This window comes from Balearica regulorum, chromosome 3 (assembly GCF_011004875.1).
Source record: "Balearica regulorum gibbericeps isolate bBalReg1 chromosome 3, bBalReg1.pri, whole genome shotgun sequence".
NCBI lineage: Eukaryota > Metazoa > Chordata > Aves > Gruiformes > Gruidae > Balearica > Balearica regulorum.
Window position 1 is genome coordinate 101,265,954 of NC_046186.1, and position 133,192 is coordinate 101,399,145.

The window sequence follows — 133,192 nt, forward strand, 5'->3', positions numbered from 1 at the left end:
CATGGCAGCAAGAATTGTTCTGTGAACTCTGCTTTTGCTGTTAAAGATTTACCTCTGACTTTGCAGGACCAACACAAAAATGACTTCATATGGATTTGAGTAGGTGTAAGAAATAAAGAGAAAGCAATCCAACAGACTGTCTGCCAGTCACCCAAAGAAAAGCCGTCTCATTCAGATAAAGAAGGGAAAGGGGACCCTTTCCTCTCCCCCAACAGGATGAACTAACTTTGCCCCTTTATTAATCCTCACGTAACTTCAGTACCAGCACGTCTGTACAAGAGACAACCCATGTATGAAATCCAAAAGGTGTGCATGCCACAAATATTTCTCAGCAGAAAGGATGGACAAATTATCAGGGGCTGAGGTCTAGTTAAACCAGTCTGTGTGTCAGAAAATAGATGGTTTGCTGCAGCCACCTACACATAATTGAAGCCATCTTCCTGAGCTATCAATGAAAGCCAGTTGATATCTCATGGAATCACAGAATCATAGAGTGGTTTGCGTTGGAAGGAATCTCAAAGATCATCTAGTCCCAACCCCCCTGCCATAGGCAGGGACACCCTCCACTAGACCAGGTTGCCCAAAGCCCCATCCAGCCTGGCCTGGAACACTTCCAGGGAGGGGGCATCCACAGCTTCTCTGGGCAACCTGTTCCAGTGCCTCACCACCCTCACAGTGAAGAATTTCTTCGTAATATCTAATCTAAATCTACCCTCTGTCAGCCTAAGGCCATTACCCCTTGTCCTATCACTACATGCCCTTGTAAACAGTCCCTCTCCAGCTTTCTTGTAGACCCCCTTCTAGATGTGCTGGATGATCCAGCAGTCTGCTCTCTGCATAAAACATAGAACATATAAAAGCAGGAATCAAGGAATATGGGTTTGTATCCTGGGAAACAAACTCGACACAAAGCTGCTCAGTGGAATTAAGCACACAAAATTGCACAAGGCTCACCTGTCTTCTAGCACAGGTTAACACCCTTACGGTTTTCATGGAATGGTTTCAAACTAGGCAACTGCACAACCATATCTAGAAATCCTCAACAGGGTTTCCTTACTCATCAGAAAAGTATACCTATCTGTCTTAGTTGTGAAATAAGTTATGATACTACTGGTAGCTAACATGTAATATATTACGCAAGTCACGCAGTCTTAGACATGACTGTCAATAAAACTCACCGTGAGCCAGCACAGAAGCCTGGGGAGCGTGTATATGCACACATAGGGACAAGCACATTTCCCAGTCCAGGCTGTGTTTTAATCACAGTTCAAACAGATTTGTTCTTTAAATTGTGACCCTTTCCTTTCCTCATACAGCCATTAGATTTTAAGAATCTGACTGCACTTGGCTCATACTGGCACTGCTTTTTTTAAAGTGCTGTCACCTGCCTATGTTATTCTGTAGGTCCCCAGTTCACTAGGTTTCCTAAGTACATCCTGAACTTTAAAGACCTGTTAAATCCAATGGAAGTCCGTGGACTTAAACAATATGCTTGTAGTTCAGTGTATTCCTGAGTGCCTGTCTGAACTGGGAGCTCTAAGTAGATTTAGTCATTTGAAGAAAACATGGGGTGCTTAGTGCTAATAATTAACTGCTGACTCCTGAATCTCTATTTTGAGGAGGAATTCTGGTTATATTGTAAAGCCATGAATATCTTTGCTGGAGAAGGCTACTTGACTCCCAAAGGACTATGGCATTTACGCTAACTGCAACGCTCATGTCACATCATGTCAAACTTAAGCTCATAATTGTAAATAATTTCTGATTTTAGTAATTTGTCTTACATTCAAGCTACACTAGGAAGTCCACTTCAGCTATATACAATCCTTAGAAAATTACAGTCCTTAGCCTGTGATATTAATAACATCTTAGATCACCAAAATGCAGGTTTACATTTCCATATTAGGGGTTTTTTGTTTGTTTCTCTCTGCAGAGGAGGACAGACACCCACTGTTTCACTTTTGCTGAAACAGAAAAAAATTAAACAGACCATAACTAGCTCTGATTAGAGCTAAAGTTCTGAATAAAGATGGCAAAAATCTAGCATTCTGTATTAGCAAGCTACTAATCTACTCATTCAGTTTAACTGTGGCAGTTTGGTACTAAGGTCCTCACCAAAATCACTGTCATTTCCTTCAGTTGGCTCCAGGATTTAATTCTAAATATAGTCAGTGGTCTCCAGCTCAGTAACCTAGAGCTAAGTTATACCTGAATGCAGTAGCTTTATTTATATGAGGTGAATCAATCTCCAGATATCTGATGGTATTTGCAGTGTACTTGAATCCTTCCAAAATTTCAAGAGACTCAAAGAAAAGTTTCTATTGACCCAATATACAAAACAGAATCTGAAGAAAACCCCTCCTATTTAAGCAGTGCTCCTTTCCAGCCTCCTTTACATCTAAAGGAGCAAATCTAGAGAAACTCTGCCTCTCAACAGATGTGACTGTAGCCACAAAAAAAGAGGACAATTTGGATAATCATTTAGACCTTTGGAGACTAAAGTGACATCTCTGACAAATCTTACAAAAATGTTTTGTTCTGGCTTTGAGCTTAGAATCTCACAAAGAAGGAGACCTTGCATGACACAAACAAAACAAACTCTGCAGTCTTGCAAGATGCATGCTACTTGTGTTATTTAAGCATTACATGCTTGCCGAGTACATCAAAAAGGACTTCAGCTTTTCAGATGTGTAAGATGGAAGGAGAAGGAACAAGCTTAGGATTTCAGACAGAACCAAGGGCTTCAGTAAGGTGCATGCTCTGCATTTGAATTTCCAAATGCAAGATCACAGGGGGTTTTTTGGTGGAAGTTTTTTCTAAAAGTTACTACATATTAGAAAGTCACAGGGTATTCAAGAGGAAACATGAGTAGTGCAATGTGATTAAAGTACTTCACTGGAAATGTGAAGATTTCGGTTGAATTCCTGTTATACTCATCTTGTGCAATTTTGGGGAAGTTTCCACGTTATATCTCACTTTCTGAGAGGAAAAGTTATACCATTTTGGCTGTCTTTTAGCTAGATTGCATTGCCCTTATTTCTCCTGTACATTCGCAGTCCTAGCATGGCAAGCCCCATTCTTTTCCGTTGTTTCCATGTCAGCAATGAAGATTTCTGAACCACAAGGCTCTCAGGTAGAAGGTAGAAGAGGGGTCAACTGTTCACATTTCCAACACGAGAAGGGATTATCAAATAAAACTACTATACATTAGTTTGAGACAAGCAAAATACAGTTTTCTACAGCAGGGTCGTAGTTCACATGTAGAACTCTGCCATGGGGTGCCACAAATGCTAAAAGTTTACATGAATTCAAAAGAAAAGCGAAACCCCACAACCTATTGAAAGAAAAAGCATTGTAGAGCAATTATGGACAGAAGGATCACTTCTGGCTCCAAAAGTCTCCAAGTAACAAGGCACTGTAAGTTGGAGGCTATATACAAGATACTGTAATTGCCCATACTGTTATATTTCCTTGCATTTTTCTTGTCTCTTTTCCTTACACTGATGCTACTGGCCACTGTCTCACATGCAGATTGCACATCAGATCAAACAGACCTTTGACCTAATCCAATTCTGTCATTTTCATGGCTATGACATTCCCTTCTCAGTCACAAAATTGAACCAACAAAGGTTATGCAAGCCTCAGTTTTTAATGTGGCTCTGCTAACCATGCAAAGTGCATAGTATGGAGCAAACAAAAACATGCCAGTTCTTGAATCATACTGTAATACAATTTATTGTAGGCTATAATAGCAATTTATAAGAGGATTTTTAAGAGGATGATTTTATCTGTTTTCAATTATGCCCACATAGAGCCCACCAATGTTGCCGAGTGTGTTTATCTACTGTCAACAGTATGCTGAATCCTGAACAACAGCTAACAACTACTACAAGTTGCACTGAAATCACACGTCTTGTGTGATCTCAGTTTAAAAGGAAAAAAAAAAGCAAAACAAAAAGAAAAAAAAAAAAAAAGCAGAGCAGCAGCAAGTTGCTATATGGCTCAGCTTAATACTCTTTTCTGAAGGAGATGATGAACTTGGGGCCCCTCCCACATCCAGCAACTGAAACCTGCTCTCATGGAAAAAACCTGTTTGCCAGACAGGCCTTGCTCAGTGGCCCTGGGGATGGTGAAAATAACTCTGAACCCCAAGGGGTTTGTAGTGCCTTGTTTACAGTATAGCTCAGTTGTACAAAGACAGGTGCTGTTCCCAGCAAACTTCCACTGGAGAGAACTCTGCCATTGAATGATCCCAAATCTCTGATTCTGCCACCATGGCAACCTTTGCAAAAGCCAAAGCCCTGCACCAGCTTGCTTCCAAGGTTCAGCCTCAGGCAAGATGGGAACTAGAGAGGTAGCTTTGGCATCCTTTCCTGGCCACCCCCACTGTAAGACCAGCTATTTCCAGCCCTCTTATGGTTGTAGTTCAGGAGCTGTAGATTCATTTGTTCAAGGGAAAACAGGTGCCAGCATTTGCAGTGAGGGACTGCAGGGTGCTGAGCACCCCATTGTATATGGCCTGCCAGGACTGTCTTCTTGGTAATCCCAGCTGAAAAACGTGTTGAAAGAAGGGAAGTGGATTATAAAAGCCCATTTCACAACTTTGCGTTTGCTAAGGTAGACTTCAGAGTCACTGGTCACACTCACCTGCACTGTGCTAAACAAGAGGGTTTAACTTAGAAGACCCCTCCCAAAGGAAGAGTCACCTCCCTTCCTTCCAGTTTGCATGCTACAGCAGGCTTGGATCTATTTTTGAAGGCATTCTTACAGGTTACTCAGCTGGCAAGCAGCAATCCTATGTCTTAACACTTGAAAGGCTCAAGAAGCTGTGTCTACATCTACACTGCAGAAGGCAGAAACACTACCTAACTGTTCAAGCCAGCTACATGCCCCACCTGCATCCTACTCCATGTCAAGTGTGTGGAGGGCAGGTAGGGGAAGGAGAAGCATGCAATCCCTCCTTTCTCCGGGAATACCTGGCTCACAGGCTGAAAAACACAATAGCACCTTTTGGCTAGTCTGGGTACTGGGGTCAAATGCCTCAACAGACTTGCTGGGCAGCTTAAATCAAGGAAGCAAGGCTCCAATAAGAGTGGATAAATACCAAAGCAGGTTGTTCAGAGGCTGTGCAATCTTCACTCTTTGAGATATTCAACAGTGGACAGCACAAGGCTCTGAGCAACCTGATCAACTTTGAAGTTGGCTGTACTCCAAGTAGGAGGTTGAAGCACAGACCTCCAGAGGTCCCCTTAAGCCTCAATTATTCTGAAATTCTAAAGACTGAAGCAAAAACCATCACAATACTGACACGGTAACTGTTCATCAGGCAAGACAAAGCTACTCTGGCTGCTCAGGAGCATAAAGTACTCAAGCCAGTCTCAGAGGGAAATGGCATTTAGTAACATTTTGGAGGAAAGGATACCATGTTAAAATGATGCAAAACATTAGATTTCCCTTCTTCCACAAAGACACTGTCCCAACATGACTTATGATACAGGATGCCAAGTTCTGGTTCTGTTGGTCCTAACAACTCTCATTCCTTCCTCACATATCATAGAGGGGGGAAAAGGAAAGGTCTGTACTATCAAGATCTTTTACTGTACCTGAGTATGACAGGCCCACAGTAGGAAGGATGTATTTTGGTACACATATCCTCCAGCTGCAGCCGTTCTCCTGGGCTGATATCATAGCTCTGCTTTGGATAGCTGACCAGCCAGCCGTAGTCCACCCCAGTCTTGATCTTGCGATACTCATTCTCCCGCTCTCGCTGCTGCTTCTCTGCCTGCTTGGTCTGCCAGCTCAGCTCCATCATTAGCGTCTCAACCACCATTTCTGTGGGGTTCCTCTGGGAAACGCGGTTTGGGGGCTCATTCCACCTGAACCAGGATGCCAGTGACATAGTGCTCTGAGTGCCTTCATTGGGAGTGGGTTGAGGGGAGGGAGGGAGAAAAAAAGAACAGCGCCATCATCAACACACCTCAGCTGAGAACATTCTCCCCCACACACCCCTTGAGTAGCACCTAAAAGTGCTACTGGATCAGCCACTAAGAACTAACTAGTGCTGAGCACCTTGAGAAATCTCACCCATAGCAGCCAACTTGTGCGGAGGGTGAGACAAAGCGTGAAGAGGCAGAGTTTCCCTTGAACTTGCAGTCACCACATAATTAAGATGACAGTCACAGGTCTTACATCTGAAATCAAGTTATAAGGATATCTTTATCCCTCCAGGTTAGGCTGGGGAACCATTCTCCTGCCCACACAGAAGAGCTGGGGCTAGGACTCGCCTGTCTGATCCCTCATGGGAGGGCACACCTTGCAGCAACCCTACGTGCAAAAACTCAGCACATGGAGTCAAACGATTGCTGGTAGCCACATTCAAGCCAGCAGGAGATCCTCAGGGAGGAGGACAGGATAGGTGAACTGGTGCAGTGGGCTGACCCTGGCTGGAGGCCAGGTGCCCACCAAAGCTGCTCCGTCACTTGCCTCCTCAGCTGGGATGGGGGGAGGGGGGGGAGAAAATATTACAAAAGGCTCATGGGTCGAGATAAGGACAGGGAGATCACTCGTCAATTACCATCACATGCAAAACAGACTCAATTTGGGGAAACTAGTTTAGTTTATTACCAATCAAAATCAGAGTAAGATAATAAGAAATAAAAACCAAATCTTAAAACACCTTCTCCCCACCCCTCCCTTCTTCCTGGGCTCAACTTCACTCCTGATTTCTCTACCTCCTCCCCACCAGCAGCACAGGGGGATGGGGAATGAGGGTTGCCGTCAGTTCATCACACATTGTCTCACAACTCGCACTCTTCCCCTGCTCCAGCATGAGGTGAGGTCCCTCCCACGGGAGACAGTCCTCCACCAACTTCTCCAACACAAGTCCTTCCCACAGGCTGCAGTCCTTCACCAGACTGCTCCAGTGTGGGTCCCTTCCACGGGGTGCAGTCCTTCAGGACCAGACTGCTCCAGCGTGGGTCTCCCATGGGGTCACAAGTCCTGCCAGCAAACCTGCTCCAGCCTGGGCTCCTCTCTCCACAGGGCCACAGGTCCTGCCATGAGCCTGCTCCAGCACAGGCTTCCCATGGGGTCCCAGCCTCCTTCAGGTGTATCCACCTGCTCCAGCCTGGGGTCCTCCATGGGCTGCAGGTGGATATCTGCTCCACCATCATTCTCCACGGGCTGCAGGGGGACAGCCTGCCTCACCACGGTCTTCTCCAGGGGCTGCAGGGGAATCTCTGCTCTGGCACCTGGAGCACCTCCTCCCCTTCCTTCTTCACTGACCTTGGTGTCTGCAGAATTGTTCCTTTCCTGTATTCTCACTCCTCTCTCTGGCTGCAAATTGCTCCTTTCCCCACCCCCCCACCCCCCCCCTTCTTAAATCTGCTATCCCAGATGCACTACCACCATCACTGATGGGCTCAGCCTTGGCCAGCAGCAGGTCCATCTCGGAGCCAGCTGGCATTGGCTCTGACAGACACAGGGGAAGCTTCTAGTAGCTTTCTACAAAAGCTGCCCCTGTAGCCCCCCTGCTACCAAAACCTGGCCATGCAAACCCAATACACCTGGGTAGGTTTGCTGCTGCTGTAACACAGGTGGTAGAGCTCGCACGTACTTAGGTCATACTGGCAGGAGCAATAGCTGCATTAACTACAAAGCCAGGCAGAGCTTTAACCATTATTTAGCAAATGTGTTGTTGCATGCAGGAGGAGAGGCTACACCATCTACAAGCTGAAGTCCAACTATCAGCTATGTGGGAAGAGTACGCCTTAGGTGCTACCATCAGCACCAAGGGAACTGAGACTGAGCTGAGAGGGAAGTAGCAGCATGCCAAGATTTAAACTGTAACTACTTCTAAGTGAGAGGTTTCTGCTGTAGGGGAGTTACCCAGCACGTCGAAGGCAGAACAAACTGCACCAATCAGCTCAGCAAAAGATGGAACTAACTGCCCACTGAGCCAATCCCTTCACTTCAAGAGGACAATGCATGGAACAAAGTTATTAACTGTTGTATTTGTATTTAAACACAATGGAGTCCAAAGCAGGCACTAGGGACCTGAACAGGAGCAAAACAGCATCTGTTTCTTCACACAGCATACTTACGTGCCTTGTTGCTCCCTTCCATTAGCCCCCAGGGAGAAGGGGTGGCCCAAATAACGGTTGCAGCTGGGATTACCAAAAGGCTACTCCTGGCAGTAGCTCAATCAGGACATGGCATCAAAAGTTAACATGAGGGCAATGGATTAAAGAGCCTGAATCTGCAGGGCCTGAACAAATCCTCACTGCCGAGACACAGACATGAAGACAAACATAAAAGGGAGAAAAATAGGTTTTGATTTATGCTGCCATATTGAGGCCTAGATCCTCTAGTGTCTGTGCAAATCACCGGAAGCTCATAACTAGTGCTCCCACTAGAGCCAAGAGCTCCCAGAGTCCCTAGAAGGGCGATGGTCCATAGGATTCCACCTGGAAAACTGTCACCGTCTGCAAGAGGCGAGAAGGGTGCTTCAGTTGCTTTCATACCTTTATCACTTGCAGTAACATAGCCTTGTTCTCTTTCAAAAATGTTCATATCATGTCAATACATCACACCATTAAAGGAAAATGCTCCAAAAACCTGGATAGTCTGTACAGTGCCCCACGTTTAAAGCAATTTCAGGGTCTAATGCTTAGGCTTTTCTAGAATCAGGAAGTTTGCCAAACTGCATCAAAGAACTAGTTTCTCTAGTCCTACATCCTACCTCTCCCAGTAAGTGATACCAGTTTCTTCAGAAGGAAGATGCAAAAGGACTGAATACTTCCACAGGACACAGATCTAGCTACCTAGGTGTGTAAGGCCACAGGTAGTCTTCTGAGCCCATATAAACATTAACACCTTTGCTAGTTTACAGTGCTTATACGTGAGGGATCGCTGTAGTGACTGTTTTCGCCCTGGAGTATCAGCTATGATTATCCATATGACAGCAGCCATAGTCAGCAGCTGCGGGAAGTAACCCTGCTCCTATCTCATTTCTGTGCTCTGGAGAAGGAGGAGCAGCAGGTTCTTTCATTTGCTTTCATCGCCAGGGTGACTCCAGCTAACAGCTCTCAAATCACCACACAGCGCTCTGGCTGCCTGCTGCTGACTTACTTGCCCAAGACGTTTGAATGAACTCAGGCTGGAATTGATGTGCTGAGAGCTTCAACTCCATAATTCCACCATCCTCACATGTACCTGGATCTTGCTACATGGTGGCCTCCACTCACCATTACATATTATTAAGGACAAAGATCCTTAAAACTTAAGACCTTTTCCTTGGTCTTATCACCCCTTACGTATCACATAGGTGAACACTCTACTAGCAAAAGTGAGTAGCAAAACAGACCACAGACTGTTGTAACAGATTTAAAAGTCTCCTGTTTCTTTTCAGCTTGAGGGACAACAGCAATTTTTCCACAAGCTTTTACAGGTATCTGACCAATTAAGGTATCATTATTATCTCCATTTGTGCCTTCACCCGATGAAGGTGAGCATGCCCTTCTGTATTGTACCAGCAAAGGGTTAGCTTGCTTTGCTTTTATTCTGGCTATGACCTGGTTTCACATTGGTTTAACTCCGCTGACTTCAGTGGCATTAGGGTAAATCAGTATAAACCAGTATAAGTGTGAAGCTGAGGAATGTCCATCCTTCCAGCTATTCCTAGCTCACCAGAGGAGCAAGAAGGGAATTTAATGGTCAGAACAGGGAAAGGTGGCAAGGAGACCTGGGCTCTCATTTGACCTGCCCTGGCTTTTACATGGTCCTGGGCTGTTTTTACCGCCTTTATGTTTTTATCTCACAGGTCTCCCTCAAAGCAAATAGTTCTGCATGAGGAGAACCGTTTTGCCTAGAACTAATATTGCAGAGGACAATCAGAAAAATATTTTAGATGCCTTGTCTGAGCAAGGCCTGCTGAAACTAGGCTTTGCACTGTCCCAGAGCTTTCATAAAACACTGGTAACAAGCAGATTTGCTTTTGACATGGGAACACAGATACCACTGAACAGGACTTCCATTTGTCTTCCTCAAGTTACTTGAAAAATCCACTTCCACATGAGAAGATTATAAAGTAAGGCAGGCAACTCATCTGCAGTTTAAGTGGCCTGTTCTCAAATGAAGGAAAATCCTACCCGAGCATTTCAGGCACACTGGCAGCTTGTGCTGGCTGTTCCCAAGGGAGCCTTGTTTGTATGAGATTGTTTCCTTCCCCATCTCTCATCCATCATCTCCTGCTTTTGAGAGCTGGAAACTGGCCATCTCTATTTAGCAGGCTTGACAAGCCAACACTCTTCCCACTACTGGTCTTTGCAGCCTGCAGAAGATACTGTGGGCTCCATTAAATTAAAACCAGCAGCAACAATTAAAGTTCACATGCAGGCTAATCATTAAATGACTCAAAATGGCTTTCCTATTAGGAAAGATTCAAAGACTGTCAGCAGGATGTGGGCAACTAAAGGAAGGCAAAACTTTCAGTCTGACCTTCTTATTGAGGAAAAGGACAAATTTAGGCTTTGCAAGCATTCATATTAAAATTATTAAAAGAAAGAAAGAGAAAAAGATCTGAATACAGATCTTTATGTTGTACAATTAGTCCATTTTCTGGTTCCCTGTCAGAGGCTGTCCTGGGAGCTGACATTAATCCAGTTGATGAACTACTCTGGTGTTACTCAAGCAAAATTTCAGAGTGGTTTATGTAAGTTCCACTTTGGAAGCAGTTCTGGGTTTCAAGACTTTTGCCTCATTGACCCTAGACCTTTGTCTAGAAGGCAAACTTTCCCCTCACACTGTCGACTGCAAGTCTGACCAACCACCTCACAAGGTTTTAAGCATAATTTAGCAAAGTTAAAGTCTGGAATACCTCGCTTTCTCTCTCTCACACAGCCTCTGAGGGGTTTCTTCAATTTTTAGTGATTGTTTCTGAGACTTTTTCATGTAAAAGTCTCCTGTTAGCTTTAGTTCTAAAGGGGCTTTTTGCCTCTCTCCCAATCTCATTTTTGTTCTCCATATTGTCAGCAATTCCTGCATTTTTCTCCTTCTCACGTACTTTACAGCTTTCTCCATTCTTTCCTCACAGCATGTTCTGTACAATTTCACCTCATCTCCCCATATTTATCCATGTGATTTCCTCTTCTTGCTCCAGAGAATGCACCAAAGAATGATCAGAAGTATTAAAGTCCACATGCATTATTTGATTTTTCACCTTCCTAAAACAGGATTTCAGCCTTTCCTAGCTCTTTTACTAACAAAGGGAATATGTTTCCATAGCTTGCTCCCTGGCTGTTTTTTGGCCAACTGGAGATTGTTTGTATAACCCGACAGACATCAGTCTCCTTCAGGCTCTTGCAGGTTAGATCACCACTTGCTTGTTACAGCAGGGCTGCTTTATGGTAAACCATGAGTCAATCAGCAGGACCTGTTTGCCTTGCAGAAGATGAACTTCTGAGAATAAAAAAATTCCCTTTCCATTGACCTTTTTCCTGGTTCCCAGCTTCCAACACCCTCCAGGACAGGAAAGGAGTAGGCAGAAGGTGGGAAATGTGCATTTGTGAAAAAACAGAAAACAACTAAAAAAAACCCCCAAAACCAAACCAAAACAAAAAAACCCCCAACAAATCAAAAAAACCCAAGAATACAGCTGAAGTCTCTATAAAGGTATGTCCTCAGTTTGACAAGTCTCCTGTGGTTTGCCTTTGCCTTCACAGTCCGTCAGCTCAGGAGCACTACTGACAACCCTTAGTGACTCTCAGTAGTCCTGGGGGTATGGTAGTTGTGTCAGAGCAGAAGGAGAAAAGTCTTAGGGGGCTGGATGAGTAGGAGCCTAATCCAAAGTCCAGTGGTATCAATGGAAATCTTGTCATTCAGCTGGCCATAGATAGAGTCCCAGGAAATCCATTGTCATCCAGGCAAAGCTTACTGACAAACTGGACTGAGTTGCTGGGAAATGCCTGCCTTCCCTTCTTGTGGGTGGTAGTTTCTTACTACTACAGTCAGAGAGCAGAGAGATAGAATTTGTTCATGCAAGATACTCACCCAACATTTTTCCACATGTGCCAGATCAGAGGGTAACAAACAAGGAAAATTATTTCTAAAAGAAGCAGGACAAGCTCCATCCTCAAATTGTACTCATAGTTGTACTTTTTAAAAAGACATGCAGTCATGGGGAAAACAGATGATGTGAAACTGCAGAGCATATTAACTAAAGAAGCAAATTAAAAAAATAATTTAAGTTTGGATTACAGTATCTAGAAAAGCTCAGTGTCCTTTGGTTAGCAAAGGGTATCTAGTATCTCCCTGGACTGCAACTCATAGGTAGATTAAAGCTGGTTTGGCTACACCCATCTCAGAAGTCTGTATGTGCTAACTGATGCAACATTTAACCAGCTTCTCAGGCAGAATTTGCGGTCATGGCTATGCTGCTAGCAATACCTGCATGAAGTAGCATTAAGTAGCAACAGCATCATAGATGAACCCAAATTCTATTTTTCCTGTGACAAAGATATTTTAATTTTGTTCCAAACAAAGAATCTTAGCAAGTTCTATTTAAGATACTGCTGCCAACACCTTCCTGATTTTATTTATATAGTCCATCGTAGCTTTGTAAAAGAATCCCTGTTCTCCACCGCTTTTCTGCAATTACTTACCATTATCCTCTCCATACGGAGACTTTTACCTCACCAGGGCCCGAAGAACCCTACTTCCTCTCTGTCTGGAATCTCTCTTCTTGTTTAGTGACATGGAAGTCTACGGTGTTTACAGCTACTTGCCATGCAATTGTAATCTCAGTGAAAATTATGAGAACCTCAGCCTGAGAGCCCACATCTATCTCCCAAAGTTGCTACAAGAACATTAATGCTGAAAAAGCAGTAGAAAGAGCTTTTCAATCAAGAAACTTAAAAGCAATGCAAATGCCATGATATTAATACAGTAGTATTCCTTATTCTGACCTGCAGAATAGAGAGAACTCCTGGGGACACTCAGGGGTCTCCTTACAGACCACAGCAGAGAACCTGTGTTTTGCTTTGAGCATACCAATTCTCTCACTGTGATGGACAAAAGCTATTTCTGGCATCCTCCCCCTCCGAGAAAAAAACAAAAAACAAAAGTTACAGTGGTTAAAATGTATCCAGGGATATGACCTTGTTACAAGTAGCAAGGAGTTTTGAATAACAAAAGTGTAGGGGATAAAGACAACACTTTGAATGAAACATTATTTATTGCCAAGTCTTGGTGGCTGCTCCTTCATTAAGGAGAGCAAAAAGAGCCTCACAGCAGTGCCTAAGAATGAGCTAACCATGACAGGGCACTGTGGCACCCAGCACCCAGCGGGGCAGTGCCCATGGTCCGACCAGCCTGCTGCAGGCTGACAGCTCCTGCTGCTGCCCGCGTCTGCTTCTGAACGACAAGTGCTCTCAAAAACGCGACAACCACGCTGCCACTTGGCATACAGTCTAATTTCAGCATTAGTTTTTCTCCAGCAGATTTTGCGTTCTCAGTATTACGGAAATGGGCTGGCTCTTTGTCTGGTGTAATTGCCACAGAGAGTTACAAGCCACTTAAGCCATTTGTGAACGTGCACGACTGTAAAAATTGCCACTAGGTAGCATAACAGGAGGACAGTCGGAGCATATCACATGGTATGAGAATCAGTCAGAGCATATCACATGGTATGAGAATGAAAAGCGGTACCGTTTCTACCAAAGGAAAACTTGAGTGGCCTTCTGAAAATGCCACAACGGTTATGGTATACCTGGGTATATCACATTTTCTACAGGTAGTAGCCCTCAAAAGATTTTTTGTAATGCAACTCTTTAAAATTGAGAAAAAGACTGCTTTCACCTCCCCAACATTTGTGCAGTTTGTAATACATTCTTAGAGCTTCAACCTTTTAGAAAACGAGTCTATCTGATGCATTTTACATCTGCACTTTGATTGCAAAAGGGGTAAAGAAACATGAATTCAGCATGAACTGAGCTCCAAGCTCAAGTATGAATGAGAAAGATATTTCTCAATCGCTAGCCAAAACATGAGGAGAAAAGGTAGCTGATCTAACTGGTGCAGCTTCATGAGCTGCACTAATATAAAACAGATTTGCCTCATTGAAGTAGAAGAGCTGTGTTGATTAACTCCAGATGAAAATCCAGTCTACAGATCTTAAAGAAAAAGTGAAGGAAGGGCCTAGAGCTCTACTAATGGCTGGGACTCTCTACAGAAGATAATCTTTGTGTTATCTACAGAAGCAAAAGGGTGGGTGTTACTCAAATCTGCTTATGAAGCGGAGTAGCATTTTACAGTTTGTCTACTTATCAGAGCAAATTATTTCCATCTGCTGAGAAACAGGACTATTTTCATGCCAAATTCCCACTCCTGCTTTAAACAATTTTTTCTAATAGCAACCATAAAACCACTCTATCATATACAACTTATACTGGACTGTTATCTAAACCTACTGAAGCCAGGAAGTTAAAACACACTGATTTGCTCTGTTTGCCTAACTTGTTATTAAAACTTCTATATTTTGCTCAGATACGGCTATCTTACTGTAGTGGATCAAACACATCTTCAGTTCCATATCTTACTGTGGAACTTGATCTCTGCAGACTACAAAGTCAGGTTTCCAGTCAGGACAGAGGGACCTGAAGTATTCCTCACTATTTATTCAGCCATGTAAATGAGAGTTTGGAAGGTAACACAGACACATAGCTTTCCTGTTATTAAAACTACTCAAACCACAAAACAAGTATTGCTGCAATAAAGCAGCCATAGCATCTGATGGAAGTCTCCAACACAAAAGGTTTTCAAAATTAAAACTTGGAGAAATCCCCAGCTCACCTTTCCCTATTCTGCTGTCATTGTAACTACACAACATTATTAAGGAGGCAGTAATGTCACAAAGTAGAGTTTCTAATACTCTCATTCACAGCAGATATTTATATCTATAGAATTATATAAAATAAGAGCCTGAAACTCAGATCCAAAAGCATATTTCACCTGTTAGGTCTACTGAAGATTATTTTCTTATTCATATGTTGTGGCATAGACCAGACTAAGTGCTGTGAAAATGGGTGGGTAAGATGTACATTCTCCATCCAGACCGAGGACTGATTCTGCTGTGAAAGCAGGAGTAACTCATTGCCTCATAAGGTAAGAATACATTTTAACAAAGACCTGTACATTTGTATTCAGTATTGAACCTTGGTTACAGTATCTATCAGAAAGAATAGTTACCAGAAATCCCCAAGTTTTACTCTGTCTCAATTCACTGCAGAAATATTAACCTAGGTGGGAGTTTCTCCTGTACTGGAAAATACTAAGACTAGTGTTAAAGTTTGGTCCTTGTGACAGGAATTACTTAAAAATACACACAACTCGCACCTCTTTTGTTTTAAAATTAGCACCCAGAAGAAGAATGCTAAGCTTACAGTTTGAAAACTTAAGCCTCTCTTCGTAGAGATCACATACAGCATAGGGAGCAACCAGCAGAGAAAGGGAAAGCTCATGCTTTTCTTCCTGCAATGACCCACCTACAGCCCATCCACAGAGAGCAGCCATGTACGCAGTGAAGAGCTCTGTCTTGAGACAGATTTTAATCAATGTGTTAGCATTTAGAGATGTGCAGTGTAGTCTATCCTCAGTTACACAGCCATAACTCCAAAGCTATCTGACTGACCTTAGTGGTATGACACCGTGGTTACTACACATCAGACTTCCACACGGAAGACATTTAGTAGGGCAGGTGTCTAATCTGAGAGATCTTAAACAGGAGTGGCATAAGCATAACGCAGCATAAACCATGCTTTCCTCCTCGACTGCCTGTTCTTTACGTAACCAGTTACCCAGCACTAATCCACACAGGCAGCCCCGCGGTGCTGTGTCCGAGCCCAGCCTGGGAGAGCTGTCAGAGCACCCCGGCCCTGCCACCCATCCCGCCTCACCTTTGGCAGCTGCGCTCCCGCTGCTTGTGCGGACAGACGGACCCAGGGCGAGCAAAGAGGGTACCAGAGAGAGGACGTGGTTTGAAGTCAAGCCCTCTAAACCGGCGCAGCAAGCTTAAATCCACATTGGGGTATGGATTAGCTCTGGTGACGAGGGATAACAGCTGGGCTTACAGCAGTGTTTTTAAGCTATTAGGGCTTGGTCCAGTACCTCTGGAAGACACAGCTAGCGTCAAGAATCTGACACCTCTCGGCTTAGGCAGACTTCGGTACCTGTTTAAAAATCCCTCCAAAACCTGAGAACTTTGTGGGGTTTTCTAATCTGCAGCGGAGCCGACACTTTGAAGAAACGAATGCAGTTCACGGAATTCCGCCTTTCTAAAGCCGTTAAAGCAGGGTCGCTGCGTTACTCCCTTCGCCCCGCACCTCCAGCTCCCAGCCGTCACCCACCCCAGCTCCGCGCCTCACGGCCCGGGGCCACGGGCGGCCGTTAGCTCTAACGGCGCTGCCCTGGCGAAGAGCGGGAAGCAGGCGACCGCCGCTCCCTGGCAAGAGAGTCTCTCGGGCCGGACAGCGATAACCACACCGGCGGCAAACGCAGAAACTGCCCGGAGGGCAGCCCAACGCCAGACACTTCGCGGAAAGGGGCGGGAAACACAGCTGTCCCCTCCGCTTGGCACCACGTCCGTCCCGCCGGGCACCGCCACGGCACCCCGCCCGCCGCCGGCAGTGCTCCCTCCTCCTTACCGCGGGCCACTCGCTCCCGTCCCGCCGCCGAACGCTGAGGCGAGCGGCCGCGCCGCTCCGGGGCAGCGCCGCCTCAACACCGCCCCTCCACCGAAGTTGAGCGGAACCGCCGCTGCCGCCGGTTTCAGTCGGGCGGAGGCGCGCCCGCCGCTCCCCCGCCGGCAGCCGCTGTTGCCATAGCGACTACGCTAAACCGATTTGGCCAGAGGCGGTGCGCTCCGCCGGGGCGGCCGCTAGGCCCCGGCCCCGGGACGGCGTCGGGCCCTCCGCAGGGATTTACCTCTACAGATTAAATTTGCACTAATAAATAACGGATAAATAAATGGATCTATTTATTTTGTTTCTCGCCAGGGCCTTCAGTAATAGCTACAGCTGTCCAAGGAGATTCAGTCACAGAAGTCACGCAGATTTCACTAGGTTTGAAGGGACGAAGGAGGATGAGGGGTTGGCATGGGAGCTGGAAGAGTGTGGACGAGGCAAAGAGGACGAGGAGGGAGAGCTGTGCGGTTGCAAAGGTGAAGGACAGGTCAGAGGGTAGCACTTCATCTGAGAATTAAGCCAGTTACAAGCAGCACCAGGAGTTGCGAGGGAGGCGTGGATTTTGGAAATCCTGAGAAGTGGTTGTATTTGGTAAGAGGTGAGTGGCATGAAAAGCAGTGAAAACTGGCCTGCAGACCACCTGAGAGACAGGCGATTGCACGGGGCTGTGGGCAGTGAGGGAGCAGGCCCCCGCACCCCACGGAGCACCTCCTGTCAGGGGACGGGGCCGCGCTCGCGGTCCCGGCCTCGTGCCCTTGATGGCTCCTCGCCCTGCCTCTTCCCACAGTGCAAAAATGCACAGAGACACCCCAGGTGTTGTTGACCAAACCCCCGCTGAGTCCAAGGGGAGTCGAGCTGCAACAGAGGGTCACAGAGCTACGGCCAGACTGGTGACACCACTCAAGCACGTGTGAAACCTAAGTGTGTCTGTGTGTGTGTAAAGTCCACCAAGTCCCTGCTGAAAAGCTTTCATCAATTAGGGCCCACGTTCTGACACATTGGTAGTGATGCAGTACGCAGACAGCCAGAGGACAGTGGCGTTTTAGACCATGTATGTCTGTACAGTGCATGCATAAATCAAAACAGAGAGAAGGAGGAAGCTACATTTCAAAACAGGCCAGCTAAACAATTACAGGTTGAAAGATGCCCATTGCAGTCCAAATGAAAATGTATGAGGAGGGTTTTTTTTAAAGTCTAGTTTATTATTAGATCAAATAACACAACCAGACTAACAAAGAGATTAGAAGCATTTTCTGCTCTAATTATTTGTGGAGGATTACATGTCTGTCCTGAGCTTCAGCTCCAGCTGAGCATTCTGCCCAGTTTGCAGAGGTTTATAATATCATGGGTATGCTCTGCTCAGCACGGGATTGTTGAGTTTTAATTAAAAAAGTCATCTTACATGGCTAAAGACCATTTCAAAAGTCATCAACTCTGACTAATGCAGAACAGACCCCATCTTGAAAATACTTAGGTACTAGGTAAATGAGTTGTTATATTTTCAATGCAGCGAATTCCTGGGCAATTCCTGCCATGAGTCAGAGACACTGATGACTGGGGAATATCTTCAGGAGCATTTATTTGCCGATATATAAGCCTCACAATGGAAGAATCATTCATCTCCCCTATACCTTATTTAGCAGTTGAAACCAAGGGCTTTTATACCATTGTGCTGATATGACTTACCTGATCAGTCAGCAGTCAAATCATCAGTTGCTTAGTAGCAGAACTCCAGTAACATAGATGGAGTAAAGCTTCACTCAGCAATACATTTTCCAGGACATGCCATGACAATCAAGTTTCACCATATTGTCATATGTAGTGCTGCCCCTTTGGGACTGCTGGTTTTTTATGATTTATCAGATGCTGCCCTGACTCACCTGAGCACATTACTCACACCCCTGCTGCAGCCCCTGTGATTGTTAGCTGCAGAGCCTTCGTTTTTCAGTGTCAGTCACAGACCTCTGATGCTGGCGCTAAAGGTGGACTTCTTCAATCGGTAGCAATCATGCTGCCGCTATCTTCTGCATGGGTCCAGCCACAAGCAAATAATCTCACTTAATCATTGTCAAAAAGCAAGTATAATGTAGTAGGGTTATACTGAGCCTGCTGTTTTTTGGCTAAGTTGTTGAAGTGTGTCAATGAATGTAACAGGGCTCACAGAGAGAACGTTGCCTTTTTCATAGGCTTAAAACCTTGCTTAGAAAAGTGCCACTTCCAGAGCTATTTGTCATATTTTTGTAGCGCTTGTTTTCTCTCAGCAAAGCAGTTTTTCATTCACTGGGAAGATCTTCTTCCTGCTGTTTACTTCAAATCCAGTCAGCCCACCCACACAGAAGTGCACTATGAGCGAAAAAGAGAAAGTTCATTCAGTCTTTAGCAGCAGTCCCCAGCCTTTTCATAGCTGAGGCTCATTTGAGGAAAAACTGGCAATGGTACCGTATCTCTTCTAGCAAATTTCTCTTTCTCTCCCCTCTCACTGTGAAGCTTCCCCTTTCTCCCTCCATATGCTATTGCTGGGTCATGGGTGCAGATACCTCAGCTGCTGCAGGTGTGACCTTACCTGAGAGGTATGCCATCAGATGAGGACCCATCCAGAAGGTTTAAAAAAAAAAAAAGTTAACTCAGAAAATAGTATCCTGGGTCAGTGAAGGACATAGATACTTGGATATTGTGTTCCAGGGCACAGCTGGATGAAGAACATGGTATACAGGTCTTTCTCAGGAAAACCTGTCAGATAAGTCTATTATGAGAGGGTTGTACGTCATCAAGGACTTTTGTCTTCAGATAAACATACCATAATGTTCTTGCAAGGATAGCGCTTACTAAAGTGAACAGCCTTTCTCCTGTCACCTTATACAAGCTCCTGAGTGATAGGCCTGTTTTACTGTATCTGATTAGGCTCTGGTGTTGGTTTTTTGCTCTCCTTCCTTCTTTTAGAAGATGACAGTTGCTATGGTTTACTAAAACATAGAGATCCTGAAGCTGTAGAAAACAGAATCACAAGGTGCTACAATGCCAGGAGTGGAAAAAGATTGCTTAAAATGAGTATTAACTAAAGGAAGAAATTTAAGGAAAGAATATTAGGTAGAAGCAGTGACTTCAGATAGAAGATTTGTGTCATGGCCAAATATTTATTGTGGATGAGCCCCCAAGCTGAACATTTCAAAGGACTCTGGGAAAGCAATACAAATTGTTTGCTTCACTGTAGGGAGGTGGAATGAGTTACCTACTAGGAGCACTGTACCCCTAACCTCAATGGCACTAGGAAGTAAAAACCTACAAATCTTTCTTCTTTGTTGCATGCGTTGCCCACCCAGTGCAGTCAGCTTTAACTGCTTATTCCTTCTGATGATATACCGTAGTCAGCGGAGAGAGGCTGGATGTACGCAGATCTTTGTGTACTTCAGAGCATCCTTAACCCTGACGCGGTGACTGTAGGTGGCTACGGCCCTCAAAAACACTTATACTCGTGGAGATTATCCACAGCACAGTAACCAAATAACCCTCCGGCCATGACAATACCCCCTTCTCTCTGAAACATCCTGTAAGCTGGAGATTCAGAGCATGCACCACAGCAGCTGGCAGAACCACTGATGGTTTTACCTCTAGTAAGCAGCACCAGAAAACTTGATACACAGTTTTCATAATGTTGGTGCTTCCTTCTTGCCTTTCTGTTCTCCATTATAAAGGGTCATTTAGCAGAAGTGTAGTGGTCTGTTTAATTGCTGATTATCTTAACCGAGCAACTTAACTGAGCAAATATTATTTCCGTATTTTTAGCTCTATGAGTGAAAATGATGAAGTGTCATGTAATATTCAGCCAAAAAACAGATGTAGAAAGGCAAGCTGAGCAGCAAAAATTACAACACAGATGGTCATGATAAATTAATTGAAGACACTAGGCTGCAGGGGGGGATATGCAAAAGAAATGCCATGGAGCCTAAAAGTAGACACGTCAAAAATATCTGTGGTAATGCGCTTAATTGCACTCTCTATGATTGCTTGATTCCTAATGTACACTATTAACAAACAATACTCTCCAACGGACATTATCAAGGTTGTTGGCTTTTAAAATGACCACGCCTCAAAAGTTGACACAGTCCATAATGTCACCTTTACAGGGGTAATAATTTTTTAAGCATCAGTTTTCATTATGTGATGAAAATTCCTCTAGTACTAGAGACATAACTGCTTTCACACCATATTTGCAGGGGTTTTGCCTCTGTCTTACCTAAATATGTGTTATGTTCTCTTACACTGTTTGATGCAAATCTAACTGACAGCAATTGACGAATTTTCATTAGTCCCAGCGGGCTTTGAATTGTTTGTTCTCTTTCATCCAAAAATGAATTTCTTACTGTCCAAGATTCAGTACAACAGGAATTTTGCCATTAAATTCAACAGGACCAAGGCTTTGTCCATACTTTGAGTTTGTTCCAGAGTCTACTGAAATCAATGGAGGGATTTGAGCTGATTTGGAAGGGAATTAAAAAAAAGAGGGGGGGGAGGGAGGGAGATGATAATGCTGTAGTTTCTTTTAATACACATACAGAGCATATAGGGAATCTAATTGTTGCTCCATACAGTGTATAACCTAATTATACCACCAAAAGTTTATGGGATGCATTGTAAAAGAAATACTAACTGTATCAGATACATCCCCTTCAGGAGAGATCTGTAGGAAGAAAGAAGACAAGGATACCTATGAAACTGCTTTGGAGATTTGAGACTGGAGGACACAACAGCGGGAGGATCCTCCGGAGGCAAGAACTGAAAACTCAAACAAGTCCCGGTGGGAGCACACTGTTTGTGTAGTGCCTCCCAAAGAAAGTTGTGCCAACTCTTCCCACTCCGAGGCAGAGCGAGCTCTGGAGGATGCCTGTATCCTCAGTGGGTCCAAAAGATGCTTCTTTTAAACACTTAACAAAAGATGCAGAGTACAAAATCTCCCTGTCACTATATCCTAAAACCTTAAAGCCTACATCACACAGTTATGGAAGTAGGATCACCCCTTCCCCATTGCCAACAACTGCCTACGAACAAAGGTTTCTGAAATGGTGGTGTTTCAGAGGGCAGCACCCTGTGGGCATTCAGAGGGCAGCATTCCCTGGGATATCATTTATATCCATGGATTCTTTCCCAGATGACTCAGCGCCTGGAAAGCACTGGTATCTAACCAGGTTTCGACCCAGCATTTGGGGTGCCCCTTGCACTGCTCCACCAACTTAAACACTGGCCATAAGCCCCAAATACCTTTTGGCACAGCTGGAAACAAAAGCTGGCATACTGCAACCCTCACACTGGCTTGGCCCTGGAAGATCTTTCCCTTCAGGGATGCTGCTCCCTGTTTTCCCCATGCTTTCTCCACTTGGGCCTGCAGACGGAGGGGTCCACTGCCGCAGAAGCTGCAAGAGCCGCTCTGGTTCAGCTGGGCTGGAAAAAGGGGGGGGGCAGTCACAACAACTTATCCATTCCTGCACACAAGGTTTTGACACACTATGTGAGCGCATTGCCTCTACTGCCTCCTGACCGCGCGTTTAAAGCCTGGAGAGCCTGAGTGTTGCAGGAGCGAGGGGAGATTTCAGCTGCTGCTTGTGGGTCACCAACAAGCCATTAAAGTAGGATTGCAAGGGGAGGGTGGGGAACTGGGGAACCCCAGCATGAGTTTGATTTTTCAGGTCATATCAAACTTGTTCTCTTCAAAATGTGAATTCTTAAGATAAATCTTAAGAAAAATATCTTGAACATAATTTCTTCAGTTAAACGCCTGTTTTCCGTAAGATATGTAGCATTACCCACCCACAGACCCGTATTTCTTTCAGCGTGGGAGGTCAACATTTGAAACTCTAATCCCACAAATGCTGAGATTTATTCTAAATCTAGAGCCTGTGATTTTTGTAATTTTTTTTTTTATTTCATTTAAATTCAACCTAACAATTGCTCTTTCCTTACGGCCAGCCCCAGGCCACCCCATTCATCCATTACCCAGTACTACGCTGAGACTATCAGCAACCAAAGACAGCACATGCCGCAGGGGAGCTTCACTGGGGAAGGTGTTAAACACAGTGATTTAGCAATAGCACATGTTTTCAGTCTCTTAAGCAGACGGTGATCTATGGAAGCACATGCATCTAGTAAACTGTATTCACAACACGTACAGAGTCCGTTCAATGAGTCCTGAGCCTCTGTGCCCACAAGTGAGTTGTAGTATCCCACTGTGTCCTGCACACCACTGGAAGGTAAAACTCCATACCTGCGGCATGAGGCAGCAAATGCAACAGAACATGCAGAGGCTGTTGGACAGCAGCTATCAAGATATATCCGAAATAACTCAGGTTCAACCTAGATGAGATCTTCTAATTTCATGCTTATCTGCCACCCCACCCTTCTGTATGATAGAAATCCTTTTGAGCCTGCCAGTAAAATGTTCCACATCATAACTCAAAATATTAATTATTTGACAAGCTAGTGCTCATTTTCTTATCATTGCAGCCATCAGTTTTCTGTTGTGATTCTAAATGGTTAAGCAAGCTGTATACTAGGAGGAGTAATCTGCTGTAATACGCTGTAGTCTGATGCACGCACCTAGATTGGAGTGTTACTTAAGCTTTAATCCCTGAGAAATCAGTGATTACCCACAGGAGACAAATGGAGGGCTGTTTATAGTATAGTTGCCAGACAACAGTGCACCATTTAAAGTCTATTTGTGCAAAGATTAAGTGCATTTCTGAAGCTAACAACTTTTCCAACAACCTGTTTATGAAAAACAATATTTAAAATATCTGTATTTTCAAAAAAGAAGAGAGTATCCCAATTATTACTTGGCATTTGCAGTGACACAGGGAAACAGTGAGTGTGATGCAGAATGTAGGGGAAGGGGCTCCTAGGCTTAGTCTGCAGAGCAGAAATGAAGGAGCAGCACGGTGGGAACTACGCACAGGTCCCTGCCACCCCTCTACACACACAAGGTATGCATTTCCCCAGCATTTATACAGTAGTGCCAGGCTGCTGCTTTAAAGCCTTTCACTCACCGGCTCCCTCAGAGAGTAGAACCAAAAATAGTAAAAAAATGACAGAAAGTGTACCATTAAATCCATGTCTGTTTCCTCCTTTTCCTCTCCTGCGAGCATTACAGCAACTACCTTTGTTCCTTTTGGCAAAGGGGGATGTGTAAATGGCGCAGAGCCATTTACACAGTAATGATGAAAACCTTCATCATTACTGAATTTCATTATCGAGATCTATTTGGAAATGCTCAAATACAAACTGTGTTGCTAATGTCTAACTTAACTGGTGTTTCCTTATTTACTGAGATGCTGGCACACTTAGTTTTGCCTCTTGTTATAGTTTGTTGTTGTCTCTTTAACCACATTGTTCTTTCCTCCTTCCCAATACAGAAAATGAAGCAAGGAAGGAATACGGGGGGCAGGGGAGGGGGCCCTAGGTGTGTAGAAGGAGCAGAAGGACAAGAAACCCAGCAGAGGCTCAGAAAAGCAAGATTTTCCTGATCTGTCCTTCAGATCCTGTTTTCGTTTTTAAGAAGCAAGTTGCTGGATTATATAGTCTTTACAATCTACAGCCTCTGTGTTGCTTGGCAACTTTATGAAATAATCTTGGATTTTAGCAGAGAAGGAGTTGTTCAAAGTGTACATGAGTGCTTCAAAATCCAATCCTCTTAAATTATTTTCTCAAAGCCTGGTCAGTGTTCTTTTGTCTCTTCTTAACATACGGCAACAAGACTGTCACTTTCTCTTTTCTTTTTGTAAAGTCCACGTAGGACCTTACAGGCACATGGTGGCTCAAATACCCTCTCGTGACCTCTTCTTCCACATGGAGAAATTCAGCAAGTTTGCACAATTGTCCCACAATTTGCGCAGAATAAAAATCCTGTCCCTCCAGTCCGTAACCTTGCTGCCTGCTGATGTTCAGGGACTATTTACGTGGTGAAAGTGTATTCCTTCAAATAAGGATTTAAGGATAAGGTCCAATTTGCTGCCAAATGACAGTAGGACCAGCTCCAAGCCTAGTGGTGAAACAGCAAGGAGGGACCAACAAAACGTTGCTAACTTGCCCATCCCCGTGCTGGGGAAGCCCAGGTGTCAAAGGTGGCCACCGCTGGTGGCAAAGCCTCCTCCCAGCAACAGCGGCTGGTGCCGGTGGCCTCCCCAGGTCCCCCAGCAGCAGTGTCACCTCCCCAGTGTGCCCCCTTCGCAGGTCCGGATCATCGGCTGGCCCCGGCACGGGGAAGGACTTTGCTGGAGAAGCCACGAGGCACTTGTGACTGATGTTGCACAGGCTTGAGCATGCACAGTGCTGCAGGGGCCGGGGAGGTCACCTCACCCACCTCGCCCACCACCGGCGCTGGGGCAGCGTGAAGCACACAGCAGCCATCCCTGACAGGTCTTCATCTAATCTATTCTTAAATCCACAATGGCAAGGATCCTGTGGCCTCCCTTGGCTACTAGCTGTGCTTCACAAGTTTCACAGTAACAACGTCTGTCTTCATGTCTAGCGTAAGTTCTCCTTCACACAAATTAACCTGATTCATCCTCATCTTATACCAAGGAGGTGGGGAGAAGAGCTGCCACAGTAGCATACCTGTGACTTGTATGTATCTCATGACCTGCTGTGACCCCTGGGTCTGACTTTGTAGTACTTCTGCCACTTGTGTAGTTGTACATTCCTAAATATATCATTGCACCTTCATCATTACTGAATTTCATTCTGGGCCATTTTCTCTGTTAGTCCAGATAATTTTTAACTCAGGTCCTCAGTCCAGGCGCTTTCAGTCCTTTCTGGCAAGAAGGTCATTGCAAAATGATATAAATATATTCTCCAGTCAGTCCCACTGGACACTAATAAAAATATCCAGTGGAGCCAGGCTCATAGCATATCCCTGTGAGACCTTATTTGAAATTACCTCCTATGCTGAGATAAAGGAACCAGAGAGAGCTCTCAGAGTGGTTTTTCAACCAGCACTTCTTTGTTATGGCACTTCATCTACACCACAGTGTCCCTAGTGCATCATTAACTTTTAAATTGTTGCACAGAAGTCTCTGCTGCTGAGAGCAGGATTTGGCCTGCATATTACTAAGATTTGCTGTTCTGGTCCATGCTGTTTCAACAGCCATCAAGATGAAGGCTAACTATTCTTAGCTTGAGGAATGATATAATGCACAGCATTGCAAGAAAAGCAGAGAAATATGTCCCCCAAAGCACTGCCTTTTTGTGAGACAAAGGCAGTCAGGGCCAACCGTAACTCCCAGGCCACCCATTTAGACACACACACACACACACACACACACGCATATATATACACACACACACAAAGCCTCTGAAGTACATAGCATGCGTCCTCCCAAACTGAAGCTATAACCTGTTTGCAAATTCAGAGGAAGATTCGATCCTGGATTATCTGCATGAACTTGAAGGGACAAATGGGAAGGAATACAGACTTTATCAAAGATTTCCTCCTTGTAGATGAGCCAGGCAAATCGCAGCCACTGTACCACAGAATTTTGTTTCTTTTCTATGATTAGTGTCTCGGCAAGAAAATTCAGAATATGCAGGACCTAATTTTGCGAGGCATTGAGCTCCCTGTGTCCCTTACCTACCAGGAAATCCCAGGACATGAGGGATCTCAGTTCCTTAGGCCCAATGTGGAAAACACTTGTTTAGTAGGTGGGATCATTTGTTGAAAATAAAGGGACTGGAGCTGCTGAAAATCTGAGGACTGGGTGATCAGGCAGCTCTGCAAGCAAGAGCAGAGGCAGTCTGGAGAGACAAATGTAGAAGCAAGAAGTTCTTTTCATATGCAAAAGCTGTCCACCCCCTTATATCAAGAAAAGACAAGCCATTCCCTCATGGAAGTTAGCAAAAAAATACTGAACATCTCCGTTCAACTTTGCCTTCAATTAATCCTCTGTAAAAAGGCAGTCTCTGTCCTACCGTACTCACTTGGCCTCTCCATGGACTTGAAAAAGAGGTTTGAAGTGCAACGGTGGGTACTGTTCCCTGTCCAGTCTCTGAGAGGGTGGCTCTCTGCACCCCCCATTTCCAGTGCTTGCATTTCCAGGTCTGGAGAGAAAGGCCAGGTGTGGAGCTGGACATGGGGACAACCTGCACTCTCGAGCTGGGGCCCAGCCCCTCAGAGGGGATGGAGGTCCTTCATGTCAGTGGGCACGCAAACCTGCACAGCTTCTCCCATGGCTCTGCCTGTTTGGAGTTGGGTGCTGCAGCTCTGCTTCCCAAAGGCTGATGGTCCCCAAGTGGTGCCGGCACCAAATTCACACCAGTTACTTTCTCAACTCATGGCTGAGCTGGAAAGGAATCGTTTAAAAATGAAAGCACCCTTTCTTTCCAGAGTACTGATACTACTGTGAAATGGTAGCATGCTCAGAGCTTGCCTACCAGGAGGAAGAGACTGTCTCATTTGAGAGCAGCTACTGCATGGACACTGGTATTCTGCTGAGACTGCTTTTTCCCAATTCTCTCAAATAATATATTCTGTAATATTCAATGCTGTCTTATTTTTATCATGCAGACAAGCCTCCAGTGCCAGCAAAAGATGAAACAGAAACCTGAATGGCCAGGCTACTCTCTTTTTCAAGAGGGCAGGCTAGGTGCTGCTGTCTCTGTTTTAACAGGTCTTCCAGGACCTGTTTTAACAGCAGGTAGCAGAACTAGAGATTCCCTTGGAAAATTACTGACAAAAAGTAAAATGCAAAACCAAAGACCCGTTCCACTTTCCGCTTCTTATTGCTAAAGTGGAATTGTCTATTAGCAAGGAGGACATAAATGCACGGTGTGTTGTCCATGCCTGGCAGCTCGTGTTGTCTTCGTCAGCAGAGTCCAGCAGAGCTTCCTGTGGGCAGTGACCAGCTTGCTTTGACGGTCTGAGTGCTTTTAATAGGCAAGTGCACACAGAGACCTAATGCTGAGGCAAAATGTAACTTCTGGAGTAAGATTTTAGTGACAGACAAGCTACAACATTCAAAGCAGAGGGTCAGACTGCCACCTTAGCTTTTCCTGCTGCTGCTGCTAGGTCCAGCCCACCCATTCTGCTGGTGGTGGGCTGTGAAGGTTCTGCGCAAATGCGCAGGATGCTGGCTCTGAGGAGTGGGCTGCACTTCGGCAGCGGCAGATTGACTCCTTGGGTTATGGTGCTCAGCAGCTGGCGGCCTGCCACCTTGCAGTGGTGTGTCTTCCTTAGGGGTACATGCCCCTGAATGTGCACACCACAGCTTGTGGCACTGGCCTCTCTCTGCAGCCCAGGGGTGTGAGCACATCTCCCTGGCTAGGCCCCCCAGCCGGTCCCTGCATCTGTTGGGACAGCTGAGCCAGAGAAATGAGCCTTGGCACTGCCTACTTTGCCTTGATTTTCTGATGTGCTTATGAATATATTGCCATTACAAAGTCGCAGTCTTGATGTATAGAAATATCAGCCCCAAACTCTTCAGTGCCTCTATGGGGACACTGCTCCTCAGTTGTTCTGTCTTCCTCCACCTTGGCCTTTCACGACTTAAGACTCATTAAAGGCCTCCCAGTAACCTGGAGACGGACCACGGTGACGTTGGGATCTGTGCTGAGTTACGATACGGATGACTCTGGTTCCTCCTCAGAGCTCAGCCCTACATCCTCATACGAAACGTGGTGTGGAGAGGCTCTGGGGCCGGCCCCTGGTGCCCACGCTGACTGGCCACCTCACAGGAATGATGGGTCCTGCACAGCTGTGAAGCTGCTCCATTTCGCAAAGGGCTGCACTGCCCTGTACAGAAGGAGCAGGTGGAGCAAAGGTGTTCTTAACATCTTGTTGCCGACCTAGTGATTATGGAGGAGCAGATAGGCTAAAATAAACAGTGCAGCAGCAGTTGGTATGCTATCATGAAAGAGAGCATGGGTGCATGTGAGGGAGACTGATTCCCACTCTAGAAGGTCAAACAGCAGACCTGGTGACTTAATGTCTCAGGGTTTTTTTTTTTCCTTTTGATGATGTACACTTCTGATGGCTACAGTTCAGTAACTATTACCCTGAAGGACTTGATATTCAGCTTAAGGTATACCACCGCAGTTGTGTTGAATTCACTCTGGTCACACCAGCATGGGATCTAACCCATGCGTACATCAGAGCAGACGCTGGCTTAGGAATCCTTCACCCTCTCTTTACTCTTGTTTCAGCCGTGCTCTGAACAAATCACCTGTGCTTGTCACACTCAAGCTTTTGACTGGAGATGAGCTCAAAGCAGAAGGTCAGATTTTAACTCAGCTCAGCCACAGGGAGTTGAGGTCTCTTTTTTTTGCTGCAAATATTTATCCAGCACATTCCTGATGCCTTGGGAGATACTGATAGAAGATTAGAATGATTATCATGTCTGCAAGGAGTGGCTTGCCATGATGCATAAAACAGCTCAGCCACAATGAACCTGGTCCTCTACCAGCAGCTGAAATGCAAGGAAGCTGAACGGGAGAAACGCTGGTGTGTTTTCAGTGACGGGTCTACAGAAGGATTAGTTCTGTGATGTCTGAGTCCAGCGTTCCAGAAACTGCCTGGCCTCTGCAGAATAATTCATTAACTCTACTGAAAGGCTTTGCTATGAATTTGAAAAGGACCACAGAAAGTGGCCAAAAAAAAAAAAAAAAAAAAAATCACACTGACCCATGGGGCCCGACCCTTGGCATTGAACTGGTGTTCATTGTACACTAACAAGAGAAAGCTGGAAGGTGGAGGTGGGCACCCATGGGCACTACGACACTTTATAAAGCAGCAGGGCCAGCACTCAAAAATGGCTGAGGCAGTAGCACAAGGGAAAGAAGAAAAAAAGAAAGATTGGGTTGTGGTAAGCTAAAGCGTTCACTGAGCTTGTACAACAGCACTTCTATTTTTCCCCCCCGTCATGCCATACTGGTGCTTGACAAAGACAGATAAATGCAGTTTTGAGTTATGACATCAACTGTAGTAAAATCTTAACACCAGCGAGGAATGCTGTTTTCAGCAGAAACACGCCGGTCAACTCTCACAGGAGTTTCAGCACCCTGATTCAGATGGCTCTGTGACAGCATTTACCTGCACATTTATTCTTTAAGGTGTTCCCCGGCTATTGGAGCTATTATTCAGCTCAGTGGGTGGTTTATTTATTTTTTATGGAAGCTGTAATTGTCCTGAGAACTGGTCATCTTTTCAGTGACCGAACACATACCATACGGAGAGCTTCTCGCCTGCCATCTGCTCCAACCTGGCTTGGGAGGGACCAGCTGCGGAGGCAGCAATCGTTCAGTTTCCACTGACGCTTAGTCCTTGAGGTCTCTGCTGATTGCTCGTAACAGTCCAATAAGTCTTACTTGTGATATGCACAACTATCCAGTAAGAAGAGGATTAAGACCATCTGTCTCGTTAATGGCCCAGATTCCTAAATGGTGATTATGCACTGCAAATGCAGGTAGCTCCTTCGAGGTTAGCACAACCCTAACAATTTATGGCAGCCAAGGATCTGGCCACTGCTCTGAGCCTGCACGTAGCAGATGCAATGCTATGGTCTTCTGCTTGGCTGAGGGCACTGGCACCTCTTATGCAGCCAAATGTGGCGTGACTGCTGGGATAACGTTTTGGCAGAGGTCAACCAGTGCGCAGCAAGCGATATGTGATGTGAGAGATGACAGTTTGTGCGCAGCTGGCGCCCAGCATGTTGCTTACCTCGTGCCTGAAAAATATGAAGTCCTGGAATCCGTAACAGCTGATTCTTCTGTCATAGCAGAAAAATGTGTGTGTGCCCTCTTCACATTGTTTGGGATGATTTAATGATGACGTGTCTAGGAAAGGGAATTCCACACACAACAATTTTGGGAGCTGATTACATAAATTAAGCTGTCCTCTAGGTTAGGCTTTGGGCTGAGGAGTAAGACCTCATGTCACTGGGTAAACTGTATTCCGGGAACTGCAGGATTCAGGAGTCGTGCTGCAGGAATTGAATGACAGCAAGGCACAGAGGCAGGGAATTAGTCTTTCAGGTCAGCAAAAAAAGAAAGAAATTGAAATGACAAAGATAGAGTGGAGTCTCATCGTTGCAGATTGCACTGCATGGCAGTATCTGAAAGCAATAGAAAGAGCAGGAAATCAAGAGGTCCTGCTGTCCTCTATTAGCAGCTCTTACTCCCACTTACCCTGCCTTGCACAAACCTGTAGACACGCACCTGGGGGGTTCTAAACATGTATTTAGCAGCCACCTTGAAGGGGGCAAAATATAAGGGTCACAGATATCTGGTTTTAATAAGTGGGCAATTAAGAAACTTACAAAGAGGAAGCTACTGACTCTGAAGTAAAAGATGCCCAACTATAAAATGGTCCAATATCTTTAAAGTTAAAAACTCAGTGCTCCTGTTGGCTTAATAGCAGCTTTTAGATTAGGCATCTACTCAGTCATTGCCCCAAGCGAGTGTGTGGGTCACTTCAGAAAACTGGTTGTGGAAAGCCAAACCCTCCTTTCACTCTGCACGCTGGCTGCAAGGAAGTTACACCAGGCACTGGTCCTGAGAGGAGACCTCATCTCTGCTACAGACAGCTGAAACTGCGCTGGAGCCAGCAGCCTCGCCCGGCTTCACATTAAGAGCTTGACTTAGACTAATGACACTGTGTGGAAAGCAGCTCCCGGGCACAGCTGCATCTGTGGCCTGGCAGACAGGACAGCCCAGCACCAACCCACCAGGGTCAGTGAGGGGACCGCTGACACGGAGGGACTTACCTGCATCCCTCCAGCAAGGATCCCTGTGGGACCAAGCTGGCACGTTCCTGCTCTGGCGCACGAGTTAACGCAAAGCTGTCCTGTATCCTCCCGGCCTTTGGGAGGGAGCTGTCACCTGGAAGTCACAATCATTAGCCCAGGGAAATGCAAAGGAAATGTCCCTCTTCCTCTGGCATGTCACAAAGTCCCTCCTCCCAAAGGTTTTTTCTGGAAGAGGTGCTCCCATACTACCGCAGGTCCCGGTGCTGCAGGCTAACAGGATACAGTATGGGCTGGTCGAAGAGGGGGTCAGCAACCTGCAAGCCACAAGGATGCAAATTGTGTCAAACCACAAGTACTGACAAAACCCCTCCATTTAGTTCTTTATAATATTTTGGACAGCATGTCAAAACAATTTCACATAACTTAGGAAAATGGTGGTGCTGTTCACCAATAGCAGGACCATGCAGAGCTCTGAGGCACCGGTAATGTTGCCTTGACTGAGTAAACAAACTGTTATTCTCACTGGAGTGTAACTCTAAAAACACGGGCAGATGTGTGGAGGTGTAAAAAGCAGAATGAGGGGGATGAGTCACTGCTCACCCCAAAGGCTTGCAATGGGCTGGCCGCTGAATCCCAGGCATGACAGCGCTGAGCACAGATGAACTTCAGCAGTGGGTGAGGCACTTTCCGTTCATTCATTCCTAACATTGCCGCTTTTGCTTCCTGTGACTCTAACAGGAGTTTCAAGGCTCTCTGAGAAAGTTAAAAACTGTATTTTCAAGGAAGGGGGTGTGTGTGGGTGTGGGTGTGTGTATTTTAGACACCGGTGCCCTTTCAACTAGAGTCGCCACTGCCTTTGAAAGGAAAATAGCTATCAAACCAAAGAGGAGCCAAGCTCCCTACACTCCAAGGGAGTTTGGGATCAGGTGTGGGCTGATGTCTGCAAGCAGAGGTGAGCTGCCAGGAGTACTGACATCTCTTCCTACGTAGGAACCAGGCAGGGCCCAGGAGGGAGCAGCCTTTCCTGATGCGTCTCGGGTTAGAGGTGACAATAAGCAAAACAGTCCCAAATCTTGATGATCTCTGCCTGTCAGTAGCATGTGTCCTCCACATTGCTTAACATGATTGACAGTTTCTGCTGAAAAAAAAAGCTCACCAAATATTACAGGTCAAAAGTGAGCCGGTGCACAGAGCTGGAGGAAGGATTTGGCCCTGGCCAGCACTCCCTGTCAGAAGCACCGAAGGCACACAGCAGCATTTAAATGAACAGGAACAGAGACTGCATTACTAGAAGCAAGACAGTTTTACTGCAAGACCATGCACCCCCCTGCACCATGGACAAACTGTCAGCTGTTTTAAAATTTCTACTGCTCATTCTGAATGTGGGAAGCGTACGCACCAGGACATCCCTTCCTCCCATGGCCCATTTCCCCCACTGGGAAAAAGCCCAGTTCACAGTTACCTTTGAGCCTGTAACAGCTATTTTAACAATTGAACTCAGATTTCATCACCGGGCACCACCTGTGCCTGCACATGTCTGTACCAGGTTACTAATGTCATGTCCTCGAGCACTGGTCTGGAAGGAGTTGATGTGATGGCAAACACTGATCGGCTTTGCCTTAGGTCTGTCCTTAGGAACGGTCACCGCTATTAATGCTGGATGATGCCTGCTTCGACCTGGCATGAAAACTTGCACACAAGGACTACTTGGAGACTGTGCTATGGCTAATAACTGTTTTCAACTGGCACACATCTTTTGGTCCTAGTGATGTGATGTATAGACATTTCAACCCGGGGAGGAAAAGCAAAGCCAAGTTAGGTCTAGAAACTACTGGTGAAATCCTAAAATTAGCATTAAGCAGAGGGACCACCTGAAAAATCAGAATGGCAGCCTGTGGATGGAAGAAATAAGACTGAGAATTTCTATTGGGCGAAGTGCTTCGGCTGGCTTTGGGCAGAGCCCGTGCATCGGCTGTGCGCCAGCCAGCACACGCACGGAGTCCTCCAGCTAAAACTAGAAACAAGTTCACTTCTAGACTCTCCTCAGCCTTTTAAAATTCACCATTTGATCCTGGCTGTTCAAAGATAAAACTGAGAAGCTCGTGACAAGCAAACCACCAAAGGAGCAGAATCTCAGAAGGAGTTTAGCCAGTTTCCCTGGCCGACTGATCAAAGGCACTGACTATTCGAACAGATGGGAACAGTGCGGGCCTCTTCATGATCCAGTAGAGAAAAAATTTCCTCCAGCACCAAAATAGCCAAACCAAATGAGAATGCGTATTACTACCCAACTAGTGCTGCCTCCCACCCATTAGATAAGGCACACTCGTAACCTGCGATGTGCTGCAAGATCTGACAGGAATCTCTGCCTGCGGCAGAAATCCCAGCACTGTCTCCGGAGGGGCTCTCGCTGGTATCGGGGGGTGGTACTGCCTTGGAGCTGACCTGCACCTCTCCCTTTCGCCAGAGTAGGATGTTCCTTACAGCATGTGCCGAGACTATCACCCCATCTGTCTTTCTCACTCTGGCCATCTTGTGCAGATGCTTGGGCTCCTGCCAGGGCTCTTTGTGCCATCTGAACCAAGGCCAGCTTCATCACAGCACCGGAGACTTGCCCTGGAGGAGAGGAGATGGCTCTTGCTCACATCTGGACTCCTCCCCGGCTCACCACCGAGGATCGCAGCAGGTTCCCATGGGCCTCACAAAGCTCCAGCAAAGCCCCCCGAGCAGCCCTCTGTTTCCCAACGCCAGCACACAGCAGGGCAGCCATGTGGCCACCTTGGCTCTCTGGGCGATGTGGGAGACTGTGCTGGGACAAGCCACCGGCCCCACTTGTCCATGCCAGGGCCATGGAATGACCATGGCACAGTAGGGAAGGGCTGGACATCCCATGGAGCACAGCTAGGACCCACAGGCAGGAGAGTGGGGCTGTGCTCTTAGCCAGATTTGCTACAAGAGGGTCTTTGTGATCAGTAAGCAGGCAGGGCATGCTGGAAGGAGGCAAGGGCTGGACCAGTTTGGGGTCAATCACTGCTGCTGCTGAAATCCCACACACCCACCGCAAGGTATCTTAATGGAGATTAAAAGCTTTGCAGAAGGACAGCTCAAATCTCAAGTGAGCGACAGAAAAATGACAGGCTAATTTTATGTTTCATTTTTAGCAGCATTATTCTGAAGTGTAGGATAATAGTTAACTGATTTAACCAGGTTCTTACTTCAGGTAAGGGAGGCAGAACAAAGAGAACTACTTTTTCTTTTTCCAATTTGTCATTATAATCAAGAAGTAGCATATGTATCTTTAGCTAGATTTCCATATATAAACTTTTAATTGTCAGTGAATGTGATTATAAGAATAGCTTTCCTTAAAAACAATACATAGTACAATAACTGTGCATTTACTTAGGTTTGTGTGGTAACAAATAATTTTACTTTTTACCTCCATGCAATTTCAGTCACCCTCAGCTTGGCTGAACACGCTGGTCTGCAGTCCTCGGGGTACAGCAGCTCTCCCTGGCCGGACGGCCCCAAGGACAGAGCCTGGATTCCCAAAACAGGCAGTGCTGCAGGGTGCAGATGGTGTTCATCAGCCAGGATCAGTGCAAAAGGTGAGTCCTTTCCAGGTCCTAAGCCCATCCTCTTCACAGAGGGGAGGGCATCACACTCTTGGTGGGGTCCGCCTTGAGGGATGAAGGTGCGCTCCCCTTTTGATTGGAACCGTGCCCAAAAGGCTCAGGCGACAGCATCAGTCCCAAGCAGTAAAGGAACTTGTGATCAAATGCACAAACAGAACTGCTAGGAGGGGTCATGCCCACGCTAGGCTGAAGGTGGGGTGTAAGGTTAGGTTGATAACCAGCTGTGTATCTCTCACGCTGTGATTTACTTTGGGAGCGGGAATCTCCCAGCTGAACGGGGAACCCTTTGTCCTTGGCCCCAGTTACAGCAAACGCTTAGTGTGTTGCAGATGCTGGCAGGATGAAAATCCCCTCTTTCCTCACCAACTGCCTCTTGGCAGGGATAAGGTGGAGGTGGATGCAGAAGGCAAGCCTCCACAGCCCTTTCAGCCCCTCATTTCCCAGGAAAGCCTGAGAAAGCCCACATAATTCAAAGGTATTCCTCTCCTGTTATCCTTTCATTAGATCCCATCAGGGTCTCTCAGTAGAAATACATGCACTCATGACACAGGCTTGACCACTGCAATTCCTCTTCATAGGACTTGCAGCTTAGCTCCCGCAGCACTCACTGCTTTGGCAGGAGGGACCAACATGTCACATCCATCTCAGGGCACCCTGCAGCCCAGCTGCATGCCCAGCAGTGCTCCGCTGGCTTAGAGCTCGCACTGGTAGCACTTGTCAGGCCTTCAGCCAGCACTTACGCCTGCCAGATTCCCACCAAGGGGTCTCCAATCAGCAGAACAGACTGTGCCGCCCCGAATCCCAATGGAAGCTGTCCCCTGCCTCTCTCCAGTCACCTAAGATATGCTGACAGCTCTCCTGATAACATTTTAAAACTCTGAAAATCAATAGTGTTCACGTGGTTCACATTTTCCTTTTCCATGAGTCTGGTCTCCTTCCTTAGAGGGAATGGTGTTTTTAGAATGTTGTTCAATAACAGTTATTCTTTTACAGTGGCAAGATCCTTGTTAGTGAGCCAGTGAGTAACAATTATTCTCCTGCCTACCAAAGGGCTGTATCTTTGCATTTCTTTTCCTTCCTGATCACCTAGCCCTGTGTGCTAATCCAAGCCAGATCTTCAATAGCAACATGAGCAAACCAGTGTTGCATAGGCTAAGCTGGGTAGGAACATCATCTGCTCAATTACATGAGGTGGGGAGGGTCAGACTCTGACCTATGACAGGCATAAGCCCTCTACGCTCAAATTCCATCAGAGGTCAGGAAAGACCAGAGTCTGACACACATCTCCGCAGGTGAGGTGTACGGTACGGTCAGGACACAGGTGCTTTAGGGTGCCGCATCCCCTGGGCAGCCCTCTCTAGCTGCTGCCCTTCCATTAGCCATCTTTTCTGGTTGGTCTGAGATACTCCGTTGGTGGCAAATACTCTGTTGTGCACTATTTCTGCTCCATAACAGCGCTGTCATTTCTAAGTGCTGCTGGAGTATAAGCAGTACATAGTACATGAGTGGGGAAGAAAACACCAGGGTGCATCTACTCCTCAAACAACCTGCAAGTAGCAACTTTCCTCTTTTCCTGAGCTTTGCCTTTCAAGTTTTCCCTCTTGTCTGCAGAGCAGCTTCGGCTGTTGCTGTGAGGTCTGTAGGTCCCCCCCACCCGTAGTCCTTAGCTGCTACGGCACCTTGGTAGCTCTGGGGTTTGGTACAGCCTCACAAGGCAAAACTGGTACAGAAAGCTAAACAGGCAGAGAGAAAAAGTGATCTCACAACAGTGACTGATTTTTTTTAAAGAATTTTTTTTTTTTTTTTTAAAGCTGAGCCTGCATTTGATCTCCAAACACAGGTCTTTTTGGGTAAAGGGCACTGCCAGGGAACACGCCTTTACCGAGCTCCCTTACGGCAACAGACTGAAAACCCTCTCCCATAGCTGCTCTACCGTGCAGAGCATGAGGAATAGGAAGAAAATGCAGCATTCCACAATCCTCTGATCTGCTGTAATCCAGCCCGCTAGCCTCCTGCAGCAATTTTCTCTGTAGCCCACCATGCACAGCGTGCCCTCCCTGCCACAGGCCTGCTTAACCCGGCTCTATCTTAATTTGCACTAGCAACAGCATTACATAAATTACTTACTGGCTAATGATGCCTCTCTTAAGTAAGCAAATGGGATGACATCACCCACCAGCAAAATACCAGCTGCTCGGGGAAGGAGGGGGGGGAGGGAAGGGGCGAGCTCGTGTCTGCGTGGGTGTGCGCACAGGGACCGTTTGAGCTGCGGCTGCATGGCAAAGCCCAATCCTTCCAGGAATGGAGGCCGGACTGGGGATAATTCAGGCTGGAAGGGACCTCAGGAGGTCTCAGCCCAACCTCCTGCTCAGAGCAGGGTCAGCAATGAGGCCAGACCAGGTTGCTCAGGGCTTTATACAGCTGGGTCTTGAGAACTTCGGAGAACGCAGGCTGCACAACCTCTCTAGGCAACCTGCTCCAGTGCTCAACTGTCGTCACAGGGGAAAAAAGCATTTCCTTGTAGCCAGTCTGACTTCTTTTTTCAACTTAAGGCAACTTTGCCAATTGTAAAGCTGGTTTAAAATACCCCTATACACAAAAATATCATGTACATGCATTCAAATCAATCCACATCTCTGCCCACATCTTTGTTCACAGCAGCCTAAGCCTTCTCCAGCCTTTAATAAACTTGTTATAAAATATTTGTTGTACACAGCATCATTTAATTTATCTGTGGGAGTGCAGGAATTTGTTCATCTCCTAAATACCTCAAACAAGCAGGACCATATGCATTAACACAGCTAAAATGGCTGCATAGCTTATGTTTTCTCCAGATGCTGCGTTACTCCCTTCATGCCACAGAAACCCACCGTTCATGAATTGCTCACTGCCTTCCTCCAGGCAGGAGGAGCCCTGCCAGGTCCTCATTTCCAGAAAGTTTCTTCCTGCTCAGCTCAGCCTTCCCCTTGGCATCAGACAGTCCCACGCTCAAGGCGGTGCTGCTTGGGCCCAAGTTGGCTGGTGACAGAGGTACCACCCTCACCAGGGGCCACATGAAGTCTCCTGAGTGCCAGGGATCTGGCGCTGGCCTCAAGCATCCATAAGCTGTGCTCTGGGAGGCAGATCCTCCCCCCCCTCAAAATCATTGCTGCTCCACAGGACTTTACCCACCAGCACCTAATTCTGCACCTCCCAAAAGGGCAGTAAGTGGGATCTGTGTGAGCTGCTGCAATGGTGGAAGGGAAATTGCATCCACCTGCCACATTCAGAAATCATCTAGCAAACTGACAGCTGGTGAAGAGGATGGAGCGAAGGAAGGCACCAGCAAGCACGGAAACAAGTGATGCTTGTTAATACCCACCTGTGGGAAGGGAGCTGTGCATGAGATGGTTTGGTGGCATAATGCACAACCAGGATAGCACCAGCTTGCATCGCTGGACCCAGATGTCTCTAAAAATAATTCAGGTGAGAACAGTCCTGCCAAGTCTTAGCAGCCATCATTTATTCTATAGTTTTACGCACAGGCCAGTTCTGCATTAGACATGTGGTGGAAGCAAATACTTCCACCTGCACTGAGACAGCTATTTCCAACTCCAAAATCAAGGAGTGAATCAAAATCCACTCATTCCCCACCCCTGCATATAAAATGTGCTTTCAGAATTGCCAGCTTTAACATAAAATTGAATGTGGGATATTTTCATTTGTCTTCTGATTTTCAGCCTCTTGGGTGTGCTCCAGTTATGTTGTGAAGCTTCTTTCTAGAAAGATGAGTGCTAGAATTGATTTATTTTTTTTTTAACCCAAAAGCAAGACTGTCACAGAATTTCATAATTCTACGATGGCACTCAGGGAGAACAACAGACTATGAGACCTTGCACGGAGGGGATGAGAGCAGCCCGTATTGCTGCAGCTCATATCACTCACACTGAGACATATCTGCATCTAGGGGGGAGACTTTTAAACTGAGAAACTCCCCTAAAGAGCGAAAGACCAGTGAATGGAGGAATAGGAAGCTTAAGGAAGGAAGGAGGTTTGCTGCTCATGTGTTTTGCTCCCTGGGGGACTGCTGGCCATATCAGCGCCCACAGCAAATATCAGTTACAGGTTGATTACCTGCCACCCCCAGCCCCCCAAAGACTGGGATCTACTGCTTGCAAAGGGCTTTGAATACATATGCCAAAATACTTGTGCACAGAAATACAAATGATACAGGGGTGCTGGAGATCAAGTATGCCCAGGAAATACTGGGGTTTTCCTTCCAAAGCTACCTCGAGTGAGTTGTATCAGAGGGCAGGAGCCTGCAGAGACACTGTTGTTCAGTGTATGCCCCGCTGTATGAAATTCTTGCCTGTCATCTCACATCAGATCTGGTAACTTGGTCAAACTGGAGGAGAAAATGGATTTCTGTAGGAAATTTCAGGCATCATAAAGAAACATAGGAAATCTCTGGCTCTCTAATTATCAAAGCAAATTCTGAAGCCAGAGGAAGCAGAGAAAGCTGTTAAAATCTGCTCAAGGGAGAATTAAGTTAAGATTGCTTGAAAATGTAGCGTGGTTAAATGCTGCCCTTTGTGTGTTGTGAGAGCAAGGTTACTGGCTCCGATACGTCTGCTTGTTAGGAGGCAGGACTCATCTGCAGCAGCCCTGCTGAACAGGCTTCTGGCAAGAAGGGGAAAGTTGGCTTTCCTGGGTGAACGGGTTAATACCACGCTCACGGAGATTGCCAGGGGATTGAGAGACCTGCCTTCTCCCTGTAGCTAGATTCTCAAACAGAGCTCACCAAATCTGCAGCCTGCAGAGGACTGTTTTTTAAAGTAAAACGTGGGGGAAAGTGTGTTCAGCCTGGGGGCTGCAGAATTCAGCCTCCTCCACCCAAAGAAGAGGATCCAGCACATGCCAAAAGAGTATTAACTGTCCTCGACTCCTTTCTGGTAGTATGAAAGCCCTGCCTGTAACTAGAAAGTTGTGGGGGTTTTTAATTTTTTTTTTTTCTTTTTTTTTTTTAACCATGTCCGGCGTGACTCATTACCAGCAGGCAAGCCGAGGAATGCCAGATGTGCCTTCACCAAGAGAACTGGGAGGCCCGAGCTTTCCAGCGCCTCCTGAACGGGACGGCTGCGGCAGGCAGGTGGGGCGGCAGCGGCTGTAGGTGCCCGTGTAGCAGCTGGAAGCTGCGCTAAAGCCGGCGCTGAGGCACAAGTGAAAAATCAACAATAGGACTAATAAATCAAAGAGCAATCATTTGCACTCAGCCGAGTTTTACCCCAAGCTCGGATTAGTCACTTCTGGCTGTTCTCCTCGGGCCGCCTGGGCCCCACTCCGAGCGGTATCGAGGGGGGCTTCTCGGGCCTGCCAGCCCCCGGCGGGGACAGGGGTTGTTCCCGGCTCAGCTCGTCACTTCTGCTGGCTCCAACCCGGCGGGGTGGCACGGGAAGGGTGAGGGGCGCCTGCCGTCCTCCCGGTATTCAAACCTCCGGCTTGCTCCTTCCCGGGAGCTCTCTCGGAGCATCCCCCTCGCCCGCGGGATTTGCAGGGGTTAAGGGGCGGGAGAGAGAAGGGGCTCTGCCGGCTCCCCGGGGGCTACAAGCCCGTACCCCCCTCACCGCACCCCCGCTCCGCTGCGGCGGCCGCCTGGCCGGCAGTGACACCGCGCGGCGGGCACCGGCACCGGCACCGGCCCCGCCGCCCCCGGCGGTCGCCTCCGCCCCGGCAGAGGGGGGCTGTGCTGCTGGCCCCGGGGAGCCCCGGGGACACGGGACGAGCGGGAGTGCTGCTGAACCGGGAACAGCGGTCTCGGCTATTTGCAGAGGACTTGCTGTGCCCTCATCCTCCACCAGCCTTGAGAAAAGGAGCGTTTGCCTTCCTCCCCCTCTGAATATATATATATATATGCACACATATATATGTATATCTGCAGCCCACCTCCCTCCTCCTCGAGTCAAAGTCTGTAACACCCCGTGTCTTGCCTCTGCACCCCGCGTGCCCATTTCCACGAGGCCGACGTCACACAGCAAAGGTACCAGCAAACCCTCCCAGCTCAGCGGCAGCCTCCGGGAAGCAGCCTTATCTGTAATCAAACTCACCCCGCTTTATCCCAACCTCAATCCCTTACACCATCCCCATTTGGCTCGCCCTCCTGGGATGTTTTAAATGAGACTCTAATTTCTTCAGGCCAGGGATGATCTTTTATCATATCTCGTACAACCCTTACCACACTGGGGCCCAGGCAGCATGGGACCTGCAGGCATAATTACAGTCCCGATGATAAATACCAGTCATACTGTTTGTCTCCCCATTCAGGCTGCCACGCTGCACTGTAATCCAACTTGCTGATTGTTTTTAAAAGGCAGGTGTGTACTTCGGGCCTGACGCAAGACTGTCCTACATTCTGCTCTGGGTCACGTCAGGCTCTTTGGATTCAATACTGAAGAGCAATGGTTCTTCTCCAGCCTCATACACTGCTGGGCTCTGGCTCCTTGCCCTCCCCAAAAGACTTGAGACCCCTGCGCAGCACGGCACGCCAACACAGCGTGTGGATACAATGCTCACCCAGAGGATGCACCCATTTGTTTGTCTCCTGGGAAGGAGGGGTGAGCTGATGCAGTCTTCTCATTCAATTTGTGAACCGAGGCATTTCCTGAAGGCTGTCGGTCTGGTGGTGACAGCTGACGTGCTGAGTACCTTTCTCCTAATTTTCCCGTTAATAAGCATGTGGTAAGTGCTGATGCCGAACAGCGCTGTAGTGCCAGCACCACAGGCTGCCATGAGGAGACATGGGAAGACAAGAGGACTCCTCTCTGCCTCTCAGATCAGCATATGTCAAGTCAAGCTGGTCGCTCCAGCTGTGCAGATCAGTATAGAACAGATACATCAGCACATCCGAAATTGCCAATTTGTAGCTGCAGCTCCCTCTGTGGCCAGCCTGCCCCGTGGGAGCGATGCACCCGGACCGCCAGCGTCTCCAACGAGCCCACCGGTGCTTGCAGATGCTGCCGGCACATGACACAGCTATCGAGCTGCACCGCACCGCAGACACAAACTTCTGCAGAGATTGGGATCCCAGGTTTTCCCCAAAGCGACCAGAAATGTCGCTGTGTGCTCATGTGCTGTTAGCAGCTCAGTCAGGAGAGGCCTGGGGATGCACTGAGACCCTGAAGGACAGTCCTCCTTCCAGATGCTACTGCGACCGTACCAGCAATCCCTGTCAGAGCACTGAGGCTGACACGGCTGCGTAGCCCTGCGCCCAAGACCCCTTGGTATGCGTCACCCCAACCCTGAAGGTGAATCACCATCACACATCCAGAATGAAAACTCAGGAACACATCCCTTCCTTCTGCTCACTCTGTCCTTTGAATCCTAATTGTTTCTTGGTCCTAAGTCTCTACAGGGTCCTTGGATGCTGATTTTCAAGCCCCCTCAAAAACATGGCTTGGAAAAATGCAAAACGCATCCACACCTGGCATTGGGCAGATGCCCATCTGAATGCTGGAGAGAGCTACAGAAGAGTCTGTTCTCTGAACATCAGAGAGAGCTGGGCCTCTCATCTGCTGAGCAAACAGCAGTTGCATAAATTGAAACTGCCTCGGGCTTGCTGGAGTAAACTCACACACCCAGTGTGTCCTCGAGTTCAGGCATTTTAGAGAAGAAAAGCACCGAAATCTCCTTGTCTGCTAGGGCCAGTTCACTGCTCCACCTTTTTCAGCTCTCCTCTGGCAGGTTGTCATCACTCCTTGCCTCTCTCACCGTCCTCCCCTGCCATGCACTCTGGGCAGGTTTCCAGGCTCCAGCTGGAGAATACTGACTTGATTAGATTTGATTCACACAGGCATTTCACAACATTTGTTCACCTAAACAAAATAAAAGTCCTGGATCTAAGGATCATAATTAAGGACAGGATAGATCCTTCTGAAGCAAATTACTGGTAAGTCACCAAATTTTAAATATTATGGTTTCATGCCAAAATCCCCTGCTGAGGAAAAGGTTCACATAAGTTCAGCTGTTCAACCCATGACTTCCTGAAATAACAGGTGACATGATTTTGGCTTTTGGGTCCCTTAAATGTTCAGGCTCCGATTCCAATTTTGTCAAATTAAACACTCATCGGGTATGCAGGAGGCTCGAGCCATCTTTTCAGGCCTCAGACAAACAGGATGCCACCAAGGATGAGGAGGATGTTGTATCTCCTACTCCTTCACCTCTGGTTCTTTTTACTTGGACTCCCAACCGATGTGTCTAACGCATGCTAGGCAAAAAGCCGTCACACATGCAGCAGTGTTTGGTTCCAAACAACCTCTGCTCAGGCTGACCTGGGAGGGAAGACTCCCTGACCTGGTTCCATGCTGTGGTGTCTGTCATACTGAAAATTCACTTTTTCTCCCCTAGCTCTTTTCTCAGTAGCTACAGATAGGTGGGAATGAGCTGTCTCCTTTCTGCAAGCTAGCAGTCTTTGATGATTACCGCTGAATTCATAGCGTGGTTTGCAACCCCAGCCTCCATCTGAAACCACGTTCAGTTCTGCATCTCACAGCACGCCGCTCACCTTACCCGCCCACAAGGCCATAGCTGGAACTGCTTAAAAAATACCCAAAGCATGCTGCACAAAGGGAAAGCCAATAGTGACATACTGGCACCCTTCCTGGGTGCTCAGGGAGGACGGCAGAGCTGACCGCTTTGGAATGACAACCGGGGAGCACTGTTTGCAAGCTGCTGTCTCTGCTGGTGGAGAGGTCAGCCTCTCTGACCCGCTCGGCCACGAGCCCCTCCTGAAGCACTCTCAGACGCTGGGGCCAGGCTGGCCTTGGCTCCAGCCCTTCTGGCAGCTTCATACTGAAAGGAAACTGCTGTGGGGACATGCTCAGCTTCCTCTCCATGTGCCCACTGAAATTATTCCAGAAAAATAATCTCTACCAAATGTACTTTCTTCAGAAGCAGCACAAAGCCTTGCTCTATGAATCCCAACAACAATGTGCTCATTAAAAACTTCCTGTTACACTGCAATGAAAGTGCTTTTGAGGAATGGGTCTGAAAAAGGGGGTACGATCAAGAGCACAACAATTAATTGATGGAGAGAGGAATCCACAGTCAGACACACCACTCCTTTGCTAGGATGGAGGTGCTTCAGTCTTGCTGGAAAATGCTCGAAGGCAAAGCAAGAGCTGTTCCTGAGCAGAGGAAAACATGCAGACATGCGTTTTACCGGCCTGTGGGCACACCTCCCATGATGGAAAGGGTGCCTGAGGGCCACATGACGGGTCCCCAGGAGAAGGCCACAGTTGAGCTGGACCTCTGAGAAGTGCGGGAGACTGGCCTGAAGCTCAGCACTGTTCCCATCAGCTCCCAACCTTGCTGAAGGTAGAGGGGTTTCACACACTGTCAGATGCAACGTGGGACTGTGCCGCCGCAGTGGCCGCAGCGCCCATACCCACGCATGGGCACAATCCCCCCACGTCCTCTGGGGAAGCACAGCCCCCGACTCTGGACCCGAGGTAGGTCCGGTGCACCACACTGCAACATGAGACAAGAGGAAACACTTTTGGCCATATCGAAATGAGGCACTTTGATCATTCTTTTAACTGGAAATTTAAGCGAAGTTGAGACCATTGTGCAAAATGTTTCCGTGCTGATGAATCAGCTTCTTCCAAAGGGAAAAGCTGTGCCGTTTGAAAAACGTTAGCCCGTTATACATAACGAGTCCTCCCCCAGAGACCTCGCAATTAAGGCCTGAGACAAGCTGAAGCAGGCAGGCAAAATAAACCCCGGGTTCAGAGGTACCAATTAAGCAAGCAGAGCAGAAATCCGAGTTTACCACTGGCCTGACAGTTGCCAGAAGGGAAGAGTTTGTTGGCAAATTTCAAAATTAGACTTAAAAGAAGAAGAGCTGGTTACTATGAACCAAACAGCCTCACTAGGCTGAAAAACGATGAAATGGCCCTTTGCGTGTTCCTGCCTTTCCCTTTTATGCATATGTCATAAATAATTAACCAGCTCTTTGTCTTCAGCCCTTGATGAATTCTGGGGTGTAATAACAGGAGTAGCTGATGGTATCTCAACTGTTCTTTCTTCAGAAAATTCTGGGCTTTTGCATGTAATCGCGTGGTGGCACAGAGCAGGTTCTCCTTATCCCCCCAACTGGGTTTCTCTCCTGTCCTCATCCTGTGTATGTAATTATCCTCTGGAGCCACACTCATGGAAGCAAGAGGCACACACGCCACTCAGCAGCGCCGTATGGACTGGCAGACCTGCTAAGGCTGGGCTGTAATTATACAGTAGAAGGTCTTCAGCAACAGTCATCAGTCCTGGACAATAACAGCAAGCAAGTAACACCCTCTAGGCCAGCTTCCCCATTAGTTTTTTTATTACTTTTGTGGTCATGAGTCACATGGGAGTACCTAGCAGATAACATGTCACATACAAGTGTTGGGTCTGGAGACCAGTGAAGCAGACAAAAACATCTTTTCTTTGGCTGTAATCTGAGCCACCCGTGAGAGACAAGGTGGGTTATCACCCCCGTGGCAGTCATCTTGGCGGCCAGGCGGCCTGGCAGCAGGGCAGGACACCTGCCAGCATCACATCTCCCTGGGCTCACAAGGCCATATTTGGTAGAGAAAAGTGATTTCCTGTGATTTTGCTGAAGAAAGCTACACCTTGGGACATTGCGGCAGGTCAGTACCCCCTGGCTGGTAAGCGGGTGTCTCAGATCCCTATTGGCACCCCTCTCTATACGGGGCTGGGTGCCCACGGGGCTGCAGGAGACCATTAGCTGGTCAGCTGCTGTGGTCTCACTCACAAGTGATGCTCCATGATGTGAAAAGGCGAGGCCTCAGCTGGCTGGGGACCAGAGACCCCCAGCCCATCATCCCCAGCGTGGCTCCTGGAGGTCAGACAGAGCCAGAAGCCTTCCTGGCTCACACAAGGGACACTGCTATCTTCCCGCTGACTGCCTTTTCCCAGTGCCTAGACATCCCCATCCTCTGTTCTGAGAGACACTACACCTGTGAAATTCCTTGTTATGCTCCCTGCATGTCCCATCCCCAGCAGTGTCCCACCATGACTGGGAGTTAGAGAGCTGCCAAAGCAGCTGAAACACAAGACAGGAGGTATGTGAATAAATTTGATCTACCAGCACTGCAGGCAAGCACAGTCCCTGCTAGGAACATGCAACAGAGAACAAGACACCAAACCAACGTAAATCCGATACTTCCCCTGAAAACCAGAACTCTTTCAAAGGAGATTGTCTGATCCTCCATCAAATGATAGCTCCCTTCCAGAAAATGAGGACATCTAGTCCTCCTTTCTGATATCCTCGTTTGCTTTGGATACATATACCACAAACACACATGTCATTTTGTACCGCTATACCATGTCTCAAAGCTTCAAGTCTAGAAAAAACTACCAACCCAAGGCACCACCGAGGACAGGATTGTCATATAGTGCTTTGTAGCAAACCATTTACTCTGTCCAAGGCTCGGGAAGCTCCATCGGGCACAGAGCACATGTTTGTCCTCCTCCTAAGAAGCATTTTGAAAGCTGCAGACATCTGAGAAGCGTGACCGTATCAGAGGCTGATCTAAATCACACCACTATCTGCAGGTGCCCACATTTCATCCGAAGGGGGTGACGTGGGGAGAGGCTGCCTCGATGGAGCCAATGGACACTTCTGCTGTGGACGACCGTTGTGGGCTGGCAGAGGGAAGCGAGCTTTCCGGGGAAGGAAATGGAGCACAGCTGGCACAGAGGGCACAGAGAGAGGAGTGCTGGTCCTAGCTGGGGTAAGACGAGAGAGTTTACATTGAGATCCTGGGGGCTGATTAAAAAAAATGAAGCACAAAGGCAGGTCTGAAGAGTTGCACGAGTAGTCACGGGTGAAGCAGCACAAAACAGGTACCGCCGGTCTGTGTCTCCCTCCTTCTCACCCACACCCCTTGTCCTGCCCCAACTGCTGGCTCCACAGTGCTGGCATCTCCATAGCTCCCTTCTGGGAAAGGAGGCCTTTCACCCTTCCCCTCCGCCTCGTGCCGGCCCCTCCTCCTCACGTTTCCTCATGTCTCCTCGCTCTGCCTTTCCCACCTTTCTCTCCTCCTGAGGATGCATAAGCCTTTTCACCTTGCATGCTTTCCTTTCCGCCGCTGCCATTTTGTGCTTCCCTGCCGAGGTGTTTCCCTTTTGTCCCCCAGGTGAGGGAAGAGCCGAAGGACGCCGGCTCCCTGCCAGCCCCACTGCTGATGGCCTCCACAGCTGGGTAGCCCTGGGCCACTGATCCACCCATGGGTGCTTTCCACCTGGGATGGTTCCCAGCTGGCACTGCAAAGGGACAAGGGACACCCGCATCCCTCGTGGCACCTTCCTGGCTTCCAAAAGTCTCTTGGAGAGAGCAAGGAAGAAGCCACGAAAGTCCAGTGGTTAATTTTTCCCCTCCTTCCATCATGTATTACAGGCCTTTTGTGAAAGCAAAGAATTAAAAAACAAATTAATAAAATAAAATGAACAGAGACATGACCTCAGCGTGGCCGCTCGGAGCAAGAGGTGGTGTCTAGACCTGACCAACTGTTGCTACACCTACACCTATGCCACAGCATGACAGGTGGCATTTTACAGGGTAGTCAGAGAAAAGGCAGAGTCCATGCTGCATGTTATTAATATTTTTTGGTGAAAGAGCAACACTATATCCCCTATTTTCCAGCTTTCTTATGGTAAACTTAAGGGTTTGACTGGGAGGTGTTTACCTAGCCACTGGGCTGAGAGTGAAATGTCTGTGTTGCACCCAGTAAACTACTCATTTTTTTCCTTCAGAACAAATGAAAACACAGTGGGATCAAAACCTGCTCTTTCCTTTGGTTGAAGCAATGCCTGACTTTTCCCAGCTAAACTAAGCACATCTCCCCCCAGCTTTGTCCTTCCCTTCTCATTCCCTGCCCCTCAGCAAGCCTGGGACTCCCAGAGCGACATGGAGACAACGCGAGGATCTGTGCAAAGCAACTGCCTCTCTGCAAACAGCAAGGACCTCTTGCAGATACCAGGCAGATAAATGAAGGGTGATCTCAGCTTTGGGAGTGCTCAGCCACAGAGACTGGTGCTCACCACGAGCAGCCAAGCTTTGACCCGAGCAGGAACCCGAAGGACCGATCGTTGGGACAAACACCTCCCGCGCTGGGTGACAACGAGCACAAGGCAGGTGATTACTGTGGGCTAGGCAGTGTATCCACCTCAAAACTGCTGTTGACTGCAGATGTATGACGAAACATGCCACCATTGTAGACAGACATGTACATAGCGATGTCTGATTCAGATCACTACTAATTACTCTGGCAGAGTATGTGAGGTGCCTTAGAAAGCCAACACCCGTTGAGGAGCCATGATGCTTCCTGGAGTGATGTTCTGCCACTGATTGCAGCTTGGGTGTTTCAGCTTGTGCTTGTCTTTCCTCCTGAGAAGGGAGTTACAACTTCTTCCAACCCCAAGCACCCACAAGTAGCATATTCACTGCTCTGTCACCAACTTTTTAAAGAAAACCCTGAAAGCGAGTAAATTTATGACAGTCTAATGCTGAGCTATACATAACTGCTCTTGGAATGTGGGTTTTCACCCAGTTGTGCTATGGTCTGACAGTAAATTCATCCAGGAACTGAAGGAAATGTATGATGTGAGCCGTGTCCTAGGCAAAGAAGAGGGAAGATGCTAGCTCTGCCCCTGTCCATGCAGAGAGGCTCCAAACAAGGCAAACCAAAAAAAAGAGAAGACAACAAGAAGCAACAATGGACATGAAAGGTAAGAGGGAAATATAGCTAAATATCAGGGGCGGGGGAGGGCGGAGGCTTCCCAAAGAGAAGAACAGTTACAGGAAAGGAGGGGCTGCTGAGGGAGGTGGTGAGAGAAGGAGCAGCACCCTCTACTCTCAGTGCAGGAGCTTTACCAGTGACAGGAAGGAAAGGATTAAGACAGCAAGGGGCCAGTGCCAAAAACTTCCAGGAAGAGATGTGCACCTGGGGCACCTCTTCTCTGTGGCCAGGGCAACCTCCAGCCCCATCGTGGCCTCTAGCCTGCAGCAGGGACCTGACAGATGCAAGGGGCACCCCCAGCCAAGGCTCACGGGGTGTCCCCAGGGCACCATTCATCCTGCCCAGCCACCTCTGTATAACAGCCACTGTGAACGGAGAGGTATATGCCGGTTCCCCTGAACCCTCCCAAAGTGACACGGAACCCCTGCAGCACAGGCTCTGGCTCCTGCAGGACAGGTAGCCTTCAAAAGAGCCCGTGCCCCAGGGAGTAAGTATTTAAGCATATTTGTGATTTGTTTTCAGAGGCTGGAGAAGCCTAGGCAAAGAGCTTGGAAAAGGTGGTGTGAGATGACCTCACTGATTTTCTAATTGGCATCTTCTGAGCATTGCAGCGCTGTTCCTCAGCACACATATTAGCAATAGCAAAAGGTCCAAGCCAAGACATTCAACCAAAACCAAGGTCACTAGAATAAAAAACTTATTATCACCAAGCCCACCTCGCCTCACTGTATAACTGTGCTGCAGAAGACACTGACTCAAACCTGATAAGGGATGAAATGTCAGAGATCGCAGCACACATTTCTCAAGAGCTTCCCCATTGATCCCACCGCCCTGTTGAACGTCAGCCTCTAACAATTCCCACTTTCACCAGGGAGGCCTTTTATTTTACTCCCTGTGCTGGTGTGAGGCTCCCACATTACCAGTCTCGTGCGATCAGGCGTTTGCAGCAGTGCCGGTTGCTCTTGTTTCTTCTGCACGGTGTTTCTCAGACACCTATGGCACTGCTATCGTGACATTCGTGCCTCTTCCCCAAACCTGCCTCCTCCTGGGCTCCCACTGCTGTTAGTCCCCTGCCAGTTACAGGGGAGGAGTGTAAAAAAACTGGAGTCAGCTGTGGAAATAAACAAATATTTTTGGTTAACTGATGATCGGCAGTAGTTCGGACTGATACAGAATTTGGCATTTCAGCTGCAGAACCCTACCCCACAAAAAGGCTGTGGTTTTCTATCATATTGCTCACATATTTGTTTTCATACTTTTTTCCTGAAAAGGAATTTTTTTTCTTCAGGTTTTGGTTTGTTGGTTGTTTTTTTTTTTTTTTAAAATAAAGCATCTTAGTATTACTTGTGAAAACAGGGCTTGCATTTTGGACCTTGAAAAGCAGACCAGTGCAAGTGGCCATGGGTGAAAGGGTACCCTCATTCAAATACTGTACTAAGGTCATGCCACACAGGGAAGCGAATTAGATTTTTTTTAATCACCATTATGGTAAAGACTTTGGAAAAAACCTCAACGTTTTTCAACTTTACATTTCTTGCCACATGAGGATAAAGCTAAGTCCCTGCCCTGGGAGCAAAGACTTCTGTTTCTTTGCTCGTATGGAAGAAACCGAAAGTGGGAAAGCACATAGAAAGGCCATGCTAAGGGAGGGCCAGATCCAGCCACCCATCTAGATGCCCTCTGGGATAATGGCAGGACCACACTTCAACAGAAACAGGCGAGCAGATGCCTGCAGGTGGACTTCAGAGTTATGGCAATGTTAGGAAACCCACTGATTAGACTCAGAAAGAAAGGAAAAGCCTTTGGCTGCAGCTGAAAATGTACTTCTTGATCTTTAACAAAATTGTCCCTCAAAGCTCCCCAAAAAATCTGAGCTGGACTCTGGCTGTTTTTCTAGAGCAAATGATCCCACAGGTGTACCGAAAACTGGAAAACGAAGGTTAGGAACAGGATGGTTCATTAATGATAAATCATGATGACACTCTTTGCACAGAAACCAGGAAGTTTCTCTTTTCAAGTGCACCAAGGTCTTCAGGAGGAAATGATCGCATACACAGTTACTGAGCATATTACAGATAATTATATCTATTTTTCCACTGAGGTAATCTCCCTCACTCTTTCACAGTTCAGCTTGGGCGATAGCTTTCAACATCCCTGTCATCATCATAAAGAGGAGTGTCCAAAGTCCTGCAGGGACTGGGAGAGGCGAGCGTGGGGCATCGGCTCTGCCTCCTGCCCAGGAGCATTGACGGCGCCTGGCAGGTGACACGCAGCATCCAGCCTGGGCTGGGACAATATTCAGGTAGGCAAAACCGACAGGTTTCCTACTCCTGAAGCAAAATAAATCTGCTGAGTTTCGAAATAGATTTCTATTTGAAATAAAAAAGCTAGCATGGAGGAGGAGCTGGGAGGATCAGCGAGGCTGCCAATGCAGGCTGCTCTTGCAGGGTGAAGAGGGAAACCATCCCCTTCTGTCCTGTCCCATCCCACCCCATCATCGCTACCATTCTGGGGAACCCAGGAGCACTTGTCCTCGGAATGGGTCCAAAGGCAGGGGAGTGACTGGCCCAGGCACCGTCAGGAGCGAGGAATCCCCAGCGAGGGAGCGAGGGAGCTCACCCTGTGCCGCTGCTCGTGCTCCCTGTGCCCTCGCACACGGCCCTCTGGGTCAGATCGGTACAAGTATTTAGATGCCTACAGATGCAAATCAGGCACGACGTGGTGTATCCCAAAGCATTTGCATCTCAGACACCCACATATTCTTAAAACTCAACCCTTCCGCCTATGCATGCATTAGTTTCTTCATTTCTAAAATGGATACGGTAATTACCCGCCTCTCTGGCAGCAGGAGGAGAAGAGGAGATACCTGGCGTGCCACCGCTAGCTCAATGGCAGCACTGGGTCCCCTTCTCATTCTAGCTCTGTGCCAGGCGATGCCAGGTAGCCCATCAGCACCTGCAATTGCATCTGGTGACTTTGGGAGAGGAGAGAAATGCCATCTCTGAGTCTACCTCTGTTGAAGACTCTTTTCTGGGATGATGCTTCCTGACTGTTTCCTCAATATCCATAGGCTTGTGCTTTAGCAACACTTCAGGCTCCCCAGGCTGGCGGCACATCCGACCGTCATGTTTCGTGCTGGCAGCTGCTGGCAGGCACGTGACGGGGACTTGCCAGAAATACCATAGGGTCATGCACGCGGGTTGCAGGGAAACGAAATCTGTGTGGGCGCCTTTTAAGGAAACCACAAGCCTGGCCGTGAGCACCCCAGCAATCACACAGCTCAGGGAAATCAGCCCGAAAAGCAGCTCTGCCTTTGCATGGTATTTTTCCCGGATTGTCAGCCTTCTGTACTTCCCTTTCATAGCTAAGCCATAGTTTCATCTCTTCTTGGCAGTGCTCATTTTTCACAGAAAGAGAGTATCACAAAAACTGAAGAAAAACAAACAGAAGTGTGTTCTTGCCCATCAACAGAAAGCAGCCCCACATTAAACTGACCTGCTGGATAGTGCTTTACATTCTACTTACTCAAACATAAAATCCTGTTTTCCTTTATATAGGAAAGCATTAAATGTACGGACAAAGGGGGTTTCACTTCAGGAACAGGGAATACCAAAGAGAGTTCCCCAAAACAGTTTGCAGGCTGAACTCAGCAATTAAAATATTAGGACACAATACGCCCAAATAAACACTTCAGCTGATCATCCAGCTACTTCAGGCAGGCAATCCATCAAGTTTGGCCACTGTGACAAAGTTTTGAAAACTTGTGCAAATAAAAGCAGTAAGCAGCACAGCAAGTTAGACCTTGAGGTAGGTGCACAGGCTGTGGGCAGAGCTACATACCTGACCTAAAAGCACCCTGGCCAAAGAGGGAGCCGTGAAGACTGGGGTTTGTGGAGTAACACATGTGGTATAAAATCCCTGGTGCTCAGGTGCTTCTCTCCATCTCGGACCTGACATAAAAGGTACCACAGAAACAGCAGCGTGGCGAGGAGAAGGATGCAGCTCCCCTGGGCTGCAGTAGATGCAGCTCATTCCTTACAGCCTCTCAGGGAGGTACTGAGCGTTATTACGCTAAATTAGCAGGAACGCTGCTCGTTTATTAGCACATTCTGCAGGCCACCGAGCTCACAGAAACTGCAGGGCACAGTGGAAACAGACTCTGCTCAGCTGAGAATCTGCTTGCCCATCCACGTCAGGCTCATTTTGAAATACGGCGCAGTGTATGGCAATGGCGCAGTGGTCCTAGGTTTTTCCCTTTGCAACGAGTGTAACACAGAACGGCTCTGCGGTTTTTACTCAGCCCATGGTGCTGCCTCCTAGGAGTCTGCTACCAGTGTTTTTCCTCAGCAGAGGACTCAAAAAATCATTTGGTTATCTAAACACGCCAAGATACACAAAACCCTGGGAAGATACTAACAGTGGAGAGCTGGATTTGCAGTGATTAATACAAAGACACCAGATCTGTCAGCATTTTGTTAGGGAATACAGCAGAGACCTGAGTCGTTGGCTGCTCATGAGGTTTGCTGCAGCGGCAGAGCTCAGCAGCACCTTGCAACACCTCCACTGGCTCCACCACTTTGCCTGCCTGGAAGTTTCACTGCAGCCCATGAGAGTTATGCTCCAAACTGTGCTAGAGGATTGAAAAATTGCCCATATTACTACTTTTTGAACAGCACACTGGCTTGAGGATACACGTTTCAAATCTTGCAGCACATGGATGAATATCAAGGCACCCAGATACCAGAGCTGCAAGAAAAAAGCCACAAGTGCCCTGGTCATTAGAAGATCTCAGGGCTTAGCCCCTAAGCAGGGTATTTCTTCTGTTTGCACAGGGTCAGAAGTATCCCATGTTCATCAATTCATAAATACCTGTATTTTTGTCACCTAGGAACTGTTGCACTGGGTCTAACAGGGCTTTCATTCTGTAGCCTGCCTCCAAAAGGACTCAGCAGCGGGTGCTGCTGGAAAGAGGGTGAGAAACAAGGCATGCACTGTCCAGCCCCTCTCTCAGCATGTCCTCCTTTTCAGAAATTCTCCTTTTTCCTACAAGGCGTGCAAGGCTAAAGGCACGTTTATGCTTACAGATAGCTTATCTCCCCGGTTCACCCCCAGCCCCGGGGCCCCACGTTGCACGAGCTGCACACTGGCCAGCGGCAAACCTGCAGGCTACCTTGGGCAAAACCCAAGGGAGAGAAAAATGAACATCAGGCCTCAGGGCTACAGGGGCACTCAGGCCAAAGGACCTCCCAGCAGGCAGCCTGCCCCTTCCCCAGCACCCTCCACTTCAAATACCCTCCGCAGCAAACCCCGCTTTTCTTTAGCGGCAGTTGCCAGCCATGGGAGCAGAGTTGGGCCAGAGAAGCGTGCAACAAAATTCCTGCTGATTTCTATGAGAAGCAGCAGGCTCAGCCCTGGTGCTCCAAATATTCCCACCAGACACCAATGAAAATTTTTTCGGAGCTGGTTCTCGTTGCAGTGGAAGACCCAAAGCATTCCTCTGGCCTCCTTTGGCATCCAGGGGCTTCTCCTTGGAGAGAAAGGATGAGTAAAGACTTTGGTAATTATTTGTGGAACCTGGTCTTGCACTGCTCCCTCCTCTCCCAAGCGATAACTCAACCAACAGCATGACAGAGAGGGGCTAGGACAGAGCCAAAGCCCCGTGATGGGCCTGGCTTGGTGAACGCTGCTTGAGATTCACCACGGACAAGGGGTCAGACTTCCTCAGCACTCGCCCCTCCACAGTGTTAGCTCCTGTTTTGCTGACAGTTGCAGCTGTGGAGAGCCTTTTGCTGATATACAGGCTTTGCAGGGGTTATTATTAGCTTATTGAAATGAAATGGCTGTTGATATGAAAAGCTTTGGTACAAAACCAGGACAGGGTGACCTGAAACTGGGAGGACTTCATTTTCTTGATGGCAAATGCCAAGGCCCAGCATGCATGTACAAGCTAATGAGGATTAATGCACAGATAGTACACTATGGCCACTATTAAAACGGCAAGACCCTCCCCCCCACCCCGAAGAAGAAGGGGGAGAGAATGACAACCCTGCATGGGGATCTCCATCCCCCACCCAGGAGGCCAGGATCTGGCAGTGACGGCTGTGGGGAATGAGCGAGTGGGGCTGCTGGTCACCGACATGAGGTATCTGCCTGCTCTGGGCTGGCTGTGTTTTACAATGCAATGTCTGCTCCCAGCAAAGATCATAGAAACATAGAATGGCTAGGGTTGGAAGGCACCTTAAAGACCATCTAGTTCCAACCACACTGCTGTGGGCAGGGACACCCTCCACTAGACCATGTTGCCCAAAGCCTCATCCAACCTGGCCTTGAACACTTCCAGGGATGGGGCCTTCACAACCTCTCTGGGCAACCTGTTCCAGTGCCTCACCATTCTCACAGTAAAGAATTTCTTTCTAACATCTAATCTAAATTGACCCTCCTTCAGCTTGAACCCATTACCCCTTGTCCTGTCACTACACTCCCTGATAAACAGTCCCTCACCATCTTTCCTGTAGGCCCCCTTCAGAAACTGGTAAGCCGCAATTAGATCTCCCTGGAGCTGCCTTTTCTCCAGGCTGAACAACCCCAGCTCTCTCAGCCTGTCCTCACAGGAGAGGTGCTCCATCCCTCTGATCAGCTTCGTGGCCCTCCTCTGGACTCGCTCCAACAGCTCCATGTCTCTCCTGTACCGGGGCCCCCAGAGCTGGATGCAGTACTCCAGGTGGGGTCTCACCAGAGTGGAGTAGAGGGGCAGGATCACCTCCCTCGACCTGCTGGTCACACCTCTTGTGACGCAGCCCAGGACACGGTTGGCTTTCTGGGCTGCAAGCGCACATTGCCGGCTCATGTTGAGCTTCTCATCAATCAATACCCCCAAGTCCTTCTCCTCAGGGCTGCTTTCAATCCATTCCTCGCCCAGCCTATAGTTGTGCTTGGGATTGCCCTGACCCACATGCAGGACCTTGCACTTGGCCTTGTTGAACTTCATGTAGTTTGCATGGGCCCGCCTCTCCAGCCTGTCAAGGTCCCTCTGGATGGCATCCCTTCCCTCCAGCATGTCAAACACACCACACAGCTTGGTGTCATTGGCAAACTTGCTGAGGGTGCACTCGATCCCACTGTCCATGTCGCCGACAAAGGTGTTGAACAGTGCCGGTCCCAGTACCAACCCGTGAGGAACACCACTCGTCACCGTTCTCCACTTGAACATTGAGCCGTTGATCACAACTCTTTGAGTGCGACTATCCAGCCAATTCCTTATCCACTGTGTGGTCCATCCATCGAATCCATGTCTCTCCAATTTAGAGACAAGGATGTTGCGCGGGACAGTGTCAAATGCCTTGCACAAGTCCAGGCAGATGACGTCAGTTGCCCTTCCCTTATCCACCAATGCTGTAACCCCATCATAGTAGGTTACCAAGTTTGTCAGGCACGATTTGCCCCTAGTAAAGCCATGTTGGCTGTCACCAATCACCTCCTTGTTTTCCATGTGCCTGAGCATAGTCTCCAGGAGGGTCTGCTCCATGATCTTGCCAGACATGGAGGTGAGACTGACCGGCCTGTAGTTCCCTGGGTCTTCCTTTTTACCCTTCTTAAAAATGGGGGTTATGTTCCCCCTCTTCCAGTCAGCGGGAACTTCACCAGACTGCCACGATTTTTCAAATATGATGGTGAGTGGCCTGGCCACTTCATCTGCCAGTTCCCTCAAGACCCGGGGATGCAACTCATCAGGTCCCATGGACTTGTGCAACTTCAGGTTCCTTAGATACTCTCGAACCTGATCTTCTCCTACAGTGGGCAGTTCTTCATTCTCCCAGTCCCTGCCTTCTATGACCTGGGCAGTGTGGCTCAAGGATTTGCCAGTGAAGACTGAGGCAAAGAAGTCGTTGAGTACCTCAGCCTTCTCCATATCCTGGGTAACCAGTTCACCCATTTCATTCTGGAGGGGACCCACATTTTCCCTCGTCCTTCTCTTATCACTGACATACATATAGAAGCTTTTCTTGTTGTCCTTGACATCCCTGGCCAGACTAATTCCTATCAGGGCTTTGGCTTTCCTAACCTGCTCCCTGGCTGCTCGGACAGTTTCTCTGTATTCTTCCCAGGCTACCTGCCCTTGCTTCCACCCTCTGCAGGCTTCCTTTTTTTGTTTGACTTTGCCCAGGAGCTCCTTGTTCATCCATGGGGGCCTCTTGGTGGATTTGCTTGACTTCCTCTTTGTTGGGATGCATCGCTCATGAGCTTGGAGGAGGTGATGCTTGAATATTAGCCCGCTGTCTTGGGCCCCTCTTCCTTCCAGGGCTTTGTCCCATGGTATTCTACCAAGCAGATCCCTGAAGAGGCCAAAGTCTGCTCTGCTGAAGTCCAGGGTAGTGAGCTTGCTGAGTGCTCTCCTCACTGCCCTGAGGATCCTGAATTCCACCATTTTGTGGTCACTGCAGCCAAGGCTACCCTTGAGCTTCATGTCCCCTACCAGTCTCTCCTTATTGGTGAGAATAAGGTCCAGCATGGCACCTCTCCTTGTGGGCTCCTCTATCACTTGGAGGAGAAAGTTATCATCAACACGTTCCAGGAACTTCCTGGATTGCTTACGCTCAGCTGTGTTGTCCCTCCAGCAGATGTCAGGGTGGTTGAAGTCCCCCATAAGGACCAGGGCTTGTGAGCGTGAGGCTGCTCCTATCTGCCTATAGAGGGCTTCATCTGCTTGGTCTCCCTGGTCAGGTGGCCTGTAGCAGACCCCCACTATGATGTCCCCAGCCCTCCCTTTAATCCTGACCCATATGCTCTCGGTGGTCTCCTCCTCCATCCCCAGGTGGAGCTCCATGCACTCCAGCTGGTCGTTGACATAGAGGGCGACGCCCCCTCCTCACCTGCCCTGCCTGTCCTTCCTAAAGAGCCTGTACCCTTCCATCCCAACACTCCAGTCACAGGAGCTATCCCACCACGTCTCTGTAATGCCAATAAGGTCATAGCCTTGCAAGCACACACATGTCTCCAGGTCCTCTTGTTTGTTCCCCATGCTCCGTGCATTTGCATAGAGGCGTTTCAGTTGTGCCCCCGATGAGGCTGACTTACTGGCTGGGGTGGCTGGGATTCTTTTGATGTATCTTCCCAGTGTTGCCCGTTGGTTCCTGTTGGATCCGGGGCCCCTGGCTCATCTCCTCTAGGCTTCAAGCGTGCTGTAGTGCATCCAGCATGTCTCTGAGCAGTAGGCCGAGGGCCCTCGCCAGCTCCCCATCCCTCCAACCTGGGCACATTGTCCCACAACATGTCGCTGGCAAGCCCAGTGTTATCCCCTTCCCTCTTCGAGCCTAGTTTAAAGCTCTGTTGATGAGCCCTGCTAGTTCTTGGGCAAAGATCCTCTTCCCCCTTTGAGAGAGATGAATCCCATCAGGGTTCATCAGGCCCGGTGCCATGTAGGCCACCCCATTGTCAAAGAACCCAAAGTTGTGGTGCTAACACCAGCCACGGAGCCATGCATTTATGGACTGTGTCCACCTGTTCCACCCAAGATTGCTGCCCTCAGCTGGAAGGAGGGAGGAGAATATTACCTGCGCTCTCGAATCCTTCAGTGACTGCCCTAAGAGCCTGAAGTCCCTTTCGATCGCTTTTGTGGTGCGTGCCTCTGCTTCATCCCCACCCACGTGTAGGAGGCAGCAGTGAGTAATTGTCAGAGGGCTGTACCCAGTGTCTTTGCCCTTCGTCTTCCGCAGTTGTCTTAATCCTGCAAAGCAATAGCTCTCGTTGTAGCAGAAGTTGGGATACAGAGTCAAATATTTCCTGGACTGTCCCATAAAGTTTCTCTGCTGTAAGGTTCAAGCAGCAGTGACACTGCGAGAGAAACACAGCGGCAGTCGCTACACAAACCCTCTACCACCTCAGCAAAACACCATGAGAAACCAAAGAGAATAATATATCCTAGAACAATTTATTTGCACCAAATCATCCAACTCCACTTAAGAAGCAAACCAGCTTGCTTCCCAGTGCTAAAGTAAGCCATGCTGTCCCTTGGACACATGGGGATGGGATCGGTTGCTGTCACAGCCACAGCAGACTTCTGGGGACTCCAGATAGGTTCCCACCCAGGTCCCTGGGATGGATGTTGAAGGGAAGGATTGCTTTTAATAGCAGGTCCTCGGGGATGCTCCCTAACCAGCCACCGCACCAACAGATCAAAGCTGAAGTCCCTGCTGGTGTGGCACCCTGGGGTGCGGGTGTTTCAGCCAGTGACACTCAGCCTGGTCTATGCTTGGCAGGCCAGGCGGTTGAATCCATACCCAGCTCCGCAGACTTCTGCCAAGGGAAACACGGGCACTGCGGTGCTCTGGGCAGGCCGATGCTCAGCCATGTGCATGTCCCCAAAGGATTCAGCCTGCGAAGCTGCTCACACGGCTCGCCCCAATCTCTGCTTTGGCTCAGTGAAAGAAAGAAGAGGGATCAGTGGCAAGCTGAAGCCAGACCTGATGTTTTTCCCCCTGTTCAAATCTGCTGCACCAGAGAATCCAGTTCAGGAATCTCTCTCCAAGTTTCCATTTAGACCCACAGAATTAGTTTGAGTACAAGAGGGCAGCAATCACACACTTAATTTGTTTCACCCTGGAATACATCATCATTTAAAAGCCTGGAATATTTATTGGTGGCAAAGAGATATTGATTGCCTAGCCACAGGCAGAGTAAAAATCATTGATGGGGGAAAAAAAAAAAACCAACCAAGCAATGAAACGAACCAGAAAAATTGCTCCGGTGCCTCCCGCCACACTCCTGCACCATGCGCCGTTTCAGTCTTCTCTGGTTCCAGCATCCCTCAGCTCTCCTTCCAAGGCACAAGAAATGGCCTTTCCCTTTGAATTTATTGGTGAATGGTTTTCAGCAGCTCCCAGGCACTTTATCACCTTCCTGCAGAGGAACATAAAACACAGTCCTTGTCTCAGCCTGTGCGGTAGGAACAAATAAATAAGGGCAGCTCCCTGCAGCTCCGCCACCGGCTCCTCCACGCGCAGGAGCCGGCTGCATTGTACCGAGGAGCTCAAGCTGCGGAGTTCAGAGCTAACTCTGCTCTGAACTCCCCGCCGCCCCTGGATGTTTGGAGCCAGTTATTTCCTTGTTAGGGTTTGCCCAACAGGAAAACTGTTTCCCACCCCTAAAACCTGGTTAAAAGCTAACGGCCCATTGTGGCTCTGGTAAAAGATGAATTTCCCTGCTAATGGCGGCTGCCTATTTTCTTGTGGTGGTGGCAATTCCAGCGCTGCTCAGATGCTGCGGTCGGGTGCCTGCGGCCGGAGCGGTTTCATTTTGACAAATTGCATTTTATAGCGCGAGGGCAATCGCTCACATCACTGGGGTTGTGCAGCGGCCCTGCGGCAAGCCTCGCTGTCGCTCCATTTGCCACAAACCTCCTTGCTCTGGTTTCCATCATGGGCTGCGCTCAGGAGGAGCGGCGTCAGAGGGTGCTGGCATCTTTTGGGGTGGTTGTGGGGCAGCTCTGGACAGGGACCCACCAGCAGGAGAAATCGGGACTGATCCTGCGGGCAATGCCCCTCAGGGTCACCGGCACAGGGCAGGGGGCTGGGCTAAAACTTCCTGGGCGAGTGAGCAATGGTGGAGGGCTCAGTAAATTGCTGCTGCACGTGGAGGCCGGCAAAGCGTTGCACCGCTGCTGGCCAGCCCTGCTCAAGCCCAAGCACAGCAGTCCCCAGGCTGCCCTGCTGCCCAGGGGAGAGGTAGGGCGGTGCCGGGCTGCTTTGGGAGATAAGTGTGGGTCTTCCCCCCGCACCAGCGGCCAAACCCCTGTAATCAATCCCCTTGCACTTGCCCAGGGCCACCCCAGCACGGCCGTGCACGAGGACTGCAGCTGTGCATAAGTATTGCAGCCGTGCAAGAGGTTTGCAGCCATGCACAAAGCCTGCAGCCGTGCCTGGTGAGTGCAGCCATGCACGAGGATTGCAATGGTGCATGGCGACTGCAGCCATGCACGAGGATTGCAGAGGTGCATGGCGACTGCAGCCATGCACGAGGATTGCAGAGGTACAGACCCTCTGGAGGCAGCCGGCTCCCACAAGCCCAGGCACAGCAGCAAGGCTGCATTCGCCCATGCTGGTGTCAAACGGAGAGCAACATCCCCACGCAGCTGCCCTCCCTGCCACGCAGCCGGCCTCTGATCTTCCCAGCACCCTCTTTGCTGGAGCGAGAAGGACGTAAATTAGCACCTTCGTAGGTTTTTGCAGTCAGTCTCTGGAAATCTGGTAGGCGTTCCTCAAGGTTTTGATTATTCTAATTCTGCCTGGTTTTAAAGGGAAGAAAGCATAACGTGCCACCCATATTTCAAAAAGAAGAAATGTGGCTTAACCTGGCAATTCAGTCGTGGGGAACAATTTGTTGTGTTTTCAGCAAGCTGTACTTCTATTTGTATTTTGCAAAAGAAAAGCATTGTATTTCACCAGCCTAACCTCACTGATTATCCCTTCCCAGAAGCTGTAGATAATTATTTGGTTCAACATTTATCATTTAAAGAGTAATTCATGTGCTAATATGCATAATCCTACAGCGCAGTTTAATTGCAAGATCTTAGCGCTACCGTGGAACTGCATTGTTGGGATTCGTTTCTCTCATTCTTTGATGGGTTCTAATTAGCCCCGTGCAAATAAGTGATTTTCTAGATGTTAGCAGCTCTGAACATCTTTAGCAAAATCTGCTGGGGTCCAAATGTTTTGTTCTACTCAAAGCATTGTGAAAATTTGAACTTGTAATTTCACTTACAAAAGGGAAAAGTTTTTAAAAACAAAAAATGTTTTAGAATCAGTTTTTTAAAAAAATATTTCCGGAAGTTAAAGCATTTTACAAAAAAATAAAAGGTCTCCCCAGAGTCTGTCACTGCAGTGAAACCACCACCAGCTACTGAAATATTTGTGCTGGTATTTTCAAAAGTTGGGAGGAGGATGTAATATGCTGCTCTTGCTTTAACTTCACTAAAAGGAAGAGAAATTGAAAGCACACAAAGTAAACCAGGTGCTTATTAAGGACCTGAGCAAGGGCTTTGTGTGCCCCAGTGCCCCAGATCACGTCTGTGTTTTCCAGCCATGCCACACGAGATAGCATCTCTTCTGTACACTTGGCCTTACTCCTTCCTAAGACTTTTTTCCCCAAAAAAGAATAGTAGCATTTCCAAGACAATCTCAGTTCTGCTTAAAGCAAAGAAACATACTTTAAGGAGCCTTAACATGCCAAACATGAGTTATGGAGTCTAAATTCTACGAAAAATTACTTGGGATGTAGGCTCCTAAAGTACGCAGGGACTTGGGAGCACAAATGGATGCCTCTGGGCTTTTCAGAAGCATCTAAGCAGGATATGAACAAGGTGGTTTGTCCTTACATTCATTCTGTGAGACATGTGGTCCACCCATACTTCTGTAGACTGACACGGGTCCTGGAGGCAGCTGTGAGCTGGACGCAGCGCTTCCTCACCCTGGGGGAGGACAATGAGGGAGGACAACTAAAACCACAGCTCTTGCCTGCACCTGACACGCTACGGACTTCTCCTGAGCACCGAGACAACCTCTTTCTTTCAGCCCCTCTGCTCCTCCCTGCGTAAGAAGCCGCGTCCTGGGGGAGCGATGTTTGTTGTATCTTTGCAGCACGGGCTGCATACAGCTCGTGGAGGGCTCTCATTTCACCACCTGACACATAAAAGCAAAAAAAAAAGAAGTCAGAAACATTATCACCATGGAACTGTTTTGGATGAACTTCGTCTGAGATTAAAACCAAATCAGGAGCATTTTCAGCGTGGCAGGCATTTTCCTTAGCTTCCAGAAAAGAAAAATATGAGTCAACAGGCTAAAGAAATCACAGAAACAGGTGGTGAGAGATGCTGCATGGAGTTCAGTATTTGTACAGTTGTTCTGGTCCTTACATAGGCCTGTTTTAAATGAACCAAAATACCGCTCGGTGTTTGCGGTCTGTATACATTTACTGCCTTAAAAGCAATGGACATCTACCGTAGTTTTGCTCAAGTGATGTTCATTTAATAAGACAGTCTCTTAAATCTCCTCTCTTAAAGAGAACCAAAGTATGGCCAAACCAAAGTAAAATAAAATAAAATAAAATAAAATATAAACAAAGCCCAACCCCCATTGTTTTGGTTTTGGGTTTGTTTTTTTTTTCTTCTGGCTCTTCTGGACATCAAAGAGAACAAAATGAGGAAAACCCTTGAGCCTAACTGCTTCTGTGTCCCTCCTAATTGACCCACATAGAAGTCTCTCAATATCACTTTCAGGCTGCTTTAGCTAAATAGCTTCAGGATACAAGAGGTTAAAGCATCCTGCCATGCAGAAAGCTTTTACTTGAAAGGTCTAACAGCCTTTCCCTTAATCTGCAGCGTGGAGCTGTGATCATACAACAGCTAAAGTCATGAGCTTGTTAATGCTAAAATGACAGATGTTATAACAACAGGATATTTATTAAGTTTCCCATTACCCTGCTGTGTTCTCAGACCCCAATTTCTTTCCAAGACTGCTCTTTGCTTTTTTTAATAACCAAAAGTTAACAGAAGTCTGTTTCCAGCCTTCTAACAAGAAGTCATGCAAAGTGCGAAAGGAAAAAAACTAAACAGAAAACATTTATAAACTCTCCTTATCTGTCTCAGCTTGACTCCTATTAAAGAAGGAGGCAGTACTAATTCTGTCTGTCTTTCTGCCACCATGTTCCACTATAGTTTATTTTAGAGTAAGTATAGTTTTAACCTTTTACCTAAACACTTTATAGCATTGCACGAAAAGTCAGAGTGCATGTCATGCCAAGGTCTTGGAGACTTTAGTATCTATTACCTATTTGGCGAAGCGCTGCAAACTCTCGTGGTGGGTGTTTTTCCCCATTACCGGATTAGGAAGCACCCAGCAACCCTGCCTGGAGGATACCCCCCTGCGTGCTCGGTGCTATGCTGGGAGGGGACAACCCCTGCCCAAGCAGTGCCTAGAAGTCATCATGGGAAACGCTGACAACCTAGAAAAGCCACCTGCACAAGGAAAGAAGTAACCAAGGAGTCATTTCTGCATAAATTGAGTTTCGAGACTCATTTGTCAGATCTAAACTCAGCAGCAGCGTTAATCCCAGGAACAATCAGACTGGTAGCCCGGTATCGGAGTTGCTACATCAGCGCCAGTGCCGTTTCCACCAGCCCATCGCTCCCTTACACCTACGCCATACACGGCCTTGATTTGGAAGCCTTTCCTATACGGAGAGTTTTAAACGTTGAGGGACAGCCCTGTATGTGCATTTGTCGTTAGGTGGGTGTTTTGCAACAGGAGTTTCAACAGCAGCAATCTGGGCTTCTCCCACGAGGACCGCTGGTTTTCCATCGCTCAGGTTGGGTCTGCTCGGGGTGCTGTCAAAGGGAGGATGGCTTCTTTCCCTAGCACGGCTGTAGTCCTGCAGGATGCCCAGGAGATTTCTACAAGCCACCTCCCATCCCTATTTCTGAGGTCATCCTAAATCTGAAATGTTAGCTTTTTGGGGAAACTGAAGTCCATATGGAGACAAATGAGACCACTCAGAGAACCACAGTTACTGCAAAGTAAGCTGTCACATTTTCTCGTCTCACAGAGTACTTCATATTTCTTTAAACACTACCTAGCGACATTTGATGGATGAAAAGCGTGACAGGGGTCAGAGCCCCACGTGCGCTATGAACAGAGAGCGCTTTTCACCTCTGTCAGAGTTCCCCAACACTGTACCAGGGCAGGCTCTTATATTTGTAATCTACTTATCACAGATGCTAGGAGATGGAAAACATGCTCTAAGGGCTTCTGTAACAACCACTACCATCCTACCCAATTTACTTAGTAAACAGCTTAGACCTACCAAAAAGTGCCGCGGTGAAATTTCAGTGAATCTTAAGCTTTCCTTCTTCTAAATATGAGCGGCTCTGTTTGGGATTAATCACATTTACAGAAAAAAACCCTCTTTCTTAACAAAGGCTAAAGGTGTTGAGAATTAATCTAGCCTCATCTTCAACACATTCTTCCATATTTCCAGGTCTTTAATACTCTCCATTCGGTACGTCTTGGTTCAGAGTCTTTTATTCTTACTGAGCACAGGAAAATACGGTGTCACTGGCTCAGCCAGCCAGCACGTGGCACCCAAAGGCTGTGTTGTGGCAAGGCACTCTGAAGCCAGTTTGGTTAAGATACTCTCCTTCAAAAAGAACCTGTCAGAACAAAGTTGTTTGAAAACCAGGATGATCAGATTTGGGTAAAATCCTAAACACACTTTCACATTATTTAAAAGAAGGAATACATGGATTCCAAGGACTAGCTGAGCGATGTACAGTCCAGAAACGTCTCTTTCATGCTCTCCACTGTTCCCTACCATACTTTCACTGCCAGGATAAACCATTGCACAGGCCAGGACCTAATCTGGTATTTCTGGAATAAAGTCATCATCACCTAACCAGTATCTTGAAGGGTTAGTTTTGCAGGACACTATGTATAATACAAGGAAAAATGCAACTTAGAACTTTTCTTACGTATCACTGAAGTAGTTTCTTCTTTGTGAGCTCAAGCAAAGCTTTTTCCACCCTATTTTATTGCTGTGGTCCCTGCTCTCGCAACATGTTCTACAGCCGCTCAGAGCTCTATACAGTGCTAAAGTACTTGTTAGTGGTGAGTGACCTGCTACCGAGATTGTGTAGTTTGCTCAAATTTTATGACTGAGACCTCCTTTCTTTCTAGCTGACATTTAAAAAATACCATGCCTGCAAAAATTGGACAGGTTTGTGAAAATGAAATTTATTTCTATGTTCTGTGTACTACTTGGATTAGAAACAAGGCTACAGAATTAGTAAATAATTTTCTTGTTGATTATGAAACGCTTTTTTGGGAGAACTAATTATTTAATTTGAAAACATTCTAAGTAATATTAAAAAAACCCTTGCATTTGAACTTTAAAAGCATAGAAATATTCCTGTTACCTAGAGGAACTTTCAAACCTTCATAATCACTGAAATAAAGAAGATCTATTAAAACGTAGCTGGTTTCAGTAGTTGCAGATGCACTGCACTCTGTTAACCTCAGATTGGTAATTTAAGGTTAAGGTTTAGAGATAAAGGGGAAGGGAAAGATGGCAGCAGTCCACCCTTGTTTATCTTGTTTAAGCAATTTTTGTCCTAGCCCAGACCAACGACTTCTTTTCTCAAAACCGCTGTTTCGACAGGGGAACTCCATATTGCATAAGGGCTCTCTGCATTTGATTTTACCTTAAGTCACTTGGTGAAACGCTGCTCTATCAGGATGTTAACCACTGCCAGCAACAAAGCATCTGTGCCAAGACATTACTTTTGCCAGGCTGCAGTCTCTTAATATAGGCTGCTTCTTATATGCTCAGGTGTGACACAAAACTACTGTTACCTGATTTGCTGTGCCATTTTTACAGCGGTGTGCTAAGCCTGGTACTTCGCACTGTCCTTTCCTGACGTAACAGCTGAGGTTGTGCTGGCTGCCTTCTCAGTCTCGGAAGGATTAAGGTCTCAGTTTCAGCTGTGATCTGTTCAAGTATTTTTTTCCATGTCTTTCACTAACTTTGATTTCCACAGACATCACCTGTAGGTCTCACGGTAATAAGCTGTTAAGCGCTGCAGAGCTATAGAGGAAGACCAAAGAACATCATTACCCTCACCAAAACAGATGCAGGGGAAAAAAAAAAATCATAACCAGTCCAAAAGCAAACCCCATACATGCTCTGTTGCTCATCTTTCTCCATTGATGCTATAATTTCATTTGCTCTCTGCTAACCAGAGTGACCACCATGGGAGAAGTCACCTGCTTTCCCGGTACTAACAGAGCTGAAAGAAGTTTGGGCAAAAATCTTGCAGATCGAATTTTCCATTCTTAAAAAAACGAATCTAGAGAACTCCAGTGCCTGTCCCCTTCTTTTTCTATGTCACATTAATTGTTGCGGAACTCCCAAACATGGACTAATAGCTAAAATAACTGTCCGGGCAGAGGCCAGCAATTAAGAGCCCCACAGATGCTGGTGTTGCGATGCATCTGCGATGAGGAGCACTGCAAGCGAGACAGTCAGCCTCTTGTTGACAGGCGGCTACTGCAGAAGCCGTAGACTTTAGCAGCCAAACAGCTTTCAATAGGGAAACATTATTTTGGCATTACCTGTTTCTCGTAGATACTTTTAGAAAGGGCACACGAGGGCAATGGCATTCAAACTCTTGGCACGCTTTTTTCCAGAGCCACACACACCGTTACAACGCAGGTGAATTGCACACCACGGTCTAAAGCCTTCCAGCTCATCTTCTAAGTTGGCAGTGAGATGTTTAAGGTGCATGGCTAAACTTCTCTGGATGTGTAAGGGGCGGGGGGAGAACCAAACATGCAAGCCAATGTTACTGAGGTTTTGAATAACATAGATGGCTTGGGTGCTGCTCTGAGCTTCTCACATACAGCTGGCGATGTCACGCCGCGACCGTGACGCCAGTGCGGTCCCGACATGGGAGCTCTGCCCACGCAGCTTGACTCAATATTTAGTTCTGCAGTTTTCCTACTCCTTCAAAAAAAGATAACTGGGACATTATGGTGCCAAGCGTCATTCCACTTCCAAGCTGCGGCATATGGACCAAACACCTCCTTTTTAGCGATAGCTTGCCGACTAACTCATCAGTGTCTCTACTGTGCGTCTACTCTGTGCAGGGAGGTTTTCAGACAAACTGGAAACACAGGTACCAAAGCTGGCGAATAATTCTTGTGATAATTAAACACCATTTTTCCTTTTTTTTTTAAACAGCAATGTGAGAAGAGCAAATCCCTTCAAAACAGCATGACATAGAAGTCTAAGACCTCTGCCGTTATGGATATTTAGAAGATGAACTGCTTAAGCCTAGATTTTACCTGGTATTTTAACCTAACTCCTCCTTACACCCAGCTAGAAACACACAGAATTAACCCCATCCATTTGGGCCAGAACCTTCCCACATGGCCACAAAAATACAAGTGAAAATTATCATATAAATTTTGTTAATTCACATAATCCCTTTCTCAAGGGAAAATAAACTTGTCTGCAACTGACTGAGGGAGGAGTCCTAGAGCATCCCAGGACAAGAACGATGGGCCGTGTCTCCAGCCAATGCTGCCTAATGCAAAAATCTTGAGGGTATGGCAGTATGTACAGCGCTTACCCGTAGGAGTGTTCTTCACTCCTAAACTAGGGTATGAGCACCAAGATCAGGTAAGCGCCAATGACCTCGTCACCTTCTGAGACTCACTGTGCTGTACTCGCTGCGCACACCCGCTGAGCTACACCCTCAGCTAGAAGGACAACACGGTAACATCAAACCCACCAGCAAAGCTGAATCCACGTCCGCAGGTTTCATCTGCCGCATCTGCAGCGGGCCACCAGCAATCGCGTACACTCGGCAGCCGTACTCTGAAGCAAGAAAGACTGGCAGCAAGTAAATATCTCACTCAGCAGAGGTTTTGCCTATACTGCAGAATGCAGCTGAAACAAGTGTAGGCCAGCCCACAGCAAACCTGATCTGAGAAATTAAATCTAACAAATTCACCTAGCGAGTGCAGCAGCGCTAGCAGGGAAGATGGAGGAGGACAGGCTTCAGCCCAGGCCAGCGACACAAGCACAAACGCAGGAAACCCAGCAGGTTGCGCTTCCTGTTCCACAGCATCGCCGCGGCTATTCTTAGCTGTGCTAGCTGGTGCAAGGGAAACGCTGGGATGCCTACCAATGCTGCGGCTAGAAACGGAGCTTCTGTGACAGAAGTGGGGATTGCAATTTGGCCTGAGCGCTACTCCAAAGTTTGTATTGGTTGTCACAAAAAAAGAAAACACAAAATACATATATAGAAATGCTAACCGCAGTTTCGGTGGCAAGGGTTTCATGCCAGGTTTGGGATGTTAACACAGATCGGACTGAGGTGAAGATTCCTGCTGAAAGGGATCGCCTGCCTGGAGTCAGACACAGCTTCGCTCCCATCCTGCATCCTGCCTGTCCCCTACGGCATCAGCACCTCTGATGCAAAAACAGCAAGAGGGACTTGTTCCGGGAGCTGGATCTGGTCCTTGACGTGGTCAGGCAACCATCTGGGGTAGGAGGTTACAGTCTAGGGATGGCATGGGGAAAGGTACATGTAAAAGCAAAAGCAAGCTGTAGACCTGGGGTTTCCTTTCCCACCCTATGAATTAAAAATTCCCACACTGGCATGTCTCATAAAGGATGTTCATACTAAGCTTAAGTCACATCTTTTCATGACAAGGTTGAAGTAGCCTTGGAAAAGGGCAAAATTCAAGCTCATGTGCGGTGCTTACAGTACAACTAAACACCTTCCTTCCTATATAACTAATAATACGGAACCACTTTGCCCTCTTGAAGCAGAAGCAGCAGCTGCTGAAGTTACACCAGTGAAGGGCTCCAGAATGAACCCATCACGGCAAGCCCAGGGCGGGTATAACTAACCCTCCTGCCCTCCTCCTCGGTACTATCGCTGGCAGCTCTCTCTTCTCCTGCAGTCAGTGCTTTTCTCCCATCAAGCTTTACAAACGGCGGTGGTTCTGAATAGAAACAAACAAAGCTGAAAACCACCAGAGCATCTTCTGCTCTAAAGTAGCTATCTACCAAAGCCTTTGACATCAAATAAACCAGTAGAGACTTCTCTTAGGAAGCCTACCTTTTTTGACCTGTATGTTAGATATTTAATCATGGGCAATTAACAGGCGGGAAGATTTTTTTTTTTTTTATTCTTTTCAAAGGCCTTTTTTCTTTGGAGAAAACAATTGCATTTTGCATAATTAACTCTTCACATGATACTAGAACTGAGCAACTATTCCTTTAATTGCACCTGGAATCCAGACAGTTGGAGGCCATCCTTTTACAACCCGTTTATTACTTTCTCTTCTACTTGTGCTCTTTGTACTTGTTTCTGAGGTTCTGGGAGATGGTGAAAGTGCATTTCTACTAGTCAAATTTCTTTCTAGGAACTGACCTGAGAAAGAAATCCCAACTAAAAGTATTTGACATTCAAGAGCTCCATTTATTTTCTGAGGACTTTAATACTTAATACAAAAAACCCCCCAAACCCCCATTATTATTTATTTTAAAAGAAGGCAAAAAGAAGTATCATCAATGAACACTAGCTATGCCAATTATATTTTAACATTGCTCAGAAACAGGATCCAGGACATAAAAAAAAAGGAGCCAAATTAATCCCACATGCTTTTCGGAGACATATAGATAAAAGGTATTTTTCAGTATCGTGGTTTTGCTCTTCAATGACTTAGGTAACACAGTGAATGCAAAAAAATATAACTGTAAGCCTGCTAAAACATGGCACCGTACCTCACATGCAGCTAACCACACAAAGCAAAGGTCATAAGGAATAATCAGACCTCCTGTTATCAGCAAAGCTACGTTTGATTTGGAAAACTGTCAAGACTGGCTGTAGCTCAGGCAAATGGCGCATCCACCTCTTTCCGTCCAGCGGAGAAAGAAAAAGCCAAAGTTACTACAGAGCTGAACAACTTAAATGCATATCTAAAAAGGGCGTAACCAATGCTATGCTATGAAACTAAAATAGTTACAGCATATTTATATGCTTTTAAATATAGTTAGCAGTATTTCCCATTCCCTCCACGTGGAACTCAGAACATCTAGCTACAAAATTGACCCCCTCCGCGCCCCCCCCCCCCCAGCCTCTCCATAGCTGAAGAGATTAGAAAGTGCAGTCAAAGCAGGGGGCAGGGGAAGGAGAATGGCAAGAATCTTTATCCCTCCTCCCCAAACTCCACTAGGCAGTGTTTAATAAACTCACATGGCCCAAGTTCAGAAGCAAACATCCATGCCAGTTTAGCTAAACTTGTTAACAAGTTTTAAGACACTCAGTGGGCTACTTTTTCTTTCTTTTAGAGAACAGGGAAAAGTACTAAATCCTGGAATTAAGATAGTAACAAACTGATAATATTTCTGCAGAAAATTTAGAAACACCACAGTACTCCTGATTTTAATACACCCATAAAATCTAGGTACCTTCAGTCATTCTTCAAAAGCCAGGCTGTACTGGCAGAAGCTTCGGACTCACTCCCGCAAGTAATTCCTTGCATGCAAGTACCTACTCGTCAGCCTGATGAAACTATTCACGAATACAGAAATTTACAGAACTGAGCCCTTGCCGTGACTTTTGGGGAGTCACAAGTTGGGGCTAGTTTTGTCTTTTACGTAACTACGTGTACATCCATACCAGATACCATGACACAGCAATAACAGATATTGCCAAAAGCCTGGAGTCGATGTTGAAAGCAATCGAGCTAAAATTGTAAGGGGTTCCACCGAAGCAATTTACTCTGTTAAAAACTAAATCTTCACAGTATGGTGGCCAGCCCACTGAGTGAGTTAGTTCTGCACTGCACCCTAAGTTGCAGATATAATCCAAGAAGTGATCCTAAAATAGCATGTTTCTGGATGAGACATGTACTAAGTGTAAAATATTTCACGCAATGATGTTTGGTATATCTCTGACACATTTAATCAGAAGCATAAACAATCTAGACACTGAAATACAAACTTATTTTTCCTTAAAATCAGTGTTCCATATTTTTTATTTTAAAAATTCAGGAATGTGATACACAATACAATTAGCTCCCCACCACTGCAGTGTTCACTTACATGAGATTCACTAGTTTCATGCTTTGTGGGAAAAAAAAAAAAAAAAGAAAAAAAAGAGACTGCACAGAGTTTTTGAATGCTCCCAGTATTCTGAAACGGTGATCTTCAGAACAAACCAAGCCTGTGCAACCACAGGTAGACCAGGTTAAAAAAAAATCAAGCTATATCACAAGCTAGCAGGCTACAGTTGGGTCTCATACAGCCAGAACAAACACAAAAATTGTGTTCCTGCTGCTGCACGGCCACCACCTTGACCTGACTGTATGATTTCAGGGAATTTACCATCGAGGGCTAAAGAGACTAAAGGACCTCCCTAACACCAGCTGGTGCTGCACATGCGACACAGCGCATGACAGAGAGGCCACGCAACTCCCCCTTCTGCCCCCATCATCATCATCACATCTGCATCCTGTCCTGATAATAAAAATAGTGTGGGGGAGAGCTTTTTGTCTTTTAAGCTAGCCATTGCCTGCAATGGACACAGAAATAGAAAAATATGACTTCTGGCACCAAAAAAAAAAAAAAAAAAAAAAGATTAAATAGTTACCGTGGAATTAGTGACTACAACTCCATCTATTCAGATGCATTCACTGAGACTGTTAACCAATGGTGGCAACTGTCAAGACTTAATAGTTGCTCTCTTTTTATAAGAGCAAGAGGAGAGAAGTCAGGCTTCTCAGTGCTACTACGGTTTGTCTTGTATTGTTGTTTTTTTTTAAATAAAGAGCAGTAGTTCTATGGCGCATTAGTGATATACAGCAGGACCTCAATAATTCGTACTGACTGAGACCAATTTTAAACTAGTGAGCAAAATAATGTGAAAATTTACCATAAAAAGCAAGGATACACATTTCCAAAAAAAACCCAGTACTTTGTTCATTTCAAAATTTACTTGGTTAATACTTTATAATATACTAGCAGTGGTAGCATATCTGCAAATGTAGTCTCATACAAGATCTCATTTAACAGTCAACTCTAGATCATATACAGGTAACAGAAAAAAAGAGTTAAGATAATTCAGACAAAACAAAAACATATATAAATACTATATTAACATATTTAAGTTAGTTTATGAGACTATACAACAAGCATAAACACAGAAAAAGGTGAACGATGCTGATGGCTGTGAAGCACCAACATCCCCAAGCTAGCGCAAAGCTGGACCGACCCATCCATGCACCGCAGCTTCCTGTGGACGCATCTGAGCAGCCAAGAGGCAAAATAACTGCAGGGTGCCGCGCTGCACCCAAGCTAACAAACCCTGTGAGAGGGAGCTCGCCCGGAACCAGACGGAGCTCCTCTACTTTTCCAATGCTTTGGCACATAGCATTTGGCCAACGCACTGGCATATGATACAGAGCTAGTCTGGCCCTGTAGACTGCACGGTTAAAACACAACACTGGTAATCCACCCATGGATAATCGAGAGTTGACTGCAATGCTCTGCTGAGAATTTGGGTAAGACCACTGACACGACCTGGGCCAATCCAGGTCCAACAAGCAGCAGACTCTTTTGAACTACTTAGGAGCAATTATCATACGAGACACATATTAGAAATGCAAACTAGCGAGGTGTTCTGTATCCGGAGGCAAAGCTACATTCCCTTCACTAACAAAACATTCTTTTTAAAAAAATCTACATTTAAATACTGTTAAAAACCTGAAAACCACAGCATCAAAGAATTTCATAAGGCCAAAGCTATCCTCAGTTCCCTCTGTTGTGCCTAGGTATTGCAATACATTTGTAGAAGAAGTAAATACCATGTAATTTAGTATCTTATACTCCTTCCACTGCCTTCCAGTAACACATCTCAGAGCTCTTCACACAAGAGTTAAGCCTCACAACACCCCTGTGAGGTAGGTATTATCCCCATTTCAAGACAGGGAAACTGAGGCAGAGTGTTTATCAGGTCCAGAGTCATAGAGCAAACAATGGAAGATCTGAGCTGCTTTCCAGTTTTGAGCATAGGAGCAGTCAATTAAATCACAAGACATTATTTCCCATACATAACTTGAGGGTAGATCAAAGGGGTCAGGGTTTTACATTAGATTTCTCGTATGCTTCATCTTCAACCCTCATCTAGTCTCTGCCAAATTCAGAGTACCTAGACCAGTTTCTCCTTTGTTAAGGTGTAAGTTGGCAGCATACTGTAACAGCTTCTGTAGAGCCAGTTGTCAGTTAACTGAGTTAACATTTTAAACCATAGATTCGGATATTTCGCAAGTGAAATTATGTGATACATAAACATCTCAAAGTGTGAAATACAGTGAATGAGATCCTACTCCCTGCCCAGCTTCCTCAAAAGTCAGTGGAAGGCTCCTGAGGACACGGCAGGGACCAGGACTGCAGTCACTGAAAGTGCTTACAGACACACTCAACTACCAGCAAAATGCACCACTGAATTACTTGTTATGGAGGCTACTGTCCATGCTTACAAGCATGAATCATACTGCCGGTGCTTGACAGACTTTCCCCAACAGAGCACTTATTGACATAACTAATCATTTTATCTTAGTAAACTGAGCGTCAGTTAAAAATGAAGCTCCAGCTCCTCATTCATAGCACTGTGAGTCAAGGATTCTTTAAAGACTTTTATGACCAGACACAACTTGGAAATAAGGAGAAACACCAGAAAATCCATAAAATATTAAAGTATGCGTTACTTTATCAGTCAGTCTCATGTCTTGATCACAGAGCAGTATACAGTAGCTTGAAGTTCCATTCTGATGGAAAAAAAAACCCCTTTCACATCTGATATTTTCACAAGCAGTTGATTTTAATTACCTCGCTACCTTACCAGAAAAAGTGGGGACAGTTTCTAACAATCACATGATGTTCTCTTTAAAATATGCTATATGATAAATCCATTAGAAAAGCCTTCACATTTATTATTATATAGGTCTAAGAAAAATATGTGAAACTGCAAAGTGGTTTCCAGTTTTAAGTAGTTATATCTTTAAAAACGTTCTATGAACTTTGGTTTCCTTAGGGCTTCTAAATAAACAATATATTAAAATATCTACAAATCAAATATTAAAGGAAAGAGTAGGTCCAAGAAACCTGTAACACAAATCGAGTTCCTACATGCTTATCCCTCAAATACCTTTTCACTGGAAAAAATATTTTAATTTGAAGCACAGCAAAAAGTGTCTCCGCTGAAATGTTGAAACTGGTTTTCTGAAGTTGTTACAGCATTGGTGCACTTTCTGTCTGTCTCAGTACAAAGTCAACACAAACACATTGTATCATGACAGTGACATTATGTTCTTTAAAACAAGCATTCTAGATTTAGCAGTATGACAAGAACAAGGACTTCAGCAATTACACTACTTGGCAAAATTGCATCTCAAACGTCTGTCTCTTCCTCTTGCAATATAGCTGTTGTCAAAGTCACCAAAACTCAGGTAGCACCATTCAGGGAGTTACAAAGATGATTCAAACTGCTCATTTTGATCGGTGTTTGCCTCAAGCTTAACTGAAGGGATGCTCTCCGACTTAGTCCTCCTAGTTTTCGGAAATTCAATGACAACTTCTGAACAAGAAATACTAAGCGACGAAGATTTTTCTGTCTTCTTTGTAGTACTATCTTCTCCTGTTCCGCAACACTGCTTCAAAGCACACTGAGTCCTGCAAGGAAACTCACATTTCCCTCTCCCTGATTCAGAGCCAACGCTGGCAAACTCAGGCTGAATGGTAGTTGCGTGAATCCCTTCGTCATGAAAGATCTCCTTTATGCGTTTTGCCACCATCATGTATGTGGAAGGGTCAGGACACTTTATGTGAGCGGTGCCAATGATCCTACTGCCTGCCAGCTGCCAAATGTGTAATTCATGGACTGCTTCAACTCCTTCAAGGGTACGCAATTTTGAGTTCAAAGAATGAACATCTATTTGTTTGGGAACAGTCTGTAGAAGTATAAGGGCTGACTCCCTAAGTAACGGGTAAGTTGTGTAAAGGAGTATACAAACCATAATCAAACAAAGGACGGGATCTAAATATAGCAACCAGCACGGACCAGCCACCGTAATGCTCTCTTGCTCAGACTTGTTTGCTCTGCCAAGCATTTGGGATAAAGTAGCATTTTCCATGCAATGATTATTGACGCATGGATTAAAGCAGGGCCCATCTTTGGGGCATGGATTCCACAACCCATAAAAGAGCAAGGCATTCACTACCACAATTACTGAACCTAAGGCATCTCCAAAAACATGCAGAAAAACTCCACGCATGTTAAGCTGTGCACTAGAGTCTTCTTCAACCTCCTCCACATCCAGAGAATAATGACCAGCGTTCCCGTTCACTTGTAGGTCAGTCATGTCATCTTTCATATCACCTGAGAAGAAAACAGGAAAATGATTAGGCATATGCTATAATACTATACATTAGTATAATTCCATATAAAATAGTAACCAACGTTAAGCTTGCCACATTGAGTACGAAACTGAAAAGCAAGCAATTCTACCCATAACACTTAGCAACATTTTCTCTGGCTGAGAAAGAGTCAGTTGTCCCAGTAAGTGATCTAAATAGTCTAGAAGGCCATCGTTGCTACTTGGAGCTTAAAGATGTAAAGTGGCAAAGTATGAAGATGACCGCATTTTAATTTATTCTACTGAAAAACTGTTTTCATGTTTTCCAGCTGTTTAACCATTTGATCACTCACTAGTCATTTCTTAAACAAAATGCAGAATTACAGAGCATGTATCAAAAAGCTGGTTAAGTAGCTAAGTAACTTACATTTGTTCCCTCTTTTGAAAAGCCAGAAGGCTAATCACATTGCTAAAAATCTCTCTTAAACCATAGGACTGCATTGCTATTCTATATTAAAATCTATGAGGCCAGGAGCTCAAAAGCTGTATGGATACAGCTTTATAGTAACTTCTTCTCAGGTTTAGTAGTTCATTTCCAAAAGACTTTTGAATTCAAGGAAAAGGAAGTTTTTCTGACATGGTGCATGGAGCCAGCAGAACTGTGAGAAACAATGAGCCAAACTTTCAGGTCTAAAATGCAGAATTTATCAGCAGTATTGACTACAGGACAGTGTAAGTTATCACTGAAGCTCTCAGAGGCTATGAACTAATGTTAGTTATATTTCAGAATACATAAAAACCACGGTTTTAGTACTTTCTTTTTTTTTTTAAGTGACATACAGCTGCTGAGTGACATAAAGCTGTAGATGCCCAAAGCCATATGTCATGGACCATGCAATGCATAAATGAACATTTTAGTGCCCTCCTTTGTCAAAACCACTCTGATATTACCACTCCATCACACTTTACTAGCTATATAGGAATAAATGCACACACCCTTACAGAGAAGAATGTTTTTTGAAAGAAAAACATCTTCCAATGTTCAAAATTAAAAGTAATTTATATGATTAACTTCCTGCTTTTCTTCAAAAGCTCTTCTTCAGAAAGAAAACTTACAGGCTTAAAGAAATGTAATAGGCACTGGCCACTGGCCTGACAAACTGAAACAAGGAGTTCTGACTGCTTCCGTGGTTATCCAGTTCAGAGCTTTGTAAACATTAACATGTTAGTATGACCTGCAGCTTCTGCCACTCTGCTCTCATGACTTGTGATTCTGTAATCATAAAGTGTCTACAAGTTCTTTCCTCTTTGAAGAGGGGGAGGGCTCCTATGAAGGTGGCTGAGCAGGTTAGTTCCAAGCCCCAGGCTCATAACCTCATGCATCACACCTCTGTCCTAAAGCTCCAGCTACATTTTCCACACAACTTCTAGGAGTTATGGAATACGGAACCTGTAACTTTCCAGAGAAAACAATAAATAAGAAGAAAATATCTTAGGTTACCGAGTTCAGACCTCAGGGTCAACGATGAGAGCAAGGAAAGAGGAATTTTTCTGACACTCTGCTGCGTACCAAGTACTCAGAGAAAAGATTTGGGAAGTTAGTAGACCTATCTATAAGGCTAGGTAACAGGAAAAATGGTTCCAGAAAGCACTTGAGATTTTTTAATGGCAAAAAGTTAAAATGTGTACATTTGAAATATGCTCATTTAAATCTAACTATAAACTGATGGCTTTACACAAAGTACATGCACAAAGATAGCCCCTAAGGCTATCACTAGCTTTCCACTCCCACCTTAGGAAACCAGGGTCTGCCCCTCTTTCTAATTTCAAATCTTGGTCATTTCCCTGGTCTTTACCTACACATCTTGCACCTTCTCACAAGTTTTCAAGCATCTTTACCTGTAAGATTTACATGGGTAAACTATGAATAACTTCATCCATTACATAATCATGACAGGGCATAGAAGGAAATACAAACTTATTTCAAAGTTTCACTGTAGCCAAAATTATGCCCTATTACCACCTAAACACCCACAACAAATTGTTATTGCCAGGAGGACATCCACGAGAAATTCCAGACAGGTTAGCTCAAAGCACTATACATTTTAATCCACACTATAAGTTAATCTTTATGTCTAGAACTAGTCCAGAACTTGGCTAAAAGCACACCTTTTCGCCATGTTTTACCATGCAAGAACAATTCACAAGCCAAGATATCTGTCAGATCAATGGTTAAGGGAATGTTACATTGTTTGAAAGTAATTATTAGGATAGCTTTGTTGGGACTAAACCAACATTAAGAGCTTATTATGTGGTCAAGAAAATGGTATACTATATTCAGAGGAACTTTCCTATCCTCCTGCAAAACCTGTCTTCTCAAAACCAACATGGAGTCAAAACACAACAGAGAGAGAGAGAAAGAAAGAGAGAGAAAGAGAGAAAAAAGAGAGAGAGAGAAACTGCTAAGTTTCTCAAATGTGTATTGGAACCTCTGACCACAGAAAAAACGAAACTGTAGCAAAGTTCACTCTGCTCAATTAAAGCTCAATTTAAGCTAAAACTGGTCTCCTGAAGTCACTCTGAAAATAAAGAAGAGATGTGGCTTCTGAAGACTGAAACCCCTTCCCTTCTGGTAACAGGGATGCCATGTAATTAGAGAAACGGCAATTATGCACCTTTTACTTGGCTTCAACCAAGTGACTTCAAAATAAAATATCCAGGCTTCTGGGTCCATTAAAAAAATAACCCAAGAAATTCCCTCCCACAAAATAGACAGTTTGATCACAATTGGGAAGGAAAGATTTTAAATTTATCTCTATGTGCAAGTGAGTGGGAAGGTGCATGCTTTAGAAAGCTAAAGAAAACAAATTCAAAGAAACCACACAGGTACTCTGACACCAGTGAGCTCCACATTCAGTGCCTATTGCATGACTTCCACAGTTCTGATTGGTATTTCCAAGACTTCATCCTATGAATACGGATGTCATGAAGAAGTACAATGTTACTGCGATGGAATATACTTCACTATGTTACATTCAGATTGAGATTAGCTTCTCAGGTAGCGAATAACCGACCCAATAGAGAGATCCAGCTGTCAGGACCAAGGTGTTGAGCTGCACTCTATTTGATGTGCAGCCAGTTCAGAAGTCATTAGGGCAATGTCTTGTGACAGCTTGTGTCGCTAGGCAAAAAACACTTGTCATGTGCCTTCCTTACCAGCACCAACTTTTTCCAAGGGAAACTGCTTTACCCTATAACTCTTCTACATTCTGACCTGTCTGCAAGACAGACACACAACTCGGGGCACTCCTTTTTGCACTCAAAGGAGAGGTGTGAGGTAGAAGTGCAACGGCCGTGTAGCCGAGAGCACTGCTAAGAAAGTTTCTTGCTCTTTCCCAGGAGGAAGGATGGGTGGTGCCCATGAAGCTTAGACCAGGTGGGAGCAGGATGCCCACCACCTTCCTCAAGGAAGGGGCTTCTCCTTCTCGCCTGACACCTCTATGCTGCGATGAGACAGAGGTGCCACAGGACTTACCTAGCTTCTCCTGGCTGACTCCGTTGGAGCTGCTGCAGTTCTCCACCAAGGTGCTGGTCTCCTCCCGGTGCAGTGCAGCTTCCCCATCCCCGGGTGGCTGTTCGGGCTTGGTGCCGCTGCGGGGGTGCTGCCTGCCGCTGTGCGAGTGTCCGTGGCCGTGGGAATGGCCGTGGCCCCCGACACCGTGGTGGTTGAAGAGGCAGAGCCCCAGCAGGTTGATGATGAGTCCCGCCACCCCAACGCCGATGACCACCAGCGGCTGCTGGATCTCATGGGGCTCCGTGAAGCGCTCAATGGCCTCCAGCAGGATGGTGAAGCAGAGGGCGGTGAGGAAGACGGCATTGACGAGGGCGCCCATCACCTCGGCCCGCACCCACCCAAAGGTGTTCTTCTTGGTGGCGCGGGTGCGCTGGGCAAAGCGCACGGCCACCAGCGCCACGACAAGGGCCATGACATCAGAGAGCATGTGGAAGGAGTCGGAGAGCATGGCCAGCGACGACGTGACCCTGCTCACCACCACCTCCACCACGAAGAAGAGGAAGGTGAGCGCCAGCATGCACAGCAGCCGCGCCCGCCGATTCTGCCACCACCGCGGCCCGCCCGGCCCCTTCGCCGCCATCCCCCCGCACATCGCGCCGGGGCAGCGGCTGCCGGCCCGGCCCGGCCCGGCGGAGGTGCGAGGAGAGCGGCCGGCGGTCGGCGCGGCTAGCGGTCCGCGGGCGCAGCGGAGCCCCGAGGACGAGCGCGGCCCCTTCCCCGTCGCCGGCGGCCCGGCCACCGCCGCTCCCTCCGCAGCCGCTGGGCGAGCAAACTTTGCACCCGAGCCCCCTCACTCTTTCCACACGGAACCCGAGCCGGCACGGCCACGCCCCCCCGCCCGCGCTCCATTGGCCACCGCCCCCCCCGCCCTGCGATGTCCGCCCGCCCCCGCCCCCCGCCTCGTCCGCTATTGGCCCGCGCGCCCTCGCGACAGGAGGCCCCGCCCCTCTGGTACCGCCCATTGGCCGCGGACGCCCCGCCCCGCCCCGCCTTGCCGGAGGAGGGGGGGCGGGGCCGCTGGTGACGTTTCGGGAGAGACGGCTTCGATTGGCTGAACCTGGTGGCTTCCCCCCACCTCCCCCGCCCACTGCCCCGCAAGTCCCGCCCCGCGCCGAGCGGGACTCGTGCAAAAGGTGCGTTTCACACGGCCCCGGCCCGGCGCGTTCGGGGGCGGGGCTCCCCCTGCGGGCCGGGTGGGAGAAGGGCCCGCTCCGCGGTGGGGGGTCGCTCGGGGGCGGGGCGGGGGGGCTTTGTGACGTCACGCGGGGGCCGTTAGGGTCAGCACCGGCCGCCGGTCGTGGCGCAGGGCTCTGCCGTCGGGGGCCGGGGCAGGAGCTGTGAGGGCCCAGCCAGCCGTCCCCTCCGGCCGGCGCGGCAGGAGGTGAGCCCCGGGAGCTGGCCAGCGCCGCCGGCGGCCGCGGGGCCCGGGTGGGTGTGCGGGGGGGGGCGGAAAGCTCCGCGCCGGCATCGCGAAACCCGTGTGTCGGGGAGGTGCCCGAGGAGGGGTCGCGGCGGGGGCCTGGCTGCTGCCCCCTCGCCCCCGGGCAGCCTTGCCCAGGCCCGGGCCCAGGCCGGCCTGCCTCTGTCCGTGCTGAAGCCCTGGCTTTCACGGGAGGGTGTTCTGTGCCTGTTGGGTTCCAAACGCGAGCGGGAGGCGCGCCGGCCTTGCAGCTCCTGAGGCACCAGGAACGGCCTTTCCTCGCCACGGCCCCTCCTCCTGCCTGCTTGGAGCGGGGGAAGGAACCAGCCACCAGCCCGCAAACTGCACGAACTGAGCAGCCAGCCCCAGCTGTCAGATCAATGGGACCATTTTCCAGCTGCTGCACACGCCACAGTACATCCCAACAGCCATTTCTTACCGCCTTTCTAACTCCTGGTTCTGTTTGAGGTTTGGCCTTTCCGCAGGGAGATTTCTGTTTCATTTTTCTCCTGTTTGTGCCACCGAGGGCTGTAGGATGAGGGATGAGGCAATAGTAACTGATGAGGAGTTAAAAGATTTGGAGAGAAGAAAGTAATTTTGCTTGAGGAAGTTTTGAAAAGCCGTAACTTAACAAAATACATAAATGCTAAGAAGTCGGTCCTAGATACTATTTGTTTTATTAAACTTGTAGTTAAAAAAGGAAAGGGAAAGCGAATATTTTGAGACATCCAGAAAAATCACAAAAATGTAGTCACAAAAAAGCAAATTGCAAACATTACAAAAGGCAGAGTTGACCTCTTTCTTTGCTTGCTGTGTTCCAGGGAGCCAACAAACATGGCAGCAAGAGAGAGAGTATCCAAGAATATGAGCAGAAAATGGAGAGAGCGGAAACATACAGCCATAGCTATAGCTATAGGGGTGTAGCTGTGTGTATGCACATATAGAGGCAGTAAGAAAACCAGTGCCCTGAAAAGGAAGATCTAGCAAGAATGAAAAGCCTGTTGCTATACTTGGAGATTCCGAAGGGCTCATGATTGAGGGTTCCTGACAGCTGGAGTTGGACAGCCAGTCTCATTTCATGAGTAAAATGGCAGAAGGTGATCATACTTCCACAAGAAAAGAGTTACCAACAAGCATGACCGAGACCAGTAGTTCAGGACAGGCTGCCCCTGTCACAGGGACCTGTGACCCTGAACCCTGTTTTCTGTGAGATTGTTCATATGTCAAAATCTAGGTCTGTTATGTTTTTAGTTTAGCGGTTGGAACCCATATGGAATGCTTTAATGATCATCGTAAAGAGTACTGTAAGAGAGTCAGTAATTAGATTGCTATAACATTCTTCTCATCTACTTGGCTTCCCATATGCCATAATATCATTTAATAAGATGTTGTAAATAATCAGGAAGCTGACCAACAATTATACTGAAATGGAACATGCCCAAATTTAGGATATATGGGTCAAAGAAACTGGTACAGCTCCAACCTTTTCTAATTCCGGCAGGTGGGGCGGGTTGTCATTTTACAGGGATTGGTGTTAATCTGGTGGAATTTAGCTAGGAAGGGAGGACTTCAGGAATTACTGAAACTGTTAGTTGGTTGCCGCTGTGATGTCATCATATTTTTCTTGATTAAAAGTACTCAGGCCCCTCCTGAGTGAAATAAACGGTATCAGTATCAGTACCACCCTTATGAATAAAACTTAACTGGCATTGAACATAAAGTGTGTCAAGAGCTTTGACTGACTTACAGGAGCTGGGTTATGGCTTTTTTGGCTTCTTTCTTGGTATGTAAACAATGTCTGCATCAATTTGTGATCCTTCTAACATTTCTTCACCATGAGACTTCCCAATCTGCTCAGGGATACCATACCGCTGGTCAATTTACTGCTGTCTTCCCTTTACAGGATGGTATGTTCTTGATCCTGCCCTTGTCCAGGGTTAGCTTTTCTTCCTACCATACCAGGCTGAATACCAAATTCCTCTTGGGGCCAAAAGCCACAATATATGGACCATATACCTCAGGGGGCTGGGGGAAGTAACAGTGGTTCCTCAGGTCTTCTGCTGCTCCCTGATGAATAGGGCTGGGTGTATAGTCTTGTCCTACGGGACCCAGCAGCCACCATTGTCTTTGTTGGCTTCAAATACAGGGATTTAGATGAATAATCCCCTGTGGCAGCCCAGCCCTGCTGCCGGACGTGGCAGGCATAGACTGGCAGCTGGACCACACAAGAGTTCACGTCGCTACCTCTTCCCCAGCCTCTCTCATAAACCAGAGTGCTCTACACTGCTGTTCCCAGGCTTTTCTATTGTATTACCATACAAAGAAGAACAGGGAGAGTTCCTAAATTTAGGGCTGTCCATCTGGCAACGTTATAAATTTTAAGATTAATGGGAAGGTGACTGATAAAGGTACTTAATGAATCCTTAAATGGTGTGTTACAGGAGAACATTTTGTTCCCGCTTATGCTGTTGAGGAGAATGCTATGTCTTCAAAGTAGGGAGGACTCCAGGATTTTTTTGGGGGTTTGTTTTTTGTTTTTTTTTTAGGCTTCCAGGCATTGTTTTTGACTCACCCAGTTCTTTCGCGGCTTAGTTTCCGGTCCGCACGTGTGGAACAACCAGTCTCCAAATCTGTTTACCTACTGTAAATACTCCGTGTTTTGAGGGGAGAAGTCACTCTGAATCTCCAGCATGCAGCTTCATACCACCCCAGAACTGGGTGACAAGATAGAGAAAGGCTAAACAGAAAGCTGCTGCTTGTCGCCTGTTCTGAGGTAAAACGTTCTGCACCAAGTGCTGCTGAGCTTTCTTAAGTCAGCTGAGCACTGTGGGAATAGGACTTTGGTTGGGAGATTCACTATTACTCAGCATGTTTGCTGAGTGAATAGAGTCACTGCTTTTTCCTTTGAATTTCTGCTCAAGTTTGCAAGTGGAGAGATCTTCGCCACGGAGGGCTCTTCATCGCTCTGTGCCTTTCCGCTTGGAAAAGGTGAAACCCTGTCTATAAACCGCTAACGCAGTCACGTATTACAGAGCACACTGCCTCCTTTAACACCTAACTTGTTCCCTTTCTGTGCAGTCATCAGACCTGTCTGCTTTTAATAAAGGCTTGTGGGACTTTGGCAAACATGACTCCATCTGTCTGTTCCACTTCAAGACTGTCAGTGTTCATTTTAGGCTGCATTTCTTGCAGGCAATGTCTCTCTCTGGTAGCTGTCCTTACAAGCTTTCTTCAAATTAGATCCAGTCAGCAACACCAAAGCCAACAGAAGCTTTCACTGTCCAGTTACCTACATAAACAAGTTTGTTCCTTGAAATGAAAAACAATCCAAATGAAGAGTGAATATTATTGTTCGCATAGCTCCACATCAAATTCATGGTTCTATCCTGATTCAGGAAAGCAGCTTTATCAAGGAAAGGGCTTAAACATGTGTTTGCAGTTAATTAGAAGGCCGCCTTGGAACAGAGGCGAGTTAAACATGTGCTTACATGCTTTTGTTTGTGACCTGTGAAAAAAGACTATAGCTGTAATTGGCATTATGATAGGGAATGAAGAAGATCTTGCTCTATAATGAGATTTCTTCTCCTAGCTGGTTACCCTGTCTGTGAAACCTGGGCACTTTGGAAGTTAGTGGCAGAACTCCAGACAAGTTGAGGGGGTCAGGGTATCACCTGCTAGACTTCTTCTGAACCTTGCAAAGCAGATTAGAAAAACCACTTCTTTCCCTTCCATATCTTTTCTCTCCCTAATAAAGAAACAACTGGTTTTAAAATATGCCTTTCTTATCTCCAGTTTTGATCCTTTCTTTCTAGGTTAGTTATTTTGCTTTCTTACTATCAAGCCATTCATTTGATCCAATAGCATTTGGCAGCCTGCAACTGCTTCATAACTTCTGGCACAACTAACTGCACAGCCAATCTATAACTGTTTTTAATAACATGATTTTTTTTTTTTTTTTTTTTTGGTGGACTTAAGAGCATTTTCTGGCTATTTTGGTTACTACTTTGCTTCTAGTACAACTAGCATTTTCTTAAAATTCACGACTAGGCAGGCAAAATAGTTGCTGTAATCAGCTGCGAAGTTAATACTAATAAGGTATTAGTTAGAGCTAATACCTTATTCAGCCGATACTCAACTGGATCCTACTAGAAAAATCACCACCATATTAATCATTAAAGGAAAAAAAAAGTCAGAAAAAATGTGGTGTTATTCACTTCTGCACACAGCACGGTTCTCTGCTGGAAGGATACAGTGATTCAACAGGGATGGGAAAATTTTGTAAATATGGAATTCAGGGAATGAAAAAATGTCTTTGCAGCTGATTGGTTGGTAACATTTTTAATTATTACTGAAATAAATTACCCTTCATATGACATTTTAAATACATCGTATTGTTAAGCTCTGCCTTTTATTATCTTAGAAAGAACATGAGATCGCTAGCTCTAATCTAAGCCAATCTTCATGGACCTCTGGCAATATCTGTGAATCAACGGGTGTTTGCTGAGGACAGACACAGAGAGAGGGAGATATGCTAATCATTGTGGCGCCTGCTCCACCTACCTACAATATCAGGCCCTGTCAGAGAACATACAATATTTTCTGGCATCAAAGTTGGTTATTTGGGGGCATAGGCTTCCACTGTCGCTATGGAATACTGGATTTCATTGGTGTAGGATTTCTAAAGGTCTCTTGGTGGAAGAAAGTTGCTCAGGTCCTTCGAGGTAAGTCCCTAGAAGTCCCTACAAGAACAGCTAATACTGCAGGGAAAATCATAAACGTGCATGTTCTGGCATTAGAAAAGTCAGTTCAAAACTAGTTCAACAAGTGCAGCTTTGAAGCGTGTGAGGCTGCAGAATGCCTCTGTGTAATGCTGCCAAAGAAGAAATGCCCTGTGAAGGCACATTTTGCCCTGAGAAATTGGGCCACGCTGGTACACCTCCGTGCCTTCTGGGAGCTCAGTGGCATCAAGGGCACACTGTGCAGAGATCTGATTTCAGTCCCAGGGACTGCACTGGGCAATGTAAGAACTTAGTACGAGACCAGTATTGGTTCAGAAGAGGAAGATCCCCAGGCAAACTGGAATGAAAACCATCACGCTGGCTGTGTATACAGAGCTCACCGGGCTGTTCCTGGAACAGCCACGAGCGCAGGATATGGCACATCCTATAGTTTCTGCGCTGCGAGACAGGCCCGCCTGCAGCATGGCAAACAGCCTGGTGGCACAGGACTTGTAGGGCATGCTCGGGCATGGGGGCCCCCACTCTGACCTAGCACCAGCAGGTCTGGTCTGGAGGGCAGCCGCAGGCTCACCCTCAGCGGGCAAGCCGGGTACGCCTGGTGTTTCCAGCCAGCTCATCTACCCACATCTCTGCTGGTCCTGCTGCCACGACGCACATCAGGCAAGAACTGCATCCATCTGTCTTGATGACACAATGTCTTTTTTATGTAAAGTCCTTTGCCTGAGCTCTAGCATGCTCATCAGTTTACCATTTATATATTAGATATTAATTGTATCAGCTTGAGATGGATTAATTTCCCTTTATTAGACAGATGGATATATCTGTGTAAAAATGGTGTAAAAACACCATTTATTTTGCTGCTTGAAGTGTTTTCGTTAGATCCTGTTTAGGTCTGTAAGTGCTGCTAATAGCTGTTTATCAGCCAGTAACCAAGCTCATGACCAAGACTGCCCTTTCTAAGCTGCAGGTGTTTAGAAAGAAGTCATTCTAGCAAACGGTGTCGTATAATTAATGCCATCTACTAAAAGCAAGTTTGCACCCACTATAAACATGTTCTGCAGATAAGCGTTTTGGGACCTGTTTGAAAAGCATCTTTGCCCAGACCAGAAGTAACATTTTTTTCAGTCCTGATCTTTTAACATTGCCTCTCCCCAGAGCTGATGCTGTGGTTTGGAATGTGCTGTGATCCTGACTGTCAGACCTGCTGGACACTGCTCCTTTCCCCAGGCATCAAACATGGCCTGCACAAAAGGATGGGGAGATGAAGGTCTGTGCTATGTCTCATCACCTCTTTTCTTTTCAAGGATCAATTGTATTTGATGTTTGTCAAATCATATCCCAAGACAGTAAGCATAAACATGTTAACTTTATGTTATGTAACTAAGTCTATTAATTTTTAGAACTGCCTTCCATGGAGGCTGTTTTGCGGTCAGCTTAAGCCGGTCCAACTTAAAGCTGATGCCAAAAAGGGCAGTCACATTTCCCCTTCCAAAATGACATTCCTGCCCCCAGCCAGGCCTCAGATTTAGAAATTAGGGCATGTGATGCCATGAGGGGCATCAGCTCTGCCTGCCAGTGCAACCAAAACCAAATTCTTTTTCTTCAGCATTAATTTTCAGCCAATGCAGCAAGTTAATGCTTTTTACCTAGGGCTGGAGGATTGCTAGAGCTGACATGGAGGACCATGTGATTAGGGCAGGGAAAAGTGTGTGTCCGTACACTGGCAACAGCTCATAGCTGCTGATGGTGATCGTGAAACCGCAGCCTCGACTGGACAATAAGGGAGGGATTCATGCCTGGGAATTGGTAGCTGACACACAAACATCTTTGGATCACGAGTGAGTCTCCCTTTAGAGTCAGCAGAGATCTGATCAGCTTTGTCAGTGGGAGCCTGCAATGTGGTTTATCTCCTCCTACAGTGGTATGTACTTGATTAGATGAATCCCATCCTTAGAGTGCCCAGTTCTGTTGTTGGCTATAAAGAAAGCCTGATGTGAATAGCTCAGAGATTAGGTCAAGGGCTAATGAGGCGACTTCTGTCCCCAAGTGTTAGTTCTGCCCATTATGAGAAAAGTATTTTTCTTATTTGTACATTAAAGCATGAGTTAAGTGAATTATTTAATGCCACAAACTGAATAATGTCAAAAGGAAGAGTAGAATCCAATGGCCTGTCCTGCCAATACTAATGCTTATACCAACATACTAGAAATGTGATGTTCAAAGCTGTGTCTCCAAGCTAAAATTCACAGGTGTAGAGGAGGTGTTTTGATTTAATCAAAACACCTGGGCAGCCAACAGTTCTCTTAGAAGCAAACAGGAGTGGTGGCTGCTGTTGGAAAGCAGGTCATTTATGTAGGTGATTAAGCATGGAGGAGTCTCACTTCAGGCATCAGTTTTCAAAAACCCTTCATCTAAATCTTAGAAGCTAATTCTATACAGTTCATTAGGGATAGCTATTTGCATAGTGAAATAGCGACTGTGAATATTGCTTCTTGAAAGCTTTATTTGTGTTGACCTGCTTTATAGCTAGCCAGATGTTTCTGTCCTAATGTTTGGGAAAACAAAAGTTCACATCAGCATGGGTGGATTAAATGATGTGCCACAGTAACTGCAGAGCCAATGGAGGGAACCCGTTTCTATCACTGCTAAGATGACAAAGCAATTACTAAATACAGCAGTTACCGTGGCTGTCCCAGGAAGGACTCGTCCATCAAGTTTCCAAGTAATCTGTTTGTGAAATACATGCTCCATCGACCTTATTGACTAACAATGTATATTATCTAGTTAGTTAACAGTGGGGATAAAGGTCTTTTTCCTGCCATATGTCAAGCTCTTGTGCAAAAAGCTACAGGTAAACTGTGTATAACCTTAGGATCGTGAACGGTGCCAACTTAAGTTCTAGAAATATGCTTATTCAGTTTTTATTAGTCACATATAGTAGTCATATTTTGTGCCTTTGCTAATTAGATAAACAAGAGCCTATCTGTTTCTTGGAAATTTCCCTATAGGAAGATATTCTGCTTGTAAAAAAGGGAATATGTAAATAAGCAAAATATATGCTTATTTGATGAGCGATGTCACGGCACACCAGTGTTGTTAATGCACTGGTACGTGCATTTTATATCACTGTAGTGATATAAAATCACTATAAGCACTATCAAAATACATATATATATAGACACTAACCATCAAAAATCGGTGAATTAGTAGATCTTTTTCAAGCTGGTCTTCAGAGCTTCAATGCTTGTTAATAATGATAGCCAACACCTTTATGTCTAAAGGGAAAAATGTTTCCCACATGGTATTTCAGATTCCTGGAGACTTGATTGCAACCTATAAGCACACAGAAAGGCAGCTGATAGCGTTTGTGTGTTCATGTTTCCACGAGGAGTTGTAACAGGCTGGGCTGACATAGTCCTCCGTGGGAGGCAACCATACAGTGTATTTCCCTCCAGGACACTCTGTGGGTGAACATGGAATCGGCCTCTCCTGAAATGTTCGGTATGGTGGCATGTGGGCAACACGTAGGCTGGAAAGTGTTATGGGAGAAGAGGAACTGCTTGATCTCTGTCATTATAATTCACCATGGTCATGGTTTCCCGGCATTGACTCTGGGCGGACCTAGCAGTCGGGGCAGCTGGCATGCTGTGGCAGTGCTACGTGGCCCAGCGCTTCCCACCAGGGCACATAGCAGGACTGGGTCTGCTCTTTATTGAGGTGATTCATCCTAGCCCCACATACCATAGTGTCCTCCTGACCTCCTTAGTATTTCCTTCACCCCCGTAACTGTGTCACATAGCCTGTTTGTGCTGGCTGGGATGATAACACAGGTCCCTGCACATGGACATCCCTCTCTGGCAGCCAAAACCCACCTAATCCAGGTGTCACCTGGATGTCACCTAATCCAGCCACGGGTCAAAAAGTGAGTGTTGATCCCTTATCACATTAAGAAGCCCCCTCAGGGTTGCCCAAAAGGCAGAGCCACGGGCAGTGAAGGGAGCTGCAGGCAGTGCTGAGTCCTGGGCCCCGGCCAGGCGCTCAGCCCTCCTTGCTCCTGCCCTGGGTAGAGCACAACCGGTTACAGAGCTTGGAGCTCAGTGCCGTGTCCTCTGATTGATGTGCCCCAGTGTAACCCCAAACTCGGAGCCAGCTCAGTTTCATGATTCTGTATTATCTGCACGCGTGCTTGGGGACCCTCTTGCCCGTAGCAAGCTGACAGGAGCAGCAACACTGCAACCAGCTCCTCATACTCTCTCCTGTACAGCTGTTTATCTGGGAGAGATGGAGCCTGTAAAGGGGAATGGTTGCCTCCAGCTTTTCATTTCAAGACGCCCTGCACAGCCTTTGGGTGTGCCTGAATGCCATTATCTGCAAAGTCTGCATGCAGCCTGCTGAAGCCATTGAGGTGGCAAAGCAGCTAATAATTAAACCTACTTTTTCGGTTTTACTGCTGGGGAAATGCTTCTGTAGCAAAGCACTAAGTAGAATACAATACTCCTTTTACATCAAAAGAAAGTCCAGATACCCAAGGTAAACACTGGTCTGCATTTAGCATGCTCATTTCTGTGCTGCTATCTGCTTCCCCTGACAGTTTCAGTGAGATCAGTGAGTTCTTCAGCCCTCTTAACAATTCTCGGGGTTGTTGCTCTTAAAGTGAAAAGGGGAAATAGTTGCATTTCGAAGATGGTCTCAGTTTGGGAAATTTCAAATGACCACAAATGTAGCATAAACTGTGCACGGGCATCTATTTGCACACAATCTTGGTAATTACAAATGCAGTCATCTTCCCTCTCAGTGACTGTTAGAGGCATCATCAGTTTAGTGTACGCATGTGTGCACACACAGAGCAGATGCAGTTCAGGAGGCAGGTTAAGAGCAAGGATCCCTGCCTTCCTAAGTTGTGGGAAGACACTGTTGGCTGTCTGATGCTGGAGAGTAGTATAGTGGTCAAACAAACAATGTAATATTCTGGGCTTTATTTGTTCCAGTAATAAAAAACAGTGTGACTGAAAAATACAAAGGAAATGAAGCAGACAGAAAAGATGGAGCAAAGACAGCAAGAGGGAAAAAAAAATCAAAAGCAAATAATAGGCAGAGTTAGTTTTTTCTACTAATTCTAAAGTTCTTGCTTCCTTCTGCCAGCCTCACTTAATTGTGGGACAGTGGGGGCAGTTCCTACAGGTTTGTCTTTAGCTAAAATGACTTATTAATAAGACATATTGTTTGTAATAGACATAAGTGTATCACTTTGTAAAAACATTCTTCTTCAGGAAGTAATAAAACACTTGCTCAGTTTAAGGTCTGTCCTCAAGTGTTTTTACTGGATGGGTGTTATACTCATGTGGCTTTATTCTGCTGAATCATCCCCAGGGAGAGCAGAAATGAGGGATGATGGGGAAAGAGGTTTGGAAACAAATAAACACTAAATCAAAAAGGCAGGACTTTGTATGCAACCCAGGCCACAATAGCATCAATGGCTCCCACAGGGCCAAGATTCCTCCTGCATTTACAATCAAAGGACAAAGCCTAATAATCTTGCTCTAGCTTTGCATACTTCAGCAACTTTTCCTCAGTTGTTTGCAAACCTCTCAGTTCATCAGTGTCTGACATAAGGCAGATGTCTCCCAGAGCTGCTGAGCACCCACACCATCGTCCCTCTGATGTCACCCAGGCCTGAAATGTAAAAGACTCAGCAGGGGAGTGGGGGAAATGCATTTATCTGGAGGTTTTAGTAGGATAGTTCTTAGTAGGATATATTTTGCCAAAAAGGACAGGTTTCTTTGGGAATCCCCTGCCCTTCACAGATGCTTTAAGGGAGATGAAAGAAAAATGTGCAGATAATCGCAAGGAGAAGTTCTCAAGTTATTGCTCAAAGGTTCATCATTTGGAGCTGTAGCATTGATACAACTTTACACCCTGACTCAGAAATTCTCACATCGGACTCCTGCCTAAATTGTGTACTGTCTTTTTGAAATCTAGCCAGCAGTGATGGAAGGGTTTCAGGTCATGGGGAAGCCATCTCATTCCTCAGTATCTTAGCCCTGCAGTCTGGCTATTCCCCTGGTTGCCCGTGTCTTCTGGCAAGAGCAGCCACAATCGCTCAGGTCCAGATATGGGGAATGTTTCAGAAGCAGATAAATAAAACATTAATGAGGATCAATATGAGACAATATCCAGAAGTAAAGTGCTGCAAAGAGATGACCCTAAAACAACAGCTGAAGTGGTCAATGGACTTTTTATTATAATAATTGGCCCAAATTTTGCAAAAAAGTTTCCCCGTAACTCACAGAGGAAGAAGTGATTGTGAAATGGGTCCTAAATGAGAATTCTCATTTATAACACATACCTTGCAAAGGCAATTACATGGAAATCCTTTGCTTTCAACAATGCTGAATTAGGGTTAATGTTTCTACCATCCCAGACAAATGATAATGAAACCCCAAGTAGCTGTAAATAAACTACTGTTGTTTAAACAGCCGCTCTCACTCCCGTGCCAAAGGACAATTAGCTCAGGCAAAATAAAAAAAGGGGAAAAGATATCAAATATTATCAGTTGATACCTCCTCAGTAATCTATAGAAAATTACCTAACATTATCTTTCCTCTTTTTTGAAGAAGTAACCACTTCCTAAAACAAATAAGTAACACTACTTTGAGCAACCTCAGTGAGAAAGCAGAGCACCAAGTGCATATGGAGACAGGCTCACCCTGCTAATTCTGAGTGAACTTCCTCTCCTGTGAAAGGAGGAAGTCAGGCTACTGGGCTGTCAATCAGAAGGCCGGTATTAAAGTAATAAAATTAGAAGGGGAGATGTTGCCACACAGAGATTTCCAGTTTGCCTAGTGGCCTGCATTGGTGTGTTGTGAAGGACCCGATAGCTGTGCAAAGACAATATATCAGCGTGGGTTTGTTTCTACTAGCTACATGCTTAAAACAAACCAAAAAAATTCACTGCCAGATAATGCAAGTCCCAAATATGAGTTTCCTTAGAATAACAACCAGGTTGAGAAACGTCTAGTGTTCTTTTCATGCATCTCTTATTATTTATTATTTACCAAGGGCAGGAAGGGACCTCACTGGTAATCAGGGGTCTTAAATGTGTTGCACGCACAACACATGTAGGGACGTGTGCTGCTGGAGCTGAAACCGGGCAGGATGATTTACAGCACGATAAGGAATTCTCCTGGCGTTAAAGAAGTGAGTGGCTACTATTCTTCCAGGCTGAGTCACCAGGGAGAATGAGCCTGTAAATGGGGGAAGAGACTAATTGTTTTGCGTTTGGTTACTAAAAAGAAGAGTGGAAGACAATTCTGTGTTTCAGCATATGCTGAAAGCTGTCCTTACTACTGCAAGGATTTGATTTTATTCGGTGCTTTTCTTGTTGATGCTTTTGATTTTATGTAAGAGAAAAATTGGTGATTTTACTGTAGGATCACTAAAAAATATTCATTCACAGCCGGATACTGGATTAGGACTAAAGCTGACAGCATCTCTGATAGTACATGTTTGTACGTGATAATAATAAATCCATGCAAAACATACAGAGTTTTTCTCCAACTTTGTACCAATGCCAATTGGTTACATGCAGTATGTCTTTACATGTCCACTGATAATACCAAAGTTATGAAGAGTTAAATAGCATTATTCATTATGCAGCATGTGCAGATCTGAAAGTACTTCACCACAGCAAAGTAATTTCTTCAATCTCACTTTACAAAGGTGATGATATTTTTTTTATTATTTGATTTTCTTTTTTTTTTTTTTTTAGAAAGTTGGCTGTTTGCCCAAGCTAAAGATGTGGAGAAACATCTTGGTAAGGGGTGCAGGGGCAGGACCTGGAGCAAGCCTTTAGAAATAATTCCCATTTCTGACAGAGTTTTGCATGCAACTGAGGCAATGCAGATATGGCAGGCCACATGCAAACAAGGCAAATCATTGCAATAATGCTGAGCTTAGAATAGACCTCTGTAACAAGTGCTATTTCACTTCCAGACAGTGGCTTTGAAGATAGAATCTAAACTTTTTTTAAAAAAAAAAAAAGGATTAAAAAAGCAAGCGACCATTAGAACATCTGGTCAATTTGAGCCAGGCTCTAGGATTTTATGTAAGAAATTACTGCAGAGCCAGATTTGAAAACAGAACTCACGGTTACTGCCTGGCACAAACCCAAGGCTGAGTTCCCTGGCTGGACTTTGCCATTCGGTTGAGCTCATTCCCTGGAGCACAAGCAGAGGACCACGCTTCCAAGGCCGTGATTAACTCACTGCTTCTTGCCAACACTTAACTGTCTGGTTTGCACCCATGGCCATGCCAGCAGCAAGTGCAAATTAGCAGCAGTTACAAGATGAGTCTGCCATGGATTCTTTTAGCCAGAACGTGAGATGGCAAAATGAACACAGAAGGAGGTTAAAAACATGCACAAGTGAAGGCTGTGGTTGTTCGTACACGAATTCTGTTCTAAGCCTCTGAAATACGGTTTCCAGGGCTCTGCCCAGAGAAAATCCCTGAACTTAGGCAATGCAGGGTCTAGGTTTCAGTTCCTTACTTAAGATCATTAACTAGAAAATATAGTTTCATGCCCTTTCCCCTTTTGATAATACATTGAGCTCCGCTGAATGTGGCATTGCACAGAGGTGAGGTCCCCCTGTAGCCTCCAGTTTCATCTTGAGACCTTGAGCACTGAGACAGGAATTTACCTTTGAAAAAGAATGGGAAATTTAGAGCAGGGAATTTTACTCATTGCATCTTACGCAGAGATTTAGTGACACGTTCTTGGTTGCTCACCTGTATTCATCACATTGCTGCTCTGTGCCCATCGCATTGCTGAAGTTGACTAAATTAAGATCAGTGAAAAATGTTCTTACACCTGATGAGAGTGAGGCCCCAGTGTGCCTTGCAGGCAGATGGATCCCTATGACTGCATGATACAGTAGCAGTTCTCTGATCACACTTGTCCCTCTGGAAACCGGCACAATGGTGAGATTTTCCTAGCTTTCAGTTCACCTGGGGAGAAATATTTAAAATGTGCCCTAAAGGTAAGTCTGTAATAATTCTCATAAAAATATGTTATTTTTCCAATCAACTGAATACTTCCTTGATGATACCATTTTTTTTAATGCTAATGCTTCCTCCTGCTTTTAGTTGCAACCACAAAGTACTTATAATCCAGTCCAAGGTAATTATATGGATCATTGCCATCCGAGGTATTTGCTTCATCTCCCAGGAAATCACCATGTGTCATGATCTGCCATTTGCCCTGATGGTTTTGTTTATGTTATCATCCAGGTCTCAGAAAGTCCATATTATCTTTCCCTAGTGGCATCTAAAGATTGATTAGTAGTCGTCAGAAAAGACTCTACATGGCAATTAGCACCAGAGTCGGTCAGTGACTTTAACACTTGCATTTGTCAGGAAGGATTTTCTAAACTTCCTGGATGACCTAAACAGCCATCTAGCTCTGGGGACACTGAAGTATTCCCTGATGGTCTAGGAAGAGCTGAGAGGTCAGGTAGATAATACTGCTTTTCTGTGCAATTGGATGTGCAGAAAAAAATGCATTCCCTGTTCCCTAATACTACGTACAACTGCGGAGAGGTTTGTGCAATGCTCAAGCTTGCCAGAGGGCTATGGATGCAAATTCTTGTCAAAGAAAGTCTGATTTGGTAGAAGCCGAGATGAAGAGCTCTACCTAAAGTGGCTTGTCTTTACTTGTGTTGAGGAAGATGGATGGTTTGTTCCTGCTGTGCCTTTGGCAGTGCTCTTCCTCCCCAAATAGCAAACAAGTGTGAGTATTTACAAATGTCTAGTCTGTCTAATGCTAATGAAGTTGAAGTCCAGCCAAAAGTTCACTGAATTTGAAGGAAAGCTTGTCATTGGCTTTACTGGGCTTCTGTTGTGTCCTTGGGACTTCAACTGAGACAAACGTGCAAAAATTTGTATTATGCATACACTTGCTTCCGCTGACCTTGCAAGAGCAGGACCTGCTAAAAGAGCTGATTAAACAGTAAAAAAGTATTTAGCAGCTATCTTTGCAAATAAAAAAGTTTTTCAGATTAGTATGAATAATGGGAAAAAAATTACTAGCTCTAGCCAAGTATTCAAGCACCTGCTTAAGTACCTGCCCTATTCCTCATAAATCTGCATGTTGCATTAATTTTACCACAAAGAACTACATATGAAAGTTGATAGCAGAAGCTGCGTTATTGGTTATTACTCGCTGCATGTCATGTCCAAGTCAGAGTTTCAGTTGCCAAGGAAGTAGACATAATGCACTGAGACCAATAATATATTCACAGTAGAGAACAATGCAGTAATAACTGGGCCCACAAGTTACCTCTGCTTGAACCAGGTAGCCCAGCAACAAGCATCATCCATCAGTCAGGAATTAAACCAGTCAAAAATGAAAGTTAACTAGCCAAAAGTTTTCATAAATATGTTTTCTTACCCAGAAAGAGCCTACATTGAAAAATAAGACTATCTGGAGCTAGCTAATTCTAGGTATCTCCGTGGCCGTTCTTTTTGCTTTATATCATAAAACTCTGGCACGAGTTCATTTTGTAGCATACAAAGGATTTTTTTTTCCAACAAAGCTTCATGCTTTCATGGCAGCTGAGCCTCAGAAATGCACTTGGCCTTCAAAATAAATAATATGTCAGATAGAGGCGTTGTTGCCTCTTGTGTAGTAACTTCTCAGCATTGCTGATCTGGCTGAAAGCAAGATTAAATGGAAAGGCAGTATAACAATATGTGGCGTTACGCTATCAGTCTGTGGAGCTTTTTAAAATTGTAAAGATTAATATTTAACTTTCAGCTAACTTTTAAGGTAAATATATAAATAAAACTAACTTCTAATACCTGATATGGATTATACTGTATGTAGCCTTAATTAGGCCAAAGTCTCCCACGGTGTTCTGAAACGCCTATCAAGCAGGCTCCCAGGGCTTCGGCTTCTGACACACCAGCTTTATAGCTACCGGGATTCCTCTCGCTTCACGCAAATTACACAAGGGAAGAATAAGACAAAGATGGGGCCCAAGAGCTGTCACTGTACCATTGCTGCGTCCAACTGTATTTTGGACTATGAATACTAGAAGCATTGCTTACCAGGAAATGGACTTCATCTCTACCAGCACAGCAAGAGGTACACTATCGTGGTTTAACCCAGCAGGCAGCTGAGATAACCCCACAGCCGTTCGCTCACTGCCCCCCACCAGTGGGATGGGGGAGAGAATTGAAAAGAAAAAGAACGTAAAACTCGCAGGTTGAGATGAAGACAGCTTAATAGGACAGAAAAGGAAGAGAATACTACTACTACTACTACTACTACTACTACTACTACTACTACTACTACTACTACTACCACCACCACCGATAAAATAATGTACAAAACAAATGATTGACAGAATTGCTCACCACCCAGAACCAATGCTCAGCGAGTTCTTAAGCCAAACCACCACCCGGCCAACTCCCCCAGTTACATACTGAGCATGCCGTCATATGGTATGGACAGTCTCGCTAGGATGACAAGCAGCATAGCGAGGAGCAATCTCCTTTCTTCAGATGAAGTCAAGAGTCATAGCAGGGAGCTTCTGCTCTGCACTGTTTCTTGTACCTGCAGGAAACTGCAGGAGATTGATTCTTGCAGTGAGCGCCTGTGAACCAGCTTGTGCCACTATTAGGACCAGATCACTTCCTCCTGGTTTACTCACCGACAGTAAAGGCAAAAATGTGCAAGTCCCTATGATAAAGTATTTTTTCCAGGAGGATTTATCTCTGCAGCTGTTCTATGATACAGTATGGATTAAATGACCTATTGATATTTATGTTTAGGAAGAAGCTTGATGGTCCTCTATATTTAAGCCTGATTTCCTCTAAGCATTTCGTCACTTTCACAGGATTTAAGTGCTGTAGTCACACGGAATGGCCTGGTCAACTGGCTGCAGAGGGGACAGTTAACCAGGCTAATCGTTAAATAAATTACTTTGGTTACTCACCGCTATTTTCCCAGTAAATTCCATTCCCTAGTACATGTACAGCTGCACAAAGTTGGAGACCGAAGTGGTTGTGCCCAAAGCGCAGAAGACGCATCCAGGATCCCAGTGCTGTCTCTGAGCACCCCCCTGTGACGAGCCTGTGACAGATGGGAACCTAAAGCCCAAAACAGGGCCTTCATCAAGGTCACACAAGAAGTCTGAAAATCAAGGATCTGCTCCACATTTTTCAAAGATGATGCAACTTCCCCTCCAGTCTATCCTTGAGTTAAATTATGGTCTATGCATATAAAACTTGTATAATTTCAGAGGTGACTTCTATATGTCATTTGTGTGTTCACAACTATAGATATTATTCAAATTCCTGATGCCTATATTACAGATAAATTTATCTCATGACATTCAACAGTGTGCACCATTATTATCATCCTGTAAGGCTTAAGCTGTGCCATATACATATGTACAAATTTACCTTCACTTTTAAGATAGGTATACCCATCAGCATGATGGTGATGTTTTGCAAGCACTCTATAACCAGTCACTATTCCCATAAATGTTCTATCTATTTTCCTGAATATATTTGAGAATTACATCCTGAATGCAATTCCAATGCTACACACGTGCTCTGAGACAAACAATTACGCTTTTGTAGGAAAATGTGAATTGCAGTATTGCAAAGCAAAAATCCTGAGAGAGACGAAGACCATTTCTGGGATGCCTTCCCCGATGTTTGACAAACATTGGTAGGACGTTCTTATTTCACAAACTGCAAGAGACCCTGCATTTATCATATTAGAAGGATAATACTTCAAGAAGACATTGTGAGTAATGCAGCTTAAATAGCTCGATACTACAGCTGTAACTTAAGCTGTTCTCATTTATTACTGCCATTGTGATTGATACAGTTTGGGCTCTCCGTAGCATTTCTTATTCATAATAGTGTAATTGTTAACTAAGACTTTGATTCAACTATTTTTATAAAACATGCATAAAAGATGCAAAATGGCAAATTGAAGATAATTACAATTAATTGCACCAGCATGTACTAAAGCATCTGTAGCCTAAGAAAATCAGCAGCTTGCAGCAACACACTTACGATTTTCTGAAACAAAACAGGTGAAAGTATATTTAAATCAGCTTAAATTTTGTATGAATGTATCAATAGACTAAAGGAAATTCCCAACAATTACAGGGCAACAGTGCCACCTTGAGGTCAGTAGAAAATTAAAAGAGGAGGAAAGCTGCAGGTATTGCTCTGAAGGTATTTTACTTTTAAATGCAGAAATTATTTGTTCCATCTATATGTTCAGAGAAAAAAAAAGAGTGTCAAGCCATTTTCTTTGTTTGGTCTTGTTAAAAGCAAAGCATTTGCAAACACCAACCATTTCACAATGCAGTCTTTCCTGAATCATTAATTACTAATTTATTTTCTTTGTTGCTTGGTTTCCTCCTTTCACTAATTGGTACCTGCATTTTGCAGATGATAAAGCATACAACAAAATTCTTGCATCATACATATTTCTTCAGATTAGACGAACACTACTGCATATTCTACCCTTTGATGTTTTATGGGCTATACAATAAAGATACACATGAAGGCCAGTAGAACTGCATTGCAGATCTGGTTGAAACACAGAAAAGAAAAATCTGAATATGCAAACATGGTGAGAAAGCAGGGATTCACCCTCCAAATACGTGTGAGAATCTTAAACAATATGAAAGAATGCAGCAGGAAAACTGCTCTGATCCCTGTGGCACAGCTACTTTGACCATGCATACCTGCCAGACACTTCCAACCACACCTAGCCCTGGGTAATGACTACCAGAATCATGGTAGTTTTAGACTACCAAACCAAATGGTCACTTTCTAATTCTTTTAAGCAAAGGTGGTGGTGAAAACACTAACTGCTATGCAAACAAATATGGTAAATTCTGCTGGGTGGTTGAGAATGCTAGAGCAGAACTATTGTTTGGTGACACAGGTACTTGTCTATCAGCAAGTATGCAAAATTAAATTGATGTTTCAAGTAAGATTCTCTTTTTTCGAGTAAAAACCATCTAGAATATCTCCTTAGATAAGATTCATAGCCCAATAAGGAACCAAATGTTCTGAAAATTAGCTGTTTTCTAAAAATGTATGTTTTATGGCATTTCAACCCAGAGATAGAAAATCTTTATATAAAATATATGTCAGACATTACAGTTCCAAAGGATTTTTTTTAATTAATGAGTCTGAGATAGTTCATGAAACTTACATCACCTTAAGTGAGCAACTCCTACTCTGGCAGAGAATTGTGAAGGGAAAGATGGAGATACCTCATAAGCTTCAAGAAAATAAGGATTTGCTAGTCAAAGTACAATTGCCTCTCCCCAAACACGGGTGCTAATACCCTGGATGGTGTCCCATCCAGGACAGGACTTTCAGGGGATCAGAACACAATTTCAAGGCAAACCAAAGAAGGTGTTATTTCAAATGCTATGCCTTTAAGGAGCTGATGGACAAGCCATTCAGCTGCCCAGGCAGAAAGGACTATAAACTCATCAATTATCCATCCCACTTATTAGTCAGACATTAAACTAAAAGTAGCCAGCTTTGATAAGTCACCTACTTAGTAGGAAGAGATATCATAAAATCTCTTTTTGCTCTTTTGATAGTTAAAAAATATTTACAAGCACAGACAAAAAGCCACTGTTTTTCTACATATACAAAATATCAATACCTCTTTTATCAAATACTATACATTACATACAGCATCATTTTAACCTATAGATTGTGAATCTCTGCGGTTTTCATCCAAAAAGTTTTTCACACCAGATTTTAAAAAAATCTGGTTTAGAATATTCATTCTTTATATCTTCTGAAGAGTAATGTATGGTAAGCAGAAGGAGGACCAAAATATTTTTTTCTTTAATAATACAATTCATTCAGCTTATTTAATTTGGTATCAGAACTACTTTTCATAATATTTTATGTCCTTATCATGAACTACCTATCATAGACTAAGGGTTTGTATAACAACTATTAAAATATATTTTCAGTAGATTCCAGCTTAAAAACAGGAGGCACAAGTATCTTCCTATACATTTAATCAACTCTAAAAAGTTAAATACTGTACATCTATGTTACAGTTTCAGCGCATGCCCAAGATTTGTCTACTTTTTAGTTGATAGTTTTTTTCCAGTTCTGACAGTGCTTGAGCCCGTAGATTTGCAGCATATAGACGTTTTTTGAGATCAGTGCATTTCCCTTTGGAAAGGGGACAGTTTTCCAAATTAACAGGAGGCACAGCATTCTCTTCACTTCCATCAAAGTGTACTTTCTTCTTGGTTGTAGAAAAGGGGAGCAGGAGTGCATTATCTTAAGAAATAAAAAAATAGAAAAAGAGTACTGAATTAGTGTGTCTTTCAGCATTTATTGATTAGCTTATGTCTTTTAACCCTGTTACCCATTTTGCTAACTACCTGTGGCTTTAAGTAATCTAATTAAATGCATTTCAGTTCATAGCAAAAATTCTTTTCAATTTTTGGAAGAAAAATTAGAAACAAAGCTTTTAAATATTTGTGGTGCCATTGTAGTTTCTAGGGTGTATCTCCCAACACCTAAGGAAGTATTAGTTGACATAAGGAGAAAAGACATGGAGTTTCTTCTGAAGGGCAGGACAGCAACATAATCCAGTTCCAAAGGAAAATGGAGAATTAGGCTCTTGGATACTGAAAAACCTTGTCTGTCTTTTATAGCAGGGGCAGACCCAACCTGTCCAGTGGTCTTTCTACATTATCCACATTGTTGCAAGTCTATCCTTGTATTAAGTTAATAGGGTACAAACTAGGCTCTGATTTGAGGAATAATGAGTTTAGATGCTGTAACAATTAGCAAGTTACTTTCACTGCAGCCTCCAGGACAGGAATTGTCATAGTATAGCTATACGTTAGCTGTATAGAACTGCCACAATCAAAAGGCTGTCAGTTTGTTTTGTCTTGTTTTTAATGACTTAGGGTACAAAAACTACCATCAAAAGAGCGTTGTCTCATAAAAACCAGCTTCACAAGACTCAACTCAGGAAAAAAAAATTAGACCTTATCAAAAGTGTAACTATCCTAATCCTAACTCTGCTTAAGCCTTCATTTTCAATTCATTAGGCTAAAGCAAGGAAAACAGAAAAGTGAGGAGGACCAAACTGAAGGGGCTAGTGAATGTTTCAGCATTTTGTAGTTTCATATCAGTGAATTATATCTGTTTTAACATTAAATCCCTCCCCTAAGAATCAGAAAATCCCCTGCAAAAATAGGGTAGTGTCTGAGACATGGTCCTAGAAACCAGGATTTTTGGTATTCCATTTTACTGTGAAGCACACAACTGACTTTGAGGAGAAATTAGGGATCCAAGATGTGCAAGATGCAATCTAGACAGTCATAGAGTAACTGAAGATAAGAGACGCAATGTGGATAACATATTGGAGAAACACTTAGTCCATTCATATCAGTAGAGGGAGAATTTTAGAAACAGTTTTACAAGAGTATCATGGAATGAATTTGAAGAGTAGCAAACATTGTGACAAATGTTGAATCAAGTGATTTATAGATATTTTCAAGATTTGGTCACTCTTGTAATAACTATATTCACTTCTCTGCATTGTCTGTCAAGGTATTAACTACTCAAAAGTGGTTTTTTGCCCATCTTCAAAAATTAATACCCCTGTTAAGGTCAAAATATCATGTAAAGGGGTGGGAGATGCAGAAAAGAACAGAAGCAAATGCTGAAGCTCATTTACCTTCAGTCATCCAGTGCTAGAGGCAACATCAGAAAGCCCAAGGCAAATTTATTCTTAATTTTATATTCTTTAATGTGTCAAAGTCAGACAAGATATTGAGAGACAGGTGGAATTCTCAAAATTGACAGGAATGTTAGAAATGGCTTGAGCACCACTAACTTCTGGTAGCATTTTACTTGTGTTCTTTCCTGCTGTCACAGGCACTTCTTGGGAAAAAAAAAAAAAAAAAGCAACTTCAGTTTTATTCGTATTGGAGGCACTGACATGCTTATCTTGCTTTATATGAGCAAAACTAAATGAAGAGATTGTTGCTGCGTGTTAAAGGGTGTTCACGCTTCTTTGTTCTGCAGTATTACTTAGGACCCAGCTATTTAATATTCCATCAATATTTCAAAATGCATTTAGATACTTGGATCATTTTTACTATTAAAGGACAGGTGCAATGAACAGATGATACTACCTCTTATGATAGTAAGGACTGAACAATAAAGGCCAAATTGAGGGTCAAATACTTATGGGCTGATAACTACTGTAAAACAGATTGGCCTACAAGTAGTCAGGAAGCATTATAGCACATTTTCAAAGCTTTTTGTTTTCTAGTGAGTTAAACTGAAGTATGATAACAGCAGTTTGTATTCTTCAGAGCTTATAGAATGCACCAATCACCACAGCTGGGTCACTTGCAACAAATATTATTTTACACCTTGAAGTTTTTGGAAGTTGAACTAAAGTTGAACTTTTTAGACACATGCAATTTTATTAAAATTAACTAAATCAAAGGTCTATAAAAATACATCCATAAGTAAAAGTAAGTACAACTCTGAGAAAGTTTGGGTTACAAGTCAGCACTTCCATCAGCTTACTGCAAGAACCTAATTTTCAAAACAGCGCAAAACTGCAGTGCTGACAGCGATCACTCACACTCATGGCTGGGCATCATTCATTAAGTCTTTTCGCAAAGCGGAAAATAAAGAGTCTTTTCCAAACCATGCAGAGATAATTGGGGTTTGTATTGCTACAATAGGACTAGGTACAGCACGCTGAGCATCAGGGGCATTCTTCTGGTCATACCAGCCTACATTTATCAGTGCAAGCGGCTTCTTGCGTATTTTCATACCTGGACCATCTGCACAAGCTAATGTCCTCTGCTGTTTGTAGAGATTGTAGTTCCTCATCAAGTTTTCAGCTCTGTTTTGAAAAGAGAAATTTAAGCTTTTTGTTGTAAGATTGTAGAGTTTCTAATCTAGGCAATTATAGGTTAGTAAGATACCTAGCAAGTTTGTCCTCTGCCAGTCTCTCTCGAACACAGAGTTCCCGTTCTCTCTCTGGAAGTAGAAATATGGTAGTATACAGAGTTAAGATGTAAACGTTAGAGTGATTGTGCATGATGGATTTTCTCGCAGAAAAAGACAGCAGCAATAGCCTGTCAGATGCACCCATATTTCTGCTTCTACAGCTCTAAGCAAAGCAAGATAACTGCTGCATAGATACACCTTTATCAACGCACTGATAAAGCACTGGACAAGTACTCTGAAATGCTAGGCATGCTTCCTCCCCCGCCCCCAACTCTGTCATATCTGCAACAATGAAGCTATAGCAGCTTTCTATTCCACACATTAACTCATGGCACACATTAAATCAGATCTAAATAAATATTTAGATACCAGATGCTATAATTCTGCTATGACTAAACACCCTGTATACAGCAGCAGCAGTTATTCAGGCTCAGAAAACAATATATATAGTTAAAATCTGTATTACAGAGCCTGCTGCATATGCAAAGAAGCATTTTATGCGAGCAGGAAACCCCAACACCTGAGGAGAAGCCATCTATACAGTTTCACAGGCAAGCTACCTGTAGGGTGCAGCTTCTGTAAAAGCAGTTGACAGTTTACTCAGGTATATTTTGCTCCATCAGGCTCAATAGCCAATGTTAACTTACACAGAGCAGGTGAAAAGCAACCTACAGTGTGCAGTGCAGAACAATATATTCAGACCCTATTTTTCTGTATACTTTCCTAATTGCCACTCATATTTAATATTCCCAAACCAGACATCTGTATCCAAACTGCCAATTATATCTTAGTAACTTAAAACAAGAACTAGTATAGATAAGTAAGCCCAAGAATTCTTTATTCTTTAGACAGAATTCTAATAGTGAATGCAGGAGTACAATCTCCTAGTGCATTAAAATGAGGGGTTTGAAGACTGTCTACCTTTCCTTCCTCCACACTTATTCTTTCAAATCATAATCCCATTGCCACCCTCTTCCCCAAGTGGAATATCATACGCTCCAAACGTTGCTCTCTCTCTTTAATGGCTTGTTCTCGCTCCTGTAGTTGTTGTTCCTTCCGTTTCAGTTCATTCACTACAGCATCTGAATGCTGCAGCCTTTCTGGCTCCCATGATCTCTGGCCTCTTTTATCAGAATTTTGTCTTTGTTCTTCTGTCACCAAGTCTGCTATCAAGGGGTGTTGCAGAATATCTTCAACAGAAGGTCGGCAATAATCCTAAAGGAAAAACATTACCAAGAGGTTCCATCTATAGAAACATTAAGGCCAGGGATTCTCAAACAAGACCCACCTCAGGTGGAAACCATGCTATACAGTAAAGGAGAAGTTAGAGAAAAATGGAGTTAGGAAGGGGCAACGCAACCAGATGACAAAAGCTGAAGGAGGAGACTGTTACCAGCCCTTCAGCTCCAGAAGCTGCAAGTCTGGCTCTCCTAGTCCAGGCACCCACTCCTTTCAGAGCTAGAATGGGGTGGTGAGCCTACAGAGGCAATTGGCAGTAGGTTCTGCAGCTAATACTGCATCTCTACCTGTCACTTGATTCCTGAAGGATCCGTACCTGTTGGAGCCTAGGGTTCTTGTTACAGCTTTGTTATCCCATGCAGTATTCTTCTCAACCATGGGGGGTGAGCTACACATTAGCCATAAAAAGCAAAATCCAAATGAAGACAAAACAACTCCTTCCAACTTCCAAACACACTGGAACCATTTTAATCTTGAAGTTATAAGACCTTGTTAAGCACCCTGTTAGGAAATTCTGTATAAGCCAATATTGAGACAGCCTTTTTGCATCCTGTGAACCTGATGTAACACTTGAGCTGCTGCCTTTGTTTAATGGACTCAAAGCACAATTCCTCCCTCCTTCCCCTACAACTGATCTTGCCAGTGACAAGGTGATAGCAACCACTACTTCAGATCAGTCTGTTTCATAACTGAGAGGGAAAACTAGTATTTCAGTACTAGTTTGAATTATAGGTGGAAAAATTAGTAACTGATTCTTACCTTCACATTCAGCATCTCTTTGAGAAGATCATTCAACTGCTCTGAGTAACGATACGGTATTCGTCTGAACTTCCCTTCCCTTATCTTTTCTGCCAGCTCCTTTTGGTTGTAAGCTCTGAATGGAGGCCTGAAGAACATTTTTCTTGGATTCTTTCACTAGTTTTACAGGACTTATTTTCATTTAAAAAAAGCATCAGACTAAGTAAAAAGCTGCAATCAAAGGTTTGACTACCTAATGTCAAGGCCAATACAGAAATAAAAATCTAGGACTAGTCTCTGAAACATTTAAGCTTTCATCTATACAAAATTTAATCACAAATGCATTAACAGTTATGTTTCCACATTCATTACCACACTAGTATACTTACGAGAGAGCACATAATTCATACAGGAGACATCCGAGAGACCAGATGTCAGATTTTTCATTGTATGACATGTGGTTCATTTGTTCCTAAAGAAAGAGAACAATCTTAAGTTTATTAACTAAGACATTGTTCTACTATTGCAGGATATTCAGCTACTGTTCAAACCTGAACTAAACCATTACTTTTAAGATTCCATCTTAATTAACCTCCACAGCTACTCTTACTAGCAGAATTTTAACAAGTTATGGCATACTACACTGTAGAAGACTGAATGAAGTGTTGCATTAATCTTCAGTTGATACAGCTCCATATTTCAGTCAACATTAATCTTTCCCACACAAAATGCACTGTATCAGGGAAATAACTCATTCTTTTTATTTACATGGCAAGTTAAAATCCTACCATCAAGAGGTAATTTAAATAGTTCTTTAGCTTAAGACTATGAAACATAAAAGCACTCTAGCTTCCCTGTTCCTTTTCAGGAACAGGATACTCCAAATTAACTACCTTACATCTCTAATGTTCCAAGAACATATAAAAACTTATACAGTGAAGAACCACCTTAATTAGAAGGCACTGATGGTGTGAGGAAGAAAGGGAATTAAAATAGCTGTCAATTAACCTTGTCTCCAGAACATACACACCTACATTTAAGACTAGTAACTCTTCATTAAAACCTCCCAAGCCTTCATAGACTCTGAGATCAACACTGCAGAAAACAGATCTTAGAGGGACAAGAGGGAAGATAAGGTACAGAAGGGAGGTCTTACAGGAGACATATAATATGGAGTTCCAACAAATGTTTTGGCAAAGCTGGTGTCATGGTGCAATATTCTAGCCAGTCCAAAATCCCCAAGTTTTACATTCTGCTTGCCATCTAGAAAGACATTTGCTGGTTTTAGGTCACGATGCACAGTGACTCCACCATCACTCCGTCTGTGACATTCCTTCAAGGCCAATGTCAATTGAGTCAATACTCTGAGAACAAAGCTTTCTTCCAAGTAATGCCTGAAAGATGAACACATTGTTTAACAAAGGTATTCTCTGAGTATCCATCACTTTAAGTAGTTGCTGCCAGTCTTAGTTCTGTAACTTTTTTACTACTACTGCTATAAAACATCACTGAATCAATCCTAGCACCTTTATAGAAAACTAACAGCAACAGGCATCTACATATGGTATTTTAAAAATGGAAGTTTTGTGTTTTTTTTTTTAAATCACTCCAAATATGTTGGAGGACATCTAGACTTTTGTTGCAGAATCCCCATAATATTCCCTTCCTCCTGCAAAGGGTCTAACAAATATGTAGCATATCCATTACTTACAACACAAACAACAGTTTAATGCTTTTCTGATGAGATCTGCCCCTTTGATCACTTATGATAACAGTATTAGTGTCAGCTGTTTCTAAAACCGTTATGAGGAACATACAACACTAATGCCAAGACAGGACTTATTTTTAATATAACCCTCCTAAAGGGAAAATACTGATATGTTTGGGGGCAGCTGCCATACCATTTTAGACTATTCTCACAAAGCCACACATGTCGTGTCATGTACTTACTTTACTTAAGAATGTGAAAACTTAAGAATGTGAATACTTAACAAGTAGGCTGCTAAGTCTAAGATTAGACCATGGTGAAGTCTTATCAACCTGCTGTCTCCACAAGCTTTTTATGCAGGCACATAAAGTAGTTTTTAACATGATGTTCAAAATAACTTTTCCCTTTTGTGCACGTTGGTGTTCTAATAAAAAAATAGGGTACAAGTGGTTTTACTGATGGACAAGCCAAAAGAACTCACAGATCAAGCTACCTCTCTGCAAGAACTGTTTTACGTTTTCAACACCATGCATAGCATTGCATGAAGAAACCCTTCAACAGCTTCTGCCTCATAAGAGAGCTCAGGTTTTTTTACTGTTTGGACATAAACATCTGATCAGTGCATTCATTAGCACAGTTCCCAGCAGTGTTGTAATTTTGCACAACCCTTTCACATTTTAGAAAAGTTGTCAGGTCCAAAGGATGAGACCTGAAATTGTTCAGGAGTTACTAGGAAGAGATACATTTCACGTTGAGCTTTTTGGTTTGATTGCCCAAGACATTTATGCTAGATACTCCAAAATTGCCACAAACAGGTTTCACGTGCCTTTCTTTTGTGCACCTTGCAATTAAGCTAGCCAGGTCACCCCCGTCACAGTACTCCATCACGATGTACAGGGTTGTGCTGCTTCTGTCGATGATCCGATCGTAATACCGGACAATATTCGGATGTCTCAGCTCACGAAGCAAATTCACTTCCGAAACAAGCATTTGTTTCTCTGCCTCTGTCATCGAGCCGTAGTCGAGCTCCTTCCATACCAAGATCTAGAGAGGGGGGAAAAAAAAAAAACAGCAAAACACCAAATCCTTAGGGAGTGACTTACAGAAAAGCCAGAGCTCTGCAGGGGGGGAAGAGAGGCTTTGAAAGCCACTCGCTTGGCTCGGAGAGCCGCCAGCACCCAGCCGAAACCGACAGCAACGGCACGCTACGAGGAGGCACGACTAACAGAGCGGTGCCTCAGCCTCAGCCCCACCGCCACCTCACCTTGCCGTCGGCCTTGCGGCGCACCTTGCGGCACTTGCCGTAGGAACCGGCGCCGATGGTGAGCAGCACCTCGTAGTCGTCAGTGCGGCCGGGCATGGCGACACAACCGCCTCAAACTCCCAGAGGAGCTGGCTCAGCACCCGCGCTGTTTAAACGCACCGCCCCTCCCTCCCATTGGACGGGCTTCGCAGCCCCGCCTACACGCTCCGCCTTCCCATTGGCTACGTCGCCGTAAACAGCGAGTGCTAGGTTACGGCCGTTACAACCGCCGGGCGGCGGCGTCAGGGAGCCATCGCGAGAGCTGGGGTGCGCTGCTTCCCGCCTCGTCCGCGCGCCGCTGCCTGCTCGTCGCCGGCCGCGGCCTCTGAGGGACGCTTTGAGGGGCGCTTTGAGGGACACCCTGCGGGCGGGCGGTGACCTGCGGGGCTGCTTCCCCGGCGGGCAGGGCACTGCACTGCGGCCGGGGCCACCCCTTAGGCGGGCAGCGCCCCTCCCTGGGCGATTTCCCAGAGCGAGGCGGGTAGCGGGTGTCCTTCCCCGCAGACCGGGTGAGGCACTGAGGCGGCCTCTCGGGGTTCCGCCAGCCCGACGGCTTCTGGTTTCTTGCCCAGAGAAGCTGTGGATGCCCCCTCCCTGGAAGTGTTACAGGCCAGGCTGGATGGGGCTTTGGGCAACCTGGTCTAGTGGAGGGTGTCCCTGTCCATGGCAGGGGGGTTGGAACTAGATGGTCTTTGAGGTCCCTTCCAACCCAAACCACTCTGATTTTTTTCGTTCAGGTGTTCCAAGGAGAACAAGCTCTGAAATGAACATGTCGGCACATACCCATTGTGTGTGGGTATAACTAAGTAGCTTACTCATAGCTCCTGCGGAAGAGACTCCCCCCCCCCCCCCCCCCCCCAGTAAAAATAACAACAAATTATCCCCTTTCCTGAAATACTTCAGTCTATTGTACGGGTACTGATAGGAAATTGGAATATCTTAACAGTTTTTTAAAATTGAGAAGTGTTTAAAAAAATCAAAGTATTTAAAATAATAGAAATTTGTTCGGGAAAGTTGTCTTTTAAAACCAATGAGGAAAATTCTTCATGATTCTTCAAGAAATTATTCATTAAAAACTCCAAAAGTCATGGCAGCTTTACTGTCACACTATATGTAAACACCTGTGTTATCCCATACACCAACACCTTTTGAAAATAAACCAAATATAATGTAATGGCTTAAAATGTAAATTTGAAAACAGGCATGCATGGGTCCATATCCAAAAGTTGGACCAGTAATTATTATGGTTACATGAAACAACACTAAATAACACCACAATATACTAAATAACATTACAGAAATTTTAAGATGTGCGTAGTGTATTTTCTAGCATCTATGATAATTCTGGAGTGATACCAGCGTGCAGTTCTAGATTCAATTTAATCTCTCACCATGTGGAAGTGGCTGTGACTGAAAGCAGAACTCCTAGTTCTTCAGCAAAACATTGTAACATGCTTGTATAATGCCTGAATCAGGTGCAAAAGGGAACAGTTGTATTTGTTGACCTAGAAATTCAGCAGTAGTACAGAGTAGTTTCTCATATTGCATCTCCGCATGGTCTCATTAATCATTTCCCCATTTTGTTTCAGGCTTTGAAGAAGGTTTGAGGGGATAGGTATCATGCTATTACTGAATACTCATGAAATATTCTTATATTAGTCTTTAGAAAAACCTAAGCCTTTGCTTTCATCATCAGGAGGCACAAAAGCTCCTGTTATCCATTATAAAAATCCTATAGCTTTCTATCTGTAGATAATGTCTATTCATTATAGGAAAAAATGAGCAAATGAATTATACAGTGTAAAGACATCTTAGTTTTGTTAATGAGTAACAGTGTTTTAAATAGTTCATTTTTATCACTGATTTTAATTATCTTAGAAGAAAATCCTCACATACACCATTAGCATGGTAAATAAATTATGGCATTATGCAATAAAAATGACAAAAAGTACAGTACATATTATTCAGGCTACAAGCTTCATTTCTGGTTTCAGATATCTCAGTTTCAAACTTCTGTGCTTTCAAATTAGCAAAAGGTCATCATGCATTCCCACTGTTATCAGCGGGAGCCTTACTATTTATATTTCAAAAGAAATAGAGTGGGTTTTCAATACTGTGTTTTGTCTAGGGACTATCTTGAAAGTTTCTTTAGAAATGTTGGTTTGAGTCACAGAAATGTCAAAATGTCATGCTCCAAAACCCACTAGCACAGTCATTTTGTGATTATACTTATTTTTTAAGAGCTGGGTAATTTTGAGAAAAAATGCATTTCCAAAAGTGGTCATTAAAAATTTCAGTAGGCATTTCCATTTTCTTTCTTTCTGATTTTCATGCTGGCCATATAAGAGAATCCAGATGATTCAAAAAGGCTGTATCAGGTTTGAAATGGGGTCCTCTTTTATCAGGTATTGTATTTTCAACTCTGATCTCTAGTTCAGGAGCAACTCATAGATTTCTAGTCTTGAAAATACATGTGCTAACTTCAGGTCTTTGAAAGCTCCCAAATAGTTTTCAATAATCTATTTATAGTATTGCTTCTAATATTTTATTCTGCTTTTTTTTTACATCAAATTTCACTAATCATTTCCCAAAACTTAACATACATACAAAAAATATTCTGTAGTTCTCCGCCAAAGTTTCTCGATTTTTCTGGCATCTGTCATTTGTGCTGCGAGGAGTACCTTTTCCCTTATTCCAGGGCCTAGTTTTCTGACGAAATACTAAATGCTGAAGATAAATAATATGGTAGGTAATTTGATATTTCTCTTCGATATTTTCTTTTTTTGCGCCTGCAAGTAAGTAAAAATAAATGGCTAACACTTTGCTGTGGGAGTCTGACTCGGTATAATTATACAGATTAATAGCAAAAAAGTGTTCTAAAGTACTGTAGCAAATTAAATTATGTTTCTGACAATGTTTTTTGTTAGCCAATCAGAGAAAATTGCATGGAAGTACAGGTTCAGAAGCAAAAAAGAAGCTCAGTAGGAAAAGTACTGAAAATAAACACAGAAAGAGGATGAATAATGAAAAACAAATGCACTTTTATATAAATAATTAGAAAAATATCTGAGAAAAACTTTGTCTTTTCTCTTCAAAGAGGTGAAAGACATGTAAAATCATATTCCAGGATCTCAGAAATATGCCAAAGTCTTCCAGCAAAAAAGGAGGAATTGAGTATCTAATATTAGCAAGGTAAGAGATCTTAAGAATGCTTTTAAATGACAACAAGAGGGATTATAAATATTGGGAGCGACCGAGACAAGTGTTTTATTTTAGTGCATTTTCGCACATAAGTAGTTTGGGTTTTTAATATTCAGTTGCATTTGTCCTTTCATGTCTTTATGCACAATGTTTTGGGTTTTTTTCCTCACTTTCTCTCATTTGATCCATGCACAGAAATTTTATGTTTGCCTAGAATTATTGTACACAGATGACACCATTTTTTTCTAATTTTCTAGTTGGTGACTTTAATGTCAAAAGTCATATCTAGGATTAACAAAAATATATAAAAAGCTGGGATATTAGACAGAAGCACTGTCTAAAAAGTACGAGAGGGTAAAATTTCCTAGTATTTTTCCTCTACTGGTTTGGGAGGGAAACAAAAACATGTTCATTGAAGAAATTCTGCACAACACAGCTGTGGACAGTACAGCAAAGGAACAAAATTTAGAAGCATTAATTACAGCACTTAAGACCATGCTACGTTTTGTTTTTTTGTAATGTTAGGATTCAAAGCCAAGTTAGACTCCAAAAACAATGTGTGCAGCAGGCAAGCTTCAATAGGGAGTTTGTTGCAGCAACCGTACCTTTATGTTTTTGCATTACAAGCCATTAAAATGAGGAAAGTGTAAACCCACATGAAATAAATTCAGCAGCAGGTTAAGTTTTTACGTGAAGCACTGAAAAAAACCAAAAAGCTAACAGCATGGGACTTAATGAGGAGGAGACTGAGGAGAGTAGAAAAGACACATTTTTGCATTCAGAGAGGGGAGTATATGCATTCTACTAACTGAAGATTTGCTTTATCCATTCTGTATATTCTATAAAGGAATATTTGAATACAATAAATGGCTGGACATTTTGCAAGTATATAATTACTTAGCTCTGTTTCTTGAAACTAACAGCCCTATTATATACATCTTCATATATATATATGTTAATTCTCAAAACATTCATTTACCTTAAGAACAGAAAGTGCTTGAATTGATCTTTAAGACCACTATTAAAACTGATTAAGAGACTGATTTTTTTTTTTGAGTTGCATATAACTTCAAATTGAAAATCCTGAGTAACCTTAAATCCTAAATTCATCAAAATCTGAAGAAGTTCTAAGCAAGAACTCTAGTATGACAAGCTGTGATTTCTGTTCTGGGCTCGCTTAGTAACTCATTCCTAGAAAAGTAGACAAGTTTAGGATCTATGCCTCAATTTCTCCACTTTTGAAAGGGACGTAGTACACTTACCCTCCAGATTAAAGTTTATAGGTAGTGCCTCTCAAAATATTTGACAAAAAATGCTTTAAGTGATACAATAAGTAAATATTTTGCTGACTTGAGCTGCCTAATTTTTTAAAAAGTAACAATTTTAAGATTCCTCATTGTAGAACAGTCTCAAATATTTTTCTGTGAGTTTATTTGTACTTACAGTCCCTTCAGATATATTGGGAGAAATGTTTTCAAGTACAGCCATCACCAGATCTACATGCACCATTATTGACACAGATATTTTCATTACCAGGTCAGTCATCATTTTTCTAAACCCCCATGTCTATAGACCCATGCTATCCATAAGAATAATGGATTGTCCTCTGCCTTGTTTCTCCAGTAGGAGAAAAATGCACAGAAATCACATTAAACATTGAAGTGGTATCACTAATAGTGATGGCAAAATTTCTCCCACGTTCTCTCCCAGGTTATCGCACCTGCAAAATGTCACGCAGTTCAGGCTGACTCTGAACCCAGTACCTTTCTGTACACTCAGAAGGTGGTAAGGCAGTAAGATAGCGTCCAGTCACGGCCAAATATCTCCTGCCTTACAAGCCACCGCACCTGGAAAGACAGTCAGCAGAACCTTCAAATGGAAGGCTTCAGTACACTTCAGGGCACTCATTAATGACACAACAGCTTCTGCAAAGTCTTGATAACTCAGCTTTTAAGCTTGGAGGACAGCCAAGCCCTCTCCAGCTTCATTCACACCACACTTCCTTTGGCTGAAGCATCCACTCACTGACCAAATTTTTAAAACTCACTGCCAGCAGAGACACAGTGCCACTCCTATTCCTATTCTATTTAGACAAAGGCAGACTTTAGCCCTCATCAGTCCTACATTTTGCTTATTCAGTACCAAATGGAGAAGAGAAAAACTTTAGTTATCTATTCCAATTAGAATACCTGCTTCAGCTATTTTTTTGGTAGCAGATACTGAAGGAATCAGTTTGCATACCATACTGATCTCAAGTTACAATGCCTAGTCTTATTTGGGTACTGCCCATAAGACACAGTCAGATTTTGCAATGTTAAAGGTTACAAGTGCATTAGATAGATGGGTTAGAGACAGTATTTTCCATGAAGCAAGATCCATAAACAGTTGTAGCAGTGTTTTAACAGGTGGCACCTGTTGGGAATATTGACAGTGCAAGTACATGTCATACTGTAGTCCCCTGTAGAAACACGTGGAAACCTCAGAACAATCCTTTGCTTTGAGGAGATGATAAATTCCTCTGCCAAGAATATCACTTATATCTGATGTAATTGACTGTTAAGGAAAAAAGGCCATGTGGTTGGAGCAGAGGATGGGGAGACAGAAATTTTTGGCAGAAGACAAATATTGTGTTAACATATGGTACAGAACTCCCTGGTGTCCCTAAGATCAAACTACAGGAAACTGGCTGCTTGATTTTCAACAGGAAAGATTTGGATTTTGGAGCTGCTGTACAATTGTAACACCCATTGCCGTTGTGGGGATCCTGGTATGTGGGTTTCCCAATGACGATAACAAAAAAAGATTTTGAAAGCAAGACTGTCCAAATGCAACCATCTGCAGTGGCATTTTCCACTGCAAAGGTTTAAAAAACAGCATTTACTTTGCATAGAACTGATTTTTTTTGTCAGGTTCCCTATGGAAATGGAACATAACCGATCGTATCACCTATGTATTTCTATCAGTCTCTGTATCATCTCTATATCCCTTCCCCTCCTACAAGTTGCAAGAAAATAACTCAGCAGAGAGGGAAGAAACATCCTAAAGTGTTCAACTGTATTATTAGACCAGAGAATCCACATGGATGATGATGATGATGATGAATGGGTTCACTGCTGGGAAAACCTTTGACTAATGTGTGTTCTTGAGACACTGGAGAAGAGCTTACAGGCTCTTTAGACTAATGGAGAAAGGCATAACATGAACTGATTTGGAGAAGATGAAGTCAGACCAATTAGAAGAAAAGGCACTGAATTTTTTTCTGAGAGCAAGTAACCTTACGAGTAGTCAACTAAGGTGAGTGGAGATTCTCTTGATTTTTTATGTTTACATATCAGGACAGTGTTTCTTTTTGAAAGATAAACCTTAAGCATATGCAGATTATTAAGTTCTATCCATAATAGCAGGGTGAAATCTTCTAGTCAGGAAGTTAGACCAGATGAGAGCATGTTTCTTTCTGGCTTAAACTTTATGAGCAAGCAAGAGGTGGGCAGTGAGGCTTGTAGAGGAGGCCCACTGTCATCAGAGTAAGTAACAGAAGGGAAATAACGTCTGTATATAGCTCTTTAAAGAATGCACTGCCTCAGCATTTCCTTTGGGTAAGGCAGGGCCCATCTATTTTAGATGCCTGTAGAACATTTGGTACCTGACAGATACAGTTTAACAGATTTTGCTTTCATGCTCAAATATGTTTAAATATTTTCAGCTGTCCTCATTTGAAACAATCAACAAATATAGTGGTTAGACATATGTCTTTAAAGAGCAAGGTGGCCACATTACTTTTTTCCTCACAATTTTTCAGCCTTATTACTGTAGGAGGCTTCCAGGAAGAGACTTAATGACATTAATTTAACCTCTTGCCTAGGGAGCACCAAGTTCTGAGTGGAACTCATTTTGGAAAAGACAGACATAATAGATTCAGGTTAATTAGAGAAAACAGGAAGCCAACTATTGAAGGAATGATAAAGCCAATATGGTTGTGAAATCTTGTCCTTTTCTTCGGATTTTGATCTGAAGATGTAGAATATATATCTTGAGAAGGAGCACTTCAAAACAAAAGTATATATATTCCTTGTGCAACCAAAAATTTGGTTGCCTTCAGTGGGAGTCAGCTGAGTTTTTTCTTAAAACCAGCGCAGCCCTTTAATGTAGTATTCTCCAATACTCACAGTGTAGTTGACTTTTCTGTACTTCACCCATGATCCTGAATGCCATCCTGTAGCAAAAGCCTGATTTATCCTCTCACAGCCCACGCTGATGTGTTGCCTAGACATGCATTAAGCTCACTGCAGAGAAGAGGTGTGAGGCTAGGACTGGGAAATCGGGCTCAGAATGCCGTCATTCTTCAGTGAGCGAGCTAAGGACACCTATGATCATAGATGGGAGAACTTTTGCAGTTTCTATATAGCCATAGGCATCAAGCAGCACTGAGGTCATAGCACTGTGCCTCACACTACTCACCACAACTTGCAAACAGTGAGACTTAGCTGCTGGTGGCAGGCATCAGAAGTTCAAGGTTAATCTTCCAAGTGAAAGAGAAGAAACAGGTCATCATTTTCCAGGTCAATGAAGCTGTTCCTCGGCTCCCCTCAGAGGGAAGTTATCTTGGCACTCAGCAAATCCAACAACAGAAAATATCAAAAGCCACCTGGAAATATCTGGGACCAGAGGGAGAACCTGCTGCATGAAAGATCTCTACTCAGGGCTGATATCACTTTCCAGGGGATTATTTGTTCTGTAGGATTATTTGCTTTCAGCCCTGTGGTGGACCACGGAGGAATAAAAAGGTCACTGCAGCATAGGGTAGTTTAATAGCCAAATAAAAATATCTATTGTCAGGCTTTCCTGGAAAGGCTGGACTACACCGTCAGAAATTAGAGGCTGCTCAGAGTGCTTAAGTAAAACAGCTAATAGGGACATATTCAACACAGCTGGCAGGTGGCTATGCTTCAATTGTCTGTGTATGGAGTGGGTCCTCAAACAGAGCAAGGGCACCTATAAAAAGAGCAGAACTGTCTAAAGAGGCTAAATGCATCAGGAATGACTGTGAAGTTTGGAGCTAGGACCAGCTCCTACGCAGCATCCTAACACAACTTCAGTCCTTGTCATTCATTGTTTAATGTTTGAAAGCATTATCTCAGAATCTGGTTGCCATATCCCACTGCTAAGGATGGAAACATGAAAAAGGGAAACATGAAAAGTGGCTTGCTAGTGCTCCACTCCCACTCCCGAGCCCATCACTCGGTAAAGGCCTTAAGGTTGTCTTGGAGTTCAGAGATTATTTCTGGGGACGAACTCCTCCATCTCCTCCCAAGACTGATCAAAGTTGATGAAATTACTTGCCTACCTGAAAGACACCAAAGCCCACCATGAAAACCTCCAAGCTGGTGAAATATCTTCTGTGTAAAAGATACTGGCTGCCTAGATATCTTCCGGTGGGTGGCACCACCCCCACCCCACACCCCCCCGCAGGCTGCTGAAAGGCCCAGTTGCCTTAAAAACCTCTGCTGGTAGAGAAACAGTACCTCTTCTATTCTTTAAGGAAGAATTTGTGTTCAGAAACCTCTTGTCCTTCGAACCTGACAGTCACCTTGTCAACCCGGGGATACGGGGAAGGCCTTAGCCTTGGATGTGTCAAGGTCCAAGGGAATGACTCCCTGACTGCTGCTGATCTGGTCATGGGTTCTCATGTTGAAGTTATGCGAACTTCATTTTTTTCACACACATATAAGACTGAAACCATGCTCATCTTTCATGACAACTGTCTAATCATACATGCAATAATTGGTACATACCCCACTTCCTCCTGCTGTCAACATGCATTGCGGCAGTAAATGGGGGGGTTGCATGGCTGAGCTTTTATATGTGGCAGCATAGCAAAGAGGTGCAATCTGCAGGTGCAGATCATGGTTGTGTAACGCTCTTCCCAGAGCACTCTGGGTAGCCACAGGCTCCTGGGTGAGCCTCTGCCACACATGTCACGATGCCTTGGGCACTGTTCTCAGCTGCCGGGCATGCTCAGGTCTTGCAGTCCCAGACTGACCGCACCTGGACCCAGGAGCACTCCTGGGTATGAACAGTCACTAGCTGATGGATTTGGTCTCATGAGCCTATCAAGGCTTTTCTTAAAGGACCCTGAAGATCTACCTGCTGTGTCAAACAGCCTCCATGGTAAGCCTCTTCTGCACTTTGCAGTGATATATGACTGGTACTCTGTCAAAAGTCAACTTGATTGGAACTGTGGTTATTGTTACAACCCGAGCTCTTTCCTACAAGAGACTGCACGTACTACGTTACAACAGAAGGTAATTCTGTAATTGTGCACAGCAGCACACAGCAAATAGCTTAGGAGAGTTCTATTTCTAGGGTCCCATTTTCTGAAACCTACTGCACAGTATAGTTTTAAATTGTCTTAAAAAAAGTGAGAGAGAGATGTCCCTGTCTTTTGGGGAATTTATTCCCGTTTAAAAAAATCTCAATGCTGGAAACATTTCTGAAGCCATTTCTTCATCACGATTATTTTGTGGCCTGGCAGAGTCCCTCGAAATGGTGGCAGTAGTTCTTCTTTGCCCTTGCTGTCTGTCACCTCCAAAATACTCATCAACAACTGCAGCTACCTATCAGCTGTTACAGAACCATCTGCGCAGCCTTTGATCATGTTTTTTTCTTCCAGATTGCTATCATCCTTCTGGAAACTGAGAATGGGACAAAATGTTGCAGCGATATTACGCAGAAGGGCAATATATTGTTAGTGGCTACAGTATAAAAGAAAAGTTTAGAGTAGTGGCTGCTCAGGCAGTCCACAGTCCCCAAGTCTGCAAAATTAAGATGATAATTATTGTGGTATGCAACAAACAAATACTTAAGGCCAAAGGCCATTGAGACTCTCTCTGAATGCGATTTCTATGATACCTCATTCAGTTTTCGAGGGGCTGAAGCTCAGAATCAGACTATTTTATTTGTTCCAATTTTGGTGATTTCAGTGTCATCTCAAGCTTAGCCTTAAGCTTGGAAATCTGTAATAAAAATCCAAATTGGAATGTAATTTTGGGTATCACATTGATCTGTAATTGCCCTCTCTTTTCTTGAAAACAGAGAGAGAACTTTAGTTGTACCTGTATTGTTTGATTCCAACTTGTTTCAAAGAACGTGATTATTTCTGTCTATCTATTAGAAGCTTATCTCATCATTAAAAAGGATGAAGAGATATAACAGGCTCTGAGGATCAAAATTCAAGCATAGCCACACAGGTCACTGATGATTTAAATCAGAAAAATAGGGGAATTCTGTAGAAAATAGATGCAGAATTTCAGTGAGGGAAAAAAAGCAACCCTGATGTAAGTTTGCAATGTTAGCTAAAAATAACACAACATTTTTGTGGTCAAATGCATATTTAGTTAATTAGATCATTTGATTCACAGAATATTAGTTTGAATAAATACAGGGCTCCAGAGCGCTCCGGAGCTCCTTCCCTTCTTGTCCTCAGGGAAGTACCCGCATGGTGTAATCCCAGAGAAGACAGCAGCTTTGTCTGTGTCCCTGGGGCACGGAGCTCATCCCTTACCACACACGAGTACATCAAGTCCCTTACTGGCTGCCATCCTGAGACTCTGCTAATTCAATTTCTCAGCATCTTCCAACTTGTTCTCTCTGATCTTCTAAGTCTTGAGAGTTCAGGCAGTTAATGTGTTCTCTGCTAGAGGTGATTATTATATTAATTGGTCATGCTCCAAAGCTTTATATGGAATAGACTGAAGCATTTAACAGCCAAAATTTACAATGCCACCTCTAGAATTATGTGAAAGTGACCCCACAAATAAAATCTTCACCGGAGTCGCACACCACAGAAAAAGTGATTCTGCCTCTGGCCACAGGGAGCCACACAGTCACCATTATGAGCCCGGGGAAGAAAGCAAGGGAGAGGGCAAAATCCAGAGTCTCTAAACTCCCTGCCAGGGATTGCTCTGTCCTTGAGGTGACCGTACTGGTTGCACCTGGGCTCCCATTAGCTGTTTTCTCACCAACTCCTGCTGAGAATCTTGCATTGTTTTTAGCCAGGCGTATAGAATGCATATGTAGCAAACTACTTGTACCTACTTGCACTCAAATGGACTAATTAGTGCAGACTGTCATCATAATTTCTAAGTTCCTTTTTGACTGCAATTTTAAGGTCACTTTGCAAGATGGAGGACGACCATTAATCTGTGAAACCTTAACCAAAAATAGCACTGCCTTGACCCCAGAGAATAATCCAGGTTTTGTGTAATCACCCGAAGTATATGACTCCTAAACATTTAATTCTCTCAGTGCAGTACACCAGTAGCAATGTAGACCAGGAGGCCTAATCATTATCTCACATTCCATATATCTGAGGTAGTTCTGGTATTAATGTATAGGTCTGGTAGCACTCAGCTGCATAGTGCTTTCTAGACAAGACCATCACATTAAACTCATTCAGCACCATTAGCTTCTCTCTCAAGATTTCTAACTGGCTCTTAGAGACAGAACTTGTGCTGCACTTTCTTGTTTTCTCCTTCAATATGTTTCCACCAAATTTCAATGTGGTAAGCTGAAAGATCCAAGAAGAGCTCATGTAAATCTTCAGATGAGGGAAGAAAACACCTAAATGAACCAGCAACTTGACAGAGGCATCCAGGGAAAAACTGATTAAGGTCCACAGAGGGATCAGTTTCCCTTGTTTTCTCTTCAGCATATGATCATATGATCATCTTTCTCTTTCTCTAGACATAATATGTATACTCCAAAGGCAGAAACAAACCTCTTTGGGGATTTTAATTCTAGCTAGGCATCTAAGTAGATAGTCTTCATTTATTGAGATACTTAACACTCATTGTCATGCAATCTCATTTTTCAGAGTGCCTAAACACATGCCTAGATTTTGTCTAAAGTTTAAATATTGAGATAGTTTGGACTAGAAGGTCTGCTGCACTGATTCTTACTGTGCTGAATTAGAGGAGAAGTAGTGATAGTGCCATGGACTTGCTTGGTGTCACATGGCAAGTTAATCGTTGATCCAGAAATTGAGCTGCTAATGCTGAATTTCAGTCTCTTGTCCCATCTACTGCTCATTCCTGCTCTCAAATTGAAGTATAGCTGCTTGAAGGTGCAGATTTGGTCTGTAAAACTTACGTCTCCATCCAAATGTAGCTTCAACTCCAAATGTCCCCAACTTTGTCTGAAAGCTGATACTTCCTTAAAAAAAAAACACAAAACAAACCCTAAAAAAACCACCTCTGTTTCTCTGTTCTATATATGTAGTGGAGATAAAGTATATAGAGCAAGGACTGCTCCTGAGAGGACTTTAACAACACACTGTGACCAAATGATATTTGACATTTCCTTTGCCACTCTGCAAGGCTCCTCAGAGGGCTGAACTACTCTCATTTCTGCCACAGAAGCAAAGCCACCATTTCACTTCCCTCAAGCTAAACAGTGTATGATGGGCAACAATTCAGAATTAATTTGACAGTAATGGAGATGACAACTATTACTGTGAGGTATTTCTGCTATGGACAGTGTCGTCCTGACCTCACTTCACCCCCACCCACAAGTTTTGATATTGCAAGGAATCTCTGAACAGCAGACAACCCTATATACAATGCATACGCGTACACATTGCTGTCTAGGCAGAGCAGCAGCTCTGGACTTGACAGCCTCTGTGGGTGCAAGAGCCCTGAAGTCCCACAAAACTGCAGCTTTAGCTTGGAGATAGAAAACTGTCCGCATGTAGCTACAAAGTGCATAACACACACAGGTCCATGGGAAGTGGCAATTCCTTCTAAACAGGAGACAGGCATAGAATCATAGACTAATTTTGGATGGAAGGGATTTTTGGAGATCATGTAGTCAAACACCTTGCTCAAATTATAGGACATCTAAGGCTGTTTCCATCAGGAAACAGGAAAACTTTTCATTTTCCTTTTGGCTCTTTTTCCACTAACAATGCCCAAAACAAACTGGCAGTGAAGGGATGCATTCTGTGTACATAGCTAGGAAAAACAGTACAGGTTAAATTTAAAATATGCACAATTCTTTTCTTTCTAATACTGGTATCAATGCAGAATGAATAGCATTGAGGCCAATACCATCATCAAAACAGACACTACTGGCTACAATCCCTACACAGTATCAGAGTGGATCCTGTCCCTTTCTGCAATGACAGTAACATCGATCTTGCAACCCTGAGAATGAGGGCAAAGTCCTGAAATAATGAATGGCCCAGAGTGAAGAAAGCCGATCTGCAGTCTCTTTATACCCCACTCAAAACAACCTCACTTCCCTTTGACTTCTCTTCCCCTTTCTAAAAAGAAATGTGATTTCCACTTACCTTGTGTGAGCTTGGCTCCTGCCATGCCAGAACACCCACAGAAAGCGTAGCACAGAGCTGCTCTGGGCTCCCTGCCAGTTTCTCAGACATGGTCTCTTCTTGATCCCTACAGGCTGATACATAATGACTTTGTGACCTTCCTGAGGAGAGCCAAGCTAAAGACTGATGCGGAGCTGGCCACTGAAGAAACTCAAACATGGCAAAAATGCCAAGATGCGTGAGGACAGGCATTACAAGCAAGGGAGAGGCAGGTAAGAGGGTTGGGGAGAACAGGGCTCAGCCTGATCTGCTCCTAGCTCGTTGCTCTGATAGCCTCCTGTTAGCTCAGAAAACATTTTAGGGCTATTAGTATTTTTACAAACAACATAGACAGGTTCCTATCCAGCTGATGAAAGAATTTTCCTTAACTTTTAATATCTTAACAGCTGAATTTGTAAAATCAGAACTTACTGCTGTACTAAGGTATTAAGACAAAGTCTCAGCTCTATTCAAGTCAATAGGTGCCTCATCTCTGACCTCACTCTGAATAGCTAATGTAGGCTTATTTTTGTAACTAGCCCTGCATCACAGTGACTATAATAAAAAGACATCATCTACAAAAACCAGTTTAAATATGATACTTGAAAAGCTTCAGGAAACAAGATGATTTCAGAGGGCTTCTGTAAAAGTGACTTCTACTAGAATAGCAGAATTGCCTACTTGATCTAACAAGAAACTTCCAGATAGCAATTACTTCAGTAGGCTACAACCATAATACAGACATCTAGCTCTGGTTTTAAGTCCTTCCTTTACTTTAAACAAGGACAACAGGAACATCAGTTATCCACATGCTGCTGTTAAAAATGGTGAGGATTGTTTTTACTGAAAACCTCCCTGTTGGTTTTCCTGTGTGGCCACGGTCAAGTTAGACACAGCGGCTGTGCGTCACTTCTGTTTCTCTGGAATGAAATGAGCTCTGCTACCAACTCCACAGGAGACAGGTAGTGATCAAGATTTTGATCTTTTGATGGGTTGCAGCATAGAAGAGCAAGATGCTTTTGTTATTGATATTCTCATATATTTATTCTGTAGTAATTTATTGCACAAGCCAAGAATTATTCCTCAAAGAAATGTAGAAGATAAATCCTCCCAAGCTGTTCTATGAGCAGCAGACCCAACAAACGCTGGATTCCTACAGATTTGAATTCTTTGTCTCCTAAACTCTGCTGTGCACCCCGTAATAGTGGCTGTGCTGCATTTTCCCCTGAAATGCCCGCCGGGCATAGACAGCACACGCTGCAGTTACTGTGCAGCCACCCACAGACTGGCCAGCTGACCAGGTTATATAAAATGCCTACCTTTTTTTTTTTTTTTTTTTTTTTTTTTTCCATGGGAGTCATTAAGCTGGGGAGTCTGCCCTCCACGCAGCTATCAATTTTTTGAGACTTCTACCTGATTTAAATGCAGTTGAGTATGGTCAATAGGCCTGAAAGCTATGGGGCAGGGTAACAACAGATGGATCAACTCCAAAAATCATCTCACCTTAGGAAACCGGGGATGTTTCTCCAATCCCTAATGTGTGGGATGGAAATGCAACATGAACACTCCCAGACAACCTTCTATTTTATGGCAATAAGATGTAATACAATACTCTAAAAGCATTTTCATCTTTTAGTTTCCCTATGTTATCATGACAGGGCTGAATCCTTTTTCATGTCCTAAATAAGCATTTAATAATCTCATATCTTAATATAATCATTCTAGATTTTAAAACCTTTTGGTTTTGGGGTAATCCAATGCTCCTATAGCATATTTTATTGCAAATTGCTAGTATGGTGGAGTGGATGGAGAACATAATTTTGTCTATAAATTTCATAATGAAAAATGTCATATATGGATAAAGTATACTTCTAATGCCTTGAAAATATAAAGAATTGAGCCTAATTTTAGAGCTATCCTTTGTTACAATTGCATCTAACTTTTTTGGACTTAAGATCAGTTTTCCATTAAGCCACAGGCTGACAAAAAAGTGTAGGTAAAAGTACTAGAAGTTGTTTGTTCTTTGGCCTGGCTAACTGCAGAAAGTCCAAATAGTTATTTTAATAGTGTAGTGTGTTTGTGCTTACAATGTTAGTATTGACAGGAAGGTCATAGGCAAGTTCATTTTTTGTGTGAGAATGCTTTTACCTAAGCTAATGGGGAGACCCAGAAAGGCCTACAGCTACAATACATAGACTGAAAGGGAGAGTGCCATAGCAGTAAAGATGTGAGATATCTCAATTAATGTCAGTCCATGTACAAATGCTGTTTACGGAGGTTAAGTGATTGATTAGTGTGTCCAGGTGGATGTGACCAATGACTCACCTCAGAAACACAGGAGCAAGCATATGATTTAAAATAGGTGTTAGACTTTTGTCATGAACTTTTGGGGGTACAAACCACTATAATTTCTTATTTCTCTTGCATTAATGTGTCTATTAGAAATAGCCTTTCAGTCATTTCCTTATGTGTTCAACTTAGACATACCCTGCAGCACACTTCCGGAAGCTTCATGCTTGCTTTGCTGCTATATATTGTGTCAAAGAATCTAAAAATAGACTCTTAATTTTCTATAGATCATTGCAAATACACGGATATGACTCAAGCAAGATTGTAGGAAGAGACAGTACCTTTTATTATTCAGTCTAGTAAATTACATTTCTTTTCCAAACAGGCCTTTCCTAATGTCTTTAATGGAAAAACATACCATATAGTTACTGTGTGACTCCTAATTAACGAGAATTGGCTCTGAATACTTCTGCTTAAGATGTGCTGGCCTGCACTGCACTAAACCAACAGCTTTCATTCAGTAACTTCAGTAACAGCGTGACCATTTGCTCTGCACTTCTCAGTGGTACAGTTCACTGAATTCTGCACAGTCCCTGTGAAATCAATCAATCAATTCTGTCGCCTGTTGGCTCACACAGGCAGTTTAGTCAGGTCCATGAAAGGTTTCATTTTTTTAAATGAAAAATTCAGATAAAGATTGCTGCTTTAGCTGTCTAGGATTCAACTACTTGTAAAAAATAGCAATGTCCTCTAATATTCATTGATTGAATAGTACTGGTGTACTGAAGTGATAATCAAAGTAAGATAACTTGTACTTTTGAGTCAAAATAAAGTAGCAGTGTCCAGAAGATCTGAGGACACAGTTTGTGGTTGCATGGGACATGCCACAAGGAAAGAAGCTTAGAAGACATACCACAAGGCGCAGGACCCCAGTTTAAACCTCACTTGAAATGGAGCTGTTAGTCCTGATATTGGTCACATCCAAGGGGAAACACTGACCTGTTCCCTAGCCTCTGTAGTTTCATTTTAGACAGAATCACAGAATCTGGTGTTTGATCCCTCCACAAGCTAATTCAGTACATTGTGCAGGCAGAAAATAGCTAGTTTGGTTTGGGTGGGCATGAGGGTTTTGCCAGTGTCATTCAGTGCAGAACACAAAAGCACAGGGAGGCAAAGTGACTCGGTAGGCCAGCGGGGCATGGCTTCCAAGTCTCTTCCAATGCCAGGCCAGTGGACTGGCCACAAGGCTTTGTGTGTCGTTTAAGATATTGAAATGGCCTCCAACCTTCCAGCCTCAAAATCAGTACTATTCTGATGAATCGGGCCCTTCATTTTCTTCTCTCTCTCCCCTTCCACATTATTAATCTCTTTCTCTCTGTTGGTATACTAAATATGTTTTGAGGTTTCAGACAAATTTGGAATGTTTTCATTTTTATTTTTAATTAGTAGACGTCAGAGGACCTGACCCCTTTTATAATAACCAGAAGGGCTGAATAATTGAGGTCTGAGTAGTCAAGGTCAAAATATGTCGCTTAATGTACATCTTACAATTCTCTAATACTGACTTTATAACACCACAGATGTTAAACTACAAAATCTTCAGAACCCAAAGATCCGTTTTTTCTCTATGAACAAATTAAACAATATATGTTTTTTAAATTGAAAATTATTAATGGCATAGTGGCAGAACATTGCATGTAGCAGCAGTGCATCTGTTCATGTTTAGGTCTGTTCACATTAGCAATAATACTTAGGATAAAGCTGCTTCTGTCTTTAATACAGGATCTGTTATGTCATGGGAGGGTCAATGTCTGCAACACAAGCACAATTACATAACAATGCTTCACCCGCAGTATCTATTAGTGTGCATTAGTCAACAAGGATGAGAGGCGGACGCTTACAGGGATCAATGTTCCTCCTAACACACGGCATCAGAGATACGAACAGACGCCTCCATGAAAATGGGTCCAAGGAACAGGTGACCTGGTTTTCTTAAGACATTGTTCTCATGCTTCCTAAAAGTAAGAACAAGATCATCTCTGGTTATGCTAATCTGTTTCCAAAGCTTGATACAATTGCCAGAGCAGGTGATTTTACCATTATGACTCTTAACTTGGGGTGTTACTTGTGCAGCAGTAGATGTAGGAGAGAAAAGGGAGAAATTGGTCTACATGCAGAGCTGAGCTGCACAGCAGCACCAGTTCAAGGTCCTGCTTACAACAATACCACTAGTGCATTTGGAGACTTACGAGGAACAGCGGAAGCTATGTCTCCGAGCAAAGTAAGTGTGCTTGCACATGCTTGAGCCAGTTTAACTAAACCACTGTAAGCTTGTACATAATCATTTCTACAAAGCTGCTTCCTCTCTCTTACATTCAAATTAACTGCTTCAATCAAGTAATTATTTTTCTTCAGATTTTTGGAAAGAACAAGGTAGAAGTAGCTGAAGGATTTACTTTGAAATTCATTCCCTCCCTGATACATCTTCTGTTGAGAAAAAGCCATTACACAATATAAACCAGGATTTAAACCTCAACACATTTGCTAGCCCTAACATTTACTCTATACATAACTAATGCTAGTCCTAGATTCCTACTGGCTTAAAATAAAAACATAAAAATTAACGTTTTATAAAGCTGGAAGAGAAGACTTTCCAGTACAGTGCAAAAATATAATGCATCCCTCACATCATGTTTACTCATCGCTTTTAACTAAGCAGCTGTAAATGCCACTCTTCTTTTTACTTTTGCCACACACGTACTTACTGCCTTTTCTTTCCGCTTTTATGCAAATGTTAAAGCAAATTGAACTCTCTAAATATCCTTCTAAGTCTTTCTTGTCAGTATGTGACATGACTGAATAGAAGCACCTTCCCACCTCTTTACGTCCTGTGTTACACGGTGCAGGCCTGAGATAAGTAAGTGAGCTTTCTCCTCACGCGATACTTAAGCCATTACTTAGCTAAAAATCCAGAGAACACCATCAGCAGAGTTCTTCCCCAGCTCTGGGACAGCACATGGGCAGGGAGAAAGTGAGGCTAGTAAGTGAGCAGCTTCTCCTTGGCTATTTAGCTGAAACATTTATTGTAAAATCTCTCAGTCATTGCTTAAGCACAAGCTCAAGATCCCACAGTAGTGGTTTGAAAAACTCCTCTTTGGGCTGTCACACTGAGCAATACAGATGCTAAGCCAATGCCACAGAAGCACAGAAGTCTTTGAAGTAAATCCAGTTGTTAGCCAGTTTAGCAAAAACCTGGTATCTACCACAGATCATTGGAATGTAACGTAATTAGTAACCTGCTACATCACCAGAGAAAACTAATGACATCAAACAGTTTGAAAGATCTTTCAAAATAACAAAAATGTCCAGTTCAAAAATCTCAGCACAGTTGTAATAATCCTCTTATTGATACATCTGCTTTTGGAGGGGGTGAAGGACTCCAATAGTTCAGCACTGGAAACTTCCACTGATGATGCAAGTTGGAAAAAAGATACTTGGTGTCCTGAAGATCTGAGGTAGCAGAGCCTCTGCCGAACCACAGCAGGTGAGGTAATGCCGTCATTCTGCACTACTCAGATAATAAGGTAGTGAGCAATCCAGGTGCAGCTGGTGGCTACAAGCTGTTCTTTTAGAGATGTTCCCAGACCTTCAAATGAAAATTAGATAGAAATAGCAGGTTTCTCTCTAGAAGTGGCAGCTACTTTCTGGAAGGATTTCGCATTTGGGAAGTGTTTAGCAGAGACAGTTATCATCTTAAAGGAACAGCTTTGCCAAAAGTCAAGACTCTCCCACAGGCTGGCCTGTGCAATTATGCTTGTGGCAACTCTTTGGAGTACAAAGAGCAAGGCATAGCCAGCAATCAGCCCACAGCCTTGTGCACAGCTGAAACCATCGTTTTATCCTTCATGCTAAATTGTAGTTTCTCCATGTGCTCTCAAGCTTCTTGTTTTCAACCTAACACAGGATTCTGGGCATGAAATAGCAATCCAAATGTTCAGTCATCCAGTTTTTAGTACCATGGGGATTTGCTTGACTGAGGAAAGAGCAGCACAATTCAAATCAGACCCAGTTTAACTTTTGCTGACATTAATGTCACATTCTGATACAGGAAAAATCCTGGTCTGTCTCTTACCTGAAAAGGTAATATCTAAAAAAGACTAAATTATCAACTGTTATTATAATCCCTATAGGATACTTGGATTCACCCTACTTTCCCAAGTGAGATTAATCACCAAAAAATATTTTGCCCACGCCAATGCTTATACTGCAAATGATTCAACCAGCTCATGTAGCATAGTGGGGGTGCACTTCATTATCTTTTCAACCCCTTGGAAAAATGTACTGGAATACAGGGACCTACCAGAGTGGTCCAGGTTTAGAATCGCATATCCAAGGAGATGGTGCCCTCATGAGATCCAGTCATCCTATTCATATCCCCATCCTTTTCTGAATGAGATTTAACAAACCTTTAAAAGCTACAAGTCCCCTTTCCTGGCTCTCAAGATGTAGAAAGTTGTTTTGACTTTCCCACTGATTCAATTTTGCCTGCCTCCAGCTTTTCAGAAATGCAAATGTCTTCCTGGCAAAAAGGAGATACCATCTTCGATGTTTGATTTAATTACTAGCAGTCAGTGCACAAGGCAGGAAAGAGAGTAAGCAAATCTCAGAGCGGAGCCTTTCTGTACATAGAACATATATTTTGCATAAACATGTAAGTCAACTCCTGCTCCTTACGGAAACACGTACCCAAGACTCCTGCATGCACCTTATTGCTTGCTCATTAATTTAGTCTCAAGTAACAGTTATTATCACAGTAACAGGTCTGGAGTAACTGACACCCAGCTTCGTCTTCAAGGCATATATGGACAGCAGTGATCTAAGAACACAGGCTCCCATTTCAAAGAGACAAAGAAATGTGGGGTGGGTTTTGTTTTGGTTTTTTTTTTCTTCCTTTTTTAAATTGAAATACCACAGTCTTTCTAGGAAGAAGGTCTATGTACTATTTTGCATCCTGATTTTGGAAGATGTGGATGTTAAATAAAGCATTTTGGAGTAACAACATTTAGTCCCTTCACAAAAGCATGCTTTAAAATTATTTAATAATTAATTTTTAATTATTTTTGTAAGAATCATAATTAAAAACCAGTGCAACCTCAAGGATGATAGAACATATTACGAAGAGCCAGCAATGGATTCTCAGTTGTAACACAACCTATTCAGTTGTCAGGTGTAGGCAGAGGAGCCTTGTTGTTTGAGTTTGTTCTGGTTCACCGTCAGCCCGTAGCCCGTGAAACTGCTGTGTGGTGCTGCCTTGGGGCATTCTCTAACCCCGTGCCACATACAGTAACGACAACGTAACTGAGCAACTTACAGATTGGGCACCTCTTATGCCTTGCAACCATCAACTGTCTTTAAAGAATCCCTGATGAAGTTAAAACATTAAGTCAGACTATTAGTACTATGACATTGAGGAAGACTGAGCAGTCGAAAAGCTGCAGTTTTCTACAGCTTCTTTTTTGTTGTTGCTTTTTTTTAAACAGTTTTAGCCTTCTTAACATTCAATAACAGATAATGCAGCAATTAGAAAAAAATAAGTATAATTAACTGTTAGCAAAATGTATTTTCTTTCCCTCCTGACTTGCAAACACTGAAGTATTAATGAAATAATAAAAATCTTGTCATACTAAGTTTCCTAGGTGCGTGCCACACCTGTACATTCCCTTGTCATTGTAACATACTTTCGATCCCAAGAAAGGGTTATTGCCATAACCTGGAGACTTCCATGGGGTGCTGCGAAGCAAGGAACTTTTCGTTCCTGCAGTTTTGTTCCTTTAGCTACAGCTCTGGCCTATCTTACTACACAGCTTATTCCTGACTCATCTTCTGAGCTTACAAAATAGAGATAAAAATAGATTATTGTTCTATCTAAATTCCCATAATCCTTGCGCTCATTAAAAATAAAGTCATGTAACTGTTCTTAGCCAGGATTGCACTAATTAATGCAATTGGCACTTCTGACCTTGTGATATCTACCCTTAATATGCTCAGGTTGGCTGTGCTGCCTGCATTACCATACACAGCATATATAATACCTCCTTACACAACCGAGTGCTGGAGAGATACATGCAAACCAGAAAATAAAGGCCAGGAGATTTTTGCATAGGGATATGTAGTTTTTCCACCTCCTCACCCTTTGTCTTAACTGAATATTTTTGATGGGGTTTTTTTGCATACAATAAATTAAAAGGCCACAGATAAAAATCGGAGGCCATGTTTTCATAGATCCTTGAGGGAGACAGAGCGGTTCCCCAGAGAGCTCTAGAGCAGTTCAGGGTAGCAGCATGTTGGTTTCCATGAACACCTGCTTGTGTCTCAAAGACTTCAGGGAGACACTGGCAATCGGGTTTTGTTTTTTAAAAACAGACAGACTAGTAAATTCCCTGTTTGCTCACTTCATCTAATTGAACAGCTTTATTTTAGTCTTCTTCACTATGCAATGAAATTAAATGTGTGTATTTTTGTGCAGGAAATTAAAAACTATTGGCAGTGATTTTTTTTTGCTCTAGCTGCTAACATATTTACTGTTTGACTTATATATGTGTCACTGGAGTCAGGAAATCACTAATGGAAAATCCATTAATAAATCTAATCCTCTCACCATCAAGCTGTATTTAAATAAGTATTTAAATAAATTATTCTGATAGGACAATCAATTCTCTGAATGTTATAATAAAAAGCAGAAGGCACTTAACTATGCAGGTGGTGGATCTATCAGACTGAGAACAGAAATGTAAATAGTTCAGAGAAACCCTCAGTCATAGTAGACAGACAGAGGTATATAAAACCAGGAAAGGTAAAGGAAAAAAAAAAGCTCCAACAGGGATTTTTGTGTTCAAACCTCTCATAACACAAAAGGGAAGGAACAACAAATGCAAGGACACCTTTATAATAAATGAAGCTTTTCCTGAAACAAACCGGCCTTTTGAAAGAGCTTGTAAGTGGCCTGCAGGACTCATTAACCTCCCCAAGCTCAACAATCACAGACTCATAGGATGGTTTGGGTTGGAAGGGTACTCCTTAGGGATGCTCCCAACCCATTCTCCACCCAGCCTGTAGCTGTGCTCGGGATTGCCCCGACCCAGGCGCAGGACCTTGTGTCAAGTACCAGGACAGCAAAACAAACCCGACACCCAGGAGACAAACGAAAAGGAAAACAAAATAGGGATATACATTTCAGTGGGCTAGGACATAAGCCAGGTCCTAATGGAAAGCTTAGGAAGAAAATTCCTATATATAGTAAGGTTATTAGATGCTTGTCCACTCTAGGGATCCTTACAATTTTCCCTGAGGCACTTGTCCTGGCTATTCTGGGCGTGAGGATAATGGCTCAGACATATCCAGGGCCTGATTGCTCTGTGCAGCTCCTATCATCTGTGTTTACATAATAAAGGTAGGCATTTTAATAGTTACTCCAAATAGAAAATTATTGAGTAGTCTGAAAAATCAGCGTTGTATTTGTTGCTGTTTCTTGCAGAATCAGGGTCTTTGTAAGCCTGGAGCAGAAAACAGAAACATTGCATTGAGAAGTTAAAAGCCTAAAAAAGAATTGGCTGTCTAGCTATTAATAAAATGATGAATTTCATAGACTTTTGGGCCAAGAACCATCCTGACAATTAGCTATTCTAGTTACCTGCATAATGTAGGTCACAACCTCCCACTGTAATTAGGCTAAATAGCACCTTCTTCTATTTCAGCACTGTAATAAAACATTTAAGACAACAGTTTTGATTTCAAGACCTGAGGGATGGAGACCCAAACACATACCCAAGCTGGGGCTTTCACTCCCCATTCTGAACTCACCTATATTCTCCACTGAAATGCTGCATCTTAAATCTTTTCTTCCAGGCTGGAATCCATGACTGAGAGCACATACTAGAATTGGTTTTTACTTTCCCTTGGATAAACTAAGCAGACACTAGACTTTATTCTTCCACTACGATAAGTTTTTCCAGATTACCTTTGTAGCTTTAATTGGCTCTGTCTGGAGTCTTTTAGGGGTTGGGTTGGTATAGTTTTATTTTTGTGTGTGTGTGCGGCAGGTTTATTCAATGACTAATGCTAAGAATCGATCTTGATCTAGATCCTTCTGTCAGCACAATGGAGACTTGTGTAAGGGGCACACGGCAGCAGGTGTTACAGGCAACCTTTGGAGACCGTCCTCCCGTACACGTTCTGCCTGCTTAGCAATTATTTCATTGTCTGCAAAACATACTACTGTTAGGTAACAGCTACAGCGTAAACATAAACCACACACCACACCTTTTTAGTGTTACCACAGGGCAATGGCTAGAGTGACAAAACTCATCAGCTACAACTTTAAGTGACAATGGAATCAATACTCAATATTGGAATAAACAGAAGTGGGAGAAAATTTATTTGCCAGAAATTAATCCAGCACTGGTTAATCGACGACGTTTCGGCAAAGATGACTGCAGTCTTGTGGGCAATTAACAGAGCTTAGTTTTAGAACTCTACTGGTCTATGAAAATAGTATTTATACTTATTTTTGTCGTCAGTTTTGGCTAAGAAACTTCCTGGAAAAACAACCCCACCCTACTTACAGCACATGAGGTTCAGCTCTGATGGCTCTTAAAATCGTGCTTGTCAAGCGTAGGCCTGTAAGTCATTGGCTGTGGTGTAACGGAGCAGAGCCCTGCACATAA

The 133,192-nt window shown here is 44.6% G+C and overlaps 3 protein-coding genes and 2 long non-coding RNA genes across 6 annotated transcripts in view; 1 reads left to right on the top strand and 4 right to left on the bottom strand.

Annotated features, from left to right (window-relative positions):
- The window catches only part of RD3 (RD3 regulator of GUCY2D), a 21,529-nt gene extending 4,689 nt beyond the window's left edge, over nt 1–16,840 (bottom strand). For both annotated transcript variants that reach the window (XM_075749196.1, XM_075749195.1), the window contains exons 1-2: nt 16,698–16,840; nt 5,604–5,913 (exon numbers count right to left, since the gene is read on the bottom strand). In XM_075749196.1, coding sequence (XP_075605311.1) covers nt 5,604–5,899 — 296 coding nt within the window. In that variant the 5' untranslated portion in view covers nt 5,900–5,913; nt 16,698–16,840. The remainder of the gene's footprint in view (nt 1–5,603; nt 5,914–16,697) is intronic.
- Nucleotides 16,841–49,363: 32,523 nt separating this feature from the next.
- LOC142601310 (uncharacterized) lies at nt 49,364–55,053 on the bottom strand. Its single transcript, XR_012834913.1, has 3 exons — nt 54,562–55,053; nt 54,156–54,390; nt 49,364–49,974 (listed from the first exon to the last, which is right to left on the bottom strand). It is a non-coding gene; the product is annotated as an uncharacterized LOC142601310 (long non-coding RNA).
- A 16,374-nt stretch (nt 55,054–71,427) lies between these two features.
- SLC30A1 (solute carrier family 30 member 1) lies at nt 71,428–80,218 on the bottom strand. Its single transcript, XM_010299502.2, has 2 exons — nt 79,374–80,218; nt 71,428–75,861 (listed from the first exon to the last, which is right to left on the bottom strand). The coding sequence occupies exons 1-2, from the start codon at nt 80,002–80,004 to the stop codon at nt 74,951–74,953; spliced, it is 1,542 nt and encodes a 513-aa protein (XP_010297804.2). The 5' UTR covers nt 80,005–80,218; the 3' UTR covers nt 71,428–74,950.
- Nucleotides 80,219–80,678: 460 nt separating this feature from the next.
- On the top strand, nt 80,679–93,593 carry LOC142601100 (uncharacterized). Its single transcript, XR_012834701.1, has 3 exons — nt 80,679–80,793; nt 86,727–86,838; nt 93,340–93,593. It is a non-coding gene; the product is annotated as an uncharacterized LOC142601100 (long non-coding RNA).
- A 7,038-nt stretch (nt 93,594–100,631) lies between these two features.
- Nucleotides 100,632–108,770, bottom strand: NEK2 (NIMA related kinase 2). The gene is made up of 9 exons (XM_010300255.2): nt 108,578–108,770; nt 108,140–108,357; nt 106,762–106,999; nt 105,995–106,077; nt 105,627–105,753; nt 104,624–104,843; nt 103,604–103,658; nt 103,451–103,521; nt 100,632–100,919 (listed from the first exon to the last, which is right to left on the bottom strand). The coding sequence occupies exons 1-9, from the start codon at nt 108,671–108,673 to the stop codon at nt 100,693–100,695; spliced, it is 1,335 nt and encodes a 444-aa protein (XP_010298557.1). The 5' UTR covers nt 108,674–108,770; the 3' UTR covers nt 100,632–100,692.
- Nucleotides 108,771–133,192: the final 24,422 nt, after the last annotated feature.

Excerpts from the sequence above, each read along its gene's own strand:
- NEK2 (XM_010300255.2), bottom strand. The coding sequence starts at position 108,673 with ATGCCCGGCCGCACTGACGACTACGAGGTGCTGCTCACCATCGGCGCC. Across the intron at positions 104,844-105,626 it reads AAGAGATGCTGAATGTGAAG|GATTATTGCCGACCTTCTGT; the intron begins GTAAGAATCAGT and ends TTTTTCCTTTAG. Across the intron at positions 103,522-103,603 it reads GCAGAGGACAAACTTGCTAG|AGCTGAAAACTTGATGAGGA; the intron begins GTATCTTACTAA and ends TTTTCAAAACAG.
- SLC30A1 (XM_010299502.2), bottom strand. The coding sequence starts at position 80,004 with ATGTGCGGGGGGATGGCGGCGAAGGGGCCGGGCGGGCCGCGGTGGTGG. Across the intron at positions 75,862-79,373 it reads AGTCAGCCAGGAGAAGCTAG|GTGATATGAAAGATGACATG; the intron begins GTAAGTCCTGTG and ends TTTTCTTCTCAG.